The 144,179-nt window shown below is 37.4% G+C and overlaps 4 protein-coding genes and 1 pseudogene across 4 annotated transcripts; all 5 read left to right on the top strand.

Annotated features, from left to right (window-relative positions):
• Window positions 1-29,315: 29,315 nt before the first annotated feature.
• Window positions 29,316-31,307, top strand: LOC127109949 (uncharacterized). Its single transcript, XM_051046072.1, has 2 exons — window positions 29,316-30,252; window positions 30,889-31,307. The coding sequence occupies exons 1-2, from the start codon at window positions 29,316-29,318 to the stop codon at window positions 31,305-31,307; spliced, it is 1,356 nt and encodes a 451-aa protein (XP_050902029.1).
• Window positions 31,308-45,101: 13,794 nt separating this feature from the next.
• LOC127109933 (pentatricopeptide repeat-containing protein At2g35030, mitochondrial-like) lies at window positions 45,102-95,233 on the top strand (annotated as a pseudogene).
• Window positions 95,234-101,214: 5,981 nt separating this feature from the next.
• LOC127074035 (uncharacterized) lies at window positions 101,215-101,755 on the top strand. Its single transcript, XM_051015296.1, has one exon. It carries the CDS (start codon window positions 101,278-101,280, stop codon window positions 101,572-101,574), a length of 297 nt encoding a protein of 98 aa, XP_050871253.1. The 5' UTR covers window positions 101,215-101,277; the 3' UTR covers window positions 101,575-101,755.
• Window positions 101,756-114,822: 13,067 nt separating this feature from the next.
• LOC127074043 (uncharacterized) lies at window positions 114,823-115,364 on the top strand. The gene has a single exon (XM_051015307.1). It carries the CDS (start codon window positions 114,887-114,889, stop codon window positions 115,181-115,183), a length of 297 nt encoding a protein of 98 aa, XP_050871264.1. The 5' UTR covers window positions 114,823-114,886; the 3' UTR covers window positions 115,184-115,364.
• Window positions 115,365-120,894: 5,530 nt separating this feature from the next.
• LOC127074025 (uncharacterized) lies at window positions 120,895-121,417 on the top strand. The gene has a single exon (XM_051015286.1). The coding sequence runs from the start codon at window positions 120,955-120,957 to the stop codon at window positions 121,249-121,251; it is 297 nt and encodes a 98-aa protein (XP_050871243.1). The 5' UTR covers window positions 120,895-120,954; the 3' UTR covers window positions 121,252-121,417.
• Window positions 121,418-144,179: the final 22,762 nt, after the last annotated feature.

Below are 144,179 nucleotides of genomic sequence, written 5' to 3'. Positions count from 1 at the left end.
GTCCCGTTCTCAGTCAACTTTCATCCAAGTTCGAGGGACTGACCAAGCCAATCACTTCTATCCGACAGCAAGGGATGAGATGCTCGAAGACATAATGACAATAGTAGGCTTAAAATCAATAGGACTTCTTCCACATAGCTATCTCTTTGTTTTCGACAATTTCCTCTTACTAGGATTTCTGTCTCCTTGTACACAAATTGCCTGTTTATAGGCCTCCTTTCAAAATCAATACAACCTTCTTTCAAAAAAGATACTTTTGTTTTTACTTTTTCTGTTTTGTTTGCGTAAACGTCCATTGATTTAATTTGAATTAATATGTGCATTTGAATATGACCAATGTTTACCAAAATACATGCATAGAATAGCAATAGCAATTACTACCCTACTTCAGGATCAAGGAAAAGGTCTAATCATGCTTCCAATGAATCCACTACCAATTCTCTTCCCCCAGCAAGCCTGTTTTTCCCCAGAAGAAGTTGGCAGTATTCCCCGGCACAGCCAGCTATTCCCCAACAGAGGTCGGCATCATCAGACAGATTGATCATCTCATCCATCCCCAGCCAGGCTCTGTTGAATATCTCTACCATCAGACAGAAATCAGAACCCCCAGCCGAGAGAGGGTCCTCAACACGAATATCTCCAATCAGTAGATGGGGATTTATTTTCCCCAGTAGAGTCCCCAAGCAGAACTTCTCATACGCATAACTCATTCATTACATCATTTCACAGCATACGCATGCATACAACATTCGCATTTATTTTCGAAAGCATAAAACATCTCATGCATCATGACATAGCATAAAGCTAACTTTTCTTTGCAGGTTAATTATCCTCCTGATATAGTCAAAGTAAAAGGCTCATTCAGGCAGACGCCTTTATCAATCACAGACAAGATTCAGATACATATTCCAGATGCAATTCATGGGAACATTCATTCTGACAACACTTCGATATCCTCCTAGCGATGGCATCTTTAAGCCCATCCCAGACATTTATTGCAAGTACAACGTATACAGATACAGCCTAACATACGGTTCATTCTGATTCAGCTCAACATATGACTCCTTCAACTCAGATACGATCTAGCATACGATCCATTCTGACCTTCTTCAACTCAGATACGATCTAACGGACGATCCATTTTGACCCTCAACAACTCAGATACGATCTAGCGTACGATCCATTCTGACCTTCTTCAACTCAAGTACAGTCTAATGCACGACCAAGTTAGACCTTCATCTGACCAGATGCTACCTTCGGACAGGTACATTTCTGGATGGTAGTCCAGTATACGGCTACTCCCTTTCCCAGATGCTACCTTCGGACAGGTACATTTCTGGATGGTAGTCCAGTATACGGCTACTCCCTTTCTCAGATGCTACCTTCGGACAGGTACATTTCTGAATGGTAGTCTAGTATACGGCTACTCCCTTTCTCAGATGCTACCTTCGGACAGGTACATTTCTGAATGGTAGTCTAGTATACGGCTACTCCCTTTCCCAGATGCTACCTTCGGACAGGTACATTTCTGGATGGTAGTCTAGTATACGGCTACTCCCTTTCCCAGATGCTACCTTCGGACAGGTACATTTCTGGATGGTAGTCCAGTATACGGCTACTCCCTTTCCCAGATGCTACCTTCGGACAGGTACATTTCTGGATGGTAGTCTAGTATACGGCTACTCCCTTTCCCAGATGCTACCTTCGGACAGGTACATTTCTGGATGGTAGTCCAGTATACGGCTACTCCCTTTCCCAGATGCTACCTTCGGACAGGTACATTTCTGGATGGTAGTCCAGTATACGGCTACTCCCTTTCCCAGATGCTACCTTCGGACAGGTACATTTCTGGATGGTAGTCTAGTATACGGCTACTCCCTTTCCCAGATGCTACCTTCGGACAGGTACATTTCTGGATGGTAGTCCAGTATACGGCTACTCCCTTTCCCAGATGCTACCTTCGGACAGGTACATTTCTGGATGGTAGTCCAGTATACGGCTACTCCCTTTCCCAGATGCTACCTTCGGACAGGTACATTTCTGGATGGTAGTCCAGTATACAGCTACTCCCTTACTCAGATGCTACCTTCGGACAGGTACATTTCTGAATGGTAGTCTAGTATACGGCTACTCCCTTACTCAGATGCTACCTAGTGCACGGTACATTTCTGAAGTGTAGTCTAGTGTACGACTACTCCCTTTTACCATCAGATTCAGCCTACTGGACGGCTCATTCTGCAACTCAGATTCGATTTAATGTACGATCCATTCTGAGCTCCAGCAACTCCAATACGGTCTAACGTACGACCCATTCAGATCCTCAACTACTCAGATGCTACCTAGTGTACGGTACATTTCTGAAGTGTAGTCTAGTGTACGACCACCCCTTTCATCATCAGATTCAGCCTAACGGACGGCTCTCTCTTCAACTCAGATACGATCTAGCGTATGGTCCATTCTGATCCTTTATCCCCAACAGCATATGACACACTCCGACTCCCCAGCGAAGTCGGCAGCCTAATGGATGACTCATTATTCGGTCTAATGTACGACCCAGTGTGGCACCCATGTCTTCAAATTGGCCTAATGTACGGCTCGATCTGAAGCTTTCGTCATCAAACCTCCCGGATGGCATCTTTAAGCCCATCTCCATCAAGACCAACTGTCGATTCTCAAGTGCAAATTTTTGGGGCATTCTAGTGTTCAATAATCTTCCACCTCCAGACCACGAATGGCATACACGCCATCCTAACTCTCTCGGTTCAAGAATATTGAACAGGGGCAGCTGTCATACCCCAAAAATTACCCATCATTTTTCCTAAAAAAAAAAAAAAAAAAAAAAAAACGAAAAAAAAAAAACGAAAAAAAAAAAAAAAAAAAAAAAGAAAAAAAAATTTAACTAATTAATTAATTAATTAAATAATTAAAATAAATATATAAATAAAATATAACAAATTATTTTGGACTTGGGTCTCCCTCATTTCAAACCCATTACCCACGAAATTAGTCTATAAATACTGAAGTTTCAGTAGAGGAAAGGAAGGGGGAGTTAGACTTGGAGTTTACACTGGGAGATTCACTGGAGAAAGAAGGAAGAGAAGCAAAACACTCTGAGGTTTCCTTGGAACAAAACCTTGAGGAAAAAGAAAGAGAGAGAACAGAGAAGGACGGATAGAAACTTTGGCATAGGAACCCTGCCAACCCGGAGAATTCAGAGTAAAGAAATCCGGAAAGCAGCCCATCCGCACCGAAGCCACCGCCGCCCAATTCCCGCCGCCTAACTCATTCCGATACCACAAGTGATCAACCCCTTCAACCTTGAATTGGCAAACAGGTTTGTGTATCTCTATTGTTTATACTTTCAATTGGCCATATTTGCATATATAATGCATCATAATTAAATGTTGATATATAATTTGCTTTCGTATGTGAATTTAAATATGCCTGAATACCCTGAATGTTTGACCATGCTGTTCCTGTGATTAAATGCCATAAAAATTCAAGGTTCCTAACATGGGGCTGTTTTCAAATTCAAAATCCGTGGCCGCTCGCTAGCACATCGCTAGGCGAGCCTGGGGCGAATATTCGCCTGGCCTTCGCTAGGCGAAGCAAAGGCGAACAAGACAGTAGCTGACTTTTCTATTCTGTTTTTTTTTATGTTTTATCATAGCCATGCATTATTCATCCTATCCTATTTATTGTTGTGATATTTCTCCGGTGTAATCTTCGATTGCACCCTGATTTGGTGTTCTGACATGTCTCTTTTTTTGAGTTTCGTAAAGGTTCACATATCCCAGGAAAAGGTTATTGGCTAGGTATTCCACTTTATTTGTGGGATACCCTTGTGGAGTTTCACCCTAAATTAATTTTTAATGTATTAATTTCTAATGTATTAATTTTTAATATATTATTTTAATAATTTTAATGTGGAGTTTCATCCTAATTATATAATTAATTGTAAAACTTTGCCTTTGAATAAGTGATCTTGGACCTCTCTTTGTTGCCTTACGATTACGATATTACGGTCATGTCCCGCGAATGTGGGGATACCCTTAGCAAAGACCCTTCGGTTAAATCATCATAAAATAAATTATAGTCCCTCGGATGTTGCCTTCGAATATACAACTTTGTCCCTCGATGACCCTCCGATGTTGCCTACGGTTAAATGATGATAGTCCCTTCGAATGCTAAGGTATCCTCATAACTGTTGCCTTCAATGACCAATCGATGACCCTACGATGACCCTTTTACATCCAAAGGATAAAACTACTTATTTCTCAATAATAAGGACAGTTTTACCCTCATAAGGATAGGAAATGCCCGTAAAGACCTTGGGTCGGTATAACTCTTAATTGTTGGCTCACAACTTAAAACATTTTTTTTGCACCTCACACCTTTCAAAATGCCTTTAGAAAATCACCACTTGGTATACATTCATACTAGAATCATTACCGAGTTATATTTTTCTAAACAATTTTCAAAACTAAAACGGGATAACCACTTTGTATACATTCATACAAGAATCATTGCAAAGTTAAATTCTCTTTTCAAAACAATTTTCCAAACAATTCACAAACACTTTTTTAGACAAAAATAATATAAGTGATCGAGCAATTAAGAGCCCATGGATAACCATGGATACAAAGGGTGCTAACACCTTCCCTTTGTATAATGTACCTCCCGAACCCAAAATCTAAATTAAGGTCTTTCCTGTTCTTTTCCACCTTTCCTTATTGGATAAAAGAAAAGTCGGTGGCGACTCTTGCTAACCGCGACATTGCGATTAAAACCACAAAAAGTCCAGTTCACCGTATGACAGTGTGGGTTTATCTTGTGCTGTTTGCCAAAAAAAAAGGGTTAAATGAAAATGACTCGCGCGGATGTCGCATCCACTGCATACGTATCTCATCTGAATATGAGAATCAGAGTCTTCGTAGCTCGGCTGACCTATGAGTTGGGGGGATGTGTGCTCGCTAAGACATCGCGTCTTATGCCTACGTATCTCATCTGGAATGAGAATCAGAGCAAGCCGTAGTTCGGCTAACTACGGGGTTATGGATTGGGTTTTGGACGAACAACGTCACTACGCAATCTACCGGATGCTCGACCTTTGGAGACTTACTCGCCTGTAGTAGAAGGAGTAAACATGTTGCTTTGGGTTTTAGGGTTTGGGATGCTCGAGGGCAAAAAGGCAGTCCTTGACGAAGGAACCGCGCTACCTACAGGGATATGAATACAAAACACAAAACATGTATCTCAAAGTAAAATGCCACCAAGGGGCTCAAACATTGCCTCCTATCGAGGTCTTCCAGCTAAGAAAGCGATAAAGTATGAGAAAGGGAAAAAATTACCACACGGATAAAGATCCGAAGCTATAGCAGTTAAAGGGGCAAGAAACCCTGAAATGTCTCCAGCTGGGCCGTCAAAGGAAATCAGTCAACACGAATAATCAGAATAAAACTCCAGGGGGTATCCCACAAATAAAGTGGGAAACCACGCGAGTATCTCTGCGAAAGCCATGTGAGCCCTCACAAAACTCGACAAAGGGTTAGAGCAGCAGGATGAAATCAAGAGAAAACAATGCCATGGAAACACAAGACAGGTTAGAATAAACAAAATAGGGTAACCCAGAGTTGCCCCTAAATCAAAATGTAACCACATGAATAATTCCGTCAAAATTCACAAAAGGCTCACAAAAAAGGTATCAAATTCACCCATAATATCTCATACATTTAGAGCATTCAAATAAAAGGCATAAAGATGATGGATATAGGGCAAACCTGATTGGAGAGCTTGATTGAAATTGAGTTGCACCCGTGAGGTTTACAAGTTGAGTTCCTTTCAGGGTTTGGAGGTTGCTCTGAACTCTGTTGGCTTTTCTCTCACTATCTTTTCCTCAGGGTTTTGCTTCTCTTCCTTCTTTCTCTAGTGAATCTCCCAGTGTAACTCCAAGTGTAACTCCAAGTGTAACTCCAAGTGTGTTTTCCTCTACTGAAACTTCAGTATTTATAGACTGATTTTCGTGGGTAATGGGCTTAAATGAGGGAGACCCAAGTCCAAAATAATTTGTTATATTTTATTTATTTATTTTATTTATTTATTTAACTAATTAATTAATTAATTAATTAAATTATTATTATTATTATTTTTTTTTTCATTTTCTTTTTCTCCGTTTTTTTCCGTTTTTTTTTCCAGGAAAAATGAAGGGTAAATTTTGGGGTATTACAGCTGCCCCTATTCAATCAACTGGAGACCCGGAAAGAAGATGGCAGCTGCTTTCGTACTTTCGAGGTATCAAGGGATTGAATACAATAAAAGCCCAAAAATTTGCACTGAAGTGAAGTGAAGTAACAATGTCTGTCAGAATCAGCAAAGAGGTGGTCTTGAAAAAAGAATTCGTCTGGTACGGTGAGAGTCAGTTTGAATATCGAAAAAGAATGTTAAACTGGATACCAAAATAAATGGTAACACAGAAATAATCATGGCTTGAATGCCGCTCATCAGTCTGAATACTGGAAAGGATTTCGATCTGAACATCGGAAACTTGGCCTGAATGCCACAAGTCGCATCGACCTGAACGTCAGAAACTTCTTCGATCTGAATATCGGAAAATTGGCCTGAATGCCACAAGTCGCATCGACCTGAACATCGAAAACTTCTTCGATCTGAACATCGGAACACTGGCCTGAATGCCACTTCGATCTGAATATCGGAACACTAGCCTGAATGCCACTTCGATCTGAATATCGGAACACCGGCCTGAATGCCACTTCGATCTGAATATCGGAAACTTCTTCGATCTGAACATCGGAACACTGGCCTGAATGCCACTTCGATCTGAATATCGGGAAAACTGGCCTGAATGCCACTTCGGTCTGGATACCGGAAAACTGGCCTGAATGCCACTTCGGTCTGGATACCGGAAAATTTCATGCCTGTCAGCATTGGCAGAAATAGGGAATGATAATAGAGGCGGCGCATGGGCCAATGACACTTGTTGGGGATAACAAAGGTAAGTCATGAACAATCTTCAGTCTGAGTACTAGAAACAACTTCTAGCTTATCACTTGGGATACCGAGAATGTTTTATGCTTACATGCGTATGTTTGAATTTTTCAATGGCGTAATGCTCCATGAAAATGGAAATGCTACGCGATTTAGAAGGATGCAATGCAATATGATTCTACATGCAGGGATGCGAAATGCTGGGTAGAATGCCAAGCTGAGGCAAGGGGATCTACTGGGGGAATGATCACCATCTTCTGGACCCTGGCAAGGCTGTTGGAGATGCATAACGCAAAGAACTCTGTGGGGAGATGACTAGCTATGCGGTGTTCTGGCCATACCGAGACTCTGATCGGGGAAAGAATGACATTGGAAGCCTGCTGCTGAGGAAGCTACAATGGTTCTGGCAACCACGATTTGCGAGAGATGACTCAGCAGGGGGAGCAAACACTGATACGGTACCGAGGTTCTGCTTCAAGGAAAGAAACCATGGATCTTGCATTGGGATTATCGATCTGGCATCGAACTCTAAGGAGCAGGCACTTCTGCTGGGAAGATAAAGTCTGGCACTGTCAACCCCGTTGGGGATATGTAGTCTGGTACTATCAACTCTACTGGGGAGTGTATGTCCTGAAACAAACGCTTGGGGAAGTGCGGTGGTGAGAAACTGTTGGGGATTGAAGAATCCAACACTCTGATCAGCTCTGCAGGGATAAGACACCGAATTTGTCTGTTGGTGACTTCACTGAGGAAGATATTCACGATCATCTGCAGGGAATTTTAAGGAAATGCCCCGAGGGTATCTGTTCTGAATAGACGATCCAAAGCACTTAAAATTTACAGCAATTTTAAATGTTTATTAAGCATGTACCTGTAAAGCCCTTATGTGTCATGATGCAATGTTTATCAAAAATTCGGACGTCATTTTTGCAAACAAAACAGTAAAATGAAAATGAAAACAGAGATATACTGAATAACATGATTTTATTGATTGAATGGCCTCTGAATAGGCATTTACATCAGGAAGCAATCCCTGGAAAGAGGTAATCGCACAAAAGATAAAAACAGAAATTAATCTAATGGCAATGTGAAATGGATTTCTATTGGGTTCCAATTCTGCTATGACTTGCCCGTCTTCAAGATCCTCCAGATGATCAGCTTTCTGAAAGAGTGATTGGACTGTTTCCTATCCTTCAAAAATTTCCAGTCATTGGCACGAGATGAGATTCAGAACTACTCAAAACGCAGTCATTCGCTTAATCCCTAACTTTTGCCTGGATCGCCCTTTTCGGGTTTTCGATCCACCGGGATACCCATTTTTGCCTAAGTTGCCTTTTCAGGTTTTCAACTTACCGGGTGTACAATCTTTTTTTTTATTTTTGTCCCTAATTTTTTCCTGAACCCTTTCATTTTCTTGGTTCGCCGGGACGCCCATTTTTGCCTGGACTACTCTTTTTTACTGTCCAGCGGGTCTATTTTATGCGAAGTATTTTTTAACTGCGTCTGAGTTCACAGGGGAAGTGAAGTTTTCACCATCCATAGTTGCAAGCATTAAGGCCCCGCCATCAAAAACCTTGGTGACAATATACGGTCCATCATAGTTAGGAGTCCACTTGCCCCTGTGATCTGTCTGAGGAGGAAGGATCCTTTTCAACACTAAATCTCCGACTTCGAAACAACGAGGACGCACCTTCTGATCAAAAGCTCTCTTCATCTGACTCTGATACAACTGCCCATGACAAATGGCTGCCATTCGCTTCTCTTCGATAAGACTCAACTCATTGAACCTTGTCCGAATCCATTCAGCTTCGTCTAGCTTGATATCCAACAAGACTCTTAGAGAAGGGATCTCCACTTCAACAGGTAGGATTGCTTCCATACCATACACAAGGGAGTAGGGGGTTGCCCCGGTCGATGTACATACTGAAGTACGGTACCCATGCAAGGCGAAAGGTAGCATCTCATGCCAATCTCTGTACGTGACGACCATCTTCTGCACAATCTTCTTTATGTTCTTATTTGCCGCCTCAACAGCGCCGTTCATCTTAGGGCGGTAAGGGGAAGAGTTGTGATGCTGAATGTTGAAGTTCTGACACAACTCCTTCATCATTTTGTTGTTGAGATTAGAACCATTATCAGTAATGATTCTTTCGGGAATCCCATAGCGACAAATGATTTCTTTCTTGATGAAACGGGCAATCACATGTCTGGTGACATTCGCGAACGACGCTGCCTCGACCCACTTGGTGAAATAGTCGATGGCAACAAGGATGAAGCGATGCCCATTGGAAGCAGTCGGCTCAATCTTTCCAATCATGTCAATGCCCCACATAGCAAACGGCCACGGCGAAGTCATCACATTCAGAGGATTTTGCGGCACATGCACCTTATCAGCATAAATCTGGCATTTATGACACTTCCGAGCATACTTGAAACAATCTGATTCCATGGTCATCCAATAATAACCCTCTCTCAACAATTTCTTAGCCATTGCATGTCCGCCGGCATGAGTACCGAAGGAACCTTCATGAACTTCCTGTATTAATATGTCCGCCTCGTGTCTGTCCACACATCTGAGCAAAACCATGTCGAAGTTCCTCTTATACAACACATCGTCTTTGTTCAAGAAGAAACTGCCTGCCAATCTTCTCAAAGTCTTTCTGTCATTGTTGGATGCCCCTGCAGGGTACTCTTGATTCTTCAGAAAGCACTTGATATCGTGATACCAGGGCTTGTCATCGACTACCAGTTCAGCAGCAAACACATACGCAGCCCTGTCAAGGCGCATCACATCGATCCTGGGAGCATGGTTCCAACGAATTACCTTGATCATGGAGGATAGAGTAGCAAGTGCGTCTGCCATCTGGTTCTCATCACGAGGTATATGATACAATTTTACCGTTGTGAAGAAAGTCAAAAGTCTTCTCGTGTAATCTCTGTAGGGGACCAGAGTGGGCTGGAGAGTATTCCAATCACCATTCACTTGATTGATCACCAGAGTTGAATCTCCGAAGATGTCCAGAGTCTTGATTCTCAGATCAATGGCTTGCTCAATACCCAAGATACAGGCCTCGTACTCAGCTTCATTATTTGTGCACTCAAAAGTCAAACGAGCGGTGAAAGGCATGTGGGCACCCTTCGGAGTAGTAATGACAGTATAACACCCCGATTAAAATAAGAGAATTATTTAATTGAGTTAATATTATTTTATTAATTTAATTAAATAAAGTTGAATTATTGGATTATTATTATTATTATAGATGTTATTTATTTTAATAATAATTAAATAAATAAAATAATTGGAATATGAAGAGTGGAAGGGTAAAAGTGGAAATTGGATAAAAGAGGCCAAAGTGAGAACTCAGGTTGTTTTCACGTGTTTTGCCTCAGAGTCAGAGAAAGGGGGAGAAACGCTGAAGAGAAAGAGAAGGAAGAGGAAAAGGCCAAAGATTGCTCAGAGCTTCCTTCAATCCAAAGAGGTAAGGGGTCTGAACCTTATTAAACGATAATATGCGAGCAATTTCATGATATTTGTTGGATTATCGATGGATTTTGAGGATTTTAGGGAGATTGGGAAAGTTGGGGTTTTGATGGAAAATCCTCCGATCTGTGAGTTTTGTTGAGTTATATGCATTATAATCGAAGTATGTTGTGTATATATGACTGTTAAATGTCGATATTGGGTTGTTAGCTGTGGGGTATGAGTTGTGGCGAGTAGAGAAGCAAAGCTGCGCTGGTTTCCTCAGCAGAGGGCTTCTGTTCGCGCGCGAACTGGGCAGGATTCAGAGGAGTTCTGTAACTCATCGTTCGCGGCGCGAACCCTGCTTCGCGGCGCGTACTGAAGCGAAATAAATTGTTCGCGACGCGATCCTTCGTTCGCGGCGCGAACTGTGCTGTATTGGAGGAGTTCGCGGCGCGTCCCTATGTTGGCGGCGCGAACGGTGCTGTGAAGTCAATGTTGGTGAGTTTTTGAGTACGTTGAGTTGCGAGACTCTTAGTAAGTCGCTGTAATTGCATTATAAACAATTAACAGTGATTATATGATTGTGTATGAGGTGTTTATGATGATGATATGTTGAATTTACGTGTTTACTTATAGATGTGTTATGCGACGATGTGATATCGTTGTAATGTTGTTGTTTTATTGAGTTGAATGTCATGCTATTAACGATGATGATAACATGACTATATGATGCTGTTGTTGCTATGTTGATTATAATGCATGTTTGATGTGCATGCATTCATGAAAGGCCGATGCCTAGTGATGAACGGACTGAGTTCCAATGATGTTGTTGACTCCGGGCTTGTTGAGAGGCTTGGTTCCTTGTGGGGAACTCGGATTCTATGGTGATGAATCTGGGAGTGGTGATCCTGTAGTTGGTCACAAAATGGGTATACCGAGTCGTGTTGAGTTATGCATGGGTGTGTGCATTGCATTTGATATGTTGTTTTGTTGATGTTCATGAGTATGTGATTATGATGATTATGATGAGCTGTGTTGGCATATGTGAAATATATTTATGTTTATAATTCTGTCGTTATATTATTATTTAATAATGTAATTCTCACCCCTTCTGCATGTGTTTATGTTCATCTATGATGAGCAATGTGCAGATAAAGCGGAGTAGCTATTGTTGAGGTTTGAAGAATAAGTGTAGAGTTATTCTACAGAGTCGAGTCAAATGCTCTGGTCATGTGACACCGGGGTTATGGGATTCGATAGATAGTTGGTTATTAATTACGTTGTTTATGATGACTAAATGTTGAGATGTTTTGTTGAGATAATGTTGAAATATTATTATGAATTGTTATATGATGAATTATAATAATAATGTTGTTGTCCGCTGCGAAGTTTTAAATATTAAATAATATGTTTTATGTTGTAATGCAATAAGTGTTATGTTGTAAGAAATGTAAACTCTTCTACATGTTGTACTCTGATAATATATTTAAATATGTCGTTTGGGTAGAAGGGTGTTACATTAGTGGTATCAGAGCATAGTCAGTCCAGTCGAGTCATAATGTGATGTTTTCCCTGTTGGTCGATTAGTGTAAATGACACTGTCGATATTTAACGGTTGTAGTGGTGTTGTGCAGAGTATGGCTGGAGAAAATGACCGTGCGATTGCTGAGGCTTTGGCTGCTATGGCGCAGGCTATGCAGGCGCAGCAGAATCCGCCGGTCGACGAGTTTAGGAATTTGGGAAGGTTTCTGAAGAATAACCCTCATACATTCAAAGGGCGCTATGATCCAGATGGTGCTCAGATTTGGCTGAGGGAAATTGAGAAGATTTTCCGGGTGATGACGTGTACTGAAGCACAGAAGGTGCAGTTTGGTACGCATATGTTATCTGAAGAGGCTGAAAACTGGTGGGATAACACTCGCCAGAGAATTGAAGTACCAGGTGCTGAGATGACTTGGGAAAGGTTCAAGACGGCCTTTCTGGAGAAATATTTTCCTGCTGATGTGCGATGTAAGAAGGAGATGGAATTTCTAGAACTGAAGCAGGGTAACATGTCTGTTGCTGATTACGCTTCGAAGTTTGAGGAGCTGGTGCAGTATTGTCCTCATTATAATGATGCTGATGCTGAGGAATCCAAGTGTGTCAAGTTTGAGAACGGGTTGCGTCCCGAGATCAAACAAGGCATTGGTTACCAGGAGATTCGTAGGTTTCCTACACTGGTTAATAAGTGCAGGATATTTGACGAAGATAGCAAGGCTAGGACTGCTCACTACAAGAGTCTTAGTGAGAAGAAGAATAAGGATCGTGGTAGTCCTTATGCATCTCCGAATGGTAAAGGTAAGCAGAAAGTGGTAGATGCGAAGAAGCCAAGTGGGGGAGGATCTCCCATAGCTGGTAAATGTTTCAAGTGTGGCGAGCCAAGCCACCGTGCTGATAGCTGTACCAAGAAGGTGCTGAGATGTTTCCGATGCGGTCAGGCTGGTCATAGAGTTACTGAATGTAAGGATGCTGGTCCGACATGTTTTAATTGTGGCGAGAAAGGCCATATCAGTTCGCAGTGCTCGAAACCGAAGAAGGCGGCTACTGCAGCTCATACTACTGGTAGGGTGTTTGCTCTGAGTGGGACTGAAGCTCCTAAAGGAGATAATCTGATTAAAGGTACTTGCTTGATTAATAATGTTGAATTGCTTGCTATTGTTGACACTGGTGCTACTCATTCGTTTATTTCGTATGAGTGTGCGACTAGGATTGGTGTGATTATGTCGTCCCTAGGCGGAAGTATGGTGATAGATACTCCTGCTAATGGTTCTGTGGAGACTTCTGTTGTCTGTCGAGGTTGTCATTTGACGATCTTTGAGAGAGAGTTCGTGGTTGATTTGGTGTGCTTACTCTTGCACCAAATTGATATTATTCTGGGAATGAATTGGCTAGAATTCTATGGCGTGTTTATCAACTGCTATAGTAAGACGGTGCGGTTTTCTGAAGTTGGTGAGAATGATGAGGCAAGATTTCTATCTGCTAGGCAGGTGGGGGAATTTGTGAAAGATGAAGCTCAGATATTCGCTTCATTTGCGTCTCTGCAAGCGGATAGGAAAGTGGTGAGTGTAGATTTGCCTGTTGTCTGTGAATTTCAGGATGTGTTTCCGGAGGATGTAAGTGAATTACCTCAAGAACGTGAAGTCGAATTTGCCATTGACTTAGTACCAGGTACGAGTCCAGTGTCGATGTCTCCTTATAGAATGTCGGCAACTGAATTAGTTGAATTGAAGAAGCAACTTGAAGAATTGCTTGAGAAGAAGTTTGTGCGTCCAAGTGTTTCTCCTTGGGGTGTACCAGTATTGTTAGTGAAGAAGAAAGAAGGTACGATGAGGTTGTGTGTCGATTATCGGCAGTTGAATAAGGTGACTATCAAGAATCGGTATCCATTGCCGAGGATTGATGATTTGATGGACCAGTTGGTTGGAGCTCATGTTTTCAGTAAGATTGATTTGCGGTCGGGTTATCATCAGATCCGAGTGAAGTCAGATGATATTGCGAAGACTGCTTTCCGTACGAGGTATGGTCATTATGAATACACTGTGATGCCGTTCGGTGTGTCTAATGCTCCAGGTGTGTTTATGGAATATATGAATCGTATATTTCATCCGTACCTTGATAATTTTGTTGTGGTGTTCATAGATGATATATTGATATATTCTAAGACGGAAGAAGAGCATGCAGGACATCTGAGGATTGTTTTGCAGGTGTTAAGAGAGAAGAAATTATATGCAAAGTTATCTAAATGTGAGTTCTGGTTGAAAGAAGTGAGTTTCCTTGGCCATGTGATTTCGAGTGGTGGGATTTCTGTTGATCCTGCTAAAGTTGTTGCTGTATTACAGTGGGAGACTCCGAAGTCTGCTACTGAGATACGCAGTTTTCTGGGGTTAGCTGGTTATTATCGCAGATTTATTGAGGGCTTCTCTAAGTTGGCATTGCCGTTGACGCAGTTGACTAAGAAGGGTCAAGTGTATGTGTGGGATGCAGCTTGTGAAGCGAGTTTTGTTGAGTTGAAGAGGCGGTTGACCAGTGCTCCAGTGTTGATCTTGCCTAATCCTGGTGAGTCCTTCGTTGTTTATTGTGATGCTTCGTTGATGGGTCTTGGTGGTGTTTTGATGCAGAATGGTAAAGTTGTAGCTTATGCTTCTAGACAGTTGAAAGTTCATGAGAGGAATTATCCTACGCATGATCTAGAACTTGCAGCTGTTGTATTTGTGTTGAAAATGTGGAGGCATTATCTGTATGGTTCCAGATTCGAAGTGTTCAGTGATCACAAGAGTCTGAAGTATCTGTTTGATCAGAAAGAGTTAAATATGAGGCAGAGAAGGTGGTTAGAATTACTGAAGGATTTTGACTTTGAATTGAGTTATCATGATAAGAGGAGAAAGGCACTTGAGTTCCAAGAGGGAGATCATGTGTTCTTGAGAGTTACTCCGACGACAGGTGTGGGTAGAGCTTTAAAGTCTAAAAAGCTTACTCCGAGGTTTGTGGGTCCGTATCAGATTTTGAAGAGGGTTGGGGAAGTGGCGTATCGGATAGCTTTACCGCCGTCGCTTTCTAATCTGCATGATGTGTTTCATGTATCTCAGTTGAGAAAATATATTGCGGATCCTTCGCATGTTGTTCAGTTGGATGATATCCAGGTGAGGGATAATTTGACCGTTGAGGTGTTGCCAATTCGGATAGATGACCGAGAAGAGAAGACCCTGAGAGGTAAGAAGATTGCTCTAGTGAAAGTTGTTTGGGGAGGTCCAGCTGGTGAGAGCTTGACTTGGGAGCGTGAAGATCAGATGAAGGAGTCGTATCCGGCTCTATTTGCTTGAGGTATGTTTTCGAGGACGAAAACTCTTTTAGTGGGGGAGAGTTATAACACCCCGATTAAAATAAGAGAATTATTTAATTGAGTTAATATTATTTTATTAATTTAATTAAATAAAGTTGAATTATTGGATTATTATTATTATTATTATAGATGTTATTTATTTTAATAATAATTAAATAAATAAAATAATTGGAATATGAAGAGTGGAAGGGTAAAAGTGGAAATTGGATAAAAGAGGCCAAAGTGAGAACTCAGGTTGTTTTCACGTGTTTTGCCTCAGAGTCAGAGAAAGGGGGAGAAACACTGAAGAGAAAGAGAAGGAAGAGGAAAAGGCCAAAGATTGCTCAGAGCTTCCTTCAATCCAAAGAGGTAAGGGGTCTGAACCTTATTAAACGATAATATGCGAGCAATTTCATGATATCTGTTGGATTATCGATGGATTTTGGGGATTTTAGGGAGATTGGGAAAGTTGGGGTTTTGATGGAAAATCCTCTGATCTGTGAGTTTTGTTGAGTTATATGCATTATAATCGAAGTATGTTGTGTATATATGACTGTTAAATGTCGATATTGGGTTGTTAGCTGTGGGTTATGAGTTGTGGCGAGTAGAGAAGCAAAGCTGCGCTGGTTTCCTCAGCAGAGGGCTTCTGTTCGCGCGCGATTCGCGGCGCGAAGCCCAGTTCGCGGCGCGAACTGGGCAGGATTCAGAGGAGTTCTGTAACTCATCGTTCGCGGCGCGAACCCTGCTTCGCGGCGCGTACTGAAGCGAAATAAATTGTTCGCGACGCGATCCTTCGTTCGCGGCGCGAACTGTGCTGTATTGGAGGAGTTCGCGACGCGTCCCTATGTTGGCGGCGCGAACGGTGCTGTGAAGTCAATGTTGGTGAGTTTTTGAGTACGTTGAGTTGCGAGACTCTTAGTAAGTCGCTGTAATTGCATTATAAACAATTAACAGTGATTATATGATTGTGTATGAGGTGTTTATGATGATGATATGTTGAATTTACGTGTTTACTTATAGATGTGTTATGCGACGATGTGATATCGTTGTAATGTTGTTGTTTTGTTGAGTTGAATGTCATGCTATTAACGATGATGATAACATGACTATATGATGCTGTTGTTGCTATGTTGATTATAATGCATGTTTGATGTGCATGCATTCATGAAAGGCCGATGCCTAGTGATGAACGGACTGAGTTCCAATGATGTTGTTGACTCCGGGCTTGTTGAGAGGCTTGGTTCCTTGTGGGGAACTCGGATTCTATGGTGATGAATCTGGGAGTGGTGATCCTGTAGTTGGTCACAAAATGGGTATACCGAGTCGTGTTGAGTCATGCATGGGTGTGTGCATTGCATTTGATATGTTGTTTTGTTGATGTTCATGAGTATGTGATTATGATGATTATGATGAGCTGTGTTGGCATATGTGAAATATATTTATGTTTATAATTCTGTCGTTATATTATTATTTAATAATGTAATTCTCACCCCTTCTGCATGTGTTTATGTTCATCTATGATGAGCAATGTGCAGATAAAGCGGAGTAGCTATTGTTGAGGTTTGAAGAATAAGTGTAGAGTTATTCTACAGAGTCGAGTCAAATGCTCTGGTCATGTGACACCGGGGTTATGGGATTCGATAGATAGTTGGTTATTAATTACGTTGTTTATGATGACTAAATGTTGAGATGTTTTGTTGAGATAATGTTGAAATATTATTATGAATTGTTATATGATGAATTATAATAATAATGTTGTTGTCCGCTGCGAAGTTTTAAATATTAAATAATATGTTTTATGTTGTAATGCAATAAGTGTTATGTTGTAAGAAATGTAAACTCTTCTACATGTTGTACTCTGATAATATATTTAAATATGTCGTTTGGGTAGAAGGGTGTTACAGACAGCGCCAATTCCACTACCTCTAGCATTGACAGCCCCATCAAACAACAAAGTCCACTTTTCGTTTGGATCAGGTCCCTCCTCAACAACTGGCTCTTCACAGTCTTTCATCTTGAGGAACATGATGTCTTCATCAGGGAATTCAAACTTCATTGGCTCATAATCATCAATCGGTTGCTCGGCAAGGTAGTCTGACAGAATACTCCCTTTGATGGCCTTCTGTGACGTGTACTGAATATCATACTCTGTTAAAATCATTTGCCAACGAGCGACCCTTCCGGTGAGAGCTGGCTTCTCGAATATGTATTTCACTGGATCCATCTTAGAAATTAACAAGGTAGTATGGTTCAACATATACTGTCTCAGTCGGCGAGCAGCCCAGGCCAAAGCACAACAAGTTTTCTCAGGCTGCGAATATTTGATTTCACAGTCGGTAAACTTTTTGCTAAGGTAGTATATGGCATGCTCTTTTCGACCAGACTCGTCATGCTGTCCCAATACACACCCCATCGAGTTCTCGGTCACTGATAGGTACATTATCAGAGGTCTCCCAGGAACTGGAGGTATAAGGATCGGAGGTTTCTGTAGATACTCTTTTATCTTCTCGAAAGCCCTTTGACAATCTTCATTCCACCTGATAGCCTGATCCTTCCTCAACAATTTGAAAATTGGCTCACACGTGTTTGTTAGGTGAGAGATGAACCTTGCAATGTAGTTCAACCTCCCTAAGAAACTACGGACTTGCTTCTCTGTTCTTGGCTCAGACATTTCCTGTATTGCTTTTACTTTGTCAGGATCCACCTCAATCCCTTTTCCGCTAAGAATAAAACCCAGCAATTTTCCCGATCTCACCCCGAAAGTGCACTTGTTCGGATTAAGTCTCAGTTTGAATTTCCTCAAACGCTCAAACAGTTTCTGCAAATTCAACAAATGTTCTTCTTCTGTCTGAGATTTGGCAATCATATCGTCCACATAAACCTCGATTTCATGATGAATCATATCATGGAACAGAGTCACCATTGCTCGCTGATATGTTGCTCCGGCATTTTTCAGACCAAACGGCATCACCTTGTAGCAGAAGGTGCCCCATGGGGTTATGAAAGTTGTCTTTTCCATGTCTTCTGGTGCCATCTTGATTTGGTTATAGCCAGAAAAGCCATCCATGAAGGAGAATACCGAGAACTGAGCTGTATTATCCACCAAAACGTCGATGTGAGGTAATGGGAAATCATCTTTAGGGCTAGCTCTGTTCAGATCCCGGTAGTCGACACACATCCGTACCTTTCCATCCTTCTTAGGTACTGGGACGATGTTTGCAACCCATGGCGGATAATTGGTGACTGCTAGAAACCCTGCATCCAACTGCTTTTGCACTTCTTCCTTTATCTTGACGGCCATCTCTGGTCTTGTTCTTCTGAGCTTCTGCTTGACCGGAGGACAACCTTCTTTGAGAGGCAAGCGGTGTACCACGATGTCTGTGTCCAGCCCAGGCATGTCCTGATAAGACCAGGTGAAGATGTCAACATATTCTTCCAGCAATTCAATCAGCCCTTTCTTCACATTGTCTTCTAAAGCAGCCCCTATCTTGATTTCTCTCTTGGTGTCCTCGGTGCCGAGATTAATCACTTCAACAGACTCTTGATGCGGTTGAATAACCCTTTCCTCTTGTTTTAATAACCTGGTAAGCTCCTCAGGGAGTTCACAGTCTTCATCACCCTCTTCTTCAGCTTGAAAGATTGGATTTTCAAAGTCGAAACGAGCCATAGCAGAACCGTTATCAATAGGATCCGGTGTTGTGCATCTGCATGAGTGATGGTATGTGCTAATGAGTGTGAACAAGAAGTGAAAACTAAACAAAACATTGCCATTTTTTTTATTTTGAAAAACTGCAAAAATAGAAAGACAGGGAACGAAATATTTGAATGCAAAAAGACGTCCTTTATTTATGATAAAAATGCAATTGTCACATAGATGGGCCCTACAATGAGTCATTACGCCCTGGGCGGAACGTAAGACTTGGATATGCATGAATAAACAAAGAAAATTACTCTTCAAGAAGAGTGACTTGGATAATCTCTTCAGAAGATCAATTGTTGATGACTTCACCCGGAATCTTCGGACGCACCCAATTGTCAATGTCACAATCACTATCCCCCTCTTCTTCGTTGACTGCAGAGACTTGACCATACTGAATGATGCCAGCACTGGAGAAAGTGATCGGCCCCTGATGAGTCTGAAGTGTTGAAGTTGTAGAAGTTAGAGCTGGCTGATACCCAATCCCGAACTTATCTTCTTTCACTGGTAATTCCAATAGACGCCCCCAACCGGGAGCAATACCTGAATCCACCACGGCTCGTGCCTGCTTAAAGGATGAGATAGAGGCACCCGTCTTAACCTCTTCCACCGGAGCTGCATCCTTGATTTGAACTGATTCAAAAGCCTGACACAGAGTCTCATGAATTTCACCTTCTACTTCTACATACTTGAATGTAGACAGGTTACTGACCAGGATGTCCTCCTCACCACAGACGGTGATAATTCGTCCGTTGACCGGAAACTTAATCTTCTGATGTAGAGTTGAAGAGACTGCCCCAGCATTATGGATCCAAGGACGACCCAGCAGGCAACTGTAGGAAAGACTGATATCCATCACGTAGAAGACAGTGTTGAAGGTTTGTGATCCAATCAGAAATGGCAATTCTACCTCTCCAAACACCGATCTCTTAGAACCATCGAATGCTCTCACAATAAGATCTGAAGGTTTCAAGACCAAACCCTCTACTTCTAACTTCGACAGGGCTCTCTTGGGTAGCACATTGAGAGAGGAGCCTGTATCCACCAGAACATGCGATAGCACGGTGTCTCTGCATTCCATCGAGATGTGCAGAGCCTTGTTATGATTGCGTCCGGCTGGTGTCAAGTCAGAATCGGTAAAACCCAACCCGTTGCCTATATGAACATTTGCAACGATCCCTTCTAGTTGGTTTACCGAGATCTCCTGAGGCATATATGCGGCATTAAGAACCTTCAGAAGTGCCTCCCTGTGCGCCTCCGAACACAACAGGAGTGAGAGAATGGATATCTTGGACGGAGTCTGAATCAACTGATCGACTACCTTGTAATCGCTTTTCTTTATGATTCTCAGAAGCTCGTCCACATCCTTTGCAAAAGTGGGCTCAGAACTTTCCTGGGGTGCAGAGGTACCCCCATTCACGACTTGCTTGCCTTTGGCTTTCACCGCAGCATCAACATTATCAGCTTGGGTAACCGGTGGTGAGAATAATCTACCACTCCTGGTGAATCGCCCGATTCCACCAACATTGTCCACTGCGGGACCTTCGACTTCAAGCTCAGGCTTCTGACCCTCTTCTACTTTCAGTGGCAGTTCCACCCTATGATCGTGGGTGTATACATTCCCCCCATAATGCCACGGAATGGCCCTTTCACTGGTGAAAGGCAGAGGACCAGGGGTTGTGATGGTCATAGTAGATCGTCGCACTGGTGGCACGGGTTGCGCTTCTGGCACACTGATCTGATTGGTTGGGTAGAAAATAGTGATAGTAGCAATATCACAGTCGTACTCAGAAATCTCATTCATTAAAATGCAAGCATCCGAAACATCGGAATCAAGTTCAATTACATCATTATGGATTAGAGAAACCGTAGGAACAACATCTGCGAATTCATCAGTAGCATCTTCAAACTCTTCTTCCTCAACCCCTTCCACAGACTCTTGGACAGACAAATCTTCAACCTGGAGGATACCTTTGTCGAGCAAGGCCTGGATACCCTGCTGTAACTTCAAACAACCTCCGCCCTGAGTAGCACAATCCAAACAACCCTTCCCACAACCGGGGAAGACATCGGCCTTCAGCAAGCATCCTTTGATATCCAACAATGGAGTCTTCAACTTCAATACATCCTTAATGGGCTTGGCTTTTCCCTCTATCATATTAACGTTCGCACCACCATGCTGGGGCATGGGATTGTTGACGACATTCGGAGCTGGTGCAAGGTCGATGGCCTTTGAATCTATGAGATCCTGAACTACGTGCTTAAAAGCTTTGCAGTTCTCAATATTGTGGCCAGGTGCCCCAGAGTGGAAGCTACACCTAGCGTTGGCGTCGTAACCCACCGGAAGTCTACCAACAGGAGGAGCCAGAGTGCGCAGTTGCACAAGCTGTAGTTGTTGAAGACTAGAAAGCATCTGAGCGTACGACATTGGAAGGGTGTCGAAACGTCGGTCCATCATCCTTTGCCTCTGTTGATAAGCGGGTCTGTTACCCGGTTGTTGCTGCTGTTGATACTGAGCTGGTTGACGTTGTGATTGTTGTTGTTGTAGTGGTGCTGCAGCTGGAATGGTCACAGCCGTAACATACGGTTGCTGATGATAATTCTGAAAGTTATTCCTCCGGTTATCCCTGTTCTGATAAGAAGATATGGCACTTGCATCCCCTTCTCTCCTCTTCTGTCCCTGAATGAACGGCTTCTTCACCCCTGATGAGGATCCACCTCCACTCTGGATCTTGTATGTCTTTAGGTAATTCTCCACCCTTTCTCCAGTAGAGACCACATCAGCAAAGTTGGAAGCATTGCAACCTACCAGACGCTCCAAGTAAGGTTCAGGCAGCGTATTCATGAACATGTTGGCCATTTCCTTTTCCAACATAGGAGGCTGAACACGGGAAGCTGTATCCCTCCAGCGTTGAGCGTATTCCCTGAAGCACTCATTGCTTTTAAGAGACAGATTCTGAAGTTGAGTTCTGTCCGGAGCCATGTCTGCATTATACTGGTACTGCTTCACGAAAGCCTCCGCCAAATCCCTCCAGCAACGGATGTGGGCTCTGTCCAGCCTCATATACCATTCCAAGGATTCCCCAGCCAGGCTGTCCTGGAAGAAGTACATAAGTAGCTTCTCGTCGTCAGAGTATGCAACCATTTTACGGAAATAGGCTTGCACGTGAGTTTTGGGGCAAGAGCTGCCATTGTATTTGTCAAATATCGGGACCTTGAATTTCGGTGGCACTCGCACACCTGGGACCAGCCCCAAGTCAGCAACATCTACGCCTAGACGATTATGTCCTTCCACTGCCTTCAACCTTTCTTCCAATCTTCTAAACATGGGGTCCAGGCCAAAGTCTTCCTGAAGCAAAGGGAACTGATCATCCTGACCATCCTGAATGGGTTGTTGATCTAGGTTGATACGCGGGATCGGGATAAGCCCTGGTCCATTGGGACCATTAGCCTCTCCAGCTGGAGGATCAGCCAACGTCTCCGGTTGAGTAATAGGGGGATCCCTCTGTACCAACAATCTAAGCTCCTGCTGTCCTTGAGCCACCCCTTGAACCAAATCCATGAATTGATTCATGCGAATCTTCATCTCGGCGAGCTCTGCCTGTAGGCTTTCCATTACCCTCTGTTGGTTCCTCCGGGTACCGTATCGGTGAATGCCTGAGTCAGCTATCCTGCTAGTGGGACACCAAACAAACTGAGAACACTGTGGCGGTACCTGTTATGCAAGACATGCGGATGACTATGCAAATGCAATGACATGTTTATCAATTCCAAAAGTATTCTACCCCCTTGATTCCAGTCTCACATTTGATAAACAGCGTAAGAAGAAAACCCCGACTAGAATCAAGAAGAAGATTTAAACCTCCTTGAAAAGGATAAACATGTGTTAAATGATATGAATGCAAATGGTGTGATGATGTGAATGTAATGCAATGGCATGCCAATCAGGATTGCTGTATCTGCTTGAACATCTGTCAGGTTGCACTGTCTGGAGAGAAATTAAGAGTACACCAAACAAAGGTCATGGGGTGGATCATGTTATCCTTAATATCAACCACCCATTTTGGTGGATTATGGTTTACACCTTATCAACACCCGAGTTTCATTGATATTAAGGATACCTGATCGGATTAACCATGAATCAAGGGTTTGTCGCAAGTCACGAGCATGGAGTTTAGGCTAAGAACCACCCAAAAGGAGTGTACTAAGGTTTAAACCTGCCAAACATGTTCTACAAAAAGGTTCCCATAGTCATAATCCCATCTTTCGGATATTATTAGAGGAACGACTACTCGTATTCCAACAATATTCTCAAGAGAGACTCTTATGAGTGTAGTATCGCGTAACAATCGTATCAAATCTTACATTTGAACGACTTTCGCACTACGTCCTACGAATAGGCCAAGATGGGTTAGGTAAACTAAGGTCCTTGGCTTCTTAGGTCTATATTGGAACAAGTAATGTCTAACCACAACTTACTTATGTGACATTATTGATCTCAACATGACCTCCACCAAGTGAATGGGCTTGCAAGTCAACTCGCTAAGGAATACTCCACACAAGTTGACAGGACTATGCCATTCTCCTATCTTAAGTGCACTCGAGTTCGGGTATAGAACTCATCTCACAAAGATCACCAAGCAGCCAGCCAACAGAAACAGATACAACAATGATATGTACACAATGTAATAAGGTAAAGCAGGTAAATAAATAACTGTACAAAAGCATGAACACCCAATAAACAAACAAACTACAAAAGCTAGGAGGGACTCGCTTAGGGAAGATGGACCAGCAAGAGGTCAACTTCTTAAAGTCCCCAGCAGAGTCGCCAGCTGTCGCAACCTGAAAAATACAGTGTGCGAAAAAAACAACCGGCGAAAGAGAATGACAGAAGAGTCGCCACCGTGCGTTATTCATCCCAAAGGAGGGAAAGGAAACGCTCGAAGTAAACCTGAAAAAGGAAAGGACAAGACGGGGTCTCGCAACCAAATCTTGGGTTCGGGAGTCGGTTATGCGAAGGGAAGGTATTAGCACCCCTACGCATCCGTAGTACTCTACGGGATCCACTTTTGTAGTTCTTGTCTAAAGGGTGTGGGTTTATCTTGTGCTGTTTGCCAAAAAAAAGGGTTAAATGAAAATGACTCGCGCGGATGTCGCATCCACTGCATACGTATCTCATCTGAATATGAGAATCAGAGTTTTCGTAGCTCGGCTGACCTATGAGTTGGGGGGATGTGTGCTCGCTAAGACATCGCGTCTTATGCCTACGTATCTCATCTGGAATGAGAATCAGAGCAAGCCGTAGTTCGGCTAACTACGGGGTTATGGATTGGGTTTTGGACGAACAACGTCACTACGCAATCTACCGGATGCTCGACCTTTGGAGACTTACTCGCCTGTAGTAGAAGGAGTAAACATGTTGCTTTGGGTTTTAGGGTTTGGGATGGTCGAGGGCAAAAAGGCAGTCCTTGACGAAGGAACCGCGCTACCTGCAGGGATATGAATACAAAACACAAAACATGTATCTCAAAGTAAAATGCCACCAAGGGGCTCAAACATTGCCTCCTATCGAGGTCTTCCAGCTAAGAAAGCGATAAAGTATGAGAAAGGGAAAAAATTACCACACGGATAAAGATCCGAAGCTATAGCAGTTAAAGGGGCAAGAAACCCTGAAATGTCTCCAGCTGGACCGTCAAAGGAAATCAGTCAACATGAATAATCAGAATAAAACTCCAGGGGGTATCCCACAAATAAAGTGGGAAACCACGCGAGTGTCTCTGCGAAAGCCATGTGAGCCCTCACAAAACTCGACAAAGGGTTAGAGCAGCATGATGAAATCAAGAGAAAACAATGCCATGGAAACACAAGACAGGTTAGAATAAACAAAATAGGGTAACCCAGAGTTGCCCCTAAATCAAAATGTAACCACATGAATAATTCCGTCAAAATTCACAAAAGGCTCACAAAAAAGGTATCAAATTCACCCATAATATCTCATACATTTAGAGCATTCAAATAAAAGGCATAAAGATGATGGATATAGGGCAAACCTGATTGGAGAGCTTGATTGAAATTGAGTTGCACCCGTGAGGTTTACAAGTTGAGTTCCTTTCAGGGTTTGGAGGTTGCTCTGAACTCTGTTGGCTTTTCTCTCACTATCTTTTCCTCAGGGTTTTGCTTCTCTTCCTTCTTTCTCCAGTGAATCTCTCAGTGTAACTCCAAGTGTGTTTTCCTCTACTGAAACTTCAGTATTTATAGACTGATTTTCATGGGTAATGGGCTCAAATGAGGGAGACCCAAGTCCAAAATAATTTGTTATATTTTATTTATTTATTTTATTTATTTATTTAATTAATTAATTAATTAATTAATTAATTAAATTATTATTATTATTATTTTTTTTTTTTTCGTTTTTTTTCGTTTTTTTTTTTCGTTTTTTTTTTTTTTTTTTCAGGAAAAATGAAGGGTAAATTTTGGGGTATTACATGTATCACCTTATATACGTATGGCTACGCGTATAGGCAGGTATGTTGTTCCTAGACGAATGGTCTTCTAGATTAGTTGCATTTAGTAAAACAACACCTTGGAGAAGTGCCTAAGTCTTCAAGATTCGTCTAGCTTGCTAAAGTTGTATAGAACTACAAAAGGGACACTTGATAGGGGTGATTCTCCACCATGTTGGTACAACATCTGGTCCTTGTGAAACAGGTGCTACATTGTTGCATTTTAAAAGAATCTTTTGAGAAGATTCATTTATGTTTTATTGTTATTGGTTTAGCAATATGATTATATGATTTATTGGACAGCTGTGAAGATCAAATCAGATTTAAACTATATTTAAATTTGAAATTATAACAAAGCAAATCATATATTGTTGTTGGAGATATTCAAGGAGAAAATTAAATATCTAACAGATTGTGCAAAGATTCTAAACGAAAATAACTGCAGATCTACAAAGAAAAAGCCCATTATTTTTTTCTATATAAGAAGCTTATCAGTCTCCAATTCTACTTGTTTTCTGACACTCATTCGGCACCTTTGTACGAAGTCGATAACACATTAGTCCACTTATTTTATTATTTTGTTTAGTAATTTAGATGTTTTGTATTATTGTTTCCATTTGTTGATTACATGTTTTATGCATCATCATACTCAATTTTATATCCCTTTGTGGTAGTTCTATTGGTTTCAGGTGTAACCAAGTGTACCAGAGGGATAGACAAACAAATAGGACGTTCCGGGCCCGTCAGAAGAAGAAAATTGGACAGTACAGTAGTCCTGACACGGCCATCCGTGTTTCCCCACACGGGCAGGCCGTGTCAAGAGAAGGAACTTGGAAGAGGAAAACAGGGAGCTGACACGGGTACCTGTGTCAGCTGACACGACCCGTGTCAGCCTCCCTGAAGGGGCGTGTCAAGGCTTTTTGCTCCAGAAGCCCAACACGGTCTGTCGTGTTGCCTGACACGACCAATGTTGGCTTGAACACTTGATTTTCCAATTTTGTGCTATTTTTGGCACGGCTTATCCCGGAGGGCATTTTGGACTTTTGCTAGATAAAAATTGTCATCGGGAACTATTTACAGGAGATTTGAATATGGAGAGAGAGACTTTTTACACGATAAAAAATTAGAGACGATCAAGATTGAAATAGTGGAAAACGAATATGAAATGAGATCCTTCAAGAGCGGGCGCGATTGAAGATCTACGGAATTCTGAACTTTTTGTAATGTCTCAATTTTATCTTGTATTTGATTTGAATAATATGGTAGGCTAAACCCCCCAATGTCAGGGGGTGTCCCTGAATTGATCATGTAATGACTCTGATGTTAGATTTTCCTTAATATATGTTATTTGTTATCAATTTCACTGTGTGATTTGCGTAATGCTTTCTTTATCAGAAAAATTAAGATTGTTGTATGGTTAACGATTAGCAGGATTGCAATTGTTAAGGTTTTTATACAGTGAAACCATAATAGATATCATTGAGGACTAGGGATACCCTATGCTTACCGGTTTATTCTTGTTAAATTAAATTGTTTGGTTTCATCATAATCACCTAAGGATTTAGAGGTTATATTGAATACCAAAGGTTTCCCTCTGAGGTCTTAGGGGGAAACAATCTTAAGATCCTATAATTGAAACAATTCTCATTATTAAGGAGATATACACTCAGGGGTCATTACAGGAGATTTTTACACATCACCCTTGGCATATCATTATAATCTGTGAAAATATTTATTTGTTTTATTTTTCCTTACAGTGAATTTTACAAAACCCAAACTATTACTTTTGTTCAATTGAGTGACTGTTTACTCATATATTGATGTGCAATCCTCAAGATCGGTCTTTGGGAAACATCCCTCTTATTACTACATCAGCAAAATAGTACACTTGCTAATTTTCCGATCAAGTTTTTGGCGCCGATGTCGGGGATTGCCAAATATAAGTTTAAAATTATCTCAATTAAAATTTTGTTGCTCTGCAACTAAAATTTATTTTCCGTTATTTTGAATATTTTATTTTGATTATATCAACTGATCTGTGTCTGATATTTGTATGCGAGGTAAGGCCTCAACTGATTTTCCCTTTGACACAGAAATCGAGAGAACCTTGCGGGCAAGAATCAGACAAGCTCGACTAGTCAGATTGGAATCAGACGAAGAACAACTTTCCATCCATTCAAGTTCAAATTCAGGTTCTGATAGAGAGATCGAAACTATGGATGATGTTCCACCACCACCAGAAAGACTGTTGGGACACTACAAAGGTGCAAATGCACAAACCGGAAGATTAACTATTGTCAACCAACCAGTAAATGTGGCTAATTTCCAGTTGCACCCGAGTACCATTTATCAGCTTGAAAGGAAGCATTTTACTGGAAAAGTGAATGAAGATGCAAACAAGCATTTACATAGGTTTCTGACCATGAGAAACACTCTGAAAATTGATGGTCACACTGAAGAAGCCAAGAAGTTGAGAATGTTCCCGTTTACCTTAACGGAAGAAGCTGAAGAATGGTTTTATTCTTTACCTTCCAGTAGCATCACATCTTGGGAAGAAATGGAAAAATCCTTCCTGAATGAGTATTTTCCAGCATCGGTGTTTCTGCGGAAGAGGTATGAAATTCTGAGTTTTAAGCAGAAGGATGGGGAAACTTTGGGAGACGCCTACAAGAGATTCAAAAGAGTCCTGGTAGCCTGCCTAACTCATAATATGGATGCAACTGAACAAATGCAGATGTTTGTGAATGGTCTTAAAATAAAGACCAAACAACTTATTGATACTGCAGCCGGTGGTTCTATAAATTTTTCAACAGCCACTGGTATCAAGAAGATCATTGAAGCTATTGCTACTAATGAGCACATGGAGTTGTACGATAGGTGTCAAAGCAAACCAGAAGGGGTTATAGATTTAAAGCTGGAAACTAATAAAATTTGTATTGAAGATACTATAGCTGCTGAAGCTGATAAGAAGCTGAAGGCGATGAATATAGGTACCTAACAGGTGGCGCAGGTCCAACCGGCTCCTACTGTCTGCTGTGAAATTTGTAGTGGTCCGCACCAAACTGTTTATTATTTTGCAACTCCTCAACAAGTGGAGGAAATTAAATTTTTGAAGCAGAATAGTCCTTATTCCAACACGTACAATCCAGATTGGAAGAATCATCCCAACTTCTCATGGAAAGACCAAAAAGGAACTGCTCCTCAACATGGTCGGTACCAAACTCAATATCAACAACAACAGAAGCAACGGGCCCCTAAGAAAGCTGATTAGGAAATTTCTATTGAAAGAATGGCAGCCCATAATGTTCAATTTCAAGAGGAAACACGGAACAATCAGAAAAACACCACAACATCAATAAAGAATCTTGAAATCCAAATGGGTCAAATCTCTTAGCAACTAGCTTCGAGTTCTCAAGCACAAGGTGCTCTACCTAGTGCAATCGTGACAAATCCTAGAGAGCATAATAATGTGAGCACGGTGACAACACGAAATGGTAAATCTGATTAAGTTGTCGAGGAAGTGGAAGAAGAGGAAAACCAATTGATAAAAGTGGACCTTGAGATCAAAAAAATGAAGTTGTTAGGGAAGAAGTGGTAGCACCGAAACCTGTTGTGAAAGAAACAGTCATCAAGCTCAAGCTGGTTGTTAAGCTTCCCTTCCCCACTAGAAACAAGAAAAAAGGACAACATGAGAAAAACTTTGAAAAATTCTTAGAGTTGTTCAAGAAGCTGAAAATTAACATTCCTTTGTTGGAGGCACTTGAACAAATGCCTACTTATGCCAAGTTCATGAAGGATATCATTTCGAAGAGGCGTACCACTGACACTAACCCGATTATTCTAACTGAAACGTGTAGTGCTATTTTGCAGGGTATGAAGATTCCGATAAAGAAGAAAGATCGAGGAGTTGTCACCATCCCATGTATTATCGAAGGTAGGTCGTTCAACAAAGCTCTTATTGATCTGGGAGCTAGTGTGAGTCTCATGCCATCCATTTACAGGAAGCTTGGTATAGGGGTTGTGCAAGATACCAGGATGACATTCCAATTCTCCGATCATTTGGTCAAGAAACCGTATGGCATTGTTGAAGATGTTTTGGTGAAGATTGATAAGTTTGTTTTCCTAGTGGATTTTGTAATTCTTGAAATGCCGGAAGATGAAGAGATCCCTCTCATTCTGGGGAGACCCTTTTTGGAAACAGGATGGTGCTTGATAAACAGAGAAGAAGGAACAATGACGTTGAAGGTTTATAATGAGGAATTGAAAATCGATGTTCGTAACACCATGAGGTACAAGGATGATATTTATACCATTCATACTATAGAGGTTCTGGATCAGGTGACGACATATGATAGTCCTTTGAATGCACCTCAATCACCTTTGGAAAGAGTGTTAAGTTTGTCCATTCTCGATTCTAATAAAGAAATGGACAATGGGGAATCTAAAGTGCTAGCCTTATTAGACGCACAACCCTCACGGAAAGGATCTCGACCACGCCGGTGGGAGGATTTACGCATACCTCAATCTAGTGAGGAGAATAAGGAACCAAAGAAGGGAACAAAGTTGAAACAAATGCCTGAAAATCTTAAATATGTCTTTCTAGAACCAGAAGGAAAATGTTATGCTATCATAAACTCAAGCCTTCAGAATATCCAAGAGGAAAAGCTCATCCAAGTCTTGAAAATGTACAAAAATGTTATTGGATGGGCAATTGAAGATTTGAAGGGTATTAGCCCTATTGTGTGCATGCATAAAATACTCATGGAAGACGACCACAAGCCGGTAGTCTAACCGCAAAGAAGACTCAATCTTACGATGAAGGAAGTAATTCAGAAAGAAGTGGTGAAATTGTTGGATGCATGTCTTATATATATCATTTCTGACAGTCCGTGGGTGAGCCCGGTGCATGTTGCCCCTAAGAAAGGGGGGACCACCGTAATAAGGATTGAAAAAAATGAGTTAATTCCCATGCGGACGATAACCGGGTGGCGCGTTTGCATTGACTATAGAAGGTTGAACACAACAACTAGGAAGGACCATTTCCCTTTGCCATTTATTGACCAGATGTTGGAGAGGTTAGTCGGGCATGATTACTACTGCTTTCTAGATGGATACTCTGGGTATAATCAGATTTTTGTAGCACCGAAAGACCAAGAAAAGACAACATTCACATGCCCGTATGGTGTTTTTGCTTACCGAAGAATGTCATTCGGGCTGTGTAATGCTCTAGCCACCTTCCAACGATGCATGACTTCCATTTTCGCTGACATGCTCGAAAAGCATATGGAAGTCTTCATGGATGACTTCTCGGTCTTTGGATCCTCATTTGATAATTGTTTAACTAATCTCTCTCTTGTTTTAGACAGGTGCCAGAAAACGAATTTAATTCTGAATTGGGAGAAATGTCACTTCATGGTGCGTGAGGGGATAGTGTTGGGTCACAAAATTTCCTACAAGGAAATTGAAGTTGACCAAGCAAAAGTGGAAGTGATATCTAAACTCCCACCCCCAGTTAATGAAAAGGGTATCAAGAGTTTCTTAGGAGACGCAGGTTTTTACCGCAGGTTCATAAGAGATTCCTCAAAAATTGCTAAATTGCTGACCACTCTATTGGTTAAAGATAAGGCGTTTTTGTTCAACAAAGAATGCACCATGGCCTTTGAGACATTGAAGAGCAAACTGATTTCAGCACCCATTGTTATTGCCCCTGATTGGTATCTTCAATTTGAGATCATGTGTGATGCTAGTGATATTTCTGTAGGGGCAGTCTTAGGACAGTGATGAGAGAAGTTATTACATGTCATTTACGATGCTAGTCATGTGTTGAACCCGATACAGATGAACTACACAACCATAGAAAAAGAGTTGTTGGCTGTGGTTTACGCTTTTTGAGAAGTTCAGACAATATTTTTAGGAACAAAGATTGTAATGTATACGGACCATGCCGCTTTGAAATATCTGTTTGCTAAGAAAGACTCTAAGCCGAGACTTCTCAGGTGGATCTTACTCCTCCAAGAATTTGATGTAGAGATCCGAGACAAAAGAAGGTGTGAAAAAACAGTGGCAGATCATCTAATCTGCATGTCACCTATTGAAGAAACAGAAGAAAAGAGACCAATAAAGGATGAGTTTGCTGATGAATACATCCTTGCTGTTATCGGTATCCCGTGGTTCGCAAACTATGTGAATTATTTGGTGGGGGTGTAATCCCCAACGATTTTGATTCTAACAAAAAGAAAAAGTTTGTTCATGATTGCAGGTTTTACTTGTGGGATGACCCATTTTTATACAAAAGAGGAGTGGATGGGCTGGTCAGAAGATGTGTCCCGGAGGAGGAGCAAAGGGATGTACTTAGAGCTTGTCATGATTCAGACTATGGAGGACATTTCAGTGGTGACTGAACAGCGACAAAGGTCTTCAATCAGGTCTATATTGGCCCACATTGTTCAAAGATGCCCAAGATATTGTCAAAGAAAGCAACAGATGTCATAGAATGGGGAATATTTCTAAGAGAAATCAAATGCCACAAAATGCTATGCTAGAGGTTGAATTGTTTGATGTATGGGGAATAGACTTCATGGGGCCATTTCCACCATCCTGTGGGGAAAATTACATCTTGGTAGCAGTTGAATATGTATCAAAGTGGATGGAAGTTGTAGCATTGCCCACCAATGACGCTAAAGTGGTGGTGACATTTCTGAAGAACAATATCTTTTCGAGATTCAGGGTGCCAAGAGCACTTATTAGTGATGAAGGAACTCACTTTTTGAACAAACTGATGGAGAATCTGCTAAAGAAGTATAATGTTAAACACAAGATCGCCACTCCGTATCACCCTCAAATGAGTAGCCAGGTCGAAGTATCCAACAGGAAGATAAAACAAATATTGGAAAAGATTGTTTGCACATCTAGGAAAGATTGGGCATTAAAATTAGAAGATGCACTATGGGCGTACATAACGGCTTTCAAAACGCCCATAGGTATGTCTCCGTATCAGTTGGTTTATGGTAAAGCTTGTCACTTTCCACTAGAGTTAGAGCACAAAGCATTTTGGGCATCCAAATTCTTGAATTATGATCTGGCTAAAGCAGGTGAGTCCCGAATCCTTCAGCTCCACGAGTTAGAGGAGTTTCAGAATCAAGCATATGAAAACGCCAAGCTATACAAAGAAAAGAAAAATAAATGGCACGATCATAAGTTGCAGAGAAAAGAGTTTGTCGAGGGACAGTTGGTGCTCTTGTTCAACTCCAGATTAAAGATTTTTCCAGGAAAGTTGAAATCCAAGTGGTCGGGTCCGTTTGTGGTTCACAAAGTGTTTCTCCATGGAGCTTCAAATTGAAAAATCCAAATAATGGGGATACCTTCAAGGTAAACGGACAAAGGTTGAAACACTACTATAAGGGATAGGAAAGCGTTTGATCGATAATGTTCGTCTCCAAGGATGAGGGAGACGACCGTCGAGTCATGCGACGTTAAACGCAGCGCTTCGTGGGAGGCAACCCACACGATTTTATTCTAACTATTTCTATGTTTGGTGTGTTTACAGGTTTATTCGTAGGTTCACAGTTACATCGCATAGTGCAGAAGAGAAGGGTTGAGTTAAACTCATATAAGATTGTCGGATACCAGAGAATAGGATAATAACCAAAAACAGTGGAAAATCTGTTTTTTTTTTTTTTTGAAAAACAGGGCCCTGACATGGGTTCCCGTGTCACCTGACACGGCCCGTGTCAGGTAAGCAAGGGAAAAGCAAAATTTTTACAATAGGTTGACACGGCCACCATGTCAGCTGACACGGACCGTGTCATCTCTACTGAAGGAGCCATCAAATTACAGTGGTATGACACGCCAACCCGTGTCAGACCCAACGACCATATTTTTCAAAATTTGTCTTATTGTGCTTTTGTGAACCCCACCCGGATTTTCCACTAGTTAAACACATCTTACCCTTAACCTACCCATAAAATCTGATTTTCTTTCACTCTCTCTCATTTTCACATCATCCCTCTCCTTCCTCACTTGTTCTTAACATTCCTCCATAACCACACCACCTTAAAGCTCCCGACTTTAGCACCTTACTCTATCCAAATTTCCGGCACCCTTCACAAAAGTTGCTATACTCGCCATCCTCTACAAGGCTACGGTAATCTTTTTTCCGTTTTCCATACTTTTTTTTGGTGATAAATTGTGTTGCAGGAATCAAAAATGTCACAGAATTTTTTTTCCAAAGGGAAGCAAACTGATGCGGAATCATCCCGTCCACGGAAACGGACAATTCGTCATCCGAATTCACATGATATCATCCTTGACAACCTAGAGCATGAACGGAGGTACACATCTCACGTCAAACAGAAAATCACCCCGACAAGGTACCTTTGCTCCGATACTTTATTTCAATTAGGTTTGTCTGAAGAATTGGATAGGATGTTCCATCTCCTCAGAATGCTTGAGTTTATGCATTGTGAAGCGCCAACCTATGAGCACATCACTTTAGAATTCTTAAGCACAATTGAGTTCAAGCTGAAAAAAGGTTGGACGAGTACAACGATGTACTTTGGAGGAACAATGTCTTTCAGGTTATACAATATCGACCACGAGTTGACAATGGAGCAGTTGAGTGAAATTATTCGTCTACCCCTTTATGATCCTGGAGCCGCACTAGACAAATTTGATGCTAAGACTTTCTGGTTGGCCATTACGGGACGATCAGACTATGTGGCTAAAGGGGTGAAGGCATCAGGCATTCAAAATCTCTATTTCAGGTATGCCCAGAAGGTGTTGGCTTTCACACTTTTTGGTAGGGGTGATAGCACAAGTGTAGCCACCCAGAGAGAACTATTCTTTTTGTTTGCCATGGAAATCCGGGTAGCTGTGAGCATTAAAGCATTTGCTGTGGATTGCCTGGTTAGTTTGGGGAGAGTAGCCCAATGGGGAATCTCCATAGGGGGCATCATCACTCAGATTGCCCACCATTTTGTAAGAACAAAACTGGTTCTATAATAAATTTCTAAGATTTTGATGATAACAAAGGATGAAACCAAAAATGGCACTCTAACGATATTTTTTTCTAAGTGTGCAGGACTCTGAACATTCACGTAGGACTCTGAACACTCAGGCAGGACTCTGAACACTCACGGAGGATTTTGACCATATATCAGATACAAACATGTCAGATATTATGTATAAGAAGATCAGACGTCGCTAAGCAAAGATTACGTCCAGGACGATCTGATTCTGATCAAAGAAAGACAACAAATTCAGAAGTTCCAAGACTACTGGCCTTAGACTCTGATAATTAAGAAGACTAGTACACTAAGAAGCTCTGATGAAGTCAGACGTAATCATCCTCTGAAGACTGACTCTAGTACATCAAGACTCTGATGAAGATCCACAAGTCAAGAAAGCATAATAGAAAGAAATCTCACTATGGAAAGGAAGTATTTTAAGAAAGAATTTAAGAGGCGGACAAAATGGTTATAGAAAGAAACAACAGAAGTAATGACATTAAATACTCATCAAAGACCAAGATTATGTCATCACTCCAACGGTCCTTCTCAACTACTATATAAAGGACAGATTTGTTCTCTAGATAGATACAACTGAGACGCACAGAAATATCATTCACATTCTCTCTCAATTTTCACGAGTTGCTGCTCTTACGTGAAAAACTCTTGCTATAATACTTGTCTGTGATACTTGCTTACTGTTAGAAGCACTTTACATTACAACTTTGTTTTGCTTAAATTACTTTTCTTCCTCAAGTGACTCTGCGCAGTTTGTATACTTGAGAGGGCTAAGAGATCATTCTCTTAGACAATTGGTTATGTAATCTTTCAAGATTAATGGATTAAGTCCTTTTTGAAGGAGAAATCACCTTGTCCAGGTGGACTGGAGTAGCTTTGATTTTCAAGCGAACCAGTATAAAATTCTGCGTGTTCTTATTTTAAAAAAAAGCTTTTATTTCCAAAACAATTCAACCCCCCCCCTTCTTGTTTTTATCACCTTCAGTTGGTATCAGAGCTTCGGCTCTATTATTGATTTTCTAATCAAACACCTAACAGTGTAGAGAGATCTAGAGTGAGAAACTATGGCCAACACCAATGAAAGAGATAGTTACAACGTTAAACCTCCAGTCTTTGATGGAGAGAAATTTGATTATTGGAAAGACAAATTGAGAGTTTCTTTCTGGGCTACGACGCTGATCTCTGGGGCATTGTCACAATTGGCTACACACCACCTGTGATAGATGTTGGAGTTGATATTCCCAGAAGCAAAATGTCAAATGATCAGAAACGTGAATTCAAGAACCATCACAAAGCCAGAACGATACTTCTCAATGCCATTTCCTATAATGAGTATGAAAAAATCACCAACAGGGAAACAACTAAAGAAATACTTGACTCCCTGAGGATAACTCACGAAGGAAATTCTCAAGTCAAAGAAACAAAGGCTCTGGCTCTAATCCAGAAATATGAAGCCTTCAAAATGGAGGACGATGAACCTGTAGAGGTAATGTTTTCTAGATTCCAAACTTTAATTGCAGGACTCAAAGTGCTAGATAAAGGATATACAACTGCGGATCATGTCAAAAAGATCATCAGAAGCTTGCCAAAGAAATGGAGACCTATGGTCACAACCTTAAAACTATCAAAGGATCTGAACAACATCAGCCTTGAAGAACTCATTAGTTCACTCAGAAGTCACGAGATAGAACTGGAGGAAGATGAGCCTCAAAAGAAGATCAAGTCTGTAGCACTAAAGTCCATATCAGAAAGATGCAAATCTGATAGAAACAAAGCCTTCCAGGCTGAAGAAGAAGACATTGATGACTCTGAAAAGGAAGACTCTGACGATGAAGAAGAATTATCCCTTTTAACCAGAAGAGTAAAACAACTCTAAAGAAAAAGGAATAATAACTTTAGAAAACCAAGACCCAAAGGAGATCGATCAGAATCAACTTCAAAAGGTAAATCTAACAAAGATATAACTTATTATGAATGTAAGGAAACAGGTCATTACAGAAACGAATGTCCCAAGCTGAAGAAAGAAAGCTCCAGAAGAAAAAACTTCAAGAAAAGTTCCTTCAGAACCAAAAAGGGACTGATGGCTACCTGGGATGACAGTGGATCTGACTCATCAGAATCAGACTCTGATGAACAGGCAAATGTGGCACTCATGGCTACCACCTCCAAGAATACATCAGATGGAGAATCTGAATCCGAAGAGGTATTTTCTGATTTTTCTCGCTCTGACCTCAAATCATGCCTGTCTGAAACTCTAAATTCATATCAGAAACTTAAACAAAAATTTAAAGCTATAAAAGAAGTTCTTGAAGAAACCCTCGAAGAATGTGGTAAACTTGACATAACAGTTTCAGATCTAAAAGATGAAAATCGAATTTTGACATTAGAAAGAGACTCCACAAATAAACAATGTTTAAAACTTGAAGAAGCGTTATCTCAAGCTCCACAAACTTCAAACACAGTAATTTATGAATATGAAAAATCTTTTCAAAACTTTCTGAAGAATGGGATAGAGAGAAGAAGAATGGCATCCATGATTTATGGGGTCAGTCAGAACAATAGAAGAGGAATTGGGTATGATCCTAGTGAAGATAAATCTTCTACTAATGACAAACCTAAATATTCGTTTTCTTATCACTATACACATACGCAAGCACAACACTTTGGTAATGCTAGAAAACCCAAAGTGTTAAGAAACTTTGGGAAAACTATTCACAAAGGACCCAAAAGACTCTGGGTACCAAAGGATAAGATTGTTTATGTTGCAGATATCTTATGTAGCAGAGTTAAGACACCAATCATTGTACATGGACTCTGGATGCTCGCGACACATGACGGGAAGAAAGTATATGTTCAAAAACCTGGAACTTAAAGATGTTGGCTTCGTAGGTTTCAGAGGAAATCAGAAAGGAAGGATCAGAGACTCCGAAACTATTGGTAATGGTACTCTTCCCTCTATATCTGATATTCTCTATGTAGAAGGATTAATGCATAATCTGTTATCAATAAGTCAATTAAGTGATAATGGCTATGACATAATCTTCAATCAAAAAACATGTAAAGCAATTAATCAGAACAATGGAACAGTCCTATTCACTGGCAAGAGGAAAAACAATATTTACAAAATAAATCTTTCAGACTAAAAAGAACAAAATGTAAAATGTTTAATGTCTGTTCATGAAGAGAAATGGGTATGGCATAGACGTTTGGGCCACATTAGCATGAGAAAACTATCTCAACTAAATAAACTCGAGTTAGTCAGAGGCCTACCTAAGCTGAAGTTTTCTTCAGATGCTCTATGTGAAGCATGTCAGAAAGGAAAATTTTCAAAATCATCTTTTAAAAAGAAAAATATTGTTTCTACCTCTAAGCCTCTGGAACTTCTCCACATTAATCTACTTGGTCCTGTTAAAACAGCATCAATCAATGGGAAGAAATATGGACTAGTTATTGTTGATGATTTTAGTCGCTGGACATGGGTAAAATTCTTAAAACACAAGAGTGAGTCTCACTCTGTATTCACTAGCTTCTGTTCCAAAGTGCAAAACGAATTTGACTCTAAAATCATCAGAGTCAGAAGTGATGATGGTGGAGAATTTGAAAATAAATTTTTTGAAGAACTATTTTATTCTAATGGAATATCCCATGATTTCTTCTGTCCTGGAACTCCACAACAAAATGGAGTCGTAGAAAGGAAGAATATGACACTCCAAGAGATGGCCAGAACCATGATCAATGAAACAAATATGGCTAAGCACTTTTGGGCTGAAGCAGTCAATACAGTGTGTTATATTCAGAATAGAATCTCCATAAGACCTATTCTGGAGAAGACTCCCTATGAACTGTGTAAAGGAAGAAAACCCAACATTTCTTATTTTCATCCTTTTGGATGCTCTTGCTTTATTCTGAATATCAAAGAACATTTGAACAAGTTTGATTCAAAAGCACAAAAAGGTATTATGTTAGGATACTCAGAACGCTCTAAAGGCTACAAAGTATACAATACAGAAACCAAAATTATGGAAGAATCAATTCATGTCAGATTTGATGATAAGCTTGACCCTGAAAAGTCAAAGCTAGTTGAGAAACTTGCAGATCTGGAGATTACTCTTGCAGGTTCTGACGAAAAGATCAAAGTACGAGAAGTATCTGATATACAAAGTTCAGAAGGAACTAAAGTCCCAGCGATCCAAAAGAAATCAAAAAATCGCCCCAACATCTCTGAAGATTTGATTTTGGGAAACAAGGATGAACCTATCTGAACTAGGTCAACATTCAAGGCACCTGAAGAAATTCCTCTGGGACTAGTATCTCTGAATGAGCCTACTTCCTATGATGAGGCACTTCAAGATGATGACTGGGTTCTAGCTATGCAAGAAGAGCTATATCAATTCTCAAAGAATGACGTCTGGGATCTTATTCCAAAGCCCAAAGGCACTCACATTATTGGAACCAGATGGGTGTTCAGAAACAAGCTAAATGAAAAAGGCGAAGTTGTCAGAAATAAAGCTCGACTGGTGGCACAAGGGTACAGTCAACAAGAAGGCATTGACTACAACGAAACCTTTTCACCAGTCTCCAGGTTAGAATCTATTCGCTTACTAGTTTCATTCGCTATAAATCATTCCATCAAACTATATCAAATGGATGTCAAGAGCGCATTTCTTAATGGTTACATATCAGAAGAAGTGTATGTCAATCAACCTCCAGGTTTTGAAAACTCAAATTGTCCAGAGCATGTCTTTAAACTTAAGAAATCTTTATATGGATTAAAACAAGCTCCTAGAGCTTGGTATGAAAGGCTAAGCAATTTTCTTCTGGAACATGACTTTATTAGAGGGAAAATTGACTCTACACTCTTCTGTAAAAACATTAATAATGACCTCATGATATGCCAGATATATGTTGATGACATTATTTTTGGTTCAGCTAAATCTTCTGTATGTCAAGAATTCTCTGAGTTAATGCAGGCAGAATTTGAAATGAGCTTAATGCAAGAACTAAAGTTATTTCTGGGAATTCAAATCAATCAAGACTCGGAAGTCACCTATGTTCATCAAAGTAAATACATAAAAGACATTATGAAGAAATTTGAAATGGAGGAATGCAAACCTGCTAAGACACCCATGCATCCAACTTGCATTCTGGAAAAAGAAGAAGTTAGTCAGAAGGTTTGTCAGAAGCTCTATCGTGGTATGATAGTCTCTCTTCTCTATCTGACTGCTACACGACCTGATATTCTGTTTAGTGTATGTCTCTGTGCTAGATTCCAATCAGATCCTAGAGAATCTCATTTAACAGCTTTTAGAAGAATACTCAGATATCTGAAAGGAACTCCTAACATGGGCCTGATGTATGAGAAAACATCAGAGTATAAACTTTCTGGTTACTGTAATGCAGATTACGCAGGGGACAAAATGGGACGTAAAAGTACATCTAGAAATTGTCAGCTCTTGGGAAAGAATCAGATATCCTGGGCTAGCAAAAGGCAATCAACCATAGCTTTGTCCACTGCAGAAGCAGAATATATTTCAGCATCACTATGCACTACTCAGATGCTCTGGATGAAGAATCAACTAGAGGATCTTCAAATCTTTGAGAGTAACATTCATATCTTTTGTGACAATACTGCTGCCATTTATTTAAGTAAGAATCTTATTTTGCACTCCAGAGCTAAGCACATAGAAATAAAACATCATTTTATTAGAGACTATGTTTAGAAAGGGGTAGTAACGTTGAAATTTATTGATACAGACCATCAATGGGCTGACATTTTTACCAAACCCCTTTCTGAATATAGATTCTCTTTCATCTTGAAAAATCTAAACATTCAAAATTGTCCTAAATAAAATGTGTCTCTGAGTGAGCAAAATAAGACTCTGAAGTAAACAGCGGGATTCTGTATCTGACTCTGATGCTACTACCTGTTAGAAGTCATCTGATTTAGAAATCTCCAGGAACCAACCCTTTGGTATTCCTGAAGAACAGATAAAGTAACACGTGGAACTTCATGCTTCTGACTTTGGAACTTCTAGACAGCTGTCTAGCAGTAATCAAGAAACAGTCTCTTGAGATCTCCTCGAGTAGTGTGCTGATTTTAGGATTAGACATCATTTATGAGCTGTAATCATTTTCCCCTCTAGCGTGCGTACTTGGTTTATGTGCTAAACTCCCACTTCTATGTCGTTTTGCATGCACCCTAATTTGGGTATATATATTCTTCACATTTCACAATTGCACATTTTTTACACTCACAAATACACCTAACCCTCTCTCTCAGTTCTCTCCTCTCTCAAAGGTCTTTCTGCAGTTTTTACTCAAGTTCTTCAACCTTCATCTCAAGTTCATCAACATTCTTCATGGATTCTCAACAACAGTCTGTATACAACTTCTCTCAACAGATGAACTCAACTGAGCAAGCTCCAAGTTCAAGTCATCAAAACCCTGCAATCACCGGAGTCGTTTCCACTCCCATCTACAAAGAACCCCACATTCTTGATCGTGAGCCTCATATTCATCTTGCAACACCGTTTGAGAAGCTGGAGGTGTTGTGTGAAACCTTGGTGGACTTTGACAACATGAAAAGAAATGGTGTCGACCTCACTGATGAACTGAAGAAGCAAGGTGGGAAAACTACTTTCAACACCTCTACGGCCCAGTATACACAAATCTGATAAAGGAGTTCTGGCGGTTCGCTGATTCTGATGATCACTACATTGTCTCCTATGTTCTGGGAGTCAAGATAGTAATCACAGAGAAATCAATTGCTGCTATTCTGAACATGAAGAAGACTGGAGGAAGACGCATATACAACATCAATCCTAGGGAAAAGTATCTGCCCCATGAGATAAACCCTACGATATTTCAACAGAATGCTGAAGGCAAGCATTCCAAGAACAAGGAACTGCATCAGAACCTCCGAGTATGGCTGAAGATCATCTTAGGAACCATCCACCTCCGCCCAACCTTTAACTCATCAAATTACATCAACACAGACCAGAAATGCATCCTTTACTGCATTCACAAGGGTCTGAAGCTCTGCCTGCCTGCACTTCTATTCAAATATCTCAGAGACTCCGTGAAAGACACCAGAAACAACATGAAGACAAGAAACTACATTCCTCTAGGGAGACGTATATCTGATGTGCTGATTGAAAGTGGCCTCGTGGACCATCTAATACAGCTTAGACTTATGGAAGGTGTGATGATAGATACTGGAAGACCTCTGAACGCTTGCAATCTGAAGAGTATGGGAATCATCAATCAAGTGAGGGTCAAACCAACATTGGACACCTCCTGGGAAGCACTTAAAGATCAGCGGGAGATTCCAAATGGACTCTATCTTTTCTCCAAGATCGACCCTCAAGAGGTAGTCACATACTATCTAGAAGATCTGCACAAACAAGGAGTGGACATCTCAGATTTCTCATTAGACTGGCTGCCCTATTTTCCTCCAGACTTCCAGAAGAGGACACGAGAACCATCTGAGAAGACCAAGCAGGCAAAGAAAGCGAAGTTGGGAGAACCATCTGGATCAAGACCTCTAGTGCCTCTGGTTGGATCACTTGGTAAGTCTGTATCTCTCCCTCCCTCTGTAAAAATTAAGCATGTTGCTTCCTTACTTCCTCAACCTTCGCCCATATATACAACCTCTGATACTCCTCCCTCAATCTCTAGACCCTCTAACCTACCATCCCAAAAATTCAACCTTGGCACCACAATCTACCTGTTTCAGAAGCAGAAATGCTGAATGAAACTACTTCACCATCTTCATCACCATCTCCACAATCCCCACCCTACTACAACCTCTCATCTGACACTGAACCCTCTGATCCTCACTCCCCAACTTTGGCTCAGATCCAAAACCGTGCTCTGGCCCCTCAGCAGCCAACAAACTCTAACCCTGAACTTGAAGTTACCTCTCCACCACCAGAAAACCCAAACATAACCACCTCTGAACCCCCACCATCAGAACCAATCCACTCTGAATCACAATCATCCCAACCACTACACTCTGAAATGCCCCAACCTACTACCTCCGATGAACCAACACCTCCCACACTTAACCTAAGCCCCCCCACCTCTCCCTCCCAAGCCTCTGAACCAGAAACCACCCTTTTGACCCTAGAGGAAGCAATTATGGTTTTTGCAGAGTCTTTAGTTGACAAGGTCAAGTCTCTAACCATCAACTCTGACATCAGTGATGATCCCTCCGCTGTAAGGACTCAATGGAACAGAGTGATAAGTTGGATGACCTCTGAAGCCTTCAAGCTGAAAGGCCTATCTGAACAAGTCCGCAACGACTTCATCAGAGACGCTGAGATCAGACTCCAAGAGTGTCTAGCCAGAGAAGTTGAGGAGCAGGAAAGACAGGAAGCTGAAGAGAAAGTAAGACAAGAAGAACTTTAGAGAGTCAGAGAAACTGAAGCCAAAGCTCTTGCTGATGCTGCTGCTGCTGAAGCTGAGGCAAAAGCCAAAGCTGACGCTGAAGAAGCAGCTCACCTTGCTGAAGATTCTGCTGCCAAAGCCAGAAGTGATACATTGACTCAAGGGGAGTCCTCCAACGCTGGATTCGTCCCTATGGTCCTAAAGACCCTTGAAGAGCTGCAAAAAGAACAACAGGTAGTTCGAGCCAGACTGGACCAACAGGATTTTGTCAATGTCAACATTCGGAACATGCTATCCCAACTGCTCCAGAGGATGCCTCCACCTCTAAACCCTTAGGCACCTAGGATATTTTGTACTTGTTACTTTCTGATTTGCTTGTTGCTTACTCTGCTTTGCTTGTTGGTTTTTGTTTCCATATCTGCCTTCTGCGTTTCTGGCTTATGTAAATGCTTATCTGTTTATATCAATTTTTTGCTCAAGTCTTTTTTATTCTGATAAAAAGGGGAAGAACTAAAAAACAGCTCTGATGAAAACATATTTAATTCCTTTCAAACTCTGCAAACATTGTCTCTAAATATGACTTAAGATATGCAGGAAAGTAGCTAACAACACCAAACCGAGGAAGGTCCGGTAAGAACTTCTGAACCATCTAAGATCTAACTCAGGGGGAGCTCACTAAAAACTGATCTAAGAATTTTTCTGAAAATGTTTCATCTTTAACTTAAACTGTTTTGTCATCATCAAAAAGGGGGAGATTGTAAGAACAAAATTGGTTCTACAATAAATTTCTAAGATTTTGATGATAACAAAGGATGAAACCAAAAATGGTACTCTAACGAGATTTTTTCTAAGTGTGCAGGACTCTGAACATTCACGCAAGACTCTGAACACTCAGGCAGGACTCTGAACACTCACGGAGGATTCTGACCATATATCAGATACAAACATGTCAGATATTATGTATAAGATGATCAGACGTTGCTAAGCAAGGAATACGTCTAGGACGATCTGATTCTGATCAAAGAAAGACAGCAAATTCAGAAGCTCCAAGACTACTGGCCTTAGACTCTGATAATTAAGAAGACTAGTACACTAAGAAGCTCTGATGAAGTCAGACGTAATCATCCTCTAAAGACTGACTCTGTTACATCAAGACTCTGATGAAGATCCACAAGTCAAGAAAGCATAACGGAAAGAAATCTCACTATGGAAAGGAAGTATTTTAAGAAAGAATTTAAGAGGCGGACAAAATGGTTATAGAAAGAAACAACAGAAGTAATGACATTAAATACTCATCAAAGACCAAGATTCTGTCATCACTCCAACGGTCCTTCTTAACTACTATATAAAGGACAGATTTGTTCTCTAGATAGATGCAACTGAGACGCATAGAAATATCATTCACATTCTCTCTCAATTTTCACAAGTTGCTGCTCTTACATGAAAAACTCTTGCTCCAATACTTGTCTGTGATACTTGCTTACTGTTAGAAGCACTTTACATTACAACTTTGTTTTGCTTGAATTATTTTTCTTCCTCAAGTGACTCTGCGCAATCTGTATACTTGAGAGGGCTAAGAGATCATTCTCTTAGACGATTGGTTGTATAATCTTTCAAGATTAATGGATTAAGTCCTTTTTGAAGGCGAAATCACCTTGGCCAGGTGGACTAGAGTAGCTTTGATTTTCAAGCGAACCAGTATAAAATTCTGTGTGTTCTTATTTTTAAAAAAAAAAAAGCTTTTATTTCCAAAACAATTCAACCCCCCCCCCCCCTTCTTGTTTTTCTCACCTTCACATTTCGGATATGACCCTGCTGCACTTAATGAGACACCGGTGGCAGGTAAGCACAAACTGAACATGAACGCATTGGTCCAGAAAGGTATGATTTCACAAGTTTCTGATTATTATGCCTTAATAAGTTCGAGTCAGTTTATTATGGCTCTTCCTGACCCTGCACGAATTAGCATTTCCAACACGACCAATTGGCTATATGAGAGTGTCATCCAAGATGATATGGACGAGCACAATGCTGACACATTTGCTGCAGGTGACCCACCGGAGGAAGAAGTACATGAAGAGATGCAAGATCAGGAGCAATTTGCTGCTCCACTAGAGGACTCCATGCACCCAGGTGTCGGTTCGTCATATGTGACACCGGACTAATGGTCGTGGATGCAAACAGAAATTGGCGATCTTCGAGCAGAGAAAACACGCCAAGGTGTAGAGCAAGCCCATTAAAGGACTCTGATGGACAAGATGCACGCGATGATGCAACGTCTGATGTTGCAATTTCCGCCACCATAGTTAACCGATGTGAGTCCCTCTCTATCTTGGATTAAACATTGAGGACAATGTTTAGTTCAAGTGTGTGTGTGTGGGGGGGGGGGGGGTTATTATTTGTTGTTTTTGTTGTTTGTTTTGTTCTTAGTATTTTTGTTTTAATTAGTTGTATGGTACTTTATGTGTTACAGATAAAGGAAAATTGTGTCGGATGAATGATGAAGCTTGGAGCGATTGGATGGAAGACACACCCCTCTACTTGCTCTTCTGGAAACCCCCGAAAGTTGATGTTACTGACCCGAACAATCAGACGCGACTCTTTGTCATTGGACTTCTTAGGGATACTCTATAACCGAAGCGAAGACGAAGTTATATCACACTGAGAGATATCTTGGAAGCCTGCAAGCTAGATAAAACATGGTGAGGACTACAAAAAACCAAACACTTATCATCATGAGAGTTGTTCAGGTATGTCTCTGTCTCTCTAGGTTTGCATTAGAGATACTGAAATTTCATAACACATTGTACACACTGAGGCATTATTTTTTCTTTTTCATTTAAACCCTGAGCCTTTCCAGCCAACCCGCCATTATTACCCTTCGTTCATCAAATTTGAGCCATATTTCCTTTTGTTTTCTATGTAACTAGTGTATATAACCATAAGCCCATACACTACCACACCTTGCTTAGATAAGTGGTGTTTACCCCGAAGCTGCGGAAAAGCCTAAGTTTGGGGTTTCATCAAAATGTTGGGGACATCGATGAATTGTAGATAAGTGCAAAAAGATGAGAAAATTCAAAGAAAAGAAAAGAGAAAAAAAGAGAGATCATGAAGCACTTATCTAGAAGTATTAAGATTGGCAAAAATCATGCTCAAAAGAGCAATAAAAGAAAATATATGAGCCAATGAATCTCAACAAGAACGATGTCCAAAAGAAATACCCCCGATTTTTAGATTAAACAACAGTTACGAGGGTAACAACACGAAATTTGAGCCTGAACCCCTAACATTCCTTTTTTTTGTTTTAACTCCCCACCTTACACCTTAGCCCTGCTACAACCGAAAAAGTCCTCGAATAGTGTATGTTATGTGTTTCTTGTTATGAAGGTATCTGTATTTCAAACCTAAGAGTTGACTTTGCATGCTCTATTTTTCTTGAGTGTAAACACTTTGATCCTGAGAGATTTGGTGAGAGTGTGAAAAGCTACAGACCAAAATATGTGTCAAAGTGAAAGTGTGGCTGAAGTCGTAAATCGGGAAAGAGTAAAACTGTGATTGAAAAGTGAAAGGAGATCGCGAAAGATCGTAGTGGCATTGTGGATGCGAAATTTGGGGGTAACCGTCCTGATGTCTCGAGCATCACTTGAGGACAAGAAATGAGATAAGTTTGGGGTTGTGATCAGTCTCCAATTCTACTTGTTTTCTGACACTCATTTGGCACCTTTGTACGAAGTCGGTAACACAGTAGTCCACTTATTTTATTATTTTGTTTAGTAATTTAGATGTTTTGTATTGTTGTTTCCATTTGTTGATTACATGTTATATGCATCATCATACTCCATTTTATGTTCCTTTGTGGTAGTTCTATTGGTTTCAGGTGTAAGCAAGTGTATCGGAGGGATAAACAAGCAAATCGGATGTTACAGACCCGTCGGAAGAAGAAAATTGGACAGTACAATAGTCCTGACACGACCACCCGTGTTGCCCAACACGGGCCGTGTCAGGAGAAGGCACTTGGAAGAGGAAAACAAGGAGTTGACAAGGGTGCCCGTGTCAGCTGACACGACCCATGTCAGCTGACACGGCCCATGTCAGCCTCCTTGAAGGGGCGTGTCAAGGCCTTTTGCTCCAAAAGCCCAACACGACCTGTCGTGTTTCCTGACACGGCCAGTCTTGGCTTGGACACTTGATTTTCCAGTTTTGTGTTGTTTTTGGCACGACTAATCCCGTAGGGCATTGGACTTTTGCTAGATAAAAATTGTCATCAGGAACTATTTACAGGAGATTTGAATATGGAGAGAGGGACTTTTTACACAACCAAAAATTAGAGAGGATCAAGATTGAAGCAGTGGAAAGCGAAGAAGAACGGAGATCCTTCAATAGCGGACGCGATTGAAGATCAACGAAATTCCAAACTTTTTGTAATGTCTCAATTTTATCTTGTATCTGATTTGAATAATATGATAGATTAAACCCCCCAATGCCAGGGGGTGTCCCTGAATTGATCATGTAATGACTTTGATGCTAGATTTTCCTTAATATATGTTATTTGTTATCAATTTCACAGTGTGATTTGCGTAATGCTTTCTTTATCAGAAAAATTAAGATTGTTGTAAGGTTAACGATTAGCAGGATTGCAATTGTTAAGATTTTTATACAATAAAAGCATAATAGATACCACCTAGGACTAGGAATTACCCTATGGTTACCGGTTTAATCTTGTTAAATTAAAATGCTTGGTTTCATCATAATCACCTAAGGACTTAGGGGTTAGATTGAATACCAAAGGTTTCCCTCTGAGGTCTTAGGGGGAAACAATCTTAAGATCCGTCAATTGAAATAATTCTCATTATTAAGGAGATATACACTCAAGGGTCATTACAGGAGATTTTTACACACCACCCTTGGCATATCATTATAATTTGTGAAAATATTTATTTGTTTTATTTTTCCTTACAGTGAATTTTACAAAACCGAAACTATTACTTTTGTTCAATTGAGTGACTGTTTACTCATATATTGCTGCACAATCCTCGAGATCAATCTTTGGGAAACATCCCTCTTATTACTATATCGACAAAATAGTACACTTGTTAATTTTCCGATCAGAAGCTCAAACCTACATTGGAAAGCAAGTATTCCCATTGAATATTTTACAGTGCTAGGGTTTATAAGAGTCCTTGTTATTTCTATGTACACCTCTATGTTTCAATAACTTGGCATAAAAGGTGTGAAACTTACCGAAATCTTGACGCGGGATGCAAGAACATGTACGAATTCTCTCCTTCTGAGTTCAATTCGCTTCTTCCTCTCCAATTCTATTCTTCTTCAATATCTTCTTCTTCGCGTTGAGAATGGAATTCAGATGACGGGATTAAGGTGGTGCTGCAAATATATGGTGAGCGTGTGAAAATGATGATAATGATGACGATTGAAGAATGATGAGGATGGTTCCGAGAGAGACTGAAAGTAGAATGGAGCATGAATCTCTAAAATTTGAAGAGTGAATGAGTGATTTTGGATTTTTTGGATTTTTTTTATGAATGCATTGGGTTGAGGATTTATAGGATCGAAAGTTAACAGAGAAATCTCACAATTTTAGTTATCCACAACTCAAGTTAGTTGAACATTGATCTTCTGTAAGCAAATCCGTTAACTCAATTTTGAATGATTCAATTAGTTGATTTGCTTTGAATTTCTGTTAAGCTATTTCCGCATCTGTTAATCCCACTGTTAGTATCAACTGGATTTATGTTATTGAAAAATGGATATTTGTTAGCTATTGTTAGGAATAACCTGTTTGAGTCAATCGAAAATCTGGATTTTGGTTTGGAGTTCTGCAGCATGTTGGTAGGTTCAATTGATTTGGGGATTTCTTATCAATTTATCTTGTTAGCAATTAATTGTAAATACTGCAGTGTTGTCAATTGTGAAGTTGAATTTTTGCAGGTGAATTATATGTTAATTGGAACTTGGTTTTAAACTGTTAAATGGTTTTGCAGGTTTAAAAATGGAATTCTTTTTGAAGTTTAATTTGAAATTTGTGTTAAATATTAATTTGAGATGGATTTAAATGTTAATAAAAGGTAATTTGAAATGGATTGAAATGTTAATTTAGCTTGAAATGTTTATCTCACTAGAATCAATGGCTCACTCATGTTTTTTTTATCTTTTTAGCTAACCCAAGGCAAGTGGAACTCATGAGAGTGAAGATGGAAAGAAGAGGGATCCAAAATAGAGAAGGTTTTTAGGAGTCAAGAGTTGACTTTGATCAATTGTTGACCATAAAGTCAACAGGTGACTAAAAAGCCTACCTTGCCAAAATCTCCAATTTTTGTAAATATTCTTATTGGACAATGTAAAATGAAACTTGAATGTAATTAGAGATTATTTAGTTTAATGCAAAAATGATTTTACATTTCAAAAATATAACTTTCCCTCCAAAAAAAACTAGGGTTGCAAGCCACATGATCCAACTCAATCAAACCAAGATGAAATTAGGGTTCCATGACCTCCCAATGCAAAATAATCCCTTAAAGCCAAGAACTAGAGTTTGCATGAATAACAGGTCAAGATGCAATCCTACGAGGTCAAATAAAACCAAAATTTGTTACTCGCAAGCTTTTAATCTATGATGCTTATGAGAAGGTGTTAATATGAATGCATGATGCATATGAATGCAGATGAATCTCAAGACAAAGTTTGGGTGAAAAGATTAAAAGGGAAGGAAAAGTTTTGGGGTTTGACACATATTGTTGTTATTGTTTTTGTTATTGTTATTATTGTTGTTGTGGTGGTGGTGTTGAGATCCAAAACCCTAGAGTTTTTGTTGTTGTTTATGTTGTTGTTATTTATGTTGTTTTTTTCGACGTTGTTGTTCTTGTTTTTGAGACCCTAAACCCTAGAGGTTGTTTATTGATGTTGTTATTATTGATATTGTTGTTGTTTATTGACGTTGTTGTTCTTGATATTGTGTTTGATGTTATTGGTGTTTTCTTGTTGTTTTTATTGTTGATATTGATATTGATATTATATTTTTTATGATTCTTTGTGTCGATATCTGCTTGTTCCATCTAGTTGAGTTTATTATATCTAATGTCAACTATTTATTTCACTAACCCCTCTTTGAACATATAACGTGGTAAATTCATTTTGGAAATAATCATATACAAAATTATGTTATATCTGAAACTTATCTTACACTGATTAATGGTTCTCTAGCATTCTGCAACTCATCATTTATCTCACGTTGTTTTATTGTTAAAATTTCTCAAATACTTCTAGTTTTCGTTCAAGTTTCTTTTATATTTGTTCATTTTTCAAAGCATCAAATTTATGTTTTCAAGATGAATTAGTAGAAAATAAAGTGTTGAATAAAGAACTTGAAACATTAGAGATATTTTAACGATAAAATAATGTGATATGAATGATAAGTTGCAGGATGCTTCAAAATTATAATTAATGTAAGTTATTATTCAAATATAACATAATTGGTCATATAATTATTTTCCTAACCAATTTTTAGAAGTTATATGTTCAGTATAGGGTTTGTTGAAATAAGCAATCCATATTATATTTAATAAACTCAAAATTGTTTATGCCCTTGGTTTTATGAGATAACCGAGGTGAAAATATGGTATATCCGTCGATGAAATTACAAAACTGATGGGACATGTGTTTTTATCATTTCACAATTCAAAAAAGGTCTCCCCAGGGTTCAAACTCATGACCTTATCACACACCCGTTGGCTTTTTTTAAATTGGGAGGTAAAACATGCATTTTTCATGACACCATTCGTTACATTGCCTCGGTAGCCGATGTTACATCTCTTTCGCGTGCAACGGTAAAAAAATTATTTGTAGTAGTGATAATTAGAGATGAAGGTAGGGACATTTGTAAGACCCTAATTTTGACCCTAAGATCCCTCATGGCATCATATCATTGCTCATTGCATTTGCCTCAAGGATCATAACATCTTGGTTCCTTTACCCTAGGGTTGAGATTTGTGTGATTTGGTTTGAGACTACCAAGCATGCTTGAATTGTATATTATTGCTTTTATTATTTTTTTTTTTACTAACCAAAAGCACAAAAATATGTCACTAACTTGTTTTGTTTTGAAGCTTAAGCAATCATGAGATCCAAGGCTCCTAGAAGGCTCCTATGCTCAAGGAAATGGCCAGATGAAGATGAAAGCAAGCATGACAATGATTCCCAAAGCTCTCAATCATCATATATGTATCTCAAGTATCTCAGTTTGTCATTTTGATCAAGATAAACCAAAGGGCTTGAGGGTTGTTTCCCAAGGAAACCCTAATTCAACTATGCATTGACTGTGCCTTGCTCATGAAGCAACCTCAACCTATGATAAAATTAAATCAAGGGAAGTTATTTCATGCATATATGAGCTTATGTGAGTATCCTCAAACATTCATTCATCAAGATTTGAAGTTTGGACTTGAGAAGTTGACAAGTCAAGTCATCTGACTATTTTGAAATCCACTGAGACCTAACTTTTGATGTGTTTGTCAAATGAAGATGATCCAAAGATAAAAAATGTTCTTAAGAACCATATGAGAAACGTTCATGTTCATCAAAAATCCATTTGAAACTTGGAAGGTCGTCATTCATTTCAATACATTATAGGTCATTTTGACTGAAACCCTAATTTTGGGTCAACTTCCCAAGGACCTAACTCACTCATTTTGAATGATTTTGAGGTGAGACCAATTGCATTGGAAATCTTAAGATGTATACTTCAAATGTTATGTTGGACAAAATTTTATAATCCTAAATAAACACATGTGATAGTACAAAACATTATAGGTCACTTTGGACCAAAGCCATTGAATCTTGAAAATGTCCAAATTTAAGTGCCCATAACTTTCTCATCCAAAATCCAAATGATGCAAAACTTAAGTCCAACTTGATAATCTTGAAAAGATCTACAACATTGATGTTGAAGGTTTTTTCATTTGAGGTTTGCATCATTGAAATAGAAGGGCTTGAAGTTGGCCACTTTTGGTAAATTTTCAAAGGCATGTTTTGTGCATCAAACTTCATGACCAGTTTTCACAATTTTCCAAACTACAAATGGATTTTTGTCCAACATAGATTTTGTTCCTTATGTCAAGATCTTTCTAACCATTATCCACATGCCTATGTTTGTAATTTCTATGTATGACTTTCGAAGAGAGGAGCATTTGTGACCATTTATGCATTTCATGATGAAACTTCATGCACAAGCAATTGTAATGCAAATCACACGTCCAAATCAATTCATCATGCTATCAGCTTGCAAAACCATCAGCTTTTGGGCCTCATATGCGCCTGTACAACCCCATGCATGGAGGACCCAAAGCTTCATGCACACGAGTTTGTCACACTTTGTTTGCAGCTGCAACTATAAATAAACACCTTGCTTCATTCATTTCTCAACCTGAAGGCGCCTAAAGCTCTACTGAAATCCATTCCCAACCTCTCACCAAAGGAATTTTGAATTTTCATTTCTCTTTTCAAGTTTGAATTTCAACAAAATCAGTTGATCTTCAACACTTATTCCTTAGCCTTGCACTCATACCATACCTCAAGATCAAGCTGCAAGCAAGAGTTTGGTTGGATCGTGCTCATCAAAGTTGCACTTCAAAGGTTTACATCTCAACTGTTTTGATTCGAATATCATCATACGTTGTGCTTTGCTTATGTTTGTTTGGTTCTCTGAAGTCCTCGTGTGACAGGCAAGCCAATGGTGGCTTTAATTTCATGAATTGATGCATTTCAGATCGAACACCTGGATTTTCCATCTCAGATTTCTCCTTCCATAGGGATCTTGAGAGAAATCCAAGGTTACAGGGGTGATGTACATCACCCCAGCTTTAATTTGGTATAAAGATTATGCAATTTGGTTGAGGTTGCAAAACCTGCAACTGGTGGCCGGTTTCTGTTTGCTCGCCGGAGAAGACGGTGGTTTCCACCACCGTCCCCACGTGGAACTACTCTGAGCCATTGGATGATGATTACAGGATCTAATCTTGGCCTTTTCTCTTTATGACTTTTTTAAATCCAACGTGTGATGTGTTTGACTGTGGAACACAATGAGCGCGCGCCTGAGAGCCTTAGGATCATCCACGTCAATTAATGAATGTTGATCCAAGCGCTGTGGATTTTCCAGATTTTCTTAATTTCTGTTTTATTTTCTTTAATTCCTTTTATTTTCAAAAATTCATAACTCTTTTATTTGGAATCACAAAAATATGGGACCAATTGCAAAATTTTTATTTTAAAATCTAGTTTCATAATTTGATTTTTACTTATTTTTGTGATTTAATTTAATATTTTTTGTGAATTATTTTGTTTTTAATTGTTTTTAATTGTTTTTAATTCATTTTAAATACTTTTTGATATTCAAAAATGGCAAAAATATTTTCTTAACACATTTGGATCATGATAAGTCTATGAATATATTCTCATCAATTTCTTAATTGATTTGAGATTTATTTGAGATTTTAATTCATTTGTGTTATATTTTAATGCTTTTAATTGATTTTAAAATAGTTTCTGTTTTCAAAAAATGTTGAGAAAATTTGTCAAACCTTGTTTAACCATGTTAGACTTATGATGATCCAATTGGACTTATCCAAGTTGATTTGAATTGGATTTGAAGTTTGACCTTACTTTGTTCATTTTATTTTATGTATTATTTTAATTCCCAAAAAAATACCAAAAATATGTTTGACCTCTCTTGACTTATAATCTTCATTTCACTTTTGTTTACCATTGATTGATGTTGATTCCATTCATATTTGATCATTGTGCTTTGTTTATGTCATTTGAATTCTCCTTTTGATTCATTTCATTTCATCTTCATCTCTTTTGCTTTTCTTTTTCTTTTGACCAATGAGTTAATGATTTGTGGTTAGCCTTAACATATGAGAGACTTAACCTTCTTTGATCCAAATCAAATTCAACTTGATCAAAGATCAAGTGAATTGCTTTGTGTCCAAGATAGGTTGCTTCTTGATCAAGCAAAAAACCTAAAATCCATACAAGATCATTCTTCTTTTCTTTTGGCATGACAAGTTATAGGAGCTTGGCTTGTTAGTCATGATCTCTAACTTGTGTTTATTTGCCTATAGTTTTATTGACCGGCCTCAGATAGGTGTGACTACTACATTAGTCCACTTACGATTGCTTAACATAGCGCTAAATTGACTTATGACACACTAACACTAACTACTAATTACTAACTTTTAAATTCAAGCATTTAATTCTTGCAATTTACTTTAATGCAATTTAATTTCTTGCTCATTTATTCATATTGTCTTTTTCCTTTTGCTCATTTATGCTCATGTTTATGTTTATGATATTTTCCTTTTTCTCATTTGAGCATATTATTGTGTAAATATATTATTGCATTGTGCTTATTTTGTCTTTGTTTGTGTGAACCCAATGCAAAAAGGAGAAAGGACTTAGAATTAGGACTTTACCTATGCTTAATGGAGTTCAAGAGCAACTAGGCCTCATGCCTTTAGAATGCTAAACTTGTTGAAGAGCAACTAAGCCTCATGCCTTTAGAATGCTTACATCATGAAGTTGACTTGAAAGGACCCCTAATCTAAACTCTCTCTTTGTCCATCCCTCTTATTGCATTGTGAACTTTTTGATTGTTTGTCCTTGTGTGATAGGGATTCCAAACTTGAGATAGCTAGAAGGACCATTGTCATAAATAACCAAGTTAAGAGAGACAAGCCAAATGGAGATCCTAGGAGCTTGATTGAATATTTGTTTGATTGCTTGAGTTAATTGCTAAGTCCAAAGGAAAGGAGCATCTTGAATCATTCCTATGATCTCAAAAAAGGAACTCCAAGAGTTTTAATCTCTTCTATCATCTTTGCATGTTTAGAACTAGCCCTTCTCTTCTTATCTCCACTCTAACCCAAGCCAAACTCATTTTTGTGCAAACATTGACATTGTTTTCAAAACTAGAAACCTAGGCCATATGCCTTTGATTTTTCAAATTCTTTTCATTTAACACTTATTTTGAATTGAATCTTAAGTCAACTTTGACTTCATTTTATGAATACTTCTAACTTGTAAATACAACTCACTTCAAGTGATTTTTGTGGTTCCAATGGCCACCTCTGTTAAAACCTTTTTCATAAACATTAGCCATAAGTTTGAGTTATCATAGTGATTGATGTAAACCTCACCTTATTCTTAGTGATTGGACTATAAGTCTTCCATACTTATTATAGGGTGGATCCCTCACTAGTATGTTGAAGCTCTCCTCACATGGTGGATTGTTGGTTTAGGTTGAGTTTTCTCCCTTTGATAACAAAAGACCTTAAGGCTTTTGGTCAAATCAATTCACCAATCTTTTAAGATTTTTTTAACCCCGAACTACGAGGTTTTGATCCTATCTTTGTGATGGTACGTAGGCAATGGGTTTATCCATTCAAGCAACAAATTGTAAATAATTTGTATATTCTTTTCTCATCTCCCCAATCATGTTTGCACAAATATTTTCACAAATACCAACCTACCATACGCATTTGCAAAAAGGGCTCCCTTAGAGTACTGAGGATGTTTTGGGTGCTTAAAACCTTCCCATTGCATAACCAACCCCCTTACCCAGATCTCTGACATTTTTATTAGTTTTTGATTTGATAAAACTTCTTACTTGGTTTTTGTTCGCTTTCTAACCTTTCCTTTGGATAAATAGAAGTGCGGTGGCGACTCGAATTGTATGCTTACTTTTGATTTAGTCAATAAATCATAAGGTAACGAATACCCCGCTACAACAGTTCAAGAACTAAAGATATTAAATCAAGTTCTAACTATTAAAGAGTGAAATGCTGATAATTTACTTAAGAGATCTTGTATAACATTGATACATGTAACTTTTTTCTAATATAACTTAATATCTCATATTATATTTTTCTAATTCAATTCAAAAGGTTAGATATTCAGTAAGGGGTTGAAAAAACACTCAAATCATATACGATATGATAAACTCATCTTCTATGACATGTTGATTGAATGTAATAAAGCTGCAATTCAGAAGGTTTATCATTAATCAAACCTTAACAACAAAATACATCAACAATACACCTTAAACAACATACAAAAAATAAATTTAATTAATAACAACCAAATCATCAACAACACACAATAAACAACATACGACATACAACTTTTATTACTAACAACATACAACTTGTATCAACAATTAGAATATTTCAACTCATAAAATGTTTCACAAACGTATCTCTTATTGAAAAGATTCGTGGAGAACGAATACGAAGAAATAAGCTACTTGTCTCAGAATGACATCCATAATGAAATGAGGATGAAGCTGAAATGAAAGCTACAAACTTGTGTAAAATTTGAATGGATGTTATTCTGCGTCTTTCAGAGAAGTTTGCAACTTTCACTTTTGCTTCACCCTCCTTATATTTTTTCTTGATAGTATGGGGTTTCTCGAGATAATTTTTTTCATTCACCTTCCCTACCTACAAGTCCAAATATATTAGCATGACATTATAATTATAATATATGCAAAAAGTTCACTTCTAATCCATACACTTCTATAATCCATAAACCAACAGTATTGTCACTTCTATAATCTCCATTAACGCTTTCTTGAACACACACTTCTATAATCAAAAGTTCACATCTATAATCTTTATTAACGTTTTCTTGTACAAACAACATGTTAACCAAAATTAGAAACAAAAATTATTAATCCAATAGCAAAAAACATAAACTTGTAATGTAGTGAATAGCATGAAAGAAGCTTTGGAGAAATAAGAAGTCTTGTGTAGATTAACCTGTAATGTAGTCATTTCCTAAGATTTTATATAGTTAAATCACATGTCGTAAACTTTGATGCGAAAAAGATAACCCTTCGAAGAAGAAAAGTTCGTTGCATGTGGGTTTTTAAGGTCAAGGAAAATGATTTTGGTGTTTTCATCTTGCATGTTTGTGAAGAAATGGTGTAGCAACGTTAATGGAGATTAAGATAAGGCGGGAGAGAGATGTTAAGGTTTTTATTTAAGAAAGACGAATGTTATATGCTGAAGCGAGTAAACTTCTATATATATATATATATATATATATATATATATATATATATATATATATATATATATATAAAATCAGGATCAAATGAAACTAAGGTGTCAAACTTAGTAACGTGATACCTCTGATAACTTTTCACCCTAGGTCCCTATGACAAAACTCATTGTTGGATTGGAAGCTATTATCATATACATTGCGCCCATAAAATCTCACATCAATAAAAAATTATTTGATATGTTAAAAAGAATGATAAAAATTAACAGTTTTCATGAAGTTTTTGTAAGACGTTAGTTTCTCAATAACAGAAAAAATAAAAAGTTATTTGGTGTTATAATTCAAAGTTTGTCACTCTAAGTACATCTCACTGCGGTTGTAAATATAATATAAACCGTTGTAAATTGTCTTTTAGTCTAAAAAAAATTGCAAAAAAAATTAAGTCTATAGTTAATTCAAAGAGCATAATAGTGTAATTGTCATACTCCGATTTTGGCCCTGAATATTTTTTCCCATCAATCAGTCATTTGCATTTCTCTTCATGACCATTTCACGTTTAAACTCTTCACTTCTTATTGAGAGATCTTTCATTCATTCATGCTTAATGATTTCTACGAAGTCATTCATCTGGAAAACAAGGAAAAGTTGAAGAAGCCAGAAGAGTATTCTCAAATGTCCTCCACAAAAACCATGCCACATATAATTCCATGATAACCGTGTTTGCAAAAAACGGCAGAGTTATTGAGGCATAACAACTGTTTGATAAAATGTCTCACAAAAACATTATTTCATGGAACACCTTGATTACTGAGTATCTTCACAACAACATGGTTGAACAAGCCAATAAGTTGTTTGATGTAATGCCTGGAAGAGACAATTTTTTATGGGCTTTGATGATTACTTGCTATACGCGTAAAGGGAAGCTTGTAAAGGATTTAGTTTCTTATAACTCTATGTTAGCTGGTTATACGCAGAATGGGAAAATGAGTTTGACAATGCGGTTTTTTTCGAGAGGATGGTTGAGAGGAATGTGGTTTCGTGGAATTTAATGGTGGCTGGGTTTGTTAATAGTTGTGACTTGAGTTTTGCTTGGCAGTTTTCTTTGAAAAGATTCCAGATCCTAATGTTGTTTCTTGGGTTACAATGCTGTATGGGTTTGCTAGACACGGAAAGATTTTAGAGGCTAGGAAACTCTTTGACATAATGCCTTGTAAGAATGTGGTTTCTAGGAATGCGATGATTGCAACCTATGTCCAAGACTTACAAATTGATGAAGTTGATAAGCTGTTCAAAGAAATACCGTATGAAGATTGTGTATCATGGACTACAATAATTAATGGTTACGTTCGGGTTGACAAGCGTGATGAAGCACATAAAGTTTAAATCAGATGCTAATAACTCAAGCTCCAAATTCTTCTATTGTTGATCTTAAACAAGAAAGCTCAGGAAATAGCTATGCATATGGACATGGAAATGAAGAACTTAATTCATGTGTCACAAGTTTCAACACCAACATGTTAAATTCTCTAACAATAATAATATAAATTTGAGATATCCACCACCAGATCTATCTTCTGAGTGCAACAACACTGCATCTGGTGGGGAAAATAAAAAAAAGAAGAGCTAGAGTTCATCAAGCTACAACTCAATCAACCTTCAAGGTTAGGAAGGAGAAATTAGGTGACATGATTGCTGCCTGTCATCCGCTTGTTTCCCCATTTGGAAAGACTGACACGACCTCTGTCTCGTTAGAAGCTATTGGTTATATCAGATTCTTTCAGACATAAATTGAGGCTCTTAGCATACCATACTTGAGCAATGGACCTGTTTATGGGTTTCAGTGGAGACACTTTGGTGCCAGGTATACTAACATGCATAATAACTATGTCGACCAAGGAGTTGATCAACTTTTAAATGTTATCAATAAGGTAAAGCATAATCTTGATGATAGACGGATCATTCTCTCGGCATGGAATCCAGCAGACCTTAAATTGATGGCACCTCCACCCTGTCACATGTCTGCACAGTTCTATGTAGCAAATGGGGAGTTATCATGTCAACTGAATCAGCGATCTGATGACATGGGCTTGGGCGTTCCATTCAACATTGCATCTTATGCTCTCCTGACATGCATGATTGCTCATATTTGTGAACTTTTTCCAGGTGATTTTATCCATGTTCTTGGGGATGCACATGTTTACCAAACTCATGTGAGGCCTTTGCAGGAGCAGCTTCATAACCTGCCAAAACCTTTTCCAACTTTGAAAATCAATTCAAAGAAGAAAGATATAGATTCTTTTGTGGCTACTGATTGTAAGCTTATTGACTATGATCCTCACCAAAAGATTGAGATGAAGATAGCTGTTTAAAATAAGAGAGATCTTAGTCCCCACTTCAGGTTGTTTCTGCTGTTTGAAATGAGGCAGCAACAATTTCATCAACTAGAAGCGAGTGGAGAAGCGCATTAGCATGAAGATCAATTAAAATTACAGCAGCAACAACAACAAATGATGGTGCATAACTCGAATGGAGATTAAAATCCAATGCGAGCTGCTGCCATGCGAATAGCATCCAGCAACGGTATGCTCTCAGTTGATACACAAGAATCCTGCAACAAATCCATAACAAAATCACAGCAACATCAACCAAATCATGATCGAAAAGGCTTTGTAATAATTGATGTTTTAATTGAAACTTTTACCAAATTTCACTGCTGGCACTAGATTTGCAATTGTTATGTCTCGTGGAGTTGGATTCTCAAACCAGTTTGAGGGAACAAATTTTAGTTTTGATACAATTTGTAAGGTGAGTTCTCAACTCCTCAATAATGTCAGCACCAGACAACCCTCCATTTTGTGATACCAAAGGTTCTGATAGCCGATGTAGCAGCCACTCAATGCTGTGAAATCTGCAAATGTAATTACAGGAAAAAGTGATTTGAAAGAAAGAATGGCACAATTCAGGTCTGAAAGTTCTGCCTCTGAAAATGAGGGTCTTGTGCGAGGTATTAAGAAACAAAAATCTTACCAATGGAGATGCTATTATTCAACAAAACACCTCATATAATAATAAGATTGTGGATTACCGCCATGACTTGGACCTTAAATCTGGAAAGGACCCTGGTCTAATCATACCTTCTAATGCACCCAATGTAGTCTAAAGGGAGCTGCTCTTGGCTGTTTTGTCAAATCATGTAAAAAAACTTATCATGTCCCTTGTGCAATGAACATCTCTACCTGTCGCTGGGATCATGTGAATTTTCTCTTGCTATGCCCTTCTCATTCAAATGTCAAATTTCCAAGTGAGAACTCCGAAGCATTCTCTTTTATCTCAACTGCCATTTCAACAACTGAACAACATGTTGAGAGGTTTAAAGACTAGTGGTAAAAAATTCTTTTTGTGGATCTGCTCTATCAAATGAAGAAAAGGTGCTTTTGATTAATTTTGCAAGCAAGATTGGTGCTACAGTGACCAAGTGTTGGACCTCAAATGTCACCCATGTGATTGCAGCAACGGATGCAAATGGGGCAAGCTCAAGGATCTCTTCCATCAAAGTTTGACACTGACTATGCATATGTTCTTGGACACATCTGCTACCATATACTTGCTGCTGTTTTGAAGAGATGCATGGCAACCGTAACTAACTTGAAGAATCCCATAAACAAGTGGAAATACGGTACCGCTCCAATTTCATCTATGATGACGGTGAAATGTTGGTCTCCAAATCCCGGAGCTACGTTAGTTGGAAAACCTGATCAATCCAATGATTCAAATAGTAGAAGCAATTCAGTACACTCTGAAATATAGGAACAACACCGAAATACAAAATTGATGAATGCGTCTTTACACGAGTACACAGGGAAATAAGCCCCAAGCTAGCTGCATGTGCTGCAGAGTTATCATCTCTGTATCCTGATTACGCAATAGGTTATGGAGCTGTTTGTCATTTGATTGCATCTTCCCTTGTTCTTCTGGCCAGGTCATGAGCATGTTAAATTATAGCCAGCCAAATAGAACCAACATCCCAGAACTACGTAAGCCTTGATTTCTCTATTGAGATACGTAGGAGCAGGATTTGTAAATCTTGTCAGGCCCACTAATAAAAAACTTAGGTTTAGTCCTTTATCAAAAATCCAAAAAACATTCTCCTCTCTTCTATTCTTTCTTTCCCATCTAATAACTTAAAGCCTAACATTTCAACTAACACTAACGCACACAACTAACCTAATGGTTCCCGTTGAGTACAACGGACGTGAGGGGTGCTAATACCTTCCCCTTGCGTAATCGACTCCCGAACCCTGATTTGGTTGCGACGACCAATATCATTGTCGTTCTTTCTTGAGTTTTATCGATATTTCCCCTTCCCTTTTTAGGAATAAATAAAGTTCGGTGGCGACTATGTTCAGTCCATCATTGCGAGCGTGCGATTGCGCTTCGCTAGGTCGTGTTCTCATTTTTCGAGGTACGACAGATGGCGAATCTGCTGGGGATAGGTCGTTCCCTAAAGTGAGTCAGGCCTAGTTAGGACGTTTGTGTGCCTTTGTTTGTTTAATTGTGTGGCTTTTCCTTATTTATTGCTTTTATTATCTTTATTCTTATATTGATATATTTGTTGTATATTGGTTCCACTGTGTTGGGTATTTGGATATTTGATTGCAAACCATGTGAGAAAGACTCTACACTTGAGTCTAGAGTGAAAAAACATAAGATAGGATGATGGTTGAGTAGTACAGACTCCCGAGGTGAATACTTCGTAAGAGTCGGTACGAGAACCTCACTTAGAGTAGATCCTTTTGCAAATATTGTCGCCTGAGGTGTATACCTCGTAAGCTTCAATGTTTCAAAGGGGACCATGAATCTAAGAACCTTTAGAACATTGAACCTTTGGCCAACTAGAAATGATGGTTGTGTAGTATGGATTCCCGAGGTGAATACTTCGTAAGAATCGATACGAGAACCTTGCTCAGAATAGATTCTCTAGATGAAGTTGACGACCGGAAAGTATTTTTCGTAAGCGTTAAACATTCTTTTGAATCCATGACTCTGAGTACCCTGTCTAGAACCGAGTCGATGGTTGCATAGTGCGGACTCCCGAGGTGAATACTTTGTAAGAGTCGGTACGAGAACCTCACCCAGAATAGATTCCCTTGATGGAGTTGACGATGGGGAAGTATTTTCCGTAAGCGTTAAACATTCTTGTGGATCAATGACTCTGGGGATTCTTTGTAGCAAAGCCCTAAATCATACCCAGTGAGAACCCCGTTTTGGGCAGCAATCAGATTTATCCGTACCTCGGACCTTTGAACCTGTACAAAAAAAAACACATTGCATCCATCCATTCATTGCATACGCATAAAAGGAAAAACTCTTAGTTTGTTTCGCATTATTTCAGGAATCCAAGACTTGTTAGCAAAATGAATCCTGAGAGAAGAGGCACTTTTCAGTTCAAATACAAGAACGTGGACCTTGCCAGCCTGCAAAAATTGAGTGCCAAAGTAACACCAATCAAACTCAACAGCTTTGTGCAAGACTATGGAAGAATTCTGGACATCCTAAATGAGAAGATGGACATGATGACCGCAGTGACTATTGCTCAATTCTATGATCCACCTCTACATTGTTTCACGTTTTCTGACTTCCAATTGGCTCCTACCTTGGAGGAGTTTGAGAGGATCATAGGCCGGAATTTGAAGGATCATAATCCATTTCTTAAGTTCGATGAATATATTCCTCCCAAGAGGATATCTTTAGCTTTGGGTCTGAAAGTTTCTGAAGTCGTGGACAATTGGGATGTGAATGGAGCTTTCAATGCTTTTTCTAGGAAGTTCTTGGAAGACCAAGCTAAGAAGATGGAAAATGAGGGGAATTGGGAAGCCTTCTATGCTGTGTTAGCCATGTTGGTATATGGGATAGTTCTCTTCCCAAATATTGACCATTTTGTGGACCACCTGGCGGTGAGAATTTTCCTCTCTAGTAACCCTGTACCGTTCCTCCTGGCAGACCTCCACTACGCTCTCCATGATCGCCATGAGAAGAAGGGAGGAACCATCTTATGTTGTGCGCATCTTTTGCATGCCTGGTTTAGATCCCATGTGCCCGAAGAAAGCCCTTTTGTCTCAAAGGAACTCAAGCCTTCCCAGAAGTTAGCTTCCCTCACCTCCAATCATGTTAAGTGGTATACCAAAGACTGGGAAACTGAGGATGTTATTGTCAGCATTGGGGACTTCCCCAATGTGCCTTTGATATGAACCAAGGGTTGCATCAACTATAACCCCGTGTTATCTCTGAGGCAGCATGGTTACCCTATGAATGGCCCTCCAAAAGCTGAAGCTTTAGAGCCTTTCATCTTACACAATGCTGAAGCAGATCATCCCATGGTGAAAAAGATCAAGAGGTCTTGGCAAGCAGTTATCAGAAAGGGTAAGGAGTTGGGTAAGAGAAATGTCATTGCTCAAGAGCCTTATACTTGTTGGGTTAGAAAGAGGGTTCATATGGTTAAACTCCCTTTTCCATTTGATCCTTCTATCTATCCGTCGGTTCCTGAGCCAAAACCCATATTACCTGAAGACGTGGAGAAACTCAATGCCCGTATTAAGGAGTTGGAGTTGGAGAATGCTGATTTGAGAATTAAGCTTGGCCGAGTCTCAATAGAGAATGGGAATTTGAAAGACGGTCAACAGAAGAAGGACAAAGAGCTTGAAATCTCCAACAAAAGAGCCAGGTAGTCTGAAGCAAGGAGAGAAAAGTTCGGACAAGCGCTCTACAACACTAAGTCTGTGTTCAAGTCAAAGGAGGAAGAGTTGGATAGAGCTTTACTCCGGATTCAAAAACTCAACAAGACTCTGGAATTGACCCTTGAAATGAAAAGGGAAGCACGACTGATTTTTGAGATTCGTACTCGTGAACTGGAGAATACCATTCAGAAATACAAGGATACTCTAGAACGCGAGAAGCTGAGGACTGAAGAGACATAAAGAGTTTGCACACGACTGAAATATCAGTTGGAACAAGCCGATGCTAGAATCCAGGCACTTGAAGGTGGGGATCAGGATGTTGCTAGGTGAATGCAGATATTGAAGAAACCTCTATAGGGACATAGAGGTGACCAAGGCTGAAGACTTGTGCATCATTCAAGACCTCCAAGGGCTTTACATTGAGTGGAAGGACAAATTTCTGAGGTTGTCCAGATTTGCGAATTCCATCATGCGAGAGTTACCTGAGAAACTGCAAGAAGCTGATTGGTGCATATATCCATAGAACACCCTGCATCAAGTCTTTAATTTCATTAAATTTTGTAAGGCGATATTGGAAGGGCTAACTACCGACCTTGCTACGGTTCGGAAAGCCCATAAGCTATAAGCACGTTGTTTGTATTTGAACTTTGCTATGAGTTAATGAAAAAATTGCTTTTTGAGATTCATTTTTATTGTGATTTATTTCCTTATTATTTTAAATATTTGCGAACAAGTGTTGTGGCATTTCTGGAATGAATGACTGAAACTAACCAAGAGTTTTTGCAAACAAGATGCATCCATACATGCATTCATACATTTTCAAAATAGAGTCTCACTCCGCCCTTTCTTCCTCCAGTTTCACGCTGAATTTTTAACACCAGTACAATACTCGCGCCCGAGCAAGACAGAGAATGGCTGAACAAGAGCAAGAGAGCGCCCGAGTTAGAGTTGAACTAGACGAAATCAAGGGAGGCATGTCCCAGATGAGAGAGATGCTGCAAGCTTTAGCCTTCAGGTTTGAGGTTCCGCAAGCGACCGTGATTTCAGAGACCACGGGCCCAGCAGTGGAAGTCCAACCTCAGAGGATGTTACCCATAACCCTTCCTCCATATGGGCTACCTTATGACTTCGTCCCCCGAGCGGAAGTAGTGCACGACATGGGGCAATCTGTCCAACAAGCCGTGCCATTACCGGTTTAAACCGACGCACGTCCAGTCATCCATACTGTGGTTCCACCAGCTGCCTATGCTAGGCATATTCCTCATTATGAAGATTAAAATCACTTGTATCAGACTGTGGACTCAACAGTTGTTGGTGACTGTAACACGGTGGGAGAACTCACTTTAGTTAAAACTCACTTTAGTGCAGGTTGCTAAAGAAGGGTTGTAGGTAATGCCCCCTCTTATGCCAAGGAGTGGCACATTAGGGAACTCCCCACAATGGTCAATGATGGTAACATTCTCCATAGATCTAGAGCACCAATGAATATCTGAATGAGAAAGTGACATAATCCTCTTGGACCACCTGAACCCTTGTTCATTCTTCATCACTGATCGAGGAAGGTGAGAAATAAACCACCTAGATAATAGAGGTATGCAACACATCAGAGTTCCTCGTGCCTTCGTAGTACGGGTATGAAGAGAGTGTAAGATGTCTCCAAGTAATGTAGGCACTGGATTGCGAGTCAGAAATATGTTGATGGCGTGTACGTCTATGAACTGGTCTGGATTGGGGAACAGTACTAAGCCATAAATCAATAGGGCTAAGATCTCCTCAAAAGCATCATAACTCATAGCCTTCAGGAATACTTGAGCTTTCTCCACCAATACCTTAGCAAGAATACCCTTAACTCCACTCCTTGTTTCTAGGACAATGTCTGATTTCTTTAAATGTAAGGCTGCAGCAATGACTTCAGGTTTAGGCTCTTTTTCCAAGCCTGTGAAGGGTTTCTGATCAAGAATAGGTATACCCAGAAGCTTGGAGAACTCTTCCATTGTAGGAACCAGCTGATAGTCGGGAAATGTGAAGCAATGATGTTTAGGGTCAAAGAACTGAAACAGGACACTCATCATGTCTTCATTGAACCCTGAAGTGACTAGATCCAGTAGGTGACCATGCCTCTTGATGAACTGGGAGTTTTCAGAAACTTGAGAGACCAATTCCTTAAGCTTAGGAGGTATTCCTACAAAGTTGATCCGGATAGTATTCCTACGAGCAGAAGCCATGACCTACAACAAAGAACAAAGATAAATCTTTTGGTCCTTGAAATGATTAGTGAAAATGCTATGCTTATGATGCATGATGATGCTATGATGTTATGCTCAATCACAAACATGTGGCACACACAAACAAGTCACACAATAGCCCTATGTTTGAAGGCTTGCATGAGGTTTAAAGGTAAGTACACTCCCCTGAAGTTTAGTTGATTCATCCTGTCCTACAAAAGTAACCAGGTTCTAAGGGATCTCAAAATCATTGATCCTTCACAAGGGTGGTTGTTCAGTAGGAAACTTACTTGCCAACCAAAACCCTCCAAGTTTAGGACCTCAATGAGTGTAGTATCGAGTATCAACCAACTTCAGTCTTCACCAAAGCCGGTTATCTCACTACTTTCTAAAGGCCAAGATGGGATGACTAGGGTTCTAAAAGTCAGTTAGTGTATTGACAACATATGGCAGCCTCATATTATCCTCAACTTGCTTAAGGAACATAAGCACCAACCAAGAAGTCACACTAACTATGGCCACCAGATCAACCATATCGATATACGCCGTACAGTTTCCTTGGTCTATTGCCATTTACCTAAGGTACACTAGATCCGGGTTAGGGTCTTTCACACATAAGATCACCTAACAGATAAGTATAAAGCAAACAAGGCAAATAATTTTAAAGTGATCTAATTCCTAAGGGTACCCCTCTTTTATTAAATCCCCAGCAGAGTCGCCAGTTCTGTAACACGGTGGGAGAACTGACTTTAGTTAAATGTTGCGGATAGCAAGAGTCGCCACCGACTTTTATTTTATCCAAAAGGAAAGGACATAAAAGAACAGGAAAGACCTTAAAAATATTTTGAGTTCGGGGGGTAGGTTATACAAAGGGAAGGTATTAGCACCCTTTATATCCATGGTTATCCATGGGCTCTTAGTTACTTAGCTCACTTTGTTTGTTTGCAAGAGTGTAGGGTGTGATTAGAAAAATTTCTTTAAGTACTTAGTAATGACCCTCGTATGGGTGTATACAAAGCCTAGTTTAGAAATTGTGAGGTGTAAAAGTAATTTTGAAAAGTGTGAGCAAGTAACTATGAGATACCTACCCTAGATTAAGTCTTTCGTGTTCTCGTATATTCTTTCAATGGTAAGACTGTCCCTATTGTTAAGGAATAGGTAGTCATTACCTTGGATGTGTTTAAGGGACGGGCGTAGGGTCATCGTATGGTCAATGAAGGAAACATAAGGGGTGTCTTTAGCAACTCGTAGGGACTATCATCATATTTACCGAAGGGGCAAGATCATTATATCGTAGGCAACCTCGTAGGGACTTGATCTTTTAAGTTTATAGGGACTTGATGATTTTTCTGTTTGAAGGGACTTTGCTTAAGACACCCCTATTTTCGAGGGACTTGACCATTTAAAGAAGGAAACCAAGAGGAATATCCTAGGAAGTACAGATGGCGATCAAAGATCGACTTACGTGTGTGAGTGTTATTTTTCAGATATTTGTCTTGAATTTTATTTTCTAAGTTCAATTATTTACAGTTAGTTTTTTGCACTCCCTAAATTACTAACCACGCAATAAATATTTACAAAAATAAAAGCAAGAAAAAGAAATTCCTAAACTATTACATGGCTATGGGACAGATACATAATAATCAGGCGAGAAAGAATAAATTTACAACCTATACATTTGTTCCTAATATTATAAATAAAACAAAATTAAAATAAGGAAAATAATGAAGCAAAAATAGAATAGATAAAAGCAAATAATAATAAAATAATAAATAAACAATGGTAATAAAGCAATAATAAAATAACAATAATAATAAAGTGATAATAAAAAGGTTAGAATTTTAAAAGAAATTATTTTAGGTTAAACAAGTTAGATTTTTTTAGAAGTTATTAGAAAAATATGAGTTTAAAATAAATTAGTAATAATAAAAGAATTTAAAATACATTAATGTACAAATTATAAAATAAAAGAGTTATATGAAAAATATTAAGTTAGTCATTTACAAAATAAATAAAGATTATAGAAAATATCAAATTATTAGATTAATAGGTTTATTATTATTATTCAATTAGAAAAATGGTCAATTAGATTTTATTTACGAAATATATAAGAATTTATTATTATAAGTAAGTAATAAAAAAAAGTTATTAAAATAGTTAGTATTTATTATTTATTTACAAAAAATATAAAGGTTATAGAAAAATATTAAATAATTAATTTAGTAGGTTTTCACGCCCTACATTACTAAACCACGCAGTTAATATAGGATCAATGGCAGGAATTTAAATGGCAGAAAAATAAATGGCAGAAAAATAAAATGGCAGAAAATAAATGGCAAAAAGTAAAACTGAAAATATTACAAGTTAAAACTTAACAGTTACAGTGTATGAATAACATAAATATGAACGAAAATAGGAAATAATAATAAGGTTTGTTAAGGTTTAAGAAAAGGTTTATGGTTTAGAGGAAACAACACGGTTAAAGTTTTAGGGTTGAAATTTAGAGTTTGTGGCGAAATTGTCAGGGTTTAGGAAAAATCAGGGTAGTTAGTTATGAAAAAAAATGTGCAGATCTAAATATATGTATATATTAAAAAAAATATGAATTAAAAAAACAACGGCGTTGCTAGCGCAAAATTGCGATCATCGCAACTGGATCGGGTAACACAAGTGTCACGCCTCATACACGTATATGTGAAAATGGCGTATTGACACGATCCGATCCGAAAACATAATCAAATTATAACATAAAATAGAAATATATATATATATATATATATATATATTTAACACACTAGTTACATATTATAAATTATATATTATATGATCCATATGCATTTTTATTAACAACAAAATTATTATTATATTATATTATATATTATGAGACATGTAATACTTATATAAAAACAAACACATCAAATACATAATACAATGAACCAAATTATTATACATGTTATATTTATGTGCATAAAAAAAAGCAAAACGGCGATATCCTGATATATTTAACCAAACCGCATGTATCTGGAATACATAACACAGTCACACATATGAACATGTATTTGAAACACAGTAACAAATATATCAACAAAATAGATAAAGTATATATCATATATAAACTATTACCAAACTGTGTGTACGATAGTATAGATCAGCCACTCTCAGTTTCTCTTTTTTGTTCTGTCTTTTGGCCTCTCTTTATCAGTCATGCTAGTAAATATATATAGGAACAAATTAGGTTAATGATAATGGGCCTAAGTTTATTTTGAAACCCAATATTAAATTAAAAACTGAATAAAGTTAAATAATTAAAATAGTTAAAATTAAAATAAAAACTAATTAACCTATTTATTTATTCTAGACCCAATATAAAAATAAATAGACTCAAAAAAAATAAAAGTCGGGCACCAAAATGCTCGAAAAAATAAAATGAACACGTCAAAATAATCAGCGCGAAATAAATAACTCGGAAAAATACAGCGTTTGGTCGGATTTTGAAATAAAAATTATGAACGTTTAAACCGCTCAGACTGATCAACATATGACCAAAAATAGTCGTAAAAATATTTTTAGCATGTCAAATTAAACCACGTGAACCGCAGATTAATGTTACCGACATTTGCAAACTTAAACTTGACATTTTTTCGTTGACTAATTTTAGGCACAGTTAAAAAGTTAATTTGACCAGTCTGTTTGTAAATTCCGAGAAATTATTCCGGCTAATATTAAGACAGAAAAAAATGTTATGCTATGAAGATGATGCAAATGAATGTGAAACAAAAAATTGGTTAGAGTTAAAAATAGAGGGCAAATTTTGGGGTGCAACAGCTGCCCCTGTTCAATTTTCTGAAACCCGAGGAGTTAGATTGGCCTGTGTGCCATTCGTGACTTGGAAGGTTGAAGGGGATTGAACACAAAAGCCCAAAAATTTGCACTCGCCGGTGCTTAAAGTAACACTGATGACTAGTTGTATATGCTTAAGTGGGCTTGAAGATGCCACTTGGAAGAACTGGAGATGGGCTTATAGATGCCATCCATAATATCAGGAGGTGATAATATCTTGATGTTGATACTGGATATCAGTACTAGGTCTTCGTATAGGCCGTCTCTGAATCGTATCTAAGAACATACTTTTAATTTAAGTGTCAGAACCAAATCTTCGTGGCGATTTCTTTCTGAATTAAGTATCAGCACTAGACCTTCGTATAGATCGTCTCTGAACTGTTTTGAATTGTTGAATAGACCAGTAGAAATAAATCTTTGTGATGATTATCTCTTCTGGAAATATCCTGGATTAAGGAATAGATCTTCGTATAGACCGTTTGCCTACTATCCAAGAACAAAAGAATATCAGGATTAAATCTTCTGAAAATATCCTGGACTAGGGAATAGATCTTCGTATAGACAGTTTGCCTACTATCCAAGAACAAAAGAATATCAGGATGAAATCTCCTGAAAATATCATGGACTAGGGAATAGATCTTCGTATAGACCGTTTGCCTACTATCCGAGGACAAAAGAGTATCAGGATTAACTCTCCTGAAAACATCCTGGACTAGGGAATAGATCTTCGTATAGACCGTTTGCCTACTATCCAAGGACACCTTGAGTAAAGTATCAGCACTAGATCTTCGTATAGACCGTTTCTGACCTGTTGTGAATTGTTGATAGTATTTTATCTGTATATAACCATCCTGCAAGGAAAAGGTTAGTTTATGCAATATGTATGCATGCATGGCATGGTGCATCTAAGTAAATGTATTATGCACTTATGGATATGCCATGGTATGATGTACATGATGTATGTATGAATCATGCGGCCTGAAGCGTCCGGATATCTTTGTATAACAACTGCTGGCTAGGGAAAATAAATCCCGATTCGTTGCTGAAGAATATGAGGAACTCGTTCCCGTCTTGTTTGATAGTATAGTATTTGTCACTTCCCGTATTCGTTCGTCGTACTTCTATTGAAGGAATAAGTTCCTGAGTATCCCGACTGAGGATAAAAGAGATGGACATAAATTCAAGGGGAGACGTAATTCGAAGCATCTATAAAGATAGATTTGCTCTACTGGGGATTTGTAGTGGGGATGAACCGGCGAAGCTTCGTTGAACTACTACCCTCGTTCGTCCTTAGTAAATACTATTACTGCATTTTATGCATTTCTGGTAAACATCAATCGTATTCAAAAGCATACATACATTCAAACACAACCAATGGACGTTTTCGCTTATGTAAATAGAGTAAAAGTAAATCTGGATTCAAAGATGAAATTTTATTTATATCACAAAGTGACCTATACATAGGCAAGTTTGTACAAGGAGACAGAAATCCTAGTAAGAGGAATTCGTCGTAAATTTTTTATAAAACAAAGAAAACGGCTATGTGAAAAATGATCCTATTGAGTTTCAATTCTACTATTGCCATTATCTTCAAATATCTCATCTTCTGCTGTTGAGACAGAAACGATTGGATTGATCTTTATCTGTTTGAACTTGATTTAGGTAGCACCATCAGTTGAAGTTACATGAGTGATCCAAACGAGACATAGTCATACGCTTTAATCCCTAACTTTTGCCTGGATTGCCCTTTCAGGTTTTCAATCCACCGGGATACCCTTTTTTGCCCAATCCGCCTTTTCAGGTTTTCGACTTGCCGGGTGTACATTTTTTTTATATATATCCCTAATTTTTGCCCGAACCCTTTTGGTTTGCCGGGATGCCCTTATTTTTGCCTAGGCCAGTCAACCTAGCAGGTCTCTTTTTATGCGTAGTATTTTTTAACTATGTCTGCGTTTACAGGCTGTGGAAAGTCTTCACCATCCATAGTAGTAAGCATCATGGCACCTCCTGAGAATACTCTTTTGACCACAAATGGTCCTTCATATGTAGGAGTCCACTTGCCCCTAGGATCACCCTGTGGTAGTATGATACGCTTGATTACCAAGTCACCAGCCTGATATACCTTTGGCTTAACCTTCTTATTGAAAGCTTTGATCATCCGTTTCTGGTACATCTGACCATGACAAACAGCTGCCAACCTCTTCTCATCAATCAAATTTATCTGGTCGAGTCGAGTCTGAATCCACTCATCTTCATCCAAGCCTGCATCCTTCATGATTCTTAAGGAAGGGATCTGAACTTCAATGGGCAGAACTGCTTCCATACCATAGACTAAGGAGAATGGGGTTGCCCCTGTTGAAGTACGTATTGTAGTACGATAACCATGAAGAGCAAATGGTAACATCTCGTGCCAGTCTTTGTATGTTACTGTCATCTTTTGTATGATCTTCTTAATATTCTTATTAGCAGCCTCCACGACACCATTCATCTTTGGCCGGTACGGAGAAGAGTTATGGTGTTTTATTTTGAACTGCGAGTAGAGTTCAACAATCATCTTGTTGTTCTTCCAGAGAGAGCAGGTTTCTCAGATGTATATTTGATAACATCCATCTTAGAAATCAATAAAGTGGTATGATTCAACATATACTGTCTTAGTCGGCGAGCAGCCTAAGCCAAAGCATAGCAAGCTTTCTCGAGCTGTGAGTATCTTGTTTCACAGTCGGTACCTTTTGCTAAGGTAGTATATTGCATGCTCTTTTCGACCAGACTCGTCATGTTGCCCCAACACACACCCTATTGAATTTTCTAACACGGTCAAATACATGATTAAAGGTCTTCCTTCAACTGGTGGCATCAGATTTATAGGTTCTTGGAGATACTTCTTGATTTTGTCAACAACTTCTTGACATTCATCATTCCATATCATCTCTTGATTTTTCCAGCGAAAACCTCTACATAGTCACGTAACATCCGACTCAATCTTTCTTTGACACTGTTTTCCAAGCCTGCTCCTATTTTGACTTCTTTCTTGTCTACTTCAGTACCCAGATTCACAACTTCGATTGGCTCTTCATGTGGCTGTATAGCTTTCTCTTCTTGTTGTAATAACCTAGCAAGCTCTACAGGTACTTCACAATCTTCATCCTTTCCATCTTCAGCTTGATAGATCGGATTCTCGAAATTATAATTGGCAATAGTAGAACTGTTATCAACAGGATCCAGAGTGGATGAGGATCTGCATTTTAGTGATGTGGGTGTGTGTAAGAACACATAGCTGATGAAAATAAAATAAAAGAAAAACAAAGAGCCCAATATTTACGAAAACGAAACGCCCATTGATTTTTATTGAATGAAGTATGCAAATGAAATGACGTCCCGAAACAAGCATACCATCGTGCCCCGGGTAAGGCACAAGGCTTAAAAGTTTAATTGTTCAAAATTACAAACTTAAAAATAACAACACAGTAATAGTATTTACTCCTGACTAAAGGAGATAGGAATAACGTCTTCAGTCTTCCAATTGTTGAGCCCATCACCCACAGTAGGAAAAATCCAGTTATCCAGATTGTAGTCTTCATTATAGTCACCCACAACATTGATTTGATCTTTCATGTTCCCTTGATTGGTGATACGAACAGCACGAGCACGACGAACAGCCTTCTGGGACTCTTCAGTGAAACCCAAACCAAACTTGTCAGACTTGTAAGGAATGTCGGGAAGCTGACCCCAAATAGCACAACCACCTTCTTCAACCACAACTCTAGCATCTTTGAGGGAAGCCATTGTAGGAGGTACTCTGGTAACCACAGCAACTCTTTTAACCACAGGAGGAGCTTCAGTAGCGGGAACGACCCAAGGAACTACTTCAAATGTCTGGCAAGGAGTCTCAACATATTCACCTTCCACTTCAACATACTTAAATGTATTCACATGACTGACCATATATTCTTCCTCTCCATAAACAATTACGATCTTTCCCTTCGCTGGATATCTCAGCTTCTGATGTAGAGTGGAGGTCACAGCACCTGCCCCGTGGATCCAGGGGCGCCCAAGCAAACAAGAGTACGCAGGACGAATATCCATTACATAGAAGGTAGAATCGAAGACTTGAGAGCCTACTTTGATCGGGAGATCTATTTCTCCATGCACCACTCTTCTTGAACCATCAAAGGCTCTCACCACTATATTACTTGGTCTTAACACAGCATCTTCAGGACTGAGCTTGTTCAGAACCTCTTTGGGAAGTACATTCAATGAAGAGCCATTGTCTATCAACACATGAGTCAAGGTAGTGCCCCTACATTCAATGGAGATATGTAAAGCTCTGTTATGGTTTCTTTTGGCAGGGGTCAAGTCAGCATCAAAAAAACCTAACCCATTATCATAAGTTAGATGTGCAACACAATTTTCAAATTGATCCACAGAAATTTCATTTGGTACATGAGCAGTCCTTAAGAATTTGATCAAGGCTTTAGCATGAGCCTCAGAACACAGCAACAAAGACAACATGGAAATTTCGGAGGGAGTATGCCCCAACTGGTCAACAATATCATAATCACTCTTACGAATGATCTTCAACACTTCTTCCATCTGTTTAGAGAGATTTTCAGCAGTCGGTGTTTCAGCTTGCACAGGTTTAACCACAGGACCTTTGCCTCGAGCATCAGTACTTGGCTCAGAAGTGGAGGTAGTAGTTGGAAGAACTGTATTTTTTGAGATAGCTGGAGGAGAGAAAATTCTTCCACTTCTGGTGATCTTACTAGATCCAACAATATTATCAACATCAAGGTTATCATCAGTAACAGGTGTATCAGTCAAAGGTTCCTGCTTAACACCATGGATATAAACATCAGAACCGTAATTCCAGGGTATAGCTTTATCCGAAGTATAAGGAATAGGGCCAGGAGTGGTAATAATCATGGGAGGCACTCTAACTTCAGCAACAGTCTTCACCAGGCCTTCAGCAGTAATTTTGATAGGACCCTTGGAAGTGATCTTGACAGGGCCTTTGGAGGTAATCTTCACTGGCACTTTATCAACCATATCCACATCTTCAAACTTCTTACCTCGAGTTAGGTGTTCACACATACTTTCCACAGAAGGAGTTCTCTCAAATAATATAGTGTAATTGTCCATGAGGCGTTGAATACCATCTTTCAACTTCCAGCAGCTATCAGGTTTGTAGGCACAATAAAAACAGTCTTCGTTGCAACCTGGAAAGAATCCAGCCTGCACCAGCTTCTTCTTGATAATAGATAAGGGAGTAGTCACATCTGCTACTGAGGAAACATATGAGACTTCATCAACAACATTAACAGTCTTCTCATGATTGGGCATGGGAGCAGTAATCACATTTGGAGTCCCAGGAGGGTCAAATTCAATCTCCCCAGCTTCAATCATATCTTGAATCTTATTTTTCAGCACCCAGCAATTGTTGGTGTCATGTCCCGGACAATTAGAATGATAGGCACATCGTGCATTAGGATTGTACCGAGGAGAGGAAGTATTAGGATTCTGAGGAGGGTCCTTCAAAGTAATGAGTTCCCCTTTCAACATGTGTTGCAAGGCTTGGGCCAGTGACATGTTGATCTTGGTGAATTGTCTTCTAGGCTTCTGTTGATTACTCTGTGGTAGCTCTGGTGTTGCAGGAGTAGGATTAGAAATGTGAACTGCTCCTACGGATTGGTGACTTCTGTTACGGCCAGGTTGACCATACACAACATTAGACTCCTTCTTTCCACTAGGGGGCTTCTTTGCAGTGCTTGATGAAGAGGCACCCACCTGTATCTTACCACTTCTTATGCCACTTTCCACACGCTCTCCAGTCATTATCAGCTCAGTGAAACCAGATGATGAGCTTCCAATGAGGTGACTATAGAAAGGAATATTCAGCGTACTCATAAGCATATCCACTAGCTCCCTGTCAGTCAGAGGAGGTTGAACTCTGCCAGCCAGGTCTCTCCATTTCTGGGCATACTCCTTGAAATTCTCCTTAGCACCCATTGACATGCTTTGTAGCTGCATGCGAGTAGGTGCTAAATCAGCATTGTATTGGTATTGCCTGTAGAAGGCCTCAGCAAGATCATTCCAATCACGGATATTGACACTCTCCAATTGATAGTACCATTCCAATTGAGCTCCAGACAAGCTCTCTTGGAAGAAATGAATCCATAACTTCTTATCAGCAGTATGTGGTTGAATCCTCCGGACATAGGATCTTAAATGTAGCTTGGGACATGAGACACCATCATACACCACAAAAGCAGGAACCTTGAAACCAATAGGTATAACCACTCCAGATATTAAACTCAGATCTTCAAAATCCAGCCCAGAAGATTTTTGTAACTCCATAGCATTCATTCTATCCACCAGCATCTTGTACTTATCTTCATTAGGATCATGATAATAATTTGCTTCAGAATCAGAATCTCCCACAGTATCATGGGGACTACCTCCCTCTTTCTTAGAATTTTCAGACTCATAATCATCAACCTGTTCCTTTGTCTTGATAGGGACTCTGAATCTTCTTCCCAGATTGATAAGGCCTCCTGATCTTCTAGTCTTCTTCTTCTTCTTAGCCAGCAATGTCTTCAACTCATCTTGCCCCTTGGACAAGTTCAGAATCAACTCTTGGAATTGTGCATTCTGAGCCTGGAGATCTTTGACAGTCTGTTCAAGAGCCATTTCTGCTGAAATAAACAGCGAGAAGATAAGATACCTGTTCATAAGAAACCTGTGATGCAATAATATGGTATGTAGATGCTTATGCAATGTTTTCAAGGATCGTAGGATTTAAATTTGTTTAAACCACCAAAAAGTAAACTTTTATTAGTAATAAACCTGTTTGCCCCTTGGGCTTACAATAAAAATGAAATGAATACAAAAAATGGGGTTTTAAGTCTCCCATGGACGTTTCCTCTTTGTGCTGAGGTATGAGTTGAGATTCCGCTGCTCGTCAAGTTGTTTTGTTAGCTCCAGGATTCTTTCCTGACTTGCCTTGTAATGAGTCTCAAAAGTATCTCTTTGCTCCTTCAACTGGATCCAGGACCTCTGTAACTCTTCCATGTCAGTGGGCATGTCTGGATGAAGAATGATGTAAGAAGTATCTCCTTCAGCAACAGGCTCCATGGTAACTGGCAGGATAGTAGGATATGGCATCATAAGAGTCTGAGCACGAGATCGTACCCATCTGAGATATGGTTCCATAGGAATAGTGTACTTGGGTTCCAGAGTCTTGCTATCAACCTTGTTCACTTTACCCCATGCTCGTATGAACCTTTGACGGTAACCTTGAAGATCGTTGTCGTAGTCGAACACAATACCCTGAATAAGCATGTCATGAGGACCATCAATCCGAGCGTAACCAAACTGACGTAGAGCTAAAGAAGGGTTGTAGGTAATGCCCCCTCTTATGCCAAGGAGTGGCACATTAGGGAACTCCCCACAATGGTCAATGATGGTAACATTCTCCATAGATCTAGAGCACCAATGAATATCTGAATGAGAAAGTGACATAATCCTCTTGGACCACCTGAACCCTTGTTCATTCTTCATCACTGATCGAGGAAGGTGAGAAATAAACCACCTAGATAATAGAGGTATGCAACACATCAGAGTTCCTCGTGCCTTCGTAGTACGGGTATGAAGAGAGTGTAAGATGTCTCCAAGTAATGTAGGCACTGGATTGCGAGTCAGAAATATGTTGATGGCGTGTACGTCTATGAACTGGTCTGGATTGGGGAACAGTACTAAGCCATAAATCAATAGGGCTAAGATCTCCTCAAAAGCATCATAACTCATAGCCTTCAGGAATACTTGAGCTTTCTCCACCAATACCTTAGCAAGAATACCCTTAACTCCACTCCTTGTTTCTAGGACAATGTCTGATTTCTTTAAATGTAAGGCTGCAGCAATGACTTCAGGTTTAGGCTCTTTTTCCAAGCCTGTGAAGGGTTTCTGATCAAGAATAGGTATACCCAGAAGCTTGGAGAACTCTTCCATTGTAGGAACCAGCTGATAGTCGGGAAATGTGAAGCAATGATGTTTAGGGTCAAAGAACTGAAACAGGACACTCATCATGTCTTCATTGAACCCTGAAGTGACTAGATCCAGTAGGTGACCATGCCTCTTGATGAACTGGGAGTTTTCAGAAACTTGAGAGACCAATTCCTTAAGCTTAGGAGGTATTCCTACAAAGTTGATCCGGATAGTATTCCTACGAGCAGAAGCCATGACCTACAACAAAGAACAAAGATAAATCTTTTGGTCCTTGAAATGATTAGTGAAAATGCTATGCTTATGATGCATGATGATGCTATGATGTTATGCTCAATCACAAACATGTGGCACACACAAACAAGTCACACAATAGCCCTATGTTTGAAGGCTTGCATGAGGTTTAAAGGTAAGTACACTCCCCTGAAGTTTAGTTGATTCATCCTGTCCTACAAAAGTAACCAGGTTCTAAGGGATCTCAAAATCATTGATCCTTCACAAGGGTGGTTGTTCAGTAGGAAACTTACTTGCCAACCAAAACCCTCCAAGTTTAGGACCTCAATGAGTGTAGTATCGAGTATCAACCAACTTCAGTCTTCACCAAAGCCGGTTATCTCACTACTTTCTAAAGGCCAAGATGGGATGACTAGGGTTCTAAAAGTCAGTTAGTGTATTGACAACATATGGCAGCCTCATATTATCCTCAACTTGCTTAAGGAACATAAGCACCAACCAAGAAGTCACACTAACTATGGCCACCAGATCAACCATATCGATATACGCCGTACAGTTTCCTTGGTCTATTGCCATTTACCTAAGGTACACTAGATCCGGGTTAGGGTCTTTCACACATAAGATCACCTAACAGATAAGTATAAAGCAAACAAGGCAAATAATTTTAAAGTGATCTAATTCCTAAGGGTACCCCTCTTTTATTAAATCCCCAGCAGAGTCGCCAGTTCTGTAACACGGTGGGAGAACTGACTTTAGTTAAATGTTGCGGATAGCAAGAGTCGCCACCGACTTTTATTTTATCCAAAAGGAAAGGACATAAAAGAACAGGAAAGACCTTAAAAATATTTTGAGTTCGGGGGGTAGGTTATACAAAGGGAAGGTATTAGCACCCTTTATATCCATGGTTATCCATGGGCTCTTAGTTACTTAGCTCACTTTGTTTGTTTGCAAGAGTGTAGGGTGTGATTAGAAAAATTTCTTTAAGTACTTAGTAATGACCCTCGTATGGGTGTATACAAAGCCTAGTTTAGAAATTGTGAGGTGTAAAAGTAATTTTGAAAAGTGTGAGCAAGTAACTATGAGATACCTACCCTAGATTAAGTCTTTCGTGTTCTCGTATATTCTTTCAATGGTAAGACTGTCCCTATTGTTAAGGAATAGGTAGTCATTACCTTGGATGTGTTTAAGGGACGGGCGTAGGGTCATCGTATGGTCAATGAAGGAAACATAAGGGGTGTCTTTAGCAACTCGTAGGGACTATCATCATATTTACCGAAGGGGCAAGATCATTATATCGTAGGCAACCTCGTAGGGACTTGATCTTTTAAGTTTATAGGGACTTGATGATTTTTCTGTTTGAAGGGACTTTGCTTAAGACACCCCTATTTTCGAGGGACTTGACCATTTAAAGAAGGAAACCAAGAGGAATATCCTAGGAAGTACAGATGGCGATCAAAGATCGACTTACGTGTGTGAGTGTTATTTTTCAGATATTTGTCTTGAATTTAATTTTCTAAGTTCAATTATTTACAGTTAGTTTTTTGCACTCCCTAAATTACTAACCACGCAATAAATATTTACAAAAATAAAAGCAAGAAAAAGAAATTCCTAAACTATTACATGGCTATGGGACAGATACATAATAATCAGGCGAGAAAGAATAAATTTACAACCTATACATTTGTTCCTAATATTATAAATAAAACAAAATTAAAATAAGGAAAATAATGAAGCAAAAATAGAATAGATAAAAGCAAATAATAATAAAATAATAAATAAACAATGGTAATAAAGCAATAATAAAATAACAATAATAATAAAGTGATAATAAAAAGGTTAGAATTTTAAAAGAAATTATTTTAGGTTAAACAAGTTAGATTTTTTTAGAAGTTATTAGAAAAATATGAGTTTAAAATAAATTAGTAATAATAAAAGAATTTAAAATACATTAATGTACAAATTATAAAATAAAAGAGTTATATGAAAAATATTAAGTTAGTCATTTACAAAATAAATAAAGATTATAGAAAATATCAAATTATTAGATTAATAGGTTTATTATTATTATTCAATTAGAAAAATGGTCAATTAGATTTTATTTACGAAATATATAAGGATTTATTATTATAAGTAAGTAATAAAAAAAGTTATTAAAATAGTTAGTATTTATTATTTATTTACAAAAAATATAAAGGTTATAGAAAAATATTAAATAATTAATTTAGTAGGTTTTCACGCCCTACATTACTAAACCACGCAGTTAATATAGGATCAATGGCAATAATTTAAATGACAGAAAAATAAAATGGCAGAAAATAAATGGCAGAAAATAAAATCCTAATTATTACAACGCTTTGGTGCAGTTACATAATAAAGATGGCGAAAAGTAAAACTGAAAATATTACAAGTTAAAACTTAACAGTTACAGTGTATGAATAACATAAATATGAGCGAAAATAGGAAATAATAATAAGGTTTGTTAAGGTTTAAGAAAAGGTTTATGGTTTAGAGGAAACAACACGGTTAAAGTTTTAGGGTTGAAATTTAGAGTTTGTGGCGAAATTGTCAGGGTTTAGGAAAAATCAGGGTAGTTAGTTATGAAAAAAAAATGTGCAGATCTAAATATATGTATATATAAAAAAAAATATGAATTAAAAAAACAACGGCGTTGCTAGCGCAAAATTGCGATCATCGCAACTGGATCGGATAACACAAGTGTCACGCCTCATACACGTATATGTGAAAACGGCGTATTGACACGATCCGATCCGAAAACATAATCAAATTATAACATAAAATAGAAATATATATATATATATATTTAACACACTAGTTACATATTATATATTATATATTATATGATCCATATGCATTTTTATTAACAACAAAATTATTATTATATTATATTATATATTATGAGACATGTAATACTTATATAAAAACAAACACATCAAATACATAATACAATGAACCAAATTATTATACATGTTATATTTATGTGCATAAAAAAAAGCAAAACGGCGATATCTTGATATATTTAACCAAACCGCATGTATGTGGAATACATAACACAGTCACACATATGAACATGTATTTGAAACACAGTAACAAATATATCAACAAAATAGATAAAGTATATATCATATATAAACTATTACCAAACTGTGTATACGATAGTATAGATCAGCCACTCTCAGTTTCTCTTTTTTGTTCTGTCTTTTGGCCTCTCTTTATCAGTCATGCTAGTAAATATATATAGGAACAAATTAGGTTAATGATAATGGGCCTAAGTTTATTTTGAAACCCAATATTAAATTAAAAACTGAATAAAGTTAAATAATTAAAATAGTTAAAATTAAAATAAAAACTAATTAACCTATTTATTTATTCTAGACCTAATATAAAAATAAATAGACTCAAAAAAACTAAAAGTCGGGCACCAAAATGCTCGAAAAATAAAATGAACACGTCAAAATAATCAGCGCGAAATAAATAACTCGGAAAAATACAGCGTTTGGTCGGATTTTGAAATAAAAATTATGACCGTTTAAACCGCTCAGACTGATCAACATATGACCAAAAATAGTCGTAAAAATATTTTTAGCATGTCAAATTAAACCACGTGAACCGCAGATTAATGTTACCGACATTTGCAAACTTAAACTTGACATTTTTTCGTTGACTAATTTTAGGCACAGTTAAAAAGTTAATTTGACCAGTCTGTTTGTAAATTCCGAGAAATTATTCCGGCTAATATTAAGACAGAAAAAAATGTTATGCTATGAAGATGATGCAAATGAATGTGAAACAAAAAATTAGTTAGAGTTAAAAATAGAGGGCAAATTTTGGGGTGCAACAGTGACGAAGTAAGGTTTGAGGATTTCAGAGAAGTAAAGGAGAACATGCAACTCCTTGAGAAGAAGTTCTGAGATTTAGAAGGGGACCACATCTTTGGATCTGCTGCCAAAGAAATGTGCCTTGTATCCGGGTTGGTGATTCCGACCAAATTCAAAACTCCAGACTTCGACAAATACAAGGGGCATACTTGTCCAAAGAGCCATCTCATCATGTATTATCGAAAAATGGCTGCACACGTAGAAGACGACAAGATGATGATCCACTGCTTTCAAGATAGCTTGAGTGGGGCTCCTTCCAAATGGTATCTAAGTCTGGATCAGAATAGGATCAGGTGTTTCCAAGACCTGTCAGACGCGTTCATAAAACATTACAAATACAATATGGACATGGCGCTTGACAGAAGACAGTTGCAGAGCATGTTCCAGCATGACAAGAAGTCCTTCAAGGAATACGCTCAGAGATGGAGGTAACTGGCTTCTCAAGTAGAACCACCTCTAGCTGAGAAGGAATTGGCGGAACTGTTTATCGACACTGTCCAACCCCAATTCTACGAGAAGATGGTTGGAAGTGCTTCCTTGGGATTCTCCGAGCTTGTGGCTATAGGAGCTCGTGTTGAATATGGTATAAGAAATGGTGAACTATAGGATGTAGCTGGAACTTCAAATGCTAATCCAAAGAAGTTCTCTGGAGGGTTTCCCAGAAATAAGGAAGGGAAAACAAACGATGTGACTGTTGGCCAAGGAAGAGCTCCTCCAAGAAGGAGACCACAACAATATTCACCACAATAGTATGGTCAACAACCCTTTCCATATCAGCAGCCCATGTATCCCATCCAGTATGCTCTGCAATCGTACGTGGTTGCTGTGACGCCTGCATTCAATCAACAGTCTGCTTAGGCTTATCAAGCACCTCCAGTTTATCGACCAGCTCCAGTTCAACAACGTGCTGCGGCCCCTCCAACTTATCAACAAGCACCAGCAGCTCCTGTTTATGAACAGCCGAGAGCTCAAGCGCCAAGGCAAAATGCTCAAAACCAGAATATGAGGCAAGGGGATAGGGCGACCTTCAATCCAATCCCAATGTCGTACACTGAGCTTTATCCCTCCCTGTTGCAAAAGGGTTTGATGGTTCCCAGACATATGGGACCTCCACCTGATCGTCTTCCTCCATGGTATAACCCTAATGCACATTGTCCTTTTCATGAAGGTGCCCCCGGGCATGACCTAGAGGGTTGTTACACTCTGAAGCATAGGGTTCGTGAACTGATTGAAAGCAAGATCATGTCTTTTAAGGACATGGGACCGAATGTGAAGAACAATCCTCTTCCTCCCTATGGAGATCCTGCAGTAAACGCCATTGAAGACGCCTCTGTTGGTGTTACGGTTGATAAGGTGGATGATGTTAAGACTCCTTTGGCAGCATTCCATGCCCGATTGGTGGAAGCTGGCATGATTAATGTTAATCATGAAAATTGTGAAGAGTGTGCCACATACCCAAAGGGGTGTCAGGTGGTACGAGACAACATTCAAGACTTGATGGATAAAGGAGTGCTTCAAATCTCAAGTGTTGCAAAGAACGAAGACGTGTTGGTAATTGAACCTTGTTTTAATTTACCTGAACCAGTTGAAATCCCATATTACAGTGGTGGACTGGTTCCAGCGAATAGTAAGCCGTCGCCTGTTGAAATATGTATGCCTACGCCTTTTCCATACGAGAGCACCAAGGTTGTGCCTTGGAAATATGAGATTACCGCTGTGGACAAGGTAGTTGAAGGAAGTGCAGACACTAAAGTGACAGAAGCTATAAGTGAAGACGTCACCAATATTGAAGGAATGAGCAGAATGACCCGTAGTGGTCGAATCTATACGCCTAAATTCAATGTGACTCCTCAAGGGCCGACCAAGGAATCAACAGTTGCAGCTCCCACTAAAGAACCCGAAGTGGTCCAATCCGAAGACGTTGTTGAATTCTTGAAGTTAATCAAGAGAAGTGATTACAAGGTTGTGGACCAGTTGCATCAAACACCGTCTAAGATCTCTATTCTATCTCTGCTATTGAACTCCCAAGCCCATAGGGAGGCTTTGTTGAAGGTGCTTGTTCAAGCTCATGTAACACAAAGCATAACAATAGACCAATTTTATGGAGTAGTTGCAAATATCACAGCTTGCAATACTTTGAGCTTCAGTGGAGAGGAGTTACCTAAGGATGGACAAAATCACAATCGTGCTCTCCATATCTCGGTAAAATGCAAAGATGATGCTTTGGCAAGAGTTTTGGTTGATACCAGATCTTCTATGAATGTTATGCCAAAGAGAACACTCGCCAAGTTATCTTATCAAGAACCAGCTATGAAGCCTAGTGCCTTGGTAGTGAAAGCTTTTGATGGTTCCAGGAGAACCGTGATTGGAGAGGTGGAACTGCCCATATTGATTGGTCCTCACGTATTCCCGATTAATTTCCAAGTCATGGATATTAATCCAGCGTATAGCTGCTTATTGGGGTGTCCCTGGATTCATGCTGCAGGGGCAGTTACCTCCACCTTACATCAGAAAATGAAGTTTGTAGTGGACAATCAACTAATCATCATTTCTGGAGAAGAAGACTTTGTGGTCAGTCACCTTTCATCCTTCAGGTATATCGAGGCTGATGAGGATGCTTTGGAAACTTCTTTCCAAGCTCTTGAAATAGCCAATGCCACTTTTATGGAGATGAACGACCCAGTTAGGAAAGCTTGTTCATCTTTCACTTCTTTGAAAAGCGCAAAGTCTAGTATTAAAGGAGGAAACCCTGAAGGTTGGGGACATCTTATTGATATTCGTGAGAAGTATGATCGCTTTGGTATGGCATATATGCCTTCCGCTACGAAAGGAGCCCGAGTCCCTACAAAGGACAACACCCGAAGCATCCAGGAAGTATTCCTTAGCACATGATTCATCCATGGAGATCAGGTCAATGCAATTGAAGATAGCACCGAAATTGAAGATGAGTCATGTTTGGTTTACCGGTGTGAGACAACTTTGAACAACTGGAAGGCGGTTGAGATCCCCGAAATTTTTCCTTTGTCAAAGTAATAATTGTTGTATTTTTCCTTTCAAATCTTTAACTCTGCCCAAGGCTAATGGATCATGTTGTAGGGCCCCTTTTCATTTTCAAATAATCATTATCAATGAATGAAAGACATTTTGTTAGATTCTTATTATTCATTTATTTTGCTTTCTCTTAAGAAAATGGCAATCTTTTCAAAAACAAAAAAACTTTTTATTTATGCATCTTTTATTTTTACTTTTCTAAAAGAAATCAATCATTCAAACATGTAGAATAAATGATAACCTCGTTAAATCCAATGACTTTCCTCCCTCTCATAACTTTGACTCCCCTATCTACCAAGCGGAAGAAGAGGGTGAAGAAGATTGTTACATCCCCGACGAATTGGCAAGGCTGCTCGAGCACGAGTCCAAAGCCCTTCAACCACATGAAGAACCGGTGGAAACAATCAACCTTGGCACAGAGGAAGAGAAGAAAGAAGTCAAAATCGGCACCACACTTGAAGCAAGTGTCAAAGAGAGATTGGTTAAGCTGCTACAAGAATATGTGGATATATTCACATGGTCATACCAGGATATGCCAGGCTTAGACACCGATATCGTTGAGCACAAGCTTCCGCTTCAGCCAGAATGCCCGCCAGTAAAACAGAAACTCCGAAGAACAAGACCATATATGGCTCTGAAGATTCGTGAAGAAGTCAAGCGGCAATTTGATGCTGGTTTCCTCGCAGTGGCGAAGTACCCACAATGGGTAGCTAATATTGTACATGTGTGTCGCAACGCGAAAAACAATCGGCGGGAAAAAAACAGTTTACAGAGCCGCCACCGACGCTATTCATCCTATGACGGAAAGAGAGCGCAGGACTAACCTAAGAAAGGGAAAGGAACGGTCTTACGACCAGAGATTACAAGGTACGGGAGTCGGTTACGCAAGGGGAAGGTATTAGAACCGCTCACGTCCGCCGTACTCGATGGGATCCACGCTCAAAAGATAGCTCAAAGAGTAGGAAAAGGTTACTAATAAAACTGCTCAAAGAAATTGCACAAACTGGAATAATAAAACAGGTGAAAGAAAAAGAAGAAGATGGAGGAAGTGGACTCGGCAGGATGTTGCATCCTGGGCCTACGTAGTTTGTCAGAAACAAACATCAGAGTCAACGTAGTTCGGGGAAAGGGAGGCATGCTCGCTAGGATATCGCATCATATGCCTACGTATCTTCTCTATCCAGAAGAGAATCAGAGCACTCGTAGCTCGGCTAATGCACACCGAAACAAGACACCAAAAGAGACGCTGAGACATCAAAAGAAACACTCAACAAGAAACAGAATGCCAATACATGGACTTACACCCGACTCCAAACAACAACCAAAAGGAAACAGAATGCCAATACATGAACTTACATCCAACTCCAAACAATAAAAACAAAAGGAAATAGAATGCCAATACATGGACTTATATCCGACTCCTAACAACAAAAACAAAAGGAAACAGAATGCCAATACATGGACTTATATCCGACTCCCCACAATAACAAACACTAACCAGCGAACACCAAAGAAAAAGGTTATCAGAATGAACCCCAATAGAGTAACCAAATATCCAAAGATGAACCCCAAGTGAATAATAACCGCAAACGTCACAAATGAACCCCAAGTGAGTGACAACCGTCACAAATGAACCCCAAGTGAGTGACAACCGTCACAAATGAACCCCAGAGATGAACCCCAAACGAATAACAGAAGAAATTCCCCAAGGTATAAACATACCACACATGTACACGTTGAACAAACAAATACTCACACTAAAACAAAGAAGAGGGTGGACACACACAAGACAACACATCAAAAAAGAAAAAGGGTGCCCGGAGAGATTGCTCGCAACCTCCTGCCTACGTATCTCATCTGGTATGAGAATCAGGGCGACGTAGTTCCCCTGAACAGGGGTACAACATTCTCCTAACCAGAGACCAGGGAAACAACAAACTAATAAGGAGACTGACTCGAGCCTAATAGTTGTCATGCAATCAATATCCCTAAGTTGAGGTCTCTAACAAGAATCCTACTTCCTCAGAAATCAATCATGCAACTCCTACAGAAATGGAGATGAGAAGAGGAAAGTAGATAAACACACCAGCACAAGTGAACAAGCATCACACACAATCCTACTTCCTCAGAAATCAATCATGCAACTCCTACTTCCTTAGAATGATGAATAGACCTCCTTTGAACATGATTGAGGTGTATCAACTCATTTCCCCACCTCCTAGCCCTCAGTTGACTGCACATTTGACTTTTTGGTCCTCAGATGACCTTGAAATGCCCTGATCAGCTTGAGCCTCTACCACTTGGGGAACTTGCTCAAAAATGAAACCCTAGCTCATGTAAGCTCTTCATAACAATCATGTGATCCTCATCCCCAACAAATACCTCATCTCTTTGAGAAACCCTAGTTGGAAGAATGACATTGATTAGGGTTGACCAGAGGTCACAACCCTAATCCAAAGGAAATTGAGGAAGAACTCTGAAACCCTGATGATGATAGAACCATGATGATGGTAATATATCCTTGCAAACAAGATGATGCTCAAGACCTTTGAAGAATCAAGAAACCCTAATTGAAGCCCATGCCCTCAGATGGTTGATCATCAATTCATAGAGACCCTCAGGCTTTAATCATGTACCTTCTCCATCTTTTGAAAAGACTTTGGAGGATGACCTTTTTATTTCCATATGATATGCAAAATGCAATGCCTAATGCCCTAAAATATGAAATGCAATGTGGCAAACTAGTCTCAAGAAGAGGAGGGCAAATTTTGAGGTGTTACACTGTGCCTAAAAAGGATGGGAAGGTGAGGATGTGTGTTGACTAAAGGGATCTGAACAAAGCTAGTCCAAAGGATGATTTCCCTCTACCACACATTGATACTCTGGTAGACAACACTGCAAGTTTTGCTATATTCTCCTTTATGGATGGTTTTTCTGGATATAATCAAATCAAGATGGCTCCAGATGACATGGAGAAGACCACTTTTATTACCCCTTGGGGCACGTTTTGCTACAAGGTAATGCCTTTCGGTCTCAAAAATGCTGGGGCAACCTACCAAAGATCTATGGTCACTCTTTTCCATGATATGATGCACAAGGAGATAGAGGTCTATATTGACGACATGATCGCTAAATCTCAAAATGAAGAAGATCATTTAAGCCATCTGAAGAAGCTATTTGAACACCTCAGAAAGTTTAGATTACGGTTAAACCCTGCAAAATGCACATTCGGTGTCCGCTCAGGGAAATTGCTTTGTTTCATCGTTAGTCAACGAGGAATTGAGGTGGACCCTGACAAGGTCCGAGCTATACAAGAAATGCCTGCTCCACGCACCGAGCGAGAAGTTAGAGGTTTCCTTGGACGTTTGAATTACATCTCAAGGTTTATCTCACATATGACGGCCATGTGTGAGCCTATCTTCAAATTGCTTCGAAAAGATCAAGCCGTTGAATGGAATTCTGATTGTCAAAGTGCTTTTGAGAAGATTCGCCAATACTTGCAAGAGCCTCCTATTTTAATTCCACCTGTCCCAGGAAAGCCATTAATCATGTATATGACCGTGCTTGAAGGGTCAATGGGATGCGTGATGGGGCAACATGACGAAACTGGTCGGAAAGAACATGCTATTTACTATCTGAGTAAAAAGTTTACCGATTGTGAAAGTCGATATTCTCTTTTGGAGAAAACTTGTTGCGCGCTAGCATGGGCCGCTCTTCGTTTGAGGCAGTACATGATTTGCCATACTACTTTGTTGATCTCGAAGATGGACCCGATAAAGTACATATTTGAGAAACCTGCCTTGACTGGAAGACTTACCCGTTGGCAGATGCTCTTGTCAGAGTACGACATCCGGTACGCAACCCAGAAGGCAATCAAGGGAAGTGTGTTAGCAAAGTATCTTGCTCACCAACTAGTTGAAGACTATCAGCCATTGAAGTTTGATTTCCTCGATGAGGATATAATGGTGATAAAGGATTGTGAGATCTCAGGCCCAAATGAAGGACCAGAACCAGAATCTCGATGGAATCTCGCGTTCGATGGTTCTTCCAATTACAGTGGTCATGGTGTGGGAGCTGTTTTGATGAATCCAAATGGTGGCTTTAATCCTTTCACAGCAAGGTTGTGCTTTGATTGTACGAATAATGTCGCAGAGTATGAAGCTCGTATCCTTGGTCTTGAAGCCGCAATTGATCTCCGAATCAATATCCTTAAGGTGTATGGAGATTCAGCCTTGGTGATCTATCAAGTCAAAGGAGAATGGGAAACTCGTGATGCGAAGCTAGTCCCGTATCGTGCTCATGTTGTAAAGATGATAGAATACTTTGATGATGTCACTTTCCATCAAATCCCAAGAGTAGAGAATCAAGTGGCTGACGCTTTGGCAACATTAGCATCAATGTACCAAGTCAGATTCCATAATGAAGCTCCACTTATTTGAATCGAGCGAAGAGATGAGCCTGCGTACTGTCAATCGATTGAAGAAGAAATTGATGGTAAACCTTGGTTTCATGATATCAAGCGATATCTTCTAAGTAAAGAGTATCCATAAGATGCTACATTGTTAGATAAGAAAACTCTGAGGAGGTTATCATCCAAATTCTTTTTGAGCAATGATGTGCTTTACAAGAGAAACCATGACATGGTTCTGCTCAGATGCATGGATAGACACGAAGCATACCTGTTGATCAAGGAGATTCATGAGGGATCCTTTGGAACCCATGCTAATGGGCATGCCATGGCCAAGAAGATTTTGAGAGCTGGCTATTATTGGTTGACCATGGAGTCCGATTGTTTCAACTATGCAAGGAAATGTCATAAATTCCAAATTTATGCTGATAAAGTGCATGTACCGCCAACACTTTTGAATGTTTTAACATCTCCTTAGCCCTTCTCATTAATGTGGGGCATCGACATGATTGGTGCTATAGAGCCTAAAGCTTCCAATGGTCATCACTTCATCCTGGTTGCCATCGATTGCTTTACTAAATGGGTAGAGGCTGCTTCCTACACCAATGTCATAAGACATGTGGTCGCTCATTTTATCAAGAAGGAGATTATCTGCCGCTATGGAATCCCAAGCAAGATCATCACCGACAATGGTTCAAACCTGAACAACAAGACAATGACAGAATTATGTGAGAGTTTCAAGATTGACCACCATAATTCTTCTCAATATCGTCCAAAGATGAATGGTGCTGTTGAAGCTGCCAACAAAAATATCAAGAAGATCCTGCAAAAGATGGTGAAAACTTATAAGGATTGGCACGAGATGCTACCCTTTGCTTTGCATGGATACCGGACCTCAGTCCGCACTTCAACAGGGGCAACCCCATTCTCCTTAGTGTATGGGATGGAAGCAGTTCTCCCAGTCGAAGTAGAGATACCTTCAATGAGAATATTGATAGAGGCCATGCTAGACGAAGCTGAATGGATCCAGAACAACTATGATCAACTTAACCTCATTGATGAGAAGCGTATGACCGCTCTGTGCCATGGACAATTGTACCAGCAACGAATCAAGAAAGCGCTTGACAAGAAGGTCCGTCCTCGAGAGTTCAAGAAGATCCTGCCAGTACACACGGATTCACGTGGGAAGTGGACTCCCAACTATGAAGGCCCATATGTTGTAAAAATAGAATACTCTGTAGGTGCTCTTTTCCTCACAACTATGGATGGAGAAGAGCTCATTCACCCTGTGAACTCTGATGCAGTCAAAAGATACTATGCCTAACAAAACTCGGTGGACTGAAAACCCGAAAAGGGTGGTCCAGGCAAAAGTTAGGGATGAAAAAATGGTAGCTCGCTAAGTTGAAAACCTGAAAGGGCGACTTAGGCAAAAAGGAGCGTCCTGGTGGATTGAAAACTTGAAAGGGCGATCCAGGCAAAAATTAGGCACAAAAGGCATAGACTGCATCAGTTTGTCACTAATCAACATAGAAGAGCTAAAGATGGAAGATCAATCAAGTTACTCCCTTCGGAAGCGAATTTTTGTGAAGTCATTGTTATTAGGGATAATAGTAGTCACTGTGATTCAATGTAAACCTTTCCCTATTGCCATTTTCAAATGTGTAACATTCCATGGAGCTACACCATTTGTGTGCTACATTCTTGAATAAATATAAGTTTGCCTATCAAATTCTATCATTTGTTGTTTCTCTCTGATTTTCTTTGTTATGCAAAATGTCACTTATTTGTTAATAATGAAATTTTGAACTCAAAAAAGAAATTTTCAACATATTGAGAAACACAATTTTGCTTTGACATGTGGAAATATTAAAAGGAAATCTTTTGTCTTTCTCCGCAAGTCTCAAGTTGCAAGAGTTCCCTTGGATGATCAACATATATCTCCAGAGAGCTTAAATTTATTATTCTCTGAAAGGATTACTGGGCCAGTTGTAAATGTTCAACTTGATAAATCCTCCTTTGATGCATTCACTCACTCCTTCGGTTGAGTTATCGGTGTTGAGGATTCAGTACCTTCATAAAGCCTTCTTTAATCTCCAGTCTGCATATTGTCAGCATTTGCATATCATGATCATTCATACATCATGCATATAAGCAAAATCCAAAATCATGCATAGCCCGAAGTGCTTTGCGCTCATTTGCTTAATCTCAGGTCTCGTTGTTGATTATATCCCTTGACCTCTAAGACCAGTTGTTACTGGCATCATCTGTTAAGTCTGGTTATCACTAGTATCTTTGACCAAATCCAGTTGTAACTGGTATCCTTTAAAGTCTGGTCGTAACCAGCATTTGTTTAAAGCCCAATTGTTATTGGCATCGTCTATTCAAATCCAGTTGTAACTGGTATCTCTTTAAATATGGTTGTCACCAGCATTTTCTGTCAAGTCCAATTGTTATTGGCATCACCTGTTAAGTCCAGTTATAACCGGTGTTCGAATGACAAAAATCCAGTTGTAACTAGTATCTTTTAAAAGCCTGGTTGTCACCAGCATCTTGTCTCAAATCCAATCATAATTGGTACCTCGGGCATAGTTGTAACTGGCGCTTTGATAAAATCCATTTGTAAATGGTACGATAAATCTGGTTGTAACCAGAATTGTCTGCAAGTCCAATTGTTATTGGCATCATTTGTTAAGTCCAGTCGTAACTGGCGCTCAAATGTTAAAATCCAGTTGTAACTGGTATCTCTTTAAATCCTGGTTGTCACCAGCGTTTTATCTTAAATCCAATTGTAATTGGTATCCCCAATCAGAGTTGTAACCAACACTGTCTTAAATCCATTTGTAAATGGTGTGATAAGTCTGGTTATCACCATTCTTGTTTGCAAGTCCAATTGTTATTGGCATTGTCTGTTAAGTCCAGTTGTAACTGGCGCACATTTTGAAATCTAGTTGTAACTGGTATTATTTTAAAGTCTGGTTGTCACCAGCATTTGTCTTAAAGTCCATTTGTAAATGGTATGATAAGTCTGGTTGTCACCAGCATCTATCAAATCCAGTTGTAACTGTTATCATTTTAAAGTCTGGTTGTCACCAGCATCTGTCAAATCCATTTGTAAATGGTATCTTTATGTCTGGTCGTCACCAGCGCCCTTGAAGTCCAAGTGTAACTAGAACTTCCTGGAAATTGGTCATTTTGACTCTTTCATTGACAGTAATTTCCAGAATATTTGATCGGATGATTTTCTTGTAAGATATCTCCAGATTTGTCAAGAATGGTCAAGTTGTCATCAGGTCATGTGTGAACTTGTTGATATACTCTCTTTGATTTTTCTGATGTTGTCAAGTCATGTTTGAACTTGCTGTCAAAACTGTTCTTCATATTCCCCAGCATTGTCAAGTCACGTATGAACTTGTCGTTGAACCTTTCATTCCAGCATTACCAGGTCATGTTTGAACCTATTTTTTGAAGAACCTTTTTCTTTGATTATTCCAGTGTCGTCAGGCCATGTATAAACCTGTTGTGGAGTTTTCTTAATATATTCGAGTTATTAGTAAGTCATGTGTGAACTTACTGCCGAAATCTCTTGTATTCTAAGTGTCGTTCATCGAATTTCACTTTGAGTACTCTCCAGTGTGTGTCTGACTCTCCAGCAAGATTGTTATCCCCAGCGAGTTAGTTTTACATTATTTTGTCTATTTCCCTGTGGGCCATCAGAATTCCACATAAATTATCTTGTCTATTATAACATCTCCTAATAAGGATTCACCGTGTCCCTAACAGATAAATTCAGAAATAAAGAGTCCTTCACCCATGCATATCATATCATAGCATTTTCATTTTTCAGGTTCAAAATCTGGGTCTCCGTGGTATTTAACCATCCCCCACTACGATCCGATGAAAAAGTGTTGTTTCATTTTTCTCTAGTGGAGGATGTTTAAATAGGGGCAACTGTCATACCCCGATTTTGGCCCTGAAATTTTTTTCTCATCAATCAGTCATTTACATTTCTCTTCATAACCATTTCACGTTTAAACTCTTCACTTCTTATTGAGAGATCTTTCATTCATTCATGCTTAATGATTTCTACGAAGTCATTCATTTGGAAAACAAGGAAAAGTTGAAGAAGCCAGAAGAGTATTCTCAAATGTCCTCCACAAAAACCATGCCACATATAATTCCATGATAACCGTGTTTGCAAAAAACGACAGAGTTATTGAGGCACAACAACTGTTTGATAAAATGTCTCACAGAAACATTATTTCATGGAACACCGTGATTGCTGGGTATCTTCATAACAACATGGTTGAACAAGCCAATAAGTTGTTTGATGTAATGCCTGGAAGAGACAATTTTTCGTGGCTTTGATGATTACTTGCTATACGCGTAAAGGGAAGCTTGTAAAGGATTTGGTTTCTTATAACTCTATGTTAGCTGGTTATACGCAGAATGGGAAAATGAGTTTGGCAATACGGTTTTTTTCGAGAGGATGGTTGAGAGGAATGTGGTTTCGTGGAATTTAATGGTGGTTGGGTTTGTTAATAGTTGTGACTTGAGTTTTGCTTGGCAGTTTTCTTTGAAAAGATTCCAGATCCTAATGCTGTTTCTTGGGTTACAATGTTGTGTGGGCTTGCTAGACACGGAAAGATTTTAGAGGCTAGGAAACTCTTTGACAGAATGCCTTGTAAGAATGTGGTTTCTTGGAATGAGATGATTGCAACCTATGTCCAAGACTTACAAATTGATGAAGTTGTTAAGCTGTTCAAAGAAATGTCGTATGAAGATTGTGTATTATGGACTACAACAATTAATGGTTACGTTCGGGTTGGCAAGCGTGATGAAGCACATAAAGTTTAAATCAGATGCTAATAACTCAAGCTCCAAATTCTTCTATTGTTGATGTTAAATAAGAAAGCTCAGGAAATAGCTATGCATATGGACATGGAAATGAAGAACTTAATTCATGTGTTACAAGTTTCAACACCAATATGTTATATTTCTCTAACAATAATAATACAAATTTGAGATATCCACCACCATATCTTCTGAGTGCAACAACACTGCATCTGGTGGGGCAAATAAAAAAAAGAAGAGCTAGAGTTCATCAAGCTACAACTTAATCAACCTTCAAGGTTAGGAAGGAGAAATTAGGTGACATGATTGCTCCCTGTCATCCGCTTGTTTCCCCATTTGGAAAGACTGACATGACCTCTGTCTCGTTAGAAGCTATTGGTTATATTAGATTTTTTTAGACACAAATTGAGGCTCTTAGCTTACCATACTTGAGCAATGGACCTATTTATGGGTTTCAGTGGAGACACTTTGGTATCAGGTATACTAACATGCATAATGACTATGCCGACCAAGGAGTTGATCAGCTTTTAAATATTATCAATAAGGTAAAGCATAATCCTGATGATAGAAGGATCATTCTCTCAGCATGGAATCCAGCAGACCTTAAATTGATGGCACCTCCACCCTGTCACATGTCTGCACAGTTCTATGTAGCAAATGGGGAGTTATCATGTCAACTGAATCAACGATCTGATGACATGGGCTTCGGCGTGCCATTCAACATTGCATCTTATGCTCTCTTGACATGCATGATTGCTCATATTTGTGAACTTGTTCCAGGTGATTTTATCCATGTTCTTGGGGATGCACATGTTTACCAAACTCATGTGAGGCCTTTGCAGGAGCAGCTTCATAACCTGCCAAAACCTTTTCCAACTTTGAAAATCAATTCAAAGAAGAAAGATATAGATTTTTTTGTGGCCACTGATTGTAAGCTTATTGACTATGATCCTCACCAAAAGATTGAGATGAAGATAGCCGTTTAAAATAAGAGAGATCTTAGTCCCCACTTCAGGTTGTTTCTGCTGTTTGAAATGAGGCAGCAACAATTTCATCAACTAGAAGCGAGTGGAGAAGCGCAACAACATGAAGATCAATTAAAATTACAGCATCGGCAACAACAAATGATGGTGCATAACTCAAATGGAGATCAAAATCCAGTGCAAGCTGCTACCATGCGAATTGCATCCAACAACAATATGCTTTCAGTTGATACACAAGAATCCTGCAACAAATCCATAACAAAATCACAGCAACATCAACCAAATCATGATCGAAAAGGCTTTGTAATAATTGATGTTTTAATTGAAACTTTTACCAAATTTCACTGCTGGCACTAGATGGGCAATTGTTATGTCTCGTGGAGTTGGATTCTCAAACCAGTTTGAGGGAACAAATTTTGGTTTTGATACAATTTGTAAGGTGAGTTCTCAACTCCTCAATAATGTCAACACCAGACAACCCTCCATTTTGTGATACCAAAGGTTTTGATAATCGATGTAGCAGCCACTCAATGTTGTGAAATCTGCAAGTGCAATTACAGGAAAAAGTGATTTGAAAGAATTAATGGCACAGTTCAGGTCTGAAAGTTCTGCCTCTGAAAATGAGGGTCTTGTGCGAGGTATTAAGAAATAAAAATCTTACCAATGGAGATGCTATTATTCAACAAAACACCTCATATCATAATAAGATTGTGGATTACCGCCATGACTTGGAACTTAAATCTGGAAAGGACCCTGGTCTAATCATACCTTCTAATGCATCCAATGTGGTCTAAAGGGAACTGCTCTTGGTTGTTTTGTCAAATCATGTAAAAGAACTTATCATGTCCCTTGTGCAATGAACATCTCTACCTGTCTCTGGGATCATGTGAATTATCTCTTGCTATGCCCCTCTCATTCAAATGTCAAATTTCCAAGTGAGAACTCCGGTCATAAGAAAAGTCAACTCAGAAGCATTCTGTTTCATCTCAACTGCCATTTCAACAACCGAACAACATGTTGGGAGGTTTAAAGACTAGTGGTAAAAACTGGTTTTTGTGGATCTGCCCTATCAAATGAAGAAAAGGTGCTTTTGATTAATTTTGCAAGCAAGATTGGTGCTACAGTGACCAAGTGTTGGACCTCAAATGTCACCCATGTGATTGCAGCAACGGATGCGAATGGGGCAAGCTCAAGGATCTCTTCCATCAAAGTTTGACAATGACTATGCATATGTTCTTGGACACATCTGCTACCATATACTTGCTGCTGTTTTGAAGAGATGCATGGCAACCGCAACTAACTTGAAGAATCCCATAAACAAGTGGAAATACGGTGCCACTCCAATTTCATCTATGATGACGGTGAAATGTTGGTCTCCAAATCTCGGAGCTACGTCAATTGGAAAACCTGATCAATCCAATGATTCAAATAGTAGAAGCAATTCAGTACACTCTGAAATATAGGAACAACACCGAAATACAAAATTGATGAATGCGTCTTTACACGAGTACACAGGGAAATAAGCCCTGAGCTAGCTGCATGTGCTGCAGAGTTATCATCTCTGTATCCTGATTACGCAATAGGTTATGGAGCTGTCTGTCATTTTATTGCATCTTCCCTTGTTCTTCTGGCCAGGTCATGAGCGTGTTAAATTATAGCAAGCCAAATAGAACCAACATCCCAGAACTACGTAAGCCTTGATTTCTCTATTGAGATACGTAGGAGCAGGATTTGTAAATCTTGTCAGACCCACTAATAAAAAACTTAGGTTTAGTCCTTCGTCAAAAATCCAAAAAACATTCTCCTCTCTTCTATTCTTTCTTTCCCATCTAATAACTTAAAGTCTAACATTTCAACTAACACTAACGCACACAACTAACCTAATGGTTCCCGTTGAGTACAACAGACGTGAGGGGTGCTAATACCTTCCCATTGCGTAACCGACTCCCGAACCCTGATTTGGTTGCGACGACCAATATCATTGTCGTTCTTTCTTGAGTTTTATCGATATTTCCCCTTCTCTTTTTAGGAATAAATAAAGTTCGGTGGCGACTATGTTCAATCCATCATTGCGAGCGTGTGATTGCACTTCGCTAGGTCGTGTTCTCATTTTTCGAGGTACGACAATAATATTATAAAATGTATCCTTGTTTTCCTTACTGTGTTCAACTGAGCACATTTTGTGCTATATCTAAAATACCATCGCATATGCTTGATTGAGTAGTTTATTCCTCACTTATTTTTATTATATTTTATTTTGCTATTAAAAAAAAAGCAAAATTCTTAAAATTATAATAAAGTAAGATGCAATATTCTAATAATTTCGGGTGGAAAACAAGCAAAAGCATCATATTTCTATCCTTTCATCTATATAATAAGGTTTTGGTTGCAACATTAACACCATCCAAATACAAAAATTCTAATAGGAATATTTAAGTAAGATTATAAGAATGTCATCTCGTGTGCACAAAAACCTCATCGCCATGCTTGAGGCTGAAGAAGCCGAAGCTGCAAAATCGAACAACCACGGTACTGCTGACGCATTTAACAACAGCGGTTCAAATGCCGGGGATCGAAAGAAATGGCACAATCATGGTAACCGTACCGTAAATAACGATGCATACTTTACTGAGAGTCACTTTGACAGATCCACAATGAACGATAAAAATTTAGGTAAAAAGTATTCGTGATGATGAATATGGTATATGCAAGTAATAATGAAGTTGAAGATATATTTATTCTCGATGGTTTATGGTTGTATGTTGCTGTAAAGGAGGTTAAAAATAAACGCACTACTAGTGTTACTATGATAAATCTCCTTAGGTTTGATTATCTATAATTGCTTTTACATATTTTAATAAACGTTAGTTAATTATCTATGATAAATCTCATTTTACAGTATTTGTTAATCTTGGCTTCAACAACTAAAATTTATATCAGTTTCTCAAGTTATAAAATTGATCATGTTTGAGCTTATTTGCATAAAATACATGTGAAATATAGATCACTAAATCGACATTAGATAGTTTCCATGTCTAGAATAACAAAGTATATTTTGTAATATATTGATTATTTAATTAAAATAAAGATCGACTTATAAACTTAGAAAAACAAAGGACTACCACATTTATGCTTTTAACCTCTTCTAATGATCGACGTGTTTTTTTCTTTCAATTTTTAATAATAAAATAATTGTTACATCTATGTTCATTTGTAAAAATAGTTTTGTTTTTATATATTATTTATTATTTTCACTTTATATATTTTAAATAATCATTAAAGAGTATTATTAATATATAGAATGATTATTTATTATTAATGAATTAATTTAATATATTATATAAAAACAATAAATATAATTTATTAATTATAATTTATTATAAAAATATAGTTAGAACACCTATTATAATTTATATACAATTCATTATTTTTAATATTTTTCTCGCTAAAGAGTATAGTTAAAATATATAACTTATATATGGGGTGTAATTTTTTTATCACTAATAAATTAATTAGTTTTGATTTTCCAAATAAAAATTAGAATAATTATAATAAACTAACTATAGTTTATTATTAAAATTCATGGGCTAATATTTATGATTGAAAAATCATTTAAATTAATATTTTTTTAGTATCATTGTCATTAATATATAAGTAAATACCATACACCAACTATATTTGAGAATAATTAAACACACTAAACATATCTTTTAAATATATGAGATTTTCTTCACAGTTTTAGCAACTATAAATGAAATTGATGATACACTTTAAAGTATCCAAAACCAAGGTTAGACATTTTCAATTACAAACCATCTTATCAAAAATATTATTAATAATATAATATAAAAAACATGTAATCACATGTTCAAGATAATGCTAAAAATGTCCGATGAAGCCACTAAAACGATTTTAACATTGTTTGATCAAAAGGTACCAAAGATACTCAATACAACGGCTCAAATGCTCTTGTAACAACAAGCTAACACGCCTACACCATCAATACTACATAATCTTTGTCATGGTACTCTTATTTTTGAAATAAAGTTGTCTGCAAGAAACTTAAAAGAAGGGTCACAAATCTACAGAGTATCACATACTTTTGAACCAACTGCTATTCTACTAGAACCAATTCTAAAAATACCTATTAAACAGGTAATTAAATTTGTATTGTAATCATACAAATATATTACTAACTTTATGAATACTAACAATATAATTATTACATATAAGGGTCCATATCACCACCAATGATTCAAAATAAAGAAGATCACCAAGAAGATGAAAAAGAAGAAGAAGAACATGAAAAAGAAAAATAAAAACTCGTAATGCTAAACGAAGGCTAATCATAACATCATCAGATGATGAAACACATATCAAAGGGAATTCAAAAAATAATAGTAGCAACAATAAACTTCAGATATTATCTGCTAACGATGAGTCACTTCTCATATACAAATTAAAGACTAAAAAATCCATTAAAACAAACCAAATGAACAACAAAGGCTCATCTAAGAAAATAATAATCAAAAACCATAAAAAATTGATTCTAATTTTGAAGTCTTCTTTCATGTTTTAATATTTATTTTAATTTCTCACCTTACATTTCCATATTTATAAACGTATTACTTTTCAATTAAAATTAAACTATTTTATTTTATTAGGCTAATCTTATTATCTATATTAGAATTTTTATAATAAATAATATCTACCATAAATAAAGTTTTATTTTATTTCAACAACTTCTATTTACTATCCGCACAATCTTCTCTACCACTTGCGCATCGTACGGGTCTTAATCTAGTTTATATTTATTCTCCTATATAATGCTTGTTATATCTTGATCATGTTTCGGAATCTAATATGTTGTTGAGAAGAACTTTTGGGTATAATCCAAAGACATATATTTATGCATAAACATAATATGATCATTTATAACATGATTTGTGAACTTAGACCACTTTTGACAAATACTTTTTAGGTTTAAACCTAGATAATAACCTACAAAAAGTTAAAATTTAGGATAGACTTAGATTTAATATTCACATAAGTTAACAAATATAAATATTATCATACTTTTTATTAAGTTGAGAGATTGTCGAATATACAAATTGATTGATATCGCGATATTATTTTGGACAAGAATAATATTGTTGAGTGATAGATGATAATATGTATTAATGACTAAAATATATAAAATTGTTGATTGGTATGCATGTGGTTCCAATAGTAAAGTTCTAACCGCAATACCTTTCTATCACCATTAAACCTCACTTATTTTGTTATTGTTTTAATTTATTAAATATTTCTCAAAACAATCGTAAAAGCTTTATTTTCTCAAATTATTAACAATTAGTCTTAAAAGTGTTTTTGGTGTACTACCTCACGAAAAGGGAAATAAAAGTCAATCCAGATGAGAGGATTATGTTAAACCGACATGGTAACTAGGAGTCACACACACTTTCATAATTGTGTCAAAACTCATAAGTCCCTTCAAACAACATTGTATTTATTTATTTCAACTTCTCATAAACTTTTAGTTTTCTCATTCAGAAATTATTTCCCGTCAAAATCTAGAGTCTCGAGGTACATAACCAACCATATGTCCCAATTAATATAGAAACTATCTTCCAAAATTCATCATTCAAACACTCAAAGAAGAATAGGAACAGGGACACAATTTTGGATGGAAGTTGTTGCGGTTACAACACTTGCTATATATATTCCAAGACTTAGTGTTGAAACACAGATGCTGAGACGAATGAATCTTATCTATTAAAACAAATGCCTATAGGAATAATCTTTATCTAAGAAAAGATTGTGGATAAGAATGAACATTTAGCGTGTGATGCTTTTAATCAAAGTTGGTTAGCTCTTATGAGTTTAATATTTATGATTCGAAGGTATAAAAACGAGTTTCACGCGTGAACAACAAGCAAAAGCATCATATTCCTATCCTTTCATCTATATAATAAGGTTTTGGTTGCAACATTAACACCATCCAAATACAAAAGTTCTAATAGCAATATTTAAGTAAAGTTATAAGAATGTCATCTCGTGTGATGAAAAACCTCCTCGCAATGCTTGAGGCTGAAGAAGCCGAAGCATCAAAATACGAAAACCATGGTACTGCAAACGCGTTTAACAACCGTGGTGGCGGGAACCAAGATTTTTCCGGTGCCAGAATCAACAGCGGTGCCAATTCCGGGGACCGAAAGAAGTACCGCACCACCAACAATGTTGGAGGTCGCACCGTAAATAACAGTGGTACTTTCCATGGTAATGGCAATGGAGGGTATACTGAGGGTAACTCTGATGCATCCACCAAGAACTATAAGTTTTAGTTGTATTATATTATATGTATATGTGATCTTAAATATGCTATATGCAAGTAATAATGAAATTGAAGCTATATATAGTTTCAATTGATGTATGTTGATGTATAGGAGGTTTAAAATAAAGGCACTAGTGTCACTATAATAAATCTCCATATGTTTTAATGGTTGCTATTAGTATTTTCTTTTAGCCTGGAATCTCTACATATTTTTTCTGATTTTTATGTTACATGGCCAAAATGATGGAAGTAGAGAACTTCTACTACAAAGTGATGGCCTTCCGTCTCAAGAATGCAGAGGTAACATACATGAGAATAATGAATACGATCTTGAAAGACAAGTTAAAGTCACATGTGTAAGATAAGGATTGAGACTTACAAGTTTTTTGAAAAGGGATTTTAATCAAACATTTCGACGTTACAAGCAGGTATTATACGTTTAGTATAAATATGAGTTTTAGTGTTAGGATTCAGGGTGTTGTATTGAATTCACTATAAAACTAAAAAAATTCAAAGTATCTAGCATAGCGAGAAATGAGTTTCACTGAACGAAATATATGATTTCTTAAACCTCATTTCTTTCAAAGCAAGCTCTTTTACTTCAATTTATCTTCTTTACAAATGTGCTATCATTCCTCTATTAATTTCATTGTCACTTTTACATTTGCTTTTACAATGTTTGTCCTTTAACATTGTTGCAATTCTTTACATTTCCCAAAAATCTACCTTTTTTGCATTATCTTTACTCAAAGATTTTGACCAGGTCAAAATCCTTTCCTTTTCTATAGAAAACTTTTAACAGTATGTCTTAGGATTATCTGATTGATCCTGCGAGTAACATTTAATGAGAAACTAGCGACTGTTTATCAAATTTTATAGTAAACACACTTACTTGTGTGCGAAGTAACCCCTAAAACCCTTGATTTTTGCATGAATGAATAGTGTTAGGTAGTTGCGCAATGATCATAATTTATCATCATTTGAATGTAATAGATTTAATGAATTCAAATCCAAAAAGAAAGGATCAAAGGCCAAGAAAATTGAGTATGAGAACCAAAGTTAAAAGTGTATTAGAGGTCAAAAATCAAGCTAAATTTGTTATGCAAGCAACCCTCGTTATGCGAATATAAAACAAAAATGCCTACCTTTCAAAATAATTCAAATTCATTAGTCGAATCACAAATTACCTAGCAAATGAAAGGCTGCTCAGGAGTAAGTTCATTAAAACAGTTAGGTATGTCGAATGATTAGTAAATATCGTGTCTATTATAAATAAAAATGGAACTCTTAGAGTGTCTATAAATTTTAGAGATCTGAATAATGTTACACCTAAAGACGAGTACCCAATGTCCGTGGTAGAAACGTTAGTAAATTCAGTCACAGGTTTTGAATATCTAAGTATGTTAGATAGATATTCTGATACAGTCGAATTTTTATAGCTGAGGAAGACGTACCTAAAATGGAATTTTTGATGCTCAGATGCTTTAGGAAATTATGAATGGATAGTAATTCCCTTTGGTTTAAAAAATGTTGGGACAACTTATCAGAGGGCTATGAATTTGATGTTCCGTGATTTCATCGAAACATTTATGCAAGTCTACATTGATGACATAGTTATAAAGTCCTCATCAGGAAAATGATCACTTACGCCATCTTTGATAATCCTTTGAGAGGATTAGAAAATATGGATTAAAAATAAATCCATTAAAGTGTGTTTTATGTGTCCATGCAGGAGATTTCTTGGGATTCATGGTGCACAAAAAAGGCATAGAAATTAATCAAAACAAAACAAAAGCGATCTTGGATCTCAAGCCTCCTTCGACCAAGAAACAACTCCAATCTTTGTTGATGAAAATAAACTTCCTTAGAAGATTCATCTCTAATTTAAGTGGCAAGACTCGGGTTTTCTCGCCATTACTTCGACTCAGGAAAGAAAGTGATTTTAGATGGGGGAGCGAGCAACAAGAGGCTTTCGAGAAAATCAAAGATTATCTAATGAAGCCTCCTATTTTGTTACCTCCAAGTATAAATAAGAAGTATGCTAGCCTAAAAGGACGAAAATAGCGTCGAAAAAGCCATTTATTACCTCAGACAAATTCTGATTGATGCAGAGACTAGTTATAATGCAATAGAAAAGTTATGTTTGTGCCTATACTTTTCATGTATAAAACTAAAGCATTATATAAAGCTTGTTGAAGTTTATATGGATTCCCATTTTGATGTGATTAATCACATGTTGTCGAAACCTTTACTTCATAGTCTAATAGGAAAGTGATCCTGCAAGTAATCTTTAATAAGAGATTAAAGAAAACTCGAGAAGGAATTCTTCTTAAGTGCCTTTGCGAAAGTGAGGCGTACTTAACAATCTCTGAGGTTCATAGAGGATCATGTGGTTCTAATCAAGCAGTCCATAAAGAAAAATGGTTAATAAATATTGTGCCTTGACGACATCATTGTTCATGTTTTCGACATCAGCAATCATGGAGACACGTTAACCACAAATGGTTAGCGTGAGAGAATATTTTCAAAACAAGTAACTACTTTTCAGTCTTATCCAAATAGATACGTAGAAGACACTTCAAAGACGAAAAACATGCAAAAATTATATGTCAAGTGCTGAAAGGGAGAATGTTACAAGCAGTTATTTTATGTTTAGTATAAATAAAATTTCTAATGTTAGGATTCAGTGTGTTGTGTTAAATCACTACAAAACTCAAAGTACCCAACTTAGCGAGAAACGAGATTCATCGAACAAAATGTATGGTTTCTGAAACACCATTTATTTCAAATGCAAACTCTTTTACTTAATTTAACTTCTTTGCAAATTTGCGTTCTTCCCTCTATTAATTTTATTATAACTTTTATATTTTTTTTTACAAAATCTATCTTTTTGCATTGTCGATATTCCATACGTTTTCAAATAATCAACCTTTTTTTCCATTATCTTTACTCAAAGATTTCGACCAAGTCGAAATCCTTTATATTTCCACAGAAAACTTCAGAAAAAATTTAACACTATGTTTTAGGATTATCTGGTCGATCCTGCAAGTAATCTTTATTAAGAGATTAACGCTTGTTTACCAAATTTCACGGTAAAGACATTTACTTGTAACACCTAAAACCATTGATTTTTGCATGAATGAATATTGTTAGATAGTTGCACAATTATCATAATTTATAACCATTTGAATGTAATAGGTTTAATGAATTCAAATCTAAAAGGAAAGGATCAAAACCCAAGGAAAATTGAGTACGAGAACCAAAGTTAAAAGGGTATTAGAGGCCAAAAATCAAGCTAAATTTGTTATGCAAGAAACCCTCGTTAAGAGAATATAAGACAAAAATGCCTAGCTTTCAAAATAATTCAAATTCATTAATCGACTCACAAATTGCCTGCAAATGAAAAACGGATTCAAAAGATCAATTCGTTTCACAGACCGTTCTTCGCTCAACAAATGAAGAGAAATTCAAAATCTTATAAATATAGCATTTGGTTGTCAAAGGAAATCATCATGGAAATATTTCATATAGTTTTAGTATAGTGTTATCATATAAAATCAGTAAGAGAGAGCGCGAAGTCAGTAACTCTGAAGGCGTGACGAAGTAGATTTAGCAAAGAATGGAGAGATCGTTTGATGTCATTACAATATGTAACTAAGTTCTCTTTCACTCTGGTTATATTTTCACTCTTTTATGACATATATGAATTATTTGTGATCATGGTTTTATGTCTGTTTTAGTTATTCAACTTTATTGATCTTTATGTTTGTGTCTAAGGCATGTTATGCCTTAGTCATGTGTGTGAATCTAATCTACTCCTGAGAAGAATTCTTAGGTTTAGACTAATGATATGTATTTATGTTTAAACATGATTTGATCATTTATAAGATGATTTATGAATTTAGAATGCTTTAGAGAATCACTTTTTAGGTTTAGACCTAGATAATCATCTACCAAATGCTAAACTTTAAAGATGACAATTTGAATTTAGAGAAATTTTTAAATCTTAATGTTATCGTATTATTTATTAGGTTGAGATATCGTCGAACGAACAAATTCATTGGTATAGTAACATTATCTTAGACATGAATAATGTTGTTGACTATATGTGATAATATGGTTTGATGGCTAAGAAATCTAAAACTGTTAATTAGTATGCATGTTGTTACAATCGTTACAGTAAAACCCCAACCTCTCTCGCTATCACCGTTAAACTTCACTTATTTTGTTATTGTTTTGGTTTATGTAATATTTCTCAAAACAATATTAAAATCTATATAATAGTAACAATTGCTCTTAAGATGTTTTGTTGCATCAATCATTGAGGATACGATATAATAATACTCACTTCATTGTATTTATGATTAAATAAACTACTATACTACAATAGTTTTACCAATATACATAACAGTTAATAACTGTCACATTTTACATTCAAAACAAAACAATAAAATTAGCGTTACTTAGAACTGTTGCAATTTAACTATGAAGGTGGGTTTTTTACCATCAGAAATATCTGCGACTGATGAGAAAGGTTTTTTGAACTGTAGCAAAGAAACTTGAGATACATGTTTTTAGCTGAAGGAACTTAACAAACACGTCTGGAAGTGCTAAAAGTCAAGAGCCCCAAGTATAACTTTAACATATCAACCACGTTGACTAAAGATGGTTAGACCTCTTTGTCAGATGATCTGGAGCATAACCCACGTAGCATGGTTTGGAAGAATCTCAAGAAAAAATCCATAAGATTAAGATCAGTCTTTCTTTGAAACATATTCAGAATCTCAAAAAGGATTACGTGAATCAGCTCTTCGACAAGGGTCGAGTTCAAAACATCCACCAAATGTTGAAAACTTAGGATATTGTTAAGTCCATAGGATGGGGGTCATGAAGATATCTTAACAATATTATAGGAGTCGACCAAAGACTCTCGATAGAGTTAGTTAAGAGGTTCAAGAGCAGTTATCAACATAGTAGGTGGTTTTCAACAGTTTTAATGTGGAAGAACGCGTGGAAACAAGTTAGAGCGTTGAAACCCACATCATGTGATACATGTTAATTCCCGTGGAAATAGTTGTGGTTGTTGATGGTTACTATTGTATTATTATATATAATTGATCTCATTATTGGGATCAATGTCACAAATTTCATATGTTCTCTATAGAACTAAAATACCAAAGTCGCATAAATAAACAATTTGTGAGATAATGTATGATTCAACGCCATTTTTTAAATTCCTCAAATATTTTAAATTAAAGCGTTGATATTTTTTAATGACTTTTGTCCCGCTTTTTGTTTATTATATTTATTCAAAATTTATTCTTGTTAGAATTTACATTCCTTTGGTCATTGTTCAAGCATTTAAGGTTCAATTACAAACACTTTTTGCTGCACATCTTTGCACAAATTGTCCTTGAGATTTTTTAGTCTAATCTCTCAATGAACCAAACTCGTGATTGTTTACTAAAAACACTAGTAAATACCAAATTATTTTTTATTCAAGTTATATTTTCACTCTATTATGACATATATGTATCTCTTGTAATCATGACTTTATGCCCGTTTTAGTTACTACCTCCGTTTTTTATTATAGGTCACTTTGGAAAAATATTTTATACCACAATATAAGTCGTTTTATAATAGCAATGAATCATTAATGTTATTTTTCCTATTATACCCTTAAATATTTATTATTCTCTCTCCTTTCAATTATGTTAATTTGTCTTTCCAATACCATTAATGAAGGATAATTTTGTAAAATTCTTCATAATTTATCTTTTTTATACCATAATTATTACATTTCTTAATACGTGTGTGAAAAGTCAAAAATGACTTATAATAAAAAACGGAGTGAGTATTATAAAGTCATGTATTACTTGTAATCATGACTTTATGACTCTATCTTTTCCAAAAAAACCCTTTTCACATTTCCTCTCCAATACCACATTACAAATGACAAATTATTTTTCCTTCTCTTGCAAATATCTCAGAAAGTGTGGCTGCTCTCCCATTAGATTTTCTTCTCTCTATAGCTCAATTTTCTTCTTCCTACACATAGATTTTGGAATTCTCCAATTACAGTTCAATTTTCTACTTTATACGTTATTGATTCAATTTTTTCCTTCCTACCATTACTTACAAATAGATTTTGGATTATTGTCCTTGCAGAATTCAATTTTGAATTTCCTTAATTACTATTCGAGTTTCCCCTTCCTACCGTTTTTGACAAATATATTTGAGATTAAGATTGCAGTATTTGATATATTTGGGATCAAGATTGCAGTATTTGGTATGGGTGAAGTTGTTCCTGCAAGATTCAATTTTGGATATATCTGATTACTTTTTAATTTCCCCTTTTGGTAAATTCCAATAGTTGATTATAATTTTAGATAAATCCATATATATATATATATATATATATATATATATATATATATATATATATATATATATATATATATATATATATGTATAATTACAATTCTTCAAATATGTTAAAAATACAAAGATGAAATAGAATGATCAACAATTTTCCTTTTGATTTTATTTTTTACTTTATTCGAAGTATTTCTAAAGGGTAATTACCAAAAGTGGATTAGATATTCTCACGAAGGGATGACGATCAACCAAGTGAACATATTGTCTTAAACATTATGTACAATGAAGTTCTTTAAGACCTCACTCACAGAACCACTCAAATTTAAAATGACATGTATATAAATTCAATTATTTTTTATCTAAGTTTAAGCATTCATTTTACCAATTTATTTTACCATGTCAACTGAAATTTGTTATATTTCTATATTTGTTGATTGTATTTCTATGGTGTAATTTACTATCTACCAGCTAATTTATGAATAATGATTTTTAGTTGTTATGATAATCATAATTTATTTAATTTTCCTTATCAAATATTATAGGAATATATAATTTTATACATTTTTTGGTCAATATATTTTTTTTATAAATAATAAATATACTATTTTATTTTAGTCAATTTTTTAAAAATATAAAACATAATATATTTATCCCAAATATTAATAGCATCACAAGGATCATAACAAAAAAAATACCAAAATATAGTGTTTACTTATACATTAATATTATTATAAATATTCGTATAATTTTTTTAAAATATAACATAGAAAACAATCAATATGAAAATAAATAGAAGATATCATTTTTGTACATTATTTTATTCTTGATAATTATTTATATTTATTATTTTTAATAATAGAATTAATTTTATTTGAATTATAAATAATAAATATAGATAATAAAGGCCTATTAGATTATATTCAATAAAAAAGGGAATTGGATCCTCTCCAATTTTTTCTTTCATGCCCTCTCTCATGTGTAATTCTAAATCATTTGATTAATCCAACTTATAAAATACAAGAAAAAGAGAAAAAAAAATCATTTAAAGAAGAGAGAGAAATATATCCGTTTTAATTTTCTTTTATTTTTTCATCTACTAAATAATTTAACTTAAAGAAAACAAAAGGTTATAAAAAACAACACATCATCCCATATACTTTCTTGTTAAAAACACGTTTTTCTTTTTATTTTAATATTCTTTACTAAATAATTATTTTTATACATTTTTATTTGATAGTAATTAAATTATTTTCAATAAATTATATCATCTTCACTATAAAAAAATTAAAAGTTTCATAAAAAATAAAATCTATTTTAAATACAATAAAAAGATTATGGTGTCTCGTTTTAATATTATGTTTTTTAAGAAAAAATATTTTAATTAATTCTTTAGTCATAACATTTGTGTTGTGTAGATTTTTATAATATATTATAGTAAATATATTATAACTATTCTCATTTTTAACTAAAAAATATATAATGATAAGTTAACTAAATAATCATGATTCATGAAAGATAAATAAAATTCAAAGTAAAAGTTATATGCTTCAGCAATTTATCTAATGACTCATTTTCAAATAAAACATCTTTAAAAATTTAAAGTTTGAAAAATAATAGTTGATATATAATTTATTTTATTCATTTTTATGTTGATAATATAAAAAATAGACATTAATTTTATTCTTTAACCACAAATATGCATTTCAAATATAATTCTTATAATACATTAAAATAAAAAGTAGTTAAAATTGACTAATTAAATTAATTACATATATTTTAAATCATTTAATTACTATCAAATAAAAATGTATAAAATATTTATTTAGTAAAGAATATTAAAATAAAAAGAAAAACATGTTTTAGCAACAAATTATATGGATAATGTGGTCTTTTTTATAGTCTTTTGTTTTCTTAAGTTAAATTATTTAGTAGATAAAAAAATAAAATAAAATTAAAACAAATATATTTCTCTTTCTTCTTTAAATGATAATTTTTTCTCTTTCTTACATTTTATCAATTGGATTAATCAAATGGTTTAGAATTAGAGAGAGGGCATGAGAGAGAAAATTGGAGAGGATCCAATTCCATAAAAAAATAAATATTTTATATTACTATTATGAGAATTAAATTTTACATCTTTAAAAATTAGAGACATAGGAAATATGTACAATGTATGATACATATTAATCATTATCTCTAATATTTATAAAATTACACGGAATAAAAAAATTACTAAGATAAATATTCAATAAAAATAAATATTACTCTAGAAATTATTCATAACTAATGTTTATTAACTAATATTTATTAATTTGAATCCACAAAATATAAATTTTATTCTTTAATAAAAAAACTTAATTTTATTCTCTATAAAAATAAAGTTTATTTCTCATTAATAATAAAAGAAAGACAATTATTCTTAAGACATTATGTCATAATTCAATCTAAAAAGTTATCCAAAACATAAAACTTAATGCCATTATTAAAAAAAATTGAATGTTTATAAAATATTTACAATAAATTGTATTTAAGAGAGTCAACTATTTTTAAGATGATGTTATAAAAATTAAGTCATCATAAAAATAAATCAATGTTGACAAAATATTTACAATAAATTACATTTAAAACTATTCCCAATTAAATGCAATAATGATTATAATAAATATTTAAATTTTGTATTATTAACATTCTTACCGAAAATTGAAAAACTAATTGAATTCTATTACATTATACTGTACTTTTGAGTATCCATCTGTAATTTAACTTACATTTTATTTTTTATTGCTAAAAAATAAAATCACATAAAATGTACAACTATTTATTTCATAATTACACTTGAAAACTATCAATTTCATTTGTAAACTAATTTGAAATATTTATTACCAATAAAAATGTAATACAAACTTTAATTAAAATTATAATGAAACAATTACACTACATTTCCTTTTAACCATTAATATTATCATTAAAATTTTTTGAAAAAATTAATGTCATAATAAATAATGAATATATTATTGAAAAAATTAATGTCATAATAAAACAATTACATTATATATTGAAAAAAATTAATTTCATGATTAAAAAATGTTATAAAAATTATATAATGAATATAATAAATAAATAAATTGTGTATTATTAACATTATTATTAAAATTTTAAAAATTTGTATGAATAATAAATATATTATTTTATTTCTAAACATTAAAAAAATTAATACATATAATATCTTATCCCAAATATTAATAGCACATAATGAAATGTTACACATATAAAATACTTATATTTATAAATACTTTAATAAAGACGACTATTAGTATTATTATAAACATTTATATCATTTAAAAAAAGTAAAACTCATGAAATACTAATAAATATAATATATATATTTTAGATCAGGAAAGAAAACTGATCTATGGATGAAGTAGAGTCACATATTTTAGTGAATATAATAATAATATTATAGAACATTATAATTTAGGAAACAAATAACAAACATTCATAGAAATGATTTTGTTAGATATGAAGATATTAACTCTTTATCCCAAATATTTTATTTGTTGTTAACAAAATATAATTTTATATTCTAAATATTTAACATTATTATTTTTTCTTTATAAAATTATTGATTTTAATATTTTATTGTTATATGTTTTTTCTTCACGGAACTCCTTTACATACAACAAAAAGAACAAATATCTTATACCACAGTTTATATACAAGAGAGAATTGATACAAGAGAGAAAGTTATATACCAAAAATATATATAAATAGTTCTGGCAAATGAAATATACAAACCAGTCAAAGGCTTAAAAAATGCATGGATTTTTTCGAACAGTAACAAATATTCAAGATTCAGACTCTACAATTTTACACCATTATTTTGAATTTGTTACCATAGAAACAACTTCAAAATATTTTCTCTGGTAGTGTTATACACAAGTTACCCTATAATAATATAAATTACACTATATAATTATATTTATGTTTCTTTTCAGACATAATTGGAGACATAGTTGGAGTGTTTCATGCTCTTGGACATGAAGAATACATTTATGTACAAGGAAAACCTACAAAAATTATCATACTTGAATTGAGACTACAAGATTAAGATTTCAACTACGCGTATTTGCTTATTCATATATTCATATATAAATTAAGTATATTAAATTAAAATTAATATTAACATTCTAATCCTACTTTATTCATAGGTATAAAATTGTTAAGGTCAGGTTATGGAAAAAAATAGCTATTGAATTTGAAAATTTGATGACAACTCAACCACAAAATATCACTATTGTTGCAATTACCTCTACAACAGTAAAGATGTTTAGAGGTAACTATATATTTAAACGTTATAGATATTTTATTCACTCAAAGGATCGTCATTTTCACAAATAAATTATCATTTTGATTTCATAGATGAATACTCGATCAACTCAACTTCAACTACCCGGATTTACATCAATCTAGAAAATCCAAAATTTTAACGCCTAAAAAAGTAATGTACCAATCAATTGTACTTTATTCGTTAAATGCTATTATTTTTGAATTATCATTTTAAATAACTAAAATTTAAAGTTAGTCATTCAATATCTCTTTTTATTTTGTATAAATTATACGGTCAATCAAATGACCAACTAGAAATAAAGGAGATTTCAATCACAGGGTTTTCAAATATGTCACCTCAATTGAGGATGACCCAAAATAGAACTATGACATGGGAGTCAGATACACTATAAATTTTATTTAAATACTCTTTTGAAAATAAAATTCTAAAGTTATTTTAATTACCAATTTTTCTAAACTTTTAAATATATGAGGTTTTCTTCACAGTTTTAGCAACTATAAATGAAATTGATGATACACTTTAAAGCATCCAAAACCAAGGTTAGACATTTTCAATTACAAACCATCTTATCAAAAATATTATTAATAATATAATATAAAAAACATGTAATCAAATGTTCAAGATAATGCTAAAAATGTCCGATGAAGCCACTAAAACGACTTTAACATTGTTTGATCAAGAGGTACAAAAGTTACTAAATACAACGGCTCAAATGCTCTTGTAACAGCAAGCTAACACGCCTACACCATCAATACTACATAATCTTTGTCATGGTACTCTTATTTTTGAAATAAAGTTATCTGCAAGAAACTTAAAAGAAGGGTCGCAAATCTACACAGTATCACATACTTTTGAACCAACTGTTATTCTACCAGAACCAATTCTAAAAATACCTATTAAACAGGTGATTAAATTTGTACTGTAATCATATAAATATATTACTAACTTTATGAATACTAACAATATACTTATTACATATAAGGGTCCATATCACCACCAATGATTCAAAATAAAGAAGATCACGAAGAAGATGAAAAAGAAGAAGAACATGGAAGAGAAAATGATGGTGACAACATCAATGGTAAACCATACAAGAAAATAAAAATAAAAACTCGTAATGCTAAACGAAGGCTAATCATAACATCATCAGATGATGAAGCACAATAAACATGATTTCTTTTATTAACAAATTTTAGAACTCCATCATCTATTCTCCAACTTGAATCAAACAAGGAAAACATGGATTCAAGTTAGAAATTTTAATTGTTATTGTTGTTGTTCTTGTTCTTATTCTTGTCATCGTTGTTGTTCTTGTTATTTTTTTTGTTCTTGTTGTTGTTCTTATTGTTATTCTTGTTATTGTTGTTGTTGTTAGTGTTGTTGTTGTTATTGTTGTTCTTGTTCTTGTTCTTGTTCTTATTCTTGTTGTTCTTGTTGTAGTTCTTGTTTTTTTTGTTCTTGTTGTTCTTGTTGTTGTTGTCGTTGTTCTACTTCTGCATTTTTTTATTAAAAGATATACAATAACGATTGTTTAAAGTAATCGTTGTGATAGGTTGAGACATACAACAATGGTTATTTAAAGTAACCATTATGGTAGGTAGCGCGCTACTTGACTTATAATCACGGTCACCCAACCGTGGTGGAAAGCGTCATTCATACAATCACAGCTTACCTCACAACGGTTGGCCCAACGTGGTGGTATCTCTTTTTCAACCGTTGTGATAGGTGTTTTTCGTAGTAATGTATAATTGTTGATCGGTATGCATGTGGTTCCAATGGTAAAGTTCTAACCGCAATACCTTTCTATCACTATTAAACCTAACTTATTTTGTTATTGTTTTAGTTTATTAAATATTTCTCAAAACAATCGTAAAAGCTTCATTTTCTCAAATTATTAACAATTAGTCTTAAAAGTGTTTTTGGTGTACTACCTCACGAAAAGGGAAATAAAAGTCAATCCAGATGAGAGGATTATGTTAAACCGACTTGGTAACTAGGAGTCACACACACTTTCATAATTGTGTCGAAACTTATAAGTCCCTTCAAACAACATTGTATTTATTTATTTCAACTTCTCATAAATTTTTAGTTTTCTCATTCAGAAATTATTTCCCGTCAAAATCTAGAGTCTCGAGGTACATAACCAACCATATGTCCCAATTAATATAGAATCTATCTTTCAAAATTCATCATTCAAACACTCAAAGAAGAATAGGAACAGGGACACAATTTTGGATGGAAGTTGTTGCGGTTACAACACTTGCTATATATATTCCAAGACTTAGTGTTGAAACACAGATGCTGAGACGAATGAATCTTATCTATTAAAACAAATGCCTATAGGAATAATCTTTATCTAAGAAAAGATTGTGGATAAGAATAAACATTTAGCGTGTGATGCTTTTAATCAAAGTTGGTTACCTCTTATGAGTTTAATATTTATTATTCGAAGGTATAAAAACGAGTTTCACGCGTGAACAACAAGCAAAAGCATCATATTCCTATCCTTCCATCTATATAATAAGGTTTTGGTTGCAACATTAACACCATCCAAATACAAAAATTCTAATAGCAATATTTAAGTAAAGTTATAAGAATGTCATCTCGAGTGATGAAAAACCTCCTCGCAATGCTTGAGGCTGAAGAAGCCGAAGCACCAAAATACGAAAACTATGGTACTGCAAACGCGTTTAACAACCGTGGTGGCGGGAACCAAGATTTCTCCGGTGCCAGAATCAACAGCGGTGCCAATTCCGGGGACCGAAAGAAGTACCGCACCACCAACAATGTTGGAGGTCGCACCGTAAATAACAGTGGTACTTTCCATGGTAATGGCAATGGAGGGTATACTGAGGGTAACTCTGATGCATCCACCAAGAACTATAAGTTTTAGTTGTATTATATTATATGTATATGTGATCTTAAATATGCTATATGCAAGTAATAATGAAATTGAAGCTATATATAGTTTCAATTGATGTATGTTGATGTATAGGAGGTTTAAAATAAAGGCACTAGTGTCCCTATAATAAATCTCCATATGTTTTAATGGTTGCTATTAGTATTTTCTTTTAGCCTGAAATCTCTACATATTTCTTCGGATTTTTATGTTACATCGCCAAAATGGATCCGTGGAAAGTATTTTTTTCAAAAATGTTTTTTATAAGCTAAACGTACACACAATCCATTTTCCCTAACTTTGACGATTTAAAAAATAATTAGTAACTTTGGTGGGCTGCAATCAGGTGTTGTTTTAGATTTTCAAATAATGGTCTAATATAATATGATCTATTTGATAAAACCATTTATCAACTTCCTCAGATTCAACCGTATCAAACATAAACAAATTGGTGGATAACTTTATGGAACTCTAACTCTTATCGTTTACAAATGCTTATTTAAGTTACAACCCTATAACATGGACCCAAATGATTGTAACAAAACATCATTCATGATAGAAGTAGAGAACTTCTACTACAAAGTGATGGCCTTCGGTCTCATGAATGCAGAGGTAACCTACATGAGAATAATGAATATGATCTTTAAAGACAAGTTAAAGTCACATGTGTAAGGGATTGAGACTTACAAGTTTTTTGAAAAGGGATTTTAATCAAACATTTCGACGTTACAAGCAAGTATTATACGTTTAGTATAAATATGAGTTTTAGTGTTAGGATTCAGGATGTTGTATTGAATTTATTATAAAACTAAAAAAATTCAAAGTATCTAGCATAGCGAGAAATGAGTTTTAACTAAACAAAATATATGATTTCTTAAACCTCATTTCTTTTGGGTTGTCATATTTTCAAGTATGATTTGGAATACGTTTCTTAAAATTATTGATCAAGAAAAGAATTTAATCATTGAATTTTTAATTGATGACAACATTGAGAAATTCTGCCAAATATAAAAATGAATTGCAAAAGGTGGAATCAACAACAACGTCATTCTGTGAGATGGATCCCAAGAGAGAGAAAAATATTTTGTTCAAAGTTGGAAAATAACAAAAACGACAACAAAAACAACAACAACAAAAATAATAACAACAACAACATCATTAGCAGCAACAACAACATATAACCTTGAAAATTTTCTTAACTAATTAAAAAACCTTAAATATTTTTCTGCCTTACAACTCACCTCAGAGAATGATGTTTGCAAGTTTAAGCAGTAGCAAATAAGTTAGGTTTAAATAAAAAATAAAGAGTAAAATAAAAAAGAATGATGTCATTATAAAAGAAATATGACACACTCAAGATTTATCCCTTAGTCAATTTATCCCAAAGGTTTTTGTAGAACCAAGGAAATTGATTTTAATTTTAATTTTTAAATATGACACACTTAAAATAAAATAGCATCTTAAAATAAAATAGCATCTTAAAATGAATAATCAATTTCAATTTTCAATACACATTTTTTCAATTTTACCCTCATTCTCAATACATAATAAATGCACTTTAGTAAAAATATCATTCTCTCTTTCATTTATTCTTTTTTCTTAATATATGAGAAATGGTCAACTGAATCATTCATAGTGAGATAGAAGGATTACATCGGGTATTTATTAGATGAGGTTATAGTAAATTATATTATTTGTTATAGGAGACCTATACAAAATTTTATCCCCCTATGTGTATCATATATATATATATATATATATATATATATATATATATATATATATATATATATATATATATATATATATAAACTTAAATTAAAAAAAAAACATGGAACTTGGCTTTAACTAAAAATGGGTAGGAATACTTATCTACCATGCAGCACAAATGCGGATAGGAATGAACTTATTCATTATGGATATATTCTCCTAAACTTTTCACATCAAAACGAATCCTACTTGTTTGGTGTTTAGAATAAATTATCAAACCACATCCTCATTTGAACAAGTAGCACTTAATTCTTTCCCTTACAAGTTGGATTGAACTTGTTTGGATGGGGCATTTTTAAGAACTAAATTAATATTTTAATATTTATTTGGTATTTTAAAAAATTAAAGATTACGTATAATCATTTCACAATTCAATCCTATGTTATTTATTTTTTAAAATTTTTATAACTAATTTATAAAAAAAATGACAAATTTTCTCTTTCAGCATAAAATATTTATTCCAAACGAACCAAAAACAATCAAACGTAGAGAACAAACTTCAAATTAATCTAGCTATATTAAGATTGAGGTAAGAATAGGTTGCTGATCACACATTGATAGAGAAAATTTATTAATTATTGATTAGATATTTTAATTAGCATTCTAATATATATTAATTAGTACGATATTCAAGAAGGTTTTTAAGTTTTTAGAATTGTGTCATATGGATGGATGACTATGATGTATTTAAATTTAGTCTCTTTTATTTTATTTAGTTTGTTTTTCTTTTATTTTCTAGCAACTTAGGTTTAAGCTCTCTATCAATTGGTTCTTTCATTCATGCATTCATATCCTCTAATGGATTATACTTATCATACAAACTTATTCCCCCTACACTTATCCATTTTATTCCACCACCATTCTTCCAACCACATCACCAATTTAGGTTTTAACTATGGCTACACCCATACTCTTCATACAACTATCACCATCAAAGTACAACTATCTCTCCACATTTGCAACAATACAATAGTTTCACAGCTTCAACAACACTCACTCATTCAAAATACAGATATGCAAAAATCAATTTATGCATTTTTAGAAGGTTTAAATTTTTTTGAAAATGATATGAAAAAATCATTTAAAGAAATTTCTAAATCAGATAATGATTTTTTAAGAGAGTTTGAAAAAGATGTCATCAGAAAAGCGTAAATGTGTAATCTCGATAGAGATATAGCGAAATATTAATTAAAACCAAAGTAAAACGAAAGCACTAAAATTGTGTATGGATGAAAGCAACAGAAAAGTAAACTGAATTGAAAGACTTTTGGATTAAAGTAAAGATTAGTGTTTTATGGTTCATACATTCTCTCAATGAAAACTATTTTCTCTTAGCGCTGGTGCTTCGAGTGTAAGTGAGATTTTATGATGAAATGAACACCTCAAATTTTACAAATGAGTCTGCTATATACACTAGTAAGAAATAATTGCTTTCAACGTTCACATTTTCAGCTTTCACCACGTAGAAGCCTGCATGCATTTCGCCTTACATTCTCTCTATGTGCACCTAAATAACTGCTTCTTCGATGCACTTGGTGATGTCGAGAACTTCGTTGTTGAAATGTTTCTACAATATTACCAAAAAATACTAAGTCCCAATTTCTTTTCACTTGGGACTCCAAACTGTGTACACGTCATCAAAAGTCAACATGTCCCGAACTTTGACCTGTTTGCTGAGGTATTTTTCTTTGTCGAAAATCCCTGCTAACACCTGGTGGACAAAAAAACTTTCTTTCGTGCTTGTACCACCCATAACTTTATCATGATTGCACAACTAGGCATTTGAAATTGATTAGTTAAGTAAACCCAATGAATTCAATTTTTGTATCATAAAAATAACAGGAATACAATACAAATATTAAAATTCACAAACAATAAAAACAACAACATACAACCCATTTTTTTTACTATACTTATACCTCAAACACATCGCGGATACACTTCTCATACACCATCTCAAGCTCTTCCTCATTTGACTTATTTCGCTTCTCCTCGACCAACCTCTTTCGCTCCTCTTGCTCCTTCTAAACAGTCTCCCGCACCTACTGCAACAAATTCCCCCTCTCCTCTTGAATTCACATCTCTGTTACCTCCCTCACTTATACAACAACTATCTCTTCAATCTTTCTCCTACTATTTACTTGCCTATATGATTTAGATGGTCCAAAATGTGACTTGAAGTCAATGTCTCTTCCAAGATCACAGACACGTCCATGATGCTTCTCGATTCCAATCTCTTCTACCAAGATATCATGACGATCTTTTGGAACGAAGAGGCCAACTTTAGATTAATCAACCAGTAAATTCTACAACATATATAAAATTTCATATTTACCAAATTGATTTAACAAAAATAAATATTGTTGAAAAAAGTATCAACTTACAATCTTTTCAGCCACTTCGCGTGCAACCTCTGATGTGAACTCACTGCCTTTTCTTTGACATGCCCTCTTTTATTTCTCACGGCATGATGGTGGAGATGCAAAATTTTGAAAGGACTATTCTCTGAAACAAATATTTTAAAAGATTAAAAACAAAATTTGAAATATTTATGAGGACCACAAACATATTTAAATCCAAAATTTTATTTGTCACTTTCGCTTGATTATTTTTTTTTTATATATATCGAGAAGTTAGTGAAAACCCCACCTTTTGCTCCATCTGATAATATGATCGAAAGTGGCATTTTTTGGAGCATCTATTAGCATGCAAATTTTAGTTGAAGGAATTTAACAAAGAATGTTAATAACCACGTCTGAAAATGTTAATTGTCAAGAGCCCCAAGTATAACTTTAACATATCCACCACGTCGACTAAAGATGGTTATACCTCTTTGTCATATGATATGGGGCATAGCCCGTGTAGCATGGTTTGTAAGAGTCTCAAGAATATATCCATAAGATCAAGATCAGTCTCTCTTCGAAACATGTTCACAATCTAAAAAAGGAATAGGTGAACCAGCTCTTCGACAAGGGTCGAGTTCAAAACATCCACCAGATGTTGGAAACTTGGGATATTATTAAGTCAATAGGATGCGGTTATGAATATATCTCAAAATTATTATAGGAGTCGACCAAAGACTCTCAATAGAGGCAGTTAAGAGGTTTAAGAGCAGTTATCAACATAGTAAGTGATTTTCAATAGTTTTAATGTGGAAGCAAGTTAGAGCGTTGAAACCCACGTCATGGGATACATATCAAATCTTGTGGAAATAGTTGTTGTCGATGGTTACTATTGTATTATTATATATAACTGATCTCATTATTGGGATCAAGGTCACAAATTTCATATGTTCTCTATAAAACTAAAATACCCAAGTTGCATAGAGAAACAATTTGTGAGATACTGTATGATTAAATGCCACTCTTTAAATTCTTCAAGTATTTTAAATTAAAGCATTGTTATTTTTTTATGACTTTTGTCACGCTTTTTATTTATTATCTTTATCCAAAATTTATTGTTGTTAGAATTTACATTCCTTTGGTCATTGTTCAAGCATTTAAGGTTCAATTACAAACACCTTTTTCTGCACATCTTTGCGCAAATTGTCCTTGAGATTTTTTTTAGTCTAACTCTCAATAAACCAAACTCGTGATTATTTACTAAAAATACTAATAAATATCAAATTCTTTTTTAGTCGAGTTATATTTTCACTCTATTATGACATATATGTATTACTTGTAATCATGACTTTATGCCGGTTTTAGTTATTATATTATGTTTATATTTATTCTCCTATATAATGCTTGTTATATCTTGATCATGTTTGGGAATCTAATATGCTGTTGAGAAGAACTCTTGGGTATAATCCAAAGACATGTAATTATGCATAAATATAATTTGATTCCAAGGTATAAAAACGAGTTTCACGCGTGAACAACAAGCAAAAGCATCATATTCCTATCCTTTCATCTATATAATAAGGTTTTGGTTGCAACATTAACACCATCCAAATACAAAAATTCTAATAGCAATATTTAAGTAAAGTTATAAGAATGTCATCTCGTGTGATGAAAAACCTCCTCGCAATGCTTGAGGCTGAAGAAGCCGAAGCATCAAAATACGAAAACCATGGTACTGCAAACGCGTTTAACAACAGTGGTGGCGGGAACCAAGATTTCTCCGGTGCCAGAATCAACAGCGGTGCCAATTCCGGGGACCGAAAGAAGTACCGCACCACCAACAATGTTGGAGGTCGCACCGTAAATAACAGTGGTACTTTCCATGGTAATGGCAATGGAGGGTATACTGAGGGTAACTCTGATGCATCCACCAAGAACTATAAGTTTTAGTTGTATTATATTATATGTATATGTTATCTTAAATATAGTTTCAATTGAAGCTATATATAGTTTCAATTGATGTATATTGATGTATAGGAGGTTTAAAATAAAGGCACTAGTGTCCCTATAATAAATCTCCATATGTTTTAATGGTTGCTATTAGTATTTTCTTTTAGCGTGAAATCTCTACATATTTTTTCTGATTTTTATGTTACATGGCCAAAATGATGGAAGTAGAGAACTTCTACTACAAAGTGATGGCCTTCAGTCTCAAGAGGTAACGTACATGAGAATAATGAATACGATCTTTAAAGACAAGATAGGAGACGTGTTGGAGGTGTATGATAAGTGTCTAATTACATATTTATAACCATTAACTTCATATACTAATTCATTTTGTTAGTTGGGATTTTTGAAATGTTGGAAGTCTAAGAAAAAGCATTTTTGGCATGTACTTGTCAATTGAGGAAGTTAAAGTCACATGTGTAAGATAAGGATTGAGACTTAGACTTTATTTGAAAAAGGATTTTACTCAAACATTTCGATGTTACAAGAAGCTATTATACGTTTAGTATAAATATGAGTTTTAGTGTTAGGATTCAGGGTGTTATATTGAATTCCCTACAAAATTTAAAAAACTCAAAGTATCTAACATAGCGAGAAATGAGTTTCACTGAGCAAAATATATGATTTCTTAAACACCATTTCTTTCAAATGCAATCTCTTTTGCTTCAATTTATCTTCTTTACAAATCTTCCATCATTCCTCTATTAATTTCATTGTCACTTTTACATTTGCTTTTACAAAGTTTGTCTTTTAGTATTGTCGAAATTCTTTACATTTCCCAAAAATCTACCTTTTTTGCATTATCTTTACTCAAAGATTTTGACCAATTCAAAATCCTTTCCTTTTCTACAAAAAACTTCAGAAACTTTTAACAGTATGTCATAGGATTATCTGATTGATCCTGCTTGTAATCTTTAATGAGAAACTAGCGATTGCTTATCAAATTTCATAGTAAACACACTTACTTGTGTGCGAAGTAACACCTAAAACCCTCGATTTTTTGCATGAATGAATATTGTTAGGTAGTTGCGCAATGATCATAATTTATCATCATTTGAATGTAATAGATTTAATGAGTTCAAATCCAAAAAGAAAGGATTTAAAGCCAAGAAAAATTGAGTATGGGAACCAAAGTTAAAAGTGTATTAGAGGTCAAAATCAAGCTAAATTTGTTATGCAAGCAACCCTCATTATGCGAATATAAGACAAAAATGTCTACCTTTCAAATTCATTAGTCGAATCACAAATTGCCTAGTAAATGAAAGGCTGCTCAGGAGTAAGTTCATTAGAACAGTTAGGCATGTCGAATGATTAGTAAATATTGTGTTTATTATAAAGAAAAATGGAACTCTTAAAGTATGTATAAATTTTAGAGATCTGAATAATGTTACACCTAAAGATGAGTACCCAATGCTTGTGGTAGAAATGTTAGTAGATTCAGTCACGAGTTTTGAATATCTAAGTATGTTAGATAGATAATCTGGATACAACCGAATTTTTATAACTGAGGAAGGCGTACCTAAAATGGAGTTTTGATGTCCATGTGCTTTAGGAAATTATGAATGGATAGTAATGCCCTTTGGTTTAAAAAATGTTGGGATAATCTATTAGAGTGCTATGAATTCGATGTTCATAATTTTATCGAAACATTTATACAAGTCTACATTGATGACATAGTTATAAAGTCCTCATTAGAAAATGTTCAGTTACGCCATCTTTGATAATCCTTTGAGAGGATGATAAAATATAGGTTAAAAATGAATCCATTAAAGTGTGTTTTCTGTGTCCATGCAGGAGATTTCTTGGGATTCATGGTGCATAAAAAAGGCATAGAGATCAATCAAAACAAAATAAAAGCGATCTTAGATCTCAAGCCTCCTTCGACAAAGAAACAACTCCAACCTATGTTGGTGAAAATAATCTTCCTTAGAAGATTCATCTCCAATTTAAGTGGTAAGACTCAGGTTTTCTCGTCATTTCTTTGACTCAGTAAAAAAAGTGATTTTAGATGGGGGAGCGAGCAACAAGAGGCTTTCGAGAAAATCAAAGATTATCTAATGAAGTCTCCTATTTTGTTACCTCCAAGTAGAAATAAGAAGTATGTTAGCCTAAAAGGACGAATATAGCATTGGAAAAGTCATTTATTACCTCAGTCAAATTCTGATTGTTGCAGAGACTAGGTATAATGCAATAGAAAAGTTATGTTTGTGTCTATACTTTTCATGTACAAAACTAAAGCATTATATAAAGATTGTTGACGTTTATATGGATTCCCATTTTGATGTGATTAAACACATGTTGTCGGAACCTATCTTCATAGTCAAATAGGAAAGTGAGCTTTAGAACTCACTGAATACTTGACTTATTGCCCTTTGAAAGATGAATGATGAGTTGCAGAATTTGAGAGATTTTAACAATAAAACAACGTGAGATGAATGATGAGTTGCAGAATTCTAGAAAATCATTAATCAATGTAAGATAAGTTTCATATACAACAAATTTTGCATATGATTATTTCTAAAATCAATTTACCAGGTTATATGTTCAAGAGGGGTTAGTGAAACAAACAATCGACATTAGATATGATAAACTCAACTTGACGGAACAAGATGAGAGTTGCACCAGGAATTAAAAAAAATACAAATTCAATATCAATATCAATCTAAAACGCAAACTCAATAACACCAAATAAATTACAAGACATAGATTTTCATACCTTTGGGTAGAAGAATGTTAGATACCCAAAAGTGCTTATTTGAGCTATCAAATATGGGTATCTTTCACTCCATTTCCTTTTTAAAGTGTTCGAAACCACCTTTGTTTTAGATGAAATGCAATACAATGATAAACGATCTTGGTACCTTTGATTTATGTGTTATTGTGCAGGAAGTAGGCATGAAATAATAGAAAATGAAGACACAAGAAATTTTGAAAGGGATCAAATAAAACAAGCATTCATCAGCTTGCTCGCTAGGCGAGGACTGTGGCAAAGGACTCGCTAGGCGAGCGTCCAGCGAGAGCCCAGCGAAAAGCTCCAGTATTTTACAGTGGCAAACATCAACAAACTCGCTAGGCGAGCTGCCAGTGAGGTGTGTAGCGAACACGTCCAGACTTGGTGAAAAGCGCAGCCAACACTCACTCGCTAGGCGAGCCATTAGCGAGCTCCCAGCGAGCATTCCAGTAGCAAAACCTCTCAAGCTCGCTGGAGCGAAGGTTGAAGCGTGACCTTCGCTCAACGAACATGACAGTCTGGCAATGGTTGTTTCTCTGGGCGCAGGTGCCTCATTTAGGGGCTCGCTAGGCGAACCATTCTGCTCGCCTAGAGAGCATGACAGCTCAGTAGCAGCTCTATAAGTAGCAAGGGCTACTTTTTGGAGCCATACCTTACTTTCCATACTTTTGTACTTTTTTAGATATTTTCCAGCATTGCTCTAAGGATCTTTTGTGACCTAGAAACCATTTCTCTTCATCTCTTAACAATCTTTCACAAAAAGAAGGTGGATTCCCATCCAATCTCGATTATTCGACTCGGATGTTGATCAACCTTCTTCCGAAACTTGTTGAACAAGCTACCATGAAAATGAGTAGCTAAGTCCTTCATTTTGTCAAGGTTAGATGTAGATGATCATTAGCTTTGTGTGTAAATGTAAGGATCTTCATTTGTAAACTCTTTAATGGTGAATATATGGTGAAAACTTTGTTCTTATTGAAAACTCTTTGTGTTGGTTTATGATCGAGAGATGTTTACCAACTCTTAACCTAGGTTTTCATCCAATCTTGTTTGTTAGCTAGAGATAGTAATGGATGATGTTGTTCACCATAAGGTTGAACCAAAAAGTTGTCATTTTGATAGATTGTGTTAGAGATAAACAATGGATCAAAATGGGAAAACTCACAATGTGTGTTAGAGATAAACACATTGGGAGGACTTTGTGAAATAGTTTATCATCTAAAGGAGTTTATACTTTTTGTTGATCGAACATATACATGCAAAGTGATCGTCGAACCCTAACTTTGGCAATATTTCTCAAATATTCAAACCAAAACTTTTATCGCATTTTATTACACTTTTATGCAAGATACCGTGACAAACACCAAAACCCCATTGTTACCTTAAGCTAAGAATTAAAACAACTGTCGAAAGGCGGTGATATCTCACAATCCCTGTGGAGACGATAACAAAAACCCGACACTTAAAATTACATTCAACAAAATGGCGCCGTTGCCGGGGATTGTGAATTGATATTGCGAGCATCGCAATGGTTGCTTAGTTTTTAGCTTTCGAATTTTTGACTTGTGCTTGTAATTTGTTTGGTTTAGTGTGCAGCTTACATTTTATGCGAGGGCAAATCCCTGTGGACGAACTTCTTTTTGATCCCGAGATCGAGAGAACCGCAAGGAGGCTTAATAGCAAAACGAGACGATGGAGGCAACAGGCTAGACAACGTCAAGAACAAGGAGAAAGTTCTTCTACCACACATCCACCACCGTTCATACCTACCATGGAACCACCACCACCGCCCATTTCCACTCCATGCATAAACAGTCCAAGAAACACTACTCAGTTTGCCAACCACACGGGAAGGCAAGCTGAGATGAAAACGGGAACTCTCAATTTATTATATGGAAGTCCATTCACCGGAATGGACCATGAAGATCCCTTTGCTTTTCTCACAAAATTTTATGAGATAGCATTGGCGGCCGGAGTGGATCAGGCTCAGGAGCTACCGTTGTTCAAAAGATTATTTCCCCACGCTTTTCTCGGCAAAGCAAAAGATTGGTACTTAGATCAAACACCAGCCGTCATGACAGACTGGAACGTGTTAGAAGAGAAGTTCATCGAAAGATTCTTCTCCCATAACCGGTTCATGGAATCCAAGACGGTCATCTCAGTGTTTGCACAAGGAATCAATGAATCCTTAAATGAAGCGTGGGAAAGATTCAAATCCATGCTTCGGAAATGTAAAGGGCATGGATTTGATGAATTGACTCAAATCCATATTTTCAAAAATGGACTTCAACCAAATTGCAAGACGTTGTTGGATGCTACCTCGGGTGGCTCTTTATTGTCTAAAAGTGCCGAAGAAGCTACAAATATCATAAATCGAATGGCTCTAAATGATCTTCAGAGTCAAAGTAGAGGCAACTCTTTGAAGAAGCCGGGAGTGCTTGAACTTGGGACGAACGATGCCATCCTTGCCCAAAACAAGCTCATCTCACAACAAGTGGAACTCTTAACGTAACAAATAAAAGAGTTGAGAGAACCTTCTAAAGCTAAACAAATAGCTTGTTGTGAGCTTTGCAAAGGTGAGCATGACACCGGATTTTGTCCACCTCCGGGGTTCGAAGACGTAAACTACATTGCAAACCAAATGGACTACCAACCGAGACAACAACAACAACAACCTTATCAACCACACCCTCAAAATCAACAACAACATTTCCAAGGGAACCAAGGGTTCCAACCTAGGAGTAACTATTACCATAACCAAGGTTATGGAGGTGGTTCTTCTAGCCGTCAAAACCCTCCCCAAAATCCTTATCAACCTCAACAACCGCCGGTCGTAACTTCTAAGTTGGAAGAGACATTGACACAATTAATGCAAATGTCAATGGCTAACCAAAAGAGCAATGACGCGGCTATAAAAAATCTCGAGACTCAAGTTGGGCAACTTGCTAAGCAACTCGCGGAACAACAACCCGGTCCTTCCTTTTCGGCAAACACGCAAATAAATCCTAAGGAACATTGTAAAGCGATCATGACGAGAAGTGGGAGGGAGTTGATCAGTGAGAATAAAAAAGAGATGAGAAAGAAAATGAGGAGGAAATATTGGAGGAAAATATTGATGGTGAAGTGGGGGGTGGAGTGAGGAGGAAGAAGTTGAAAAGAACGAAAAGAATTGTGAAGTTGAAAAGAAAAAAAGTGTGGAAATTGAGAAAAATAAAAGTGATGAAATAAGGGGGGAGGAAGTGAAAAAGCCTAGATGGAGGAGTTCTAGAGTTGCAAAGGGAAAGGAGGTAGTGAGCACTACTCCAATCCAAAACCTTCCTTATCCTCATGCCCCGTCCAAAAGGGAGAATGAACGACATTACGCCCGGTTCATGGATATTTTTAAACAACTACAAATCAACATTCCGTTTGCCGAAGCCTTGGAGCAAATGCCCAAGTATGCCAAATTCATGAAGGACATACTTACAAAAAAATGGAGGTATACGGAACCGGAGACCATCGTCCTAGATGCGAGCTGTAGTGCCATTATTCAAAGGACGCTTCCAAAAAAAGAGGTTGATCCGGGAAGAGTTACTTTGCCAGTTAAAATTGGTGATATCTATGTCGGGAAAGGAGTAATTGACTTGGGGTCAAGCATTAATCTTATACCTTTGTCTATTATAAAGAGGCTTGGCAACATTAAAATTAAGTCCATCCGAATGACGTTGCAATTGGCAGATAAGTCGACTACCCATCCTCATGGCGTAGCCCAAGATGTTTTGGTTAAAGTCGACAAATTCTTTTTCCCGGTCGATTTTATTGTTACTGATATGGAAGAAGATGATGATGCTCCGCTCATCTTGGGCCGACCGTTCATGAAAACCGCGCGAATGATGATAGACGTTGATGACGGTTTGATGAAGGTGAGAGTCCAAAATGAGGAAGTTACATTCGATCTATTCGAAGCAATGAAGCATTCAAAAGATAGAAATGATAGCTTTCGCATCGATGTGATCAAAGAGGCAATTTTGGAGGTTTCTAAGCATATTCATGAGATATCTCCTATGGAGTTAGCTCTTGACGACTCATTGGAAGTTTTCACAGCTGAAGAAGAGCAAGCTCTGGAGGAATGCTTAAGGGAACTTGATGGTTTAGACGAACTACAACCGTGGGAAGTTGAGGAGGAAGACTTGAAGAAGGAGGTTAATGAAGAAAAAGCGCCTATTGAATTGAAAATATTACCTTCTACTTTGAAGTATGTATTCCTAGATGAGACCGAAGCAAAGTCGGTCATCATAAGCAACCTTTTGTCAAATGATGAAGAAGCCCGCTTGATCAATGTGCTAAAAAAAATCAAGAAGCCATGGGTTGGACTCTTTCCGATCTAAAAGGAATTAGCCCTTCCTATTGCATGCACAAGATCTTGATGGAAGAGGATTTTAAGCCGGTAGCTCAACCACAACGCGGCTTAAATCCTACCATGAAGGAGGTTGTAAGAAAAGAAGTTATAAAGTTGTTGGATGTGGGAATGATTTACCCGATTTCGGATAGTCCATGGGTTAGTCCCGTGCATGTTGTTCCGAAGAAAGGTGGAATTACCGTGATCTGAAATGACAAGGATGAGTTGATCCCTACTAAAGTTGCAACGGGGTGGCGAATGTGTATTGATTATAGGCGGTTGAATACCGCAACTCGAAAAGATCATTTTCCACTCCCGTTCATGGATCAAATGCTCGAAAGACTCTCGGGGCAAAAATACTATTGTTTCTTGGATGGCTATTCCGGGTATAACCAAATTGCGGTTGACCCGGCCGATCATGAAAAGACGGCTTTCACATGTCCGTTTGGAGTTTTCGCATACCGAAAAATGCCCTTTGGGTTGTGCAATGCACCGACGACTTTCCAAAGATGTGTGCAAGCCATTTTTGCCGACCTTATTGAGAAAACAATGGAAGTCTTCATGGATGACTTCTCCGTATTTGGTGGGTCCTTTAGTCTATGCTTGGCAAACTTGAAAACGGTGCTTGAAAGATGTGTGAAGACCAATCTTGTGCTTAATTGGGAGAAGTGTCACTTCATGGTGACCGAGGGGATAGTGCTTGGCCATAAAGTCTCTTCAAGAGGGCTTGAAGTTGATCGTGCTAAGGTTGAAGTGATTGAAAAGTTACCTCCTCCGGTGAATGTGAAGGGAATCCGAAGCTTTTTGGGGCACGCCGGGTTCTATCGGCGCTTTATCAAAGACTTCTCAAAGGTGGCTAAGCCTTTGAGTAATTTGCTAGCTAAGGACCAGGTATTTCTCTTAACCGAGGAATATTTGCAAGCTTTTGAAACTTTGAAAGAAAAATTGGTTACCGCTCCAATTATAGTCGCTCCAAATTGGAATTTAAATTTTGAGCTAATGTGTGATGCAAGCGACTATGCAAATTGGAGCGGTACTTGGCCAAAGAAAAGAGAAAAATTTTCATGCGATACATTACGCAAGTAAAGTTCTTAATGAGGCTCAAATTAACTATGCCACAACTGAAAAAGAATTACTTGCGATAGTGTATGCGCTTGAAAAGTTTAGATCTTATCTTATAGGGTCTAAAGTCGTAGTGTATACCGACCACGCGGCGATTAAATATTTGCTCACCAAACCGGATTCGAAGCAAAGGCTCATCCGTTGGATCCTCTTGTTGCAAGAATTTGATGTTGAAATCAAAGACAAGAGAGGATCGGAAAATTTGGTGGCGGATCATTTATCCCGCTTAGTAAATGTGGAGGTTACCGCGTCAGAGAAGGAAATCCGGGAAGAATTTCCTGATAAAAAACTGTTCAAAGTTCAAGTTAGGCCGTGGTTTGCAAACTTTGCGAACCACAAGGCTAGTGGTTTTGTGCCTCCCGACCTAACTTCGAACCAAAAAAGGAAGTTTCTTTCGGATGCCAAGTATTACGTATGGGATGACCCATACTTGTTTAAGTTGGATAGTGATAACCTTTTAAGGAGATGCGTTACTGGCGATGAAGCGCAGAGCATCCTTTGGCATTGTCACAACTCGCCTTACGGCGGACACTATAATGGGGTGAGAACGGCCACTAAAATCCTTCAGTCAGGATTTTATTGGCCCACTATTTTCAAAGACGCACATACCCATGCGCAAAGTTGTGATAGTTGCCAGAGAAGCGGTGGGATTGGTAAGAGAGACGAGATGCCTCTCCAAAACATCCAAGAGGTCGAAGTATTTGATTGTTGGGGCATTGATTTTGTAGGACCATTCCCACCCTCTTATGGTAACGAGTATATGCTTGTCGCAGTTGATTACCTTTCTAAGTGGGTTGAAGCGATTGCCTCACCTCGGGCGGATGCGAAAACGGTGATAAATTTTTTGAAGAAAAACATATTTTCCCGTTTCGGAACCCCCCGAGTGTTGATAAGTGACGGAGGGTCACACTTTTGTAATGCACCGTTGGAAAGCATTTTAAAACATTACGGTGTATCACACAGAGTGGCAACTCCGTATCACCCACAGGCTAATGGGCAAGCTGAGGTCTCTAATCGTGAGATTAAGAGAATCCTCGAAAAAACTGTGTCAAATTCGAAAAAGAATGGTCACAAAAATTGGATGAAGCGTTATGGGCATACCGTACCGCCTTTAAAGCTCCAATTGGCCTAACTCCTTTTCAATTGGTGTTTGGTAAAACTTGCCATTTGCCGGTCGAATTGGAGCACAAAGCCTTGTGGGCTCTGAAATTTTTAAATTTTGAAAATGATTTGGCCGGTGAGAAAAGGAAGGTGCAACTGCTTGAGTTGGAAGAGATGCGCAATGCCGCATATCACTCAAGTTGGTTGTACAAAGAGAAGGTAAAAAAATACCATGACAAAAAGCTCCGAAAGAAAGAATTTGTGCCCGGACAGTTGGTCCTACTGTTCAATTCCAGGTTGAAGTTATTCCCCGGAAAGTTGAAATCAAAATGGTCCGGGCCATTTCGGGTCAAAGAAGTTAAGGAGTACGGGGCTATTGTCATTGAGGACCTGGAAAAGAAGGACAGTTGGACCATTAATGGCCAACGTTTGAAGGTTTATCTTGGCGGTCATGTGGACCACGAGAGCTGTGCTATTCCTTTGGATGCTCCTCTGTGAGCATCACACCGTCGAGCTTAGCCGACGTTAAACAAGCGCTTGTTGGGAGGCACCCCAACATTGTAAGTATTTACAGTTTTTCTGTTCTGTTGTAGTGGGATTCCAATTGTTAAAACCTGGTTGAATGTAGCAGGCATGCTATCTTTGAAAAGCCAAATGATGTCATGCTCGCTTGATGCTCGCTAGGCGAAGCAGTAGCGAGCATATTCGCTAGCTGCTCGCTAGGCGAAGCAGCAGCGAGCGCTGCGTGACAGCACTAATTTAATTCTCAGCAGGCCACTCATTTTGGGCCCAAACACATTTTCTTTTTTGCAACTTTGCGCACGAACACTCACCACACTCTCTCATTTTTCATTTCTCTCACAAACACTCAATCCCTAAACTGAAGCATTGCAAACTTCACTGCACTTCAAATTCAATCAACCCATTTTGCTAAGGTTTTCCCTAATGCCATTTCTTTATGTTTGAACATTGTGAATTTCTGATTCGCATGTCATTTAGGGTGAATTTGGGGGAATGGGGATTTTAGGTTTTGCATGTGGGAAATTTTAGGTTTTGCATGTGGGTTTGTAATTACATATAGCATAGAACGATTCTTTTCTTGATAGATTGTTTTGTTCTGAAATTGACACCTTGAGAACGTGGGTTTTAGGAAAATTTCACTATAAACATTGCAGAACCCAAAAACCCGTAAGGTTCGCTAGCAACTCGCTAGGCGAACCTGGGGCGAGCATTCGCTGCCACTTCGCTAGGCGAAGCAGCAGCGAGCATGACAGTACTTTGAATTCTGGTTTTGCTGTCTAATCTGTTTTGTGTTTGTGTTGCTTCCTCTTTATGTTTTGCAGATGGAATCCAGATCCGGAGCTTCGAAGAAGAGAAAGGGAGGGAACACTTCCCGTCCCGTACCAATACAATTTGACACCGACAAATTTGTCGGGCCGAAGTAAGCCGCAAGATACGTTGCTTTGGAGAAGCAAAAAATTCTACCGGAAAAGAGATTCATCATCAACCCTGAAGGCACGAACCGAACATTCGTCGGGTTGATTGACACCAAAAAGTGGGATCGGTTAATTTCCCCCCTGGAGCATTACGATATCGCAACGGTGCGTGAGTTCTATGCGAACGCACTTCCGGATGATGACGAGCCATTCACATGGACGTCTAGAGTGTCCGGCCGTCCTGTTGAGTTTGATCGGGATGCAATTAACCGCGTCCTTGGTGAACCGCTCCAACTGGGAACCAAGGAGAGAGACACCTACCACACAGAATTAGGGCTTCACCGGGATACGGATGCAATTTCTGCTGCCCTGCTTTTGAGAGGGAAATCAGTTAAGCTGAACCCATCTGGGGTTCCCATGAGATACTGTTAGTTGTAAACTTACGTGTCGGGTTTTTGTTATCGTATCCACAGGGATTGTAAGATATCACCGCCGTTCGATGGTTGTATTAATTCTAACTCAATGTAACAATAAGGTTTTGGTTGGTTGTCACGTTATCTTGCATAAAAAGGTAATAAATTGCGGTAAAAGTTATGGTTTGAATAAATGAGAAATATTGCCAAAGTTAGGGTTCGATGATCACTTTGCATGTATTTGTTCGGTCAACAATCTTATAAACTCCTTTAGATGATAAATCATTTCACAAAGTCCTCCCAATATGTTTCTCTCGAGCACACATTGTGAGTTTTCCCATTTTGATCCATTGTTTCTCTCGAACACAATCTATCAAAATGACAACTTTTTGGTTCAACCTTATAGTGAACAAAATCATTCATTACTATCTCTAGCTAACAAACAAGATTGGATGAAAACCTAGGTCAAGAGTTGGTAAACATCTCTCGATCATAAACCAACACAAAGAGTTTTAAATAGAAACAAAGTTTTCATCATATATTCACCATTAAAGAGTTTACACATGAAGATCCTTACATTTACACACAAAGCTAGTAATCACCTACATCTAACCTTGACAAATGGAGGACTTAGCTACTCATTTTCATGGTAGCTTGGTCGGCAAGTTTCGGAAGAAGGTTGATCAACATCCAAGTCGGATAATCGATATTGGATGGGAATCCACCTTCTTTTTGTAGAAGATGGTTACAAGATGAAGAGAAATGAAATCTAGGGCATAAAAGATCCTAAGAACAATGCTGGAAAATATCTCTAAGAAAGTACAAAAGTGGAAAAATGCTGTAAAAACTAGGTATGGCACACAAAAGTGGCACCTGCTACTTATAGAGTAGTACTGGGCTGTCATGCTCGCTAGGCGAGCAGAAAGGCTCGCCTAGCGAGGGTCTAATTGTGGCACACAAGGCACCTGTGCCCAGAGAAACAGGGTCTGTTGAACTGTCATGTTCGCCTAGCGAACAAACCTTCGCCTAGCGAAGGACACGCTCCAACCTTCGCCCCAGCGAGGTTGAGAGGTTTTGCTACTGGAATGCTCATTGGGGACTCGCTAGAGCCTCGCCTAGCGAGAGAGTGCTGGCTGCGCTTTTCACCAAAACTGAATGAACTCGCTACCACCTTCGCTAGGATCTCGCCTGGCGAATTTATTGGCATTTTACTGGAGCTTTTTGCTGGAAACTCGCCTAGCGAGGCCTTTGCTTCAGCTCTCGCCTAGCGAGCAAGCTGATGAATGCAAATTCTCTTTGGTTCCTTTGCCAACTTCTTGTGTCTTTCATTTTCTATTGTTTCATGCCTTCTACCTGCACAATAACACACAAATCAAAGGTACCAAGATCGTTTATCAATGTATTGCATTTCATGTTAGAACAAAGGTGGTTTTGACAAAAGAGCAAGGAAATAGAGTGAAAAATACCCTTAATTGATAACTCAAATAAGCACTTTTGGGTATCTAACAACTCTCCCCAACTAGATTCTTGCTTGTCCTCAAGCAAAGTATGCCTCTTGAAGGACAAGAGGATTTGCTTTAAGAAAAAGGTTTCTCCGAAGTTGGATAAACGGCTCAAACGCAAGCGAAATCAGCCTATACAAGTTTCCAATGGTTCGAATACAATAATACACAAGAACTAAAACTTAATAGCAATGCAAAATATTTATCTATCTACAACAATATTATTCTGAATGAATCACCCTATCTCTCCTCTTCGAATAAGGAATGAAGAATTTTCGCGTTTGCAACCGCGGGAATAATCTCACTCTCTAACAAACAATGAAGAAATCAAATAGATTCATACAATGTCTAACAATTAAAAATGGTACTGTGGAAGCATAAAGATCACTAAGGGCTTTTCGGTTGAAGCTTGGTTAGGTTAACAAACAAGGGTCATTTCTAAGGCCATTGAAACGAAAGTGTCGATGCAAAAGAGACATTCACAGTATTATTCACACATCTCGACTTTGTTTCATTTGTTTCTTATTTGAAACCTTCACAACTCATATTCCACAACTCAATTTTTTTTTTCACTATTTTTCTTCCAAACAAGCATTCATTTTCATTCTTTTTATTTTTGTTCTTTTCTTTCACATCATATTTACAAAACAGATGTTTCTTTTCTATATTTTCATTTTCAATGCTTGCTTGGTTTTTCATTTTTATTTTCAAGAGTTGTGGTACTTACCAATTCTCCCCAACTTATTTCTTACTCACCCTAAGTGAATGCTCTTAACTTTTTACGGCAAAAGAACAATAATCAAGATTTTCCGGGTTGTAACAAAAAGATTTTTGAAATCTCGCTTTATTTCAAGCTGAGATTCAAGTGTTTAAGCTCAAAGGGGTTAACAAATACTCTCTCTGCTCACAGGTAAGTTGTTTTTGGATGTAGTTGTGCTCGATAAAAAACAAGTGTCTTGATCATTTCTAATTGCTTCCACATATTCACAATAATAAAAGACAAAGCATGAATCAAATGAATCAACAAAACTTATTAGAATCCAACATTTAAGTGTACAATGGAGGTTTCCTCACAATTTGTGGTTTTAAGTCCTAGATGAAACATTCATTCAATTATGTTGCAAAAAGACAATATTCAATTTACCAAAAAGAGTAAAGTTCTTAATGCATTCTAAAATTCTAGCCGGAGGTAACCATGTACCTTAGCCTCATTCACTTGTTTATTCTTATCATTGCCATACAAGCTCGGATGCACCTTCATTGGGTACTTCTTTGAGGAGCAACCAATCTAGAAGGTTTGCCACTCAATCAACCAAAAATTTATTAAACAAACAAAATTAAAAACATAAATAAATAACATTAACTAAAAATATAAATTTGTTCATGGGGGACAAAACACCCCAAGAGTACAAAACCAAAGTCAAAATACATAATCCGAAAATACAAATAGAAATAAACATAAAAACTGAAAAATACAATAACTTAACCCTCTAAGGGATCAGAATCCTCCTCGCTACCGGCTTCAGAACCGGTAGCCTCATCATCCTCAGCATCATCATCATCATCAGCTGCAGCACCTGAAGACGCACCAGCGCCCGCCCCCTCACCATAAACAGGCCTGTCCACAGGCCAAATGGCGTTAAGCAGAAACTGCTCACGCGTCATCAAGGCATGAGCACCAGTGTTAGTGAGAGTGCTGCAAATGAGAGAGTGTGGAGAGCTTTGTAAAAAATTTCTCAGCAGGGTTGCAAAACAGCAAAGTTGTGTTAGGGCAAAAATGAGTGCCCTGCTGAGATTTAAATAAGTGTTGTCATGCAGCGCTCGCTGCTGCTTCGCCTAGCGAGCAGCTAGCGAGTCTGCTCGCTACTGCCTCGCCTAGCGAGCAGCTAGCGAGTATGACAGCAAATACCTTTTCAAAGGCAGCAATTCATGTTCAGACAGCATGGTTAGCACTAGGAAACCCAACACAACACAACACAAAAAACAGTAAATACTTACAATGTTGGGGTGCCTCCCAACTAGCGCTTGTTTAACGTCGGCTAAGCTCGACGGTGTGATGCTCACAGAGGAGCATCCAAAGGAATTGTGCAACTTCCGCTATCCACTTTGTTGTTTGACTTTCCGGGATCCATTTTGTTGAGCAACTTCCTCAAGGGCTTTGTTGTCTTCAAGAGGTTCTTGATGAACCTTCGATAAAATCTGATACCACCCTTTTTCGGAACTATTTGTACAACGCTCACCCATTCACCATCTGCGATAGAACAATTCATCCCGGCCTCCACTAATTTGACAACCTCCTTCTTTTTTAGCACCCGCATCAATTGATTCTCTTCGTTTGTGGAAAAATTATTGCTAATGATCACGGGTTTAGCACAGTTATCATCAAGGTACACATATTTCAAATGTGGCTCTAGTTTCGGCTCCTCCACTATATTGGTCATATCCACGCCTTCCCTTGTCTCTTTATGATAGACAAGTTCTCCACAAGCTTCTAATTCATTCAACCATGCTTCCATTTTGTTTTCTTTAGTTTTGGTCGAAAGTTGGTAGACTCCGATAAGAGGTCTTTCGGAAGGATTAGAAATATGGACCTGGTTTGCGACCTCCACTAGCTTCTCCTCTGTGGCAACGATTCGGAAAGAATCATGTTTATCATTGAGATGCTTTTTGGCTTCAAACAGATGGAAGGCTACCTCTTCATTTTGGACCCTTACCTTCATCAAACCGTTATCTACGTCTATCATCATGCGCGCGGTTTTCATGAATGGTCGGCCCAAGATGAGCGGAGCATCATCATCCTCTTCCATATCAATAATAATAAAATCAACCGGGAAGAAGAATTTATCAACTTTGACTAACATGTCTTGAGCCACTCCATATGGTGCAGTGGTAGATTTATCAGCAAGTTGCAAAGTCATCTTCGCAGGTTTGATATCAACATTTCCCAATCTTTTGATAATGGACAGTGGAATTAAATTGATGCTAGATCCCAAATCAATCAAGCCATTACCCACGTAGGTGTCTCCGATGGTTACCGGTAGAGCGACTCGTCCCGGATCGGATTCCTTCCTTGGGAGGGTTTTTTGAATGATGGCACTACATCGTGCATCAAGCAAGATTGTCTCAGGTTCCGTGTGCCTCCGTTTTTTTGTAAGTATGTCCTTCATGAATTTGGCATACTTGGGCATTTGCTCCAAGGCTTCGGCAAACGGAATGTTGATTTGCAATTGTTTAAAAATACCCATGAACCGAGCGTAATGCCGTTCATTCTCCCTTTTGGACGGAGCATGAGGATAAGGAAGGTTTTGGATTGGAGTAGCGCTCACTACCTCCTTTCCTTTAGCAATTCTCGAACTCCTCCATCTAGGTTTTTTTACTGGCTCCACCACTACTTCATCACTTGTATTTTTCTCAATCTTCACACTTTTTTTCTTTTCAACTTCACCATTCTTTTCGTTATTTTCAACTTCTTCCTTCTCATTCCACTCCCCCACTTCACCATCAATATTTTCCTCAACTATTTCCTCCTCATTTTCTCTCTCAACTCTTTTTTTATTCTCACTCATCAACTCCCTCCCACTTCTCGTTGTGATCGCCTTACAATACTCCTTAGGATTTGGTTGCGTGTTTGCCGAAAAGAAAGGACCGGTTTGTTGTTCCGCGAGTTGCTTAGCAAGTTGCCCAACTTGAGTCTCGAGATTTTTTATAGCCGCGTCATTGCTCTTTTGGTTAGCCATTGACATTTGCATGAATTGCGTCAATGTCTCTTCCAACTTAGAAGTTACGACCGGCGGTTGTTGAGATTGATAAGGATTTTGGGGAGGGTTTTGACGGCTAGAAGAACCACCTCCATAACCTTGGTTTTGGTAATAGTTACTTCTAGGTTGGAACCCTTGGTTCCCTTGGAAATGTTGTTGTTGATTTTGAGGGTTTGGTTGATAAGGTTGTTGTTGTTGTTGTGGTCTCGGTTGGTAGTCCCTTTGGTTTGCCATGTAGTTTACTTCTTCAAACCCCGGAGGTGGACAGAATCCGGTGTCATGCTCACCTTTACAAAGCTCACAACAAGCTATTTGTTTAGCTTTAGACGGTTCTCTCAACTCTTTAATTTGTTGCGTTAAGAGTTCCACTTGTTGTGAGATGAGCTTGTTTTGGGCAAGGATGGCATCATTCGTCCCTAGCTCAAGCACTCCCGCCTTCTTCAAAGAATTTCCTCGACTTTGACTCTGAAGATCATTTAAAGCCATTCGATTTATGATGTTTGTGGCTTCTTCGGCACTTTTTGACAATAAAGAGCCACCCGAGGTAGCATCCAACAACGTTTTGCAGTTTGGTTGAAGTCCATTTTTGAAGATATGGATTTGAGTCAATTCATCAAATCCATGCCCTTTACATTTCCGAAGCATGGACTTGAATCTTTCCCACGCTTCATTTAATGATTCAATGGTTCCTTGTGAAAACACCGAGATGGCCGTCTTGGATTCCATGAATCGGTTATGGGAGAAAAATCTTTCGATGAATTTCTCTTCTAACACGTTCCAGTCTGTCATTACGGCTGGTGTTTGATCTAGGTACCAATCCTTTGCTTTACCGAGCAAAGCGTGGGGGAATAATCGTCTGAACAACGGAAGCTCCTGAGCCTGATCCACTCCGGCAGCCAATGCTATCTCATAAAATTTTGTGAGAAAAGCAAATGGGTCTTCATGGTCCATTCCGGTGAATGGACTTCCATATAAAAGATTTAGAGTTCCCGTTTTCATCTCAGCTTGCCTTCCGGTGTGGTTGGCAAACTGAGCGGTGTTCCTTGGACTGTTTATGCATGGAGTAGAAATAGGTGGTGGTGGTGGTTGCTCCATGTTTGGTATGAATGGTGGTGGATTTGTGGTCGAAGAACTTTCTCCTTGCTCTTAGCGTTGTCTAGCCTGTTGCCTCCTACGTCTCGTTTTGCTATTGAGCCTCCTTGCGGTTCTCTCGATCTCAGGATCAAAAAGAAGTTCGTCCACAGGGATTTGCCCTCGCATAAAACGTAAGCTGCACACTAAACCAAACAGATTACAAGCACAAGTCAAAAATTCACAAGCTAAAACTTAAACAACCATTGCGATGCTCGCAATATCAATTTATAATCCCCGGCAACGGCGCCATTTTGTTAGTTGTAAACTTACGTGTCGGGTTTTTGTTATCGTATCCACAGGGATTGTAAGGTATCACCGTCGTTCGATGGTTGTATTAATTCTAACTCAATGTAACAATAAGGTTTTGGTTGGTTGTCACGTTATCTTGCATAAAAAGGTAATAAATTGCGGTAAAAGTTATGGTTTGAATAAATGAGAAATATTGCCAAAGTTAGGGTTCGATGATCACTTTGCATGTATTTGTTCGGTCAACAATCTTATAAACTCCTTTAGATGATAAATCATTTCACAAAGTCCTCCCAATATGTTTCTCTCGAACACACATTGTGAGTTTTCCCATTTTGATCCATTGTTTCTCTCGAACACAATCTATCAAAATGACAACTTTTTGGTTCAACCTTATAGTGAACAAAATCATTCATTACTATCTCTAGCTAACAAACAAGATTGGATGAAAACCTAGGTCAAGAGTTGGTAAACATCTCTCGATCATAAACCAACACAAAGAGTTTTAAATAGAAACAAAGTTTTCATCATATATTCACCATTAAAGAGTTTACACATAAAGATCCTTACATTTACACACAAAGCTAGTAATCACCTACATCTAACCTTGACAAATGGAGGACTTAGCTACTCATTTTCATGGTAGCTTGGTCGGCAAGTTTCGGAAGAAGGTTGATCAACATCCAAGTCGGATAATCGATATTGGATGGGAATCCACCTTCTTTTTGTAGAAGATGGTTACAAGATGAAGAGAAATGAAATCTAGGGCATAAAAGATCCTAAGAACAATGCTGGAAAATATCTCTAAGAAAGTACAAAAGTGGAAAAATGCTGTAAAAACTAGGTATGGCACACAAAAGTGGCACCTGCTACTTATAGAGTAGTACTGGGCTGTCATGCTCGCTAGGCGAGCAGAAAGGCTCGCCTAGAGAGGGTCTAATTGTGGCACACAAGGCACCTGTGCCCAGAGAAACAGGGTCTGTTGAACTGTCATGTTCGCCTAGCGAACAAACCTTCGCCTAGCGAAGGACACGCTCCAACCTTTGCCCCAGCGAGGTTGAGAGGTTTTGCTACTGGAATGCTCGTTGGGGACTCGCTAGAGCCTCGCCTAGAGAGAGAGTGCTGGTTGCGCTTTTCACCAAAACTGAACGAACTCGCTACCACCTTCGCTAGGATCTCGCCTGGCGAATTTATTGGCATTTTACTGGATCTTTTCGCTGGAAACTCGCCTAGCAAGGCCTTCGCTTCAGCTCTCGCCTAACGAGCAAGCTGATGAATGCAAATTCTCTTTGGTTCCTTTGCCAACTTCTTGTGTCTTTCATTTTCTATTGTTTCATGCCTTCTACCTGCACAATAACACACAAATCAAAGGTACCAAGATCGTTTATCAATGTATTGCATTTCATGTTAGAACAAAGGTGGTTTAGACAAAAGAGCAAGGAAATAGAGTGAAAAATACCCTTAATTGATAACTCAAATAAGCACTTTTGGGTATCTAACAGATACCATAGGGAGGACATGACTCCCTTGGCTCAACTGATCCTATTGTTGGTTCTTACAAACATCAAACCTAAGTCCCACACTTCTACCGTGCCGATCCCAGTGGCACACTTGGTACACTGTATCCTCACTAACGTCTAGATCGATGTGGCGAGGATTATTGCTTTGGAATTAAAGTCCGTGATTGAAAGCGGGCTAATGTCGGGGGCACGAGTGAATTGTCCCCTGGCTTTCCCTTGCCTAATCATGAGTTTGTGCATGCAAGCGAGGGTGAGACTACCCTCTAGGGGTCAAGTAAGGATCCCGCCACCCATTGATGACCGTTACGTGGCCAAGTATTGCAGGGCTAAGAATGTTAGAGGTAGTTCAGCTACTGAGGGTACCCGGGCTTCTGATGGTCCTGGTACTTCTACTCTCGGACCCGATCCTTACCAGCAGGCTGTCTACAATTACAACTGGGACTGGATGGCGGCAACTCAGCGTGCCATGCTCGATATGCACGATTCTATGCAGCTGTTACAGCTGCAGGGACGTGACCCCACCGGTGATCACTCATTGATGACGCGTGAGCAGTTTCTGCTTAACGCTAACTGGCCTGTGGACAGGCCTGTGTTTGGAGAGGGGGCGGGTGCTGGTGCGTCTTCTGGTGCTGCTGATGGAGATGATGATGATGATGATGAGGCTACCGGTTCTGAGGCCGGTACTGATGAGGGTGATGAGTCCGTGGAGGGCTAAGTTATTTTATTTTTATTTTTCATGTTATGTTTTATTTCTATTGTATTTTCAGAATTATGTATTTTGATTTTGGCTATGTACTTTTGGGGTGTTTTGTCCCCCATGAACAATTTTAAATTTTGAAGTTAATGTTATTATTTATGTTTTAAATTTTGTTTGTTTTAATAAATTTTTGGTTGGTTGAGTGGCAAACCTTCTAGATTGGTTGCTCCTCAAAGAAGTATCCAATGAAGGTGCATCCGAGCTTGGATGGCAATGATAAAAATAAACAAGTGAACAAGGCTAAGGTACATGGTTACCTCCGGCTAGAATTTTAGAATGCACTAAGAACTTTACTCTTTTTTGTAATTGAGTATTGTCTTTTTGCAACATAATTGAATGAATGTTTCATCTAGGACGTAAAACCACAAATTGTGAGGAAACCTCCATTTTACACTTAAATGTTGGATTCTAATAAGCTTTGTTGATTCATTTGATTCATGCTTTGTCTTTTATTATTGTGAATATGTGGAAGCAATTAGAAATGATCAAGGCACTTGTTTTCTATCGAGCACAACCAGTTCCAAATACAACTTACCTGTGAGCAGAGAGAGTATTTGTTAACCCCTTTGAGCTTAAACAGTTGAATCTTAGCTTGAAATAAAGCGAGATTTCAAAAATATTTTTCTTGAAACCCGGAAAATTTTGATAATTGTTCTTTTGCCGTAAAAAGTCAAGAGCATTCACTTAGGGTGAGTAAGAAATAAGTTGGGGAGAACGAAAATGAGAATCGGTAAGTACCACAACTCTTGAAAAACCGAGCAAGCATAAAAAACAAAAAAAAAAAAAAAAAAAAAATATATATATATATATATATATATATATATATATATATATATATATATATATATATATATATATATATATATATATATATAACATAGAAAAGAGAAACATCTGTTTTGTAAATATGATGTGAAAGAAAAGAAAAAAAAATAATAGAGAAAATAAAAATGAATGCTTGCTTGGAAGAAAAATAGTGAAAAACAAAAAAAAATTGAGTTGTGAAATAAGAGTTGTGAAGGTTGCAAATGAGAAATAAATGGAACGAAGTTGAGATGTGTGAATAATGTATAGTGAATGTCTCTTTTGCGTCGACAATTTCGTTTTCAATGGCCTTAGAAATGACCCTTGTTTGTTAACCTAACCAAACTTCAACCAAAAAGCCCTTAGTGATCTTCGTGCTTCCACATTATCATTTATAATTGTTAGACATTGTATGAATTGAATTGATTTCTTCATTGTTTATTAGAGAGTGAGATTATTCCCGCGGTTGCAAACGCGTAATTTCTTCAATCCTTATTCGAAGAGGAGAGATAGGGTGATTCATTCAAGATAATATTGTTGTAGATAGATACATATTTCGCATTGCTACTAAGTCTTAGTTCTTGTGTATTATTTTATTCGAACCGTTGGAAATTTGTATCTGCTGATTCGCTTGTGTTTGAGCCGTTTTATCCAACTTCGGAGAAACCTTTCTCTTAAAGCAAATCCCCTTGTCCTTCAAGAGGCATACTTTGCTTGAGGACAAGCAAGAATCTAGTTGGGGAGAGTTGTTAGATACCCAAAAGTGCTTATTTGAGCTATCAAATATGGGTATCTTTCACTCCATTTCCTTTTTAAAGTGTTCGAAACCACCTTTGTTTTAGATGAAATGCAATACAATGATAAACGATCTTGGTACCTTTGATTTGTGTGTTATTGTGCAGGAAGTAGGCATGAAATAATAGAAAATGAAGACACAAGAAATTTGGCAAAGGGATCAAATAAAACAAGCATTCATCAGCTTGCTCGCTAGGCGAGGGTTGTGGCGAAGGACTCGCTAGGCGAGCGTCCAGCGAGAGCCCAGCGAAAAGCTCCAGTATTTTACAGTGGCAAACATCAACAAACTCGCTAGGCGAGCTGCCAGCGAGGTGTGTAGCGAACACGTCCAGACTTGGTGAAAAGCGCAGCCAGCACTCACTCGCTAGGCGAGCCATTAGCGAGCTCCCAGCGAGCATTCCAGTAGCAAAACCTCTCAAGCTCGCTGGAGCGAAGGTTGAAGCGTGACCTTCGCCTAACGAAGGTTTTGTTCGCTCAGCGAACATGACAGTCTGGCAATGGTTGTTTCTCTGGGCGCAGGTGCCTCATTTAGGGGCTCGCTAGGCGAGCCATTCTGCTCGCCTAGCGAGCATGACAGCTCAGTAGCAGCTCTATAAGTAGCAAGGGCTACTTTTTGGAGTCATACCTTACTTTCCATACTTTTGTACTTTTTTAGATATTTTCCAGCATTGCTCTAAGGATCTTTTGTGACCTAGAAACCATTTCTCTTCATCTCTTAACAATCTTTCACAAAAAGAAGGTGGATTCCCATCCAATCTCGATTATTCGACTCGGATGTTGATCAACCTTCTTCCGAAACTTGTTGAACAAGCTACCATGAAAATGAGTAGCTAAGTCCTTCATTTTGTCAAGGTTAGATGTAGATGATCATTAGCTCTGTGTGTAAATGTAAGGATCTTCATTTGTAAACTCTTTAATGGTGAATATATGGTGAAAACTTTGTTCTTATTGAAAACTCTTTGTGTTGGTTTATGATCGAGAGATGTTTACCAACTCTTAACCTAGGTTTTCATCCAATCTTGTTTGTTATCTAGAGATAGTAATGAATGATGTTGTTCACCATAAGGTTGAACCAAAAAGTTGTCATTTTGATAGATTGTGTTAGAGATAAACAATGGATCAAAATGGGAAAACTCACAATGTGTGTTAGAGATAAACACATTGGAAGGACTTT

Source organism: Lathyrus oleraceus, chromosome 1 (genome assembly GCF_024323335.1).
Source record: "Lathyrus oleraceus cultivar Zhongwan6 chromosome 1, CAAS_Psat_ZW6_1.0, whole genome shotgun sequence".
NCBI classification, from domain to species: domain Eukaryota; kingdom Viridiplantae; phylum Streptophyta; class Magnoliopsida; order Fabales; family Fabaceae; genus Lathyrus; species Lathyrus oleraceus.
Note: the sequence above shows the minus strand (reverse complement) of the source record. Positions and strands in the feature narration are given on the sequence as shown.

Excerpts from the sequence above, each read along its gene's own strand:
- LOC127109949 (XM_051046072.1), top strand. The coding sequence starts at position 29,316 with ATGAAGGATATCATTTCGAAGAGGCGTACCACTGACACTAACCCGATT. Across the intron at positions 30,253-30,888 it reads GGCAATTGAAGATTTGAAGG|ACAGGTGCCAGAAAACGAAT; the intron begins GTATTAGCCCTA and ends CTCTTGTTTTAG.
- LOC127074025 (XM_051015286.1), top strand. The coding sequence starts at position 120,955 with ATGTCATCTCGTGTGATGAAAAACCTCCTCGCAATGCTTGAGGCTGAA.
- LOC127074043 (XM_051015307.1), top strand. The coding sequence starts at position 114,887 with ATGTCATCTCGAGTGATGAAAAACCTCCTCGCAATGCTTGAGGCTGAA.
- LOC127074035 (XM_051015296.1), top strand. The coding sequence starts at position 101,278 with ATGTCATCTCGTGTGATGAAAAACCTCCTCGCAATGCTTGAGGCTGAA.